Source organism: Symphalangus syndactylus, chromosome 11 (assembly GCF_028878055.3).
Source record: "Symphalangus syndactylus isolate Jambi chromosome 11, NHGRI_mSymSyn1-v2.1_pri, whole genome shotgun sequence".
In the NCBI taxonomy this organism is placed as follows: domain Eukaryota; kingdom Metazoa; phylum Chordata; class Mammalia; order Primates; family Hylobatidae; genus Symphalangus; species Symphalangus syndactylus.
In genome coordinates this window covers 98,888,003-99,009,898 of record NC_072433.2, presented here as the reverse complement: position 1 = coordinate 99,009,898, position 121,896 = coordinate 98,888,003, and the positions used below count along the sequence as shown (strand labels likewise).

Here is a 121,896-nt window from a genome sequence, read left to right as displayed (position 1 = left end):
GAGTTTTTGTATTTCTTAACATCCAAGTAATACATCCTTGCAGATTTTACCAGTTACACTGCTAATAGATACAAGTTAGTCTACTTAGTTTAAATTTTTATTTTATATAGTTAATAATTTTTAATACTAAATCTATAACTGAATTGGGAAAATTAATTTATTGATGGTTAGCTTTCTAAATGTTTTTTAAAAATCATACATTGTGAAATAATTCTGGGGTTTATTTCAGTGTATCGGCTGTATTAATAATAAGCTATTACCAAAATAATGCTCTGTAACCTCCAAAACTTCATGATTTACAAAAATGTAAAGGGTGTACATTTGACCGCATTTTGATCTAGGCTGGCAGAGTTGGGCAACTCTTCTTCAGCTGCTGGTTGGGGTTATATCTGCTTTACATGTCTTTCACTGTTCTTGGACCAGTGCGTCTACTCAGCAGTTCCTGTGTAAAGAGCAAGAACACAAGAGCCAAACTTAACTGTGCAAACACATTTAAGGCCTCTATGCCTGTCATCCTCTAAGGTTCCATTGGCTAAAGTCAGTATGTGCTGGAACCTCAAATCCATGGGACAGGGAAATACACCATGCCCACAGAGGGGTGGTGAAGGGTAGAAGGAGTAAGTATTTACTGAATAGTAATCCGATAATCCAAACTATTTCGTGTGTGTTTTGTTCTTACTTTAAACACTGTATAATATCAAAAGGATCCCTTTCTGTGAATTAAGGTGCAGGTAAACTATCTCTTTGTTTTAGGCATCTAATAATAATATGGTTAAGTGTTAATTTAAGTGTAAATTTGCCAATCCTTATTTTAGAATCCCGAGATGAATTCTTACATATTGAAGCAGCTATTTGACTTGTTTTTGGGTTGTTTTCATTACAGATATATAATCATATATATTATATACATATATATATGATGGATTGATAAAGTTCACGCATTACTTATTCCTCTTATTTTTCCTCTAAGAGCTAACATAGCACTGGTAGGAGAGGATAAATAGAAGAATGGATGCCCTGTTAAACTGTCTGCTCTGCCAAGGCAGAAGCCATATCTGTCTCTGCTGCTGTGTCTCAGGATCTAGCCCAGTACAATTTTCTGAGTAGGCTGTCAATGAATACTCAACCGACTGATTACTGACTTGCAAGAGAGTCAACCGCTGTGGTGTCCTGTTTTATCTTGGCTTCATTTTGCATTAGTACATACAGTACCAGAGAATACAAGTAATATTTTCCTTATTGTGGTAAAATATAAATTATATAAAATTAATCATTTTAACAGTTTTTACTTATTTACTTATTTGCTGTAACACATGCTTCAGCTTTCCTTTTTGTAAAACAATAATATCCAAATGGTACTTTCCCATTTCTTCCCATGCTTTTACTAATTTCACAACTGTTGTACAATCATTGCCACCATGCAGTTTCAGTAGTTCGTCATCACCCCAAATAGAAATCCTGTCCCTATTAAGCAGTTGCTCCTCGTCCCTCTTCCTCCAATCCCTTGGCAAACACTAATCTGCTTCTGTCTCTATGGATTTACCCATTCTGGACATTTCATACAAATGGAATCATATAGTATTTGGCTTTTTGTGTCTAGCTTATTTAGCATCATGTTTGCAAGGTTTATCCATGTTGTAGCATATTAGTACAGTCATTGCTTGGTATCTGTAGGGGATTGGTCGCAGGACACACCCCCACATAGCAAAATTCACGTGTGCTCAAGTCCATTATATACAATGGCACAGTATTTGCATATAACTTATATCTTCCTGTATACTTTAAATCATCCCTAGTTTACTTATGATAGCTAATACAATATAATGCTATGCAAATAGTAGTTATACTGTATTTTAAGAATGTGTGGTATTTTTATTGTTCTTTTATTTTTTCTGTAAATATTTTTGATTTGTTGTTGGTTATATCTATGCATGTGAAACCTGTGGATACAGAGGGTTGACTGTACTTCATTTGCATGGCCAAATAATATTCCATTGTATGGATATATCTATGTGTTGGTTGATGGATAGTTATTAAAAAAATGTTTTATATACATAGTAATTGATTTTAGATATCACACGAGATCTAATACATTAACATTCTCAGAGGTTTTGTTTGATTCCCTCTGGAGAACACATCAGTGGAGCGGGACTGTTCTATTAAACTGAGTTGGAAACAGAAGAAGAGAGAACTGGAAGATTTTCTAGCAAAATAATATTAACACAGTGAATGGTGAACTTCCACTGCCCAATTAAACTGTGATAGTGTGATTTATTTTTTAAGCTTCAGTCAAGATTGTTATGATCAGATATCACAATCACTTGACAGCAATTTGGTAGGGAACCAGGAATTGCAGCTGCTTATTTTAATTGTGACTTTAATCTTGTATCTTTTACTTATTTGCTGTAACACATGCTTCAGCTTTCCTTTTTATAAAACAATAATATCCAAATGGTACTTTCCCATTTCTTCCCATGCTTTCTGTGCCAATTTTATGTGCATTTTCCAACCTCCTTCTGCTCTCCAGAAATGTTTTAAATCTCAGATCATGTGAGATTCTGATTTAAGATTTAAAAATACTTCCCTCCCTGAAGGTTTATTACCCAATTAGTTTCTGAAAGGAGCTGCATAACTATTTCATTATCCATAGAGTCCAAGAGGAGTGCAATGGAATTAATTTAAAAGCTTGGAAAATAAGATATATGAGTAAAATGAAAGGAATTGGTATTATGTAACCTGGAGAAATGAAGGCTGAAATCTTTAATGCATGAAGGACTATAATATGGAGGAGGATGAATGATTTTTCTCTGTCTTCCAAGAGAATAGAATAAGAGAAAATGGATTTAAGCAATAGCAGCCTGGATTTAGATCAGAAATAAAAAAAAGCTTTCTAACTCTAGGGAATGTAAGGTGGTTTATCAGTGTCCTTGTTAAGCCCCAGCAAAGATTTAAGGAAAAGAAAGTGGAGAGGAAGAATTACTTTGACTATTAACATTGTTTATTAAGAGATGTCTCTAAATACCCTTCCTTGCGAATGTCTAGACTATGATAGATTACTACCTGTTTTGGATGACCACAGTCCCTAAGGAAAATAGGAGGCACCAGACTCCCATGTTTCTCCTCCATAGAAGTGCCTACTACATTCTTTGCAGGAGGAAACCGTTTATTTTATTTTATTTTATTTTTTTATTATACTTTAGGTTTTAGGGTACATGTGCGCAATATGCAGGTTTGTTACATATGTATCCATGTGCCATGTTGTTTTGCTGCACCCATTAACTCGTCATTTAGCATTAGGTATATCTCCTAATGCTATCCCTCCCCCCTCCCCCCACCCCACAACAGTCCCCGGAGTGTGATGTTCTCCTTCCTGTGTCCATGAGTTCTCATTGTTCAATTCCCACCTATGAGTAAGAACATGCGGTGTTTGGTTTTTTGTCCTTGCAATAGTTTACTGAGAATGATGATTTCCAGTTTCATCCATGTCCCTACAAAGGACATGAACTCATCATTTTTTTATGGCTGCATAGTATTCCATGGTGTATATGTGCCACATTTTCTTTTTTTTTTTTTTTGAGATAGAGTCTCGCTGTTGCCCAGGCTGGAGTGCAGTGGCATGATCTCGGCTCACTGCAGGCTCCCCCGCCCCAGGGTTCACGCCATTCTCCTGCCTCAGCCTCCTGAGTAGCTGGGACTACAGGCACCCGCCACCCCGCCTGGCTAATTGTTTTTGTATTTTTAGTAGAGACCGGGTTTCACTGTGTTAGCCAGGATGGTCTCAATCTCCTGACCTCGTGATCCACCTGCCTCGGCCTCCCAAAGTGCTGGGATTACAGGCATGAGCCACCGCGCCCGGCCACCACATTTTCTTAATCCAGTCTATCGTTGTTGGACATTTGGGTTGGTTCCAAGTCTTTGCTATCGTGAATAGTGCCGCAATAAACATACGTGTGCATGTGTCTTTATAGCAGCACGATTTATAGTCCTTTGGGTATATACCCAGTAATGGGATGGCTGGGTCAAATGGTATTTCTAGTTCTAGATCCCTGAGGAATCGCCACACTGACTTCCACAATGGTTGCCCTAGTTGACAGTCCCACCAACAGTGTAAAAGTGTTCCTATTTCTCCACATCCTCTCCAGCACCTGTTTCCTGACTTTTTAATGATGGCCATTCTAACTGGTGTGAGATGGTATCTCATTGTGGTTTTGATTTGCATTTCTCTGATGGCCAGTGATGAGGAGCATTTTTTCATGTGTTTTTTGGCTGCATAAATGTCTTCTTTTGAGAAGTGTCTGTTCATGTCCTTCACCCACTTTTTGATGGGGTTGTTTGTTTTTTTCTTGTAAATTTGTTTGAGGTCATTGTAGATTCTGGATATTAGCCCTTTGTCAGATGAGTAGGTTGCAAAAATTTTCTCCCATTCTGTAGGTTGACTGTTCACTCTGATGGTAGTTTCTTTTGCTGTGCAGAAGCTCTTTAGTTTAATTAGATCCCATTTGTCAATTTTGGCTTTTGTTGCCATTGCTTTTGGTGGAGGAAACCATTTAATAAAATTTAGTTAAGTGAATAATCCCCTCTTTTTAAAGATGAGACAAACGAAGTAGTGTAATTGTCTACCCTCAGATCAAGCAGCTAGGATTAAATTCACACAGTTATTTAGGACAAAATGTAGATTTGTGGCAGAAAATAGATTTCTACCTGTTTTGGACCTAGAACGCTGGATAACAACCTGGAACTGAAACTTGAGTGGAAGCACTTCCTGCAATGCCCTAGATGCCTGGAGGGTTTATGGATCAACAATTCAGTAACCTTCAATAAGTGAAGTCAGTTAGTGACCTGGTTCTAGTGAGCAAGATACATCTAATACAGAGCCATTTATTTTAAAAATAATATGTTTGGTAATTATTTATTGAGTCCCCGCAGTATATGAGGCATTGTGTAAGTCCAAGTGGGAAGCAATTCATAAGATAAAAAAGATGCCTGTGGAATAACTTGGAGCTGAACTGTCCCTCCTTTGTAAGGCATCCATGCAGTATGAAGGTTAAATGTCAGGGAGAAACTAAACAGGAAAAAGCCAAAAGCAAGCAGCTTTGTGTTTTCTGTGAAGGTATCAGAGTGCAGGCTCACAGACTTATCTCTCCACCTTTTGGTCCAGCCTAGGTTGACCTGCTCCCCTCAGCACTTCACTGTATTCTACTTCCTGCATGTACTTGTCAGATCCCCAGCTCCTCCTATGCAGACCTATAACCTACATTTTCATTCTCTCGGTGCCTCAGATATCAGGACTGCCATGGTTCTGAAGGGAGGGACAGCAGTTAAAATGGCATTTGAAGGACTACTGTCTTGGTCCAGGATGAGTTAGTCACTGTTGGGGCACTGATAAGAGCCTTGGGCCTAACTCTGAGGTGTCAGTGAAGAATCTTGTTTTAACTTGTATGAGATAAGTAAAGTAATAAGAATTAAAATTTATCATGGAGTGAGGAAGACTGTCAAGCAGCATTAACAGTAGATGCCAAGAAGTAAGGAGGAAAAATATTGTTAAAATACTAGTAACAACAAATATGTAAATTGGAAATTAGGTATAATTGCTATGTACGACAACAATGATCATCATTAAATGTCAGATTCATTTAGCATATAGTTAATTTTATTTCAATATAACCTATTCCTTTGCTCATTTTTCAAAATTATTTGCTTTTGTGCCTGGTTGTCTGTTTGGGGCATATAAAACAATATAGGGGACAACACCCATTTATAGAATAAAATATCCATCTCTATAATTATTCCTCACATTGGGTTGCTGTTTCATAGATAATGCTGGTTAAAAAAAGATTGTTATGTTGAAATAGATAATATTTCAATGATATTTCTAACCTGAAACAATTGGCATATTGTTTCAGTTGCCTTAGCTGCCTTCCCTAAAGAAAACATATTTATTTTCAGGGCTGGCTGCTATTGGCATAATCATAAATTGTTCTTAATATTAAGTTGAGAAGAAACTTAATCAATAAGACTGTTTTACATTTGGCAATTTCAGGATTTCTAGTTTGTACCTCCTGCTTCTTTAGCAAAAACTGAACAGAGAATTGAGTTTTCTGTTCATGAGATACTTTACTCAGGCCTTGCCTAAAAAAATTTTTTTTTAGAAAAGATTTAACCAAAAGATAATCAAAAGTAGTTTTTCTCTTGGCCATGTCTCATCCTTGGTTGGGCATTGCTTTTAACCTTGATGGAAGTAGTATTAAATCTGTATTTTGATTTTAAGATTGAAAAGTTAATGTAGGCACTAAGGAAATCAACTAAAACAAAACTTGGGAATAAACTTTTACAATTATGAGAAAAAAGGCAATTAGTTCCTTGATATCAGATAGGCCCTGGGCTGACCCATTTAATGAAATTTCTTTAACCCTCTATTGTCTATTATATGAGTTGAGCTGTAATTCTTTGTCATCAATTTGAAGTTTGTTTGTTTTTTTCTTTTCCCTTGAAGGAATTATCCCAGCTTCTTGGCAGCCTTCCTAAACTGCAGTGGAACCAAGGACTTTGTGTATTTGAATTTTTAATTGTAAACATTGTGACAAGCATTGGCAAACTGGGAGTTGGCAGAGTTGGTGTGATGTCATAGAAAATAATTTCCTTTGTTTTATTTAAAAAAGGTTTCCAAGTTTCCCCCAAGTAAGTCTGGCTTTTATCTCAAGCTATGAGAGAGCCGTTTACCAGATGTCAGAACCAAGACATTGTCTTTGATTTCTAAGGACTTTACCCAGGATGACCTGGATTATTCCTGTCTGTGAATTGAATGCAAACCTCTTAAATATCACTCCATTTCTCCAGGCCACTACAGTGACTCCTTCTTCGATTTATCTTGCCCTATTTATCTTCAACCTTTGTCTTAGGCAACTCTTTCTGCCTCTCAATTCCCTTAGCACAAAAGTGATTCTAAAACACTGTCGTATCCTTCAAATATTTTCAGAAAGAGAGATTGATCCCCAGCTTGATTTCATCCTTTAGAAACATGCAAGTTACAGATTCATAAGTCTGATGTCAGTTAGTGGCAAAATCCTGTATCAGATTATTAAACAAGTGGTTTGCTAGCACTTAGGATAAAAGTCAGTGATTAATTATGAGGGTCTGCTTAAATTTTCTAGGAACAAATGGCAAACCAATTTCTCCTTTAAATAAGTGCCCTGATTGGGAAGTCTGAGAAACTAGATAGGGTGTTTTGAATCTGGCAAGGTATTTGAAGTAGTTGCTTGAGATGGCTTCATGGACAAGGTGGAGAAAAACAGATCTGTGTGAAACGGCCGTGTCTGGTAGGACAGTTGTAGCTACTCAGTAAAATTATATAACTTAGGAGGTGGTCTTTAGGGGTGTGTCACAAGCAGAATTCTAGTCTTACCCCAGCCCCAGTAACCATTTTGATTTATAATTTGGATGGACCATGGAAAGCCCTTATTCATTCTCTTGTTGACTAAGTCCTCTTTGATCTTCAAAACTCCATTCCAGTGTCCCCTCTTAATGGAAGTCTTCTGTCACCCTCAAGTCTGATTTAGAGGTCTTTGCTCTGTACTCCTAGAGAGTTTTTCATGGCGCTTACCACACTGTACTGTGGTTCCTCATTTACCTGTTTTCTTTGCTAGGCTATAATGTCCTTGAGGTCAAAGACCAGTTTTATTTAACTTTATATGCCACAGCATCTGGCACTTAGTATCCAGTAAAATTTTGTTGCATAGGTGAATGGATGAGTGGATTAACGCATTATTTTTACATGACACAAAAATATATAACGTGACAAATAACAAAATTAAGATTCTGAGAGAATTAAGTGGTTTAAAAAATGGGTCCAATTAAAAAGATTAGTATCTCTACATCATTGATCATACCATCTTTTTTTTTTTTTTTTTTTTTTTTTTTTTTGAGACAGAGTCTCGCTCTGTCGCCCAGGCTGCAGTGCAGTGGCGCAATCTTGGCTCACTGCAAGCTCCGCCTCCCGGGTACACGCCATTCTCCTGCCTCAGCCTCTCCTAGTAGCTGGGACTACAGGCGTCCGCCACCACGCCCGGCTAATTTTTTGTAGTTTTAGTAGAGACGGTGTTTCACCGTGGTCCTGATCTCCTGACCTCGTGATCCGCCCGCCTCGGCCTCCCAAAGTGCTGGGATTACAAGCGTGAGCCACTGCGCAAGGCCAATCCTACCATCTTTTATTGTCTCTTATCCCCTTGCTATTCTCTGTCACTTTTTCACCAAGCTTAATTTCATGCTTTATCATTATAATCACTGTTTTGTGCCTCTCTGGATTTGTCTTTGACACACGCATAACTCTGGATAAATACAACTCTTTACTTACATCATGGATAAACATGGCTGGGGATAAGCCCACCACCATGCTGACTTGCCGCACTTTCAATTCATGACCACCCACATGAAGTGGGCTCGTAGCACAGACAGCAATCATTGTCTACATCCCTAATCCATTTTCTCGCCAACTCACTCAGATGGCCATTTTAGACTTTTCCCTCTCTCTCCAAATGCTATCACCACCTCCTCATTCTTGCTCTCAGCAGACGACCATTCTTCCTTTTCACTGAAGTAATGTAAGCAATCTGATGAGAATTTCCACATCATCAACACTTCCTGTGCACCCACATACTTTGCCTTCCTTCATTTTTTAGAGAGATGAATTGTCTATTGACCCAGCACATAGCCACCATTACACACTGGATCCCACTTCTCTCATTTTCACAAGAATATCATCCCAGCCATTACGGCATTCCTTACAGTCATGTTTTTTCGTCTCTACTGTGTCATATTCGTAAGCATATAAACATGCTAATATTTCCATGGGATTCATGAGACGTTTACAACATCAAAGAGCCTCATTAGAATTATTTTCTAATGATTCTTTATAATCAGCACCACATTGTCCATTTTGTCATCACCTGCCTGTCATTTGCGGCCTTGGAGATCACATCATCTCTTAGCACAGCATATTGTAACAAACTGATCTTCTCTTATTACATGGTGTGACTAAATATGTCTAATCATAAAAAGCCTTCTTTTAAAAAATGAAAAATAAGTGATTCGAATGCTTCATTAGTATTTAAGCTCTCAGATAAATTATCTTCTGTTGTACCATAAACAGTTGTTATGAGGAATTTAAGAAAGTGTAATGTATGTAAAGAACTTAGCACAATACATGGCATAGAACAATTGCTTAATAAATGATTTCCATCATTATTGTATAATAAATTGATAAATATTTAGAAAATTGTGAAGAGATTCAGTATTACATAAATAATTTTGCTTAGCTTAAAGAGAATACTCATAAGCAAGTGACATCTGTGTCCTCAGACCTGAAAAGCTCTTATAAGGAAAGGGACCTATAGTTTATATGGAGCATCATCATGCCCATAAAGGAGAGAATCACCGTTTAAATATATAGACAAAATTCCTAGATGTGTGACCCTGTCAACAGTGCTCTGGCCTGCCTTAAGAGGAGGTGAGGTCTCTGTGCCTGCAAGTATTCAAATGCAGAGGGTACTTATCTGTCACAGATACATCTGAAGAATGCTTTTACAGGTTGGGAGGCTTGGGCGGATGACAGTAATGTTCCTTGCTCCATGAGTACATGTTCACATATACATTATATGTATTATTTATATATTATATATTATATATGTTATTTATATATTATATATTATTTATATATATTTTATATATATATCCGTATTTCCATTAGAACTGTTCCTATATATTGTCCATATTAGCTGATAAGTTCCTAGGTAGCAAGAGCCATGTCAGTTTTAACTGTTTTTTTCCAGTCTCTAACCAAGTGCTAAGAATATGGTAGATACTTGGTATTAGGATTAGAGCAAGCTAATTGAATATTTTTCTTTCCATTGAAGGAGATTGAGAGTTTCCATCCATTCCTGGAAATAATTAAATTAGGATTAATGATTATCTATACAGAGAATCTATACTGAATGGCTTGATGTTAGACAAGGTGAGAGATTTGTTTGCTTATTCAGCCTGTCACTTTCAAATTATTCAATAAACATTGAGCGCTTCTTACTTTGCATTAATTATACTTGATGTTAGGGAATCAAAGATTATAAAGAACTTTTTGGATCTATTAATGTGATTTGTATTTATGCTGAAAGACTATTTAGATGTGAAGAATAGTTAGATGTGAGATATATGTGGGGAAGGTTTAGCCTACTTGATGAGGAAACTAAATTATACTAAGAAGTTTTATTTTGAATATACTTACATAAAAATTCATGGTTGTATTAGATGCAGTTATTGTAGTTTGATAGAAAACCCAATCTAGGGCTGGGCACGGTGGCTCACACCCGTAATCCCAGCACTTTGGGAGTCCGAGGTGGGTGGATCACCTGCGGTCAGGAGTTCAAGACCAGCCTGGCCAACATGGTGACACTCTGTCTCTAGTAAAAATACACACACACACAAAACTGGGCTACTTGGGAGGCTGAGGCAGGAGAATCACTTGAACCCGGAGGCAGAGGTTGCAGTGAACCGAGATCATGCCATTGCACTCCAGCCTGGGTGACAGAGCAAGAGTCTGTCTCAAAAGAAAAAGAAAAGAAAACCTAATCTAAACTAGCTTAAGCAAGAAAGGGAACTCACTGGATCATGTTTCTGAAGTCTAGGGTATTTCTTGTTTTTAGCACTGCCAGATCCAGTTGACAGATACAATGAGAATGAAACCACCCTTCTTATCTTGGTGCTACATCCCTTCAGAATTTGGCTTCCTTCTCAGGTGAGCTTTCTCTTTGGGCTGTCCCCTAGCAGCACAGGCTTGCATCGTCCCACATTCAAGCATAGCAGAAAGGAAAGAAATTCTCACTTAGTGTCTATGGCCAAAGGTCTGCAACCATCTCTGATGTGGTCACGCGCTCTTTGCTTAATGAATCGTTGTGCTTGGGGATAGGGAAATGATGTTCTGATTGACTCTTAAAGATCAAATGTTTACTGCTAGACCTAGGGATGGAGTTGATTCTATCTGAACCACTTGGTTTGAGAGTTGGCAGAAGTATCATCTGGGCCTTGTTATTCAAGGAAGAGGGAATAACCAGTGAGCAGCCTCACAAGTATCCACAGCAAAGATTCCTGTGTGAGGCGTAGAACTGTTAGAAACTGCTGGAGTTGGTAACAGGGAAGAGAACATTGGTGATCAGATATTGTATTTAGAAATATGGTTTACTGTGTTTTCTCTAGTTGTATTATGAGACAGTTCCTTTTTTCAGTATTACAGAGTAAATATATTGTTAATTCATATAATAAGGTATTATCTGGTTTGCAACTTATTTATATTGACCCAGGGACTCTTTTGAGAAGCTTCAGATAGACAGGAGGGGTTATAATGCAAACACCTCTAAAGAAGAATGTACCTTTAAAGATTTTTAGTTTCTTTGTGTTGCTAAATGTGTAACTACCCATGACTGTGCATTACAGATAATAAATGTTCCAGTTTTTGTAGCATCTATTGCTTTAAGCTTCCCTCATGAAACTGCCAAGTCCTTCCTCTTTATTAAAAAACAACTCCAACAAGGGCAGCAGCAACACAGCTAAATGCTCCGATGCTATCCTTAAAGATATATTGTGAAGATGAATATTAACTTATTTTCAGAGGGGAAAACAGATATAATTTTAATTCTATATTATATAAGAATTCCATGGATGCGTTACAGGTACCTTCACTCTGCCAGATGCTGTGAGTTTATAAATTCATGTAATTATTAAAAAGCCCAGCAAGGCAGATCTTATCTCCATTTTTCACATTTCTCAAATGTCTGATTACCCTTGCCTATCTATTTATATTTCAAAGAGAAGCAGCAAAATGCTGATTGGAATCAGTGTGTTTGGATGGGACATACAGACTGATGGATATTATCAAGATGGCTAGCAGTCTTTTCCCTCCAAATATGAGTTGCTATTGATTTTTATTCTGGAACGATCCTCAGAAAAAGGATTTTCCAACTTCCTTTCTTTGGGGTGCAGTGATGGCTTTTAGCATATTGACTCTGCAGGGAGAGGGGCTTAGGGATTTCATTGTTTTTTTTATGCAGATAAAATCGAATCTCCAGTTTTCAGTAAGGCACTATGCCCCAGCCTCCTCTGTGCTTGATGTCTGATTCAGGCACTGGGTTAGTAGTTGGGTGAGATGGGAGAGGTATGGTTGCCCAGCTGTAGAGACAGGGACCTGAAGTTTTCACTGCTCCTTATATGGACTTTCAAACTGGCTTAAATAATGACTACCATCTCCATTTCCTGAGACTTTCCAGGGTTCTGAGGATCAGATTGGCTTGCTTCTCATTCATGTCATGCCAGTAGGTTTAATCTTCCTGATGAGTCATTTACCATTTCCCCATATGCTTTCTGCAATCATATATTTGGCTCAGGGTTATAGAGATCTCCTAGTTGCACGGAAGTTAAAGTTTTTGTTACCCATGTCTTTTGAAAGTGATTTTGAAAAGAAATGGGCAAAAATGTCTTTACTATCTTGAAACCAGATGTCATCTAACTTATAACTCTCTCTGTCAGTTTCTTCATTTGTAAAAAGAGCTAGTGGCTTCTAAAGATGTAAATTCTACCATCATTATTGTTTTTATACTTATATAGTGGGGTGTGTGTGTGTGTATTAAGTTACTAGTTTTATTGATGCAGGACAAATTTTTCCTGTAAATGAGGTTTGAAAAATAAAATCTTATTTGTTAATTAATTTTATATCATGTATATTAGTACAAGTTCAGATGTATGTGCAATGATGTTATAGGGTGCCCCATATAAAAGTGATTAGTTAATTTAAGCATGTATTTGAAATGGGACATCTTCTAAGCAGACTAAACTAGATATATGAGAAAATGTGATTGTTTACTAACTGCCCCACTATAACAGCCTTGTGGCTTTGAAAAAAGTGACTTTTCAAAATGCAGTCAATCTAAACCTTGTTTTTTAGGTGACACAACTACTTGATTTTAAAATAGTTAAAAAATACTAACCTTATGTAGGAACTCTAACACATCTTTTTGGAGTGAGTCATTTATTCTATTATGATTCAGATGCTAATTCATGAATTGGAGAAATAATAATTTTTAAAACAATTTTTAAAACTTCTATGCTCTTCCACTGTGAAATCTTAGGATGTAACAGTTCCCCTGGGGGAATTTACTCTTAGAAAGCCAGTTACAAAATAATGCAATATAAAATAAATTTCAGCCTACATTTAGGATTTGCCTGTAACGTATCGGTCTGATCCATAAGCCAAAAGAAACATTTTTATTTATATGTTTCCATTCTCCTTCCCTCTTTTCTCTTTCCATTTCTCCATTTCCCTTCTGAGTGCCTTTAGTTCTGTTTTGTCACTAAGAAAAAATTTTTACATGTTTGACCAAAGGCCAAAGGTGAATGCCAAGTAAACTCAGTCACTTCTTTGAGGATTAATGATGGGATTTCTACCCGGCATGCCCCAGGTTTGCTGTGTTCAAGTTTTGCCAAGATAAATCTCTGGGCAGTCCAGTACTTGTTTGGAGGAGGACTTGAGAAAAGTTTAATCATTTGTGGCGTTGGTTTTTTGACAGTTCAGCAGAAAACTGCTTTATTGAATCCAGCTTAATGTATTTGAATAAGATTCAGGAAATAAAGAGTATTGGCTTTGGCAGCAGGTTTGGGCAATAGGCAAATGCAGGGCGTTCTCAGGAAAGCCACCAATAAGCATATGTATCTCTCAGGAAACAGAATCCCAGGAACCCATAAAGAAGCCAGTTTTCTAGCTGAGTAGACATCAAGTATCAATTGTTCCTAGACGCAGTTGGATAGAGAAGGAAAAACTGGGCCCTGGCCTAGGTTCATCATATGACCCCGATCTCTAATGGCAACAATAGCAATGTCAGCAAAACCGTGGGTTCCCAGAAAACTCTCCTGGTATCGCTAGTGAAGACCTAGGAATAGAAGGATAACTAGAAATCAAATTATGGTGAAATAGGGGTGAAGAAATAAAGGGAACATCAGGCACAGAATGAATGTACAAAGGAAAGAGGAAGGAAGTGAAAACATCCCAAAAGAGTCCAAAGGGACACGTGTTCCTTTATGTCATGTCCTCTAAGAAAGAGACTGGAGACATGTGGTTGTCTTTTGAAGCCCTAAAGATTTGCATTTCTCAGGAGTGATCAGGCCCTCAGAATCTGACTCATGCTCACCAAAATACTTGCATGACTGAGGTAAACATAAAAATGACGATTTATTAGCAAAGGAAAATATAACTACTATGTGGCCTGGGAGTACATGCAGGAGCATGATCACCACAGTCTTTCCCCTGGAGACAAACCTCCGTGAGAAGCTTCATCATGGCTAGAAACCATGGAAAAAGTACAATGATTTCAGTAATAAAATCTGTATCATTAGTTTGTTCTTTCCTCAAAGTCAATCAACTTAGGAATCAGAAGCTGCCTGGTGATCTTGGATGCAGAACAAAGGGTCTTTAAAACCAAAGGTCTAATTGTACCAGTCTAGGGACATGTGATGCCTCTATTTCTTGAGAGGGATGGTTTTTCTGAATGGGCCAGGGTAGTCACAGTCTGATGGCAGTGGCTCCCAAGATCCACTTCTGCAATACAGCAGCTTTGCAATTAGACCAGAATAAGCATAAGCAATCTCCCTTTTTGATTTACTTGGATTTTCAGGCTTGTTCAAACCTCATTCCTAAATCTACTTTTATTTGATAATGGAGTGCTCCTACGCAAAGGTTTACTTCACAGCTGAGGTTCACCAACTGTACTCTCCAGGATCTGTCTAGCTCTTTCATCAACCGAGTAGAGAATCAAATGACAATGAAATAGAAGTAACCGTGCATATACAATAGTCCCCCTTTATCTGTGGTTTTGCTTTCCGTGGTTTCAGTTACTCACTAAAACAGGTGAACACAGTACAATAAGATATGGGGGGGGTGGTGGTTGGGGAGAAAGTGAGACCACATTCACGTAACTTTTATTATAGTATATTGTTACAATTGTCCTATTTTGTTATTATTGTTGTTAATATCTTACTATTCCTAATTTATAAATTTAACTTAATCAGAGGTAATTATGTATAGGAAAAGAACATAGTATATAGGATACAGTACTATTTGCAGTTTCAGGCATCCACTGGGAGGTCTGGGAATGTGTCCCCGGCATTTCCTGTCTTCATTGTTGCTATGACACTGGTCAGTCCTCAGAGCTGCAGTTTGGCTTTTGGTTAAATATTGTGGTAGGGAGAGATGTTTCAGAGTATATCATTCATTACTTATTTCCATGTTCTTTACTCTTTGAATTAGGAAGTCTATATGGGCGGAGGGCTCTGTGATTGATTAAGGGTATCAGTTCTTCAGCTCTTGAGTGTGTTATTACAGATAACCACGTAATTGATTCCAGCGGGGCCCACTGATGAGGATGCTAACATTCCATTTTAAACCTGAATCCCCTATGCCCTTAATCTGATTCGTAGACTATATAGAGCTATTCCGGGTCTCCCAGAATTAGTGTTAGCTCAGAGCCAGCAAGCAGTAGTAGAAAGGGTGTGTTTCACATTCTCCAGTGTAAAATTATTCCATTTAATGCTGTAGGTGCCTGTGTAGATGGACAATATAAGTAGAGAACATTTATTGAGCACTTACTATGTATCAGGCACTATTCAAATACTTGTTTCTAAATGTTCTAAATGCTGGTATCTCCATCAAATACCTAAGGGCCTTGTTATAAAAAATATTTTTTCTGAGCTCACATAGGAACATGTACAAGGGATGGGCAAGCTACATATGTTAAACCCTGCACATATTCCATCTCTCCAAACAAGAAATGGGTCTCTAGGCTGGATGATAGGTAAAACAAACAGAGAGACCTGGTAAATGTCTCTTACATACCCATGGATCCACCTCATTTTTTGAACTGCTGCGTAGTATTCCATTGATTTGATAACCCATGGCTTATTTATTCTCTTCCATCAACAGACATTACAGTTTCTCTGTTTGTTGCTACTTCAAACAATACTTCAATGAATAGTTTTATATGTCCCTGAACACATGTGAAGGTTTCTCTAGAATTTCTACCAAAAGGAGACTTTTATTAAGTTTGTTTACATTTCGCCTCTGTGTTTAGAGAGGCCAAGTCCCTATATCCCTTCCCACTTAAAGAGAAGACGCAGTAACTATAGTTATGAACTATGAGGAGCAGAGATACAAGGCTGTTAAGGAAAAATCAGCGAATGGTAAATGGAACATTTCCGAATAAACAAATGAACAAACACATAGGCAAAACCCCTAAACCCACAAACACCTTAACCAGTAATCTTGTCTTAATAATGAAAATCAATTTCTGTGTAGATACCAGAAAACTGAAAATAGGGCAAGCAAATTTTGGCCCCAAAATCTGAGTAGGGACAATTAAAACTTTAGAATAGGCTCCAACTTTCAAAAGACAGATTTAAAAACATAGTTTTCTAAGCCAATTATATAGAATGTAGAGTTTTACATATCCAATGCTCTCATCTATTTTTTCCCCTCCAAGCTTACAGGAAAACACTGTTTATTTCTGACATTTGGAAAAGCTGTTTCAGCCTCAGTGTTGACTGATAGTAATAGATATAAGAATTAATAAAAGAGATGTATTCGGTGAGTCACCACCACAAGAGCTAAAACAGGCCACATCCCAAGGTAAGTGAAGCAGAACCTAGCATCATCCCATGGTGTTTTGAAGCTATGACTGAAAGTCAGAAGGGAGGAATATGTGTTTGCCAAGAAACATCAGTGCTTTTGACTTCTTTCAACCTAGACTCATTGGTGGCATTTCCAGGGAGCTGATGACGTCTGGAGGGGAGAGTATAAATCTAAAGTCAAAAGCCCTGCTGAAATGGATTTGCTATAGCTTCTTATTTTAAATGCGTAGATGTTTCATGGTGAAAATTTTGAAATGGAGGATGTTAGCAGGAAGTGATAAGCTAGTCTTCACTGGTATTCAGGCAGGTCTGCCTGGTTTTTCAGTAAGGGTAAAAAAAAGCCCAGGAAATCTCATATTTCTCATACTCCTACTCATATCCTCTTACTAAAAAAGACAAACCTTAAAACAAAAAAAGCCAAATACTTGAATTAACGATCTTATTCTAATAATGAACATCAGCCTATATAAATATCAGAAAACTGAAAAAATGAGAATAAACAATATAATTGATTGATATCCCATATCATTATAATCACAATACTTTATCATGTTTTCCAGTAAAGAAGTTTCATACGTAATTGACTCTAATTTTAACATAAAGAATCCTAAATTTATCTGTTCACTTTGCAATTAAAAGTGTTTCTCTAATTTGTTGATGAATCTCTATCTTTGGACAGTATTGTTGTTACTATGAGGTGGTAAGGGCCAAATGTATGGATCAAGGTGTCTCCTTCAAATTGCCACTGCTTCTTTTCTAGTAAAGAACATGTAGAATTTCTTCCTTCATCTACTTTGGTCTCTTGCTTGACATTTAATTCAGTTATGTGGGTTCTGGTGAACTTACATATTCTGAATTAAGTGGAAAGGCTTTACTCCTCCATTCACTGTAGCTCTTTGAACAAGCTAAAACAAAGACTCAGAAAAACAACTTAGCAAAAATACATAGCATGTATATATGGGCTGAATTATGTTCCCTGAAAAACCCGTATGTTGAACTCCTAACTCCCAGTACCTCAGAATGTGACCATATTTCGAGATAGGGTATTTACAAAGATAACTAAGTTAAAATGAGGTCATCAGGGCTAGCCTAATCCAACATGACTGATGTCCTTATAAGAAGAGGAAATTTGGACACTGACACTTAGAGAGAAGATGATGTGAAGGCACAGGGAGAAGACAGCCACCTAGGAGCCCAGCAGAGGTGCCTGCAACAGACACTCCCCTCACAGCCCGCAGAAGAAACCAATACTGTTGACATCTTGGTCTTGGACTTCTAGCCTTTGGAAATGTGAGAAAATAAATGTCTGTTGTTGAAGCCACCCAGTCAGTGTTTCTTTTTTGTGGAAGTCCTAGCAAATTTATACCGCATGGATGCTTTATTCCTCAGACTTCCCTGCTTGAAATCCTCATACCACTTCAGATGTGAAAAATACATTTCTACACACTAAATAAAAGGTTATTATATAATTGTTTCTCTCCCTGAACTCAACATGACATGATTTTTGTGTCTTCACTGGAAAATATTTTAAATTTTTTAAAAAGTGTATATAATACAAATATTAAATATATATTATATAAATATATAGTATATATCAAATATATATGCTATATTTTTTAGAATTATATATAAATATATAATATGTATTTATATTTTTAATACATATAAAATGTATTGTTTTGCATATGGCCTATGTATTATTTTAACATTATCCAATTCCTGGCTCTCTGTCAGGGGCCCACATTGCATGTATACTGTAGGATCTTCCACCCGCATGTGCCTGGATTTTTTCATGATTTTTCTTTTCTACTTTAATGATGGTTTGTTATTAATTCATAATTTCAAGGGACCTAATATATAACTGATTTTTAAAATGTCTATAAATTAACAAAGAAAAGACTAATCATACTTTTTGGCATTATTAACACCTGTATTCCCATCTCCTGATTTTTGGATATACATTTAACTTGCTTTCATGGCATGTGGCCCACAGGTTAATTATATAGTTTGTTATTTTAGGCATCTGGACAACTTACTCTTCACTATAAAGGTTTATTTTTTTCCCTTCATACTTTTATCTGTGTAGAATACTGTCTCATTACCTCAAGACCAAACTGAATGTATGAGTGCAAGATAGGCAAATTTGTGTCACAGGTCAAGTGTCATGCCCAGTTTGCTCTCAGCAGATAAATTGGAAATAGCGTAAGGATACTCTGAAGCCCTTAGTTTTGAACTTACATTCCAACTGGATGATATGCATATTTAAGATTAATGTTGCAGTGAACACATAGAATTGGTTTGTGACTTAGGAGTGATTCCTTACTCTTCACTCTGGGTATTTGGGAGATAGTGCCTGAATGACATTTACAAATAGCAAATAATATGATTTCAAAATTCAATCTCCAAGGCAAGTATGCATGTAGATTAAGATAAATTTGTAACCCTCTGCTAGTGGTTCTGCTTTGGCATGAAATGGTTTCTTTGTGTAACTAGCAACTGCAGATGGTTTATAACTATCAAAGAGACTGAGGATTAATGTAGATATTTTACAATCTCCTGTAAGCATCATTTGTATTATACATTTGTATGACACAGTAGGTCACAATGATAGATTTGCTTTAGGTTACTCTGAAAATATTTTGAAAATGATAGAAACTTTTATATATAGTCAAATGGTTTGATTGATCAATTCTAGTGATACTCCTCTACAAAAAAAGGCATCTGGTCAGGTAAAACTGCTTTTCCTGAAAAAGAAAATAAAAAAGAATGGTCAAATAAAAAGTAATTCATCTATTTATGTTTTCATGAAGAAACAAATGTCATTAGCCTATGAGCTTTATGGCTTTTTAAAAACTTGTTTCTTATAGGAATGATGTGGTTTAATGTTTGTGTTATTGTATTTTTGTGGTTAAATGTGTCAGTGGTTTACTATGGGAGGAATCTAAGAGAGGGTGTTGTAGGAGGAGATTGAACTGAACACACATCTAGCTCTCCTCCTGTCCTAAATTCCTTATGTGACCTAAAAAAGATTACACACACACACACACACACACACACACACACACACACACACACACATATATAGAGAGAGAGAGAGAGAGAAAGAGAGAGAAATTCAGAATAGTGTTGGCAAGAAAGAATGTCATCAGCCGGTAGAAAATTGTGAGAATTTTTGCAAGTTAGAAAGGACACAATCCTGAGAATCCCCAAGCTCAGAGGGACCTAACGTAGAGAAGGAGATCAAGCGACACTCAGCAGAGTAATTAAATAGGAGCTAAAATCTGAACAGTACAACTGTTCTGTCCTATCATTTATGCCACTATACTAAATGGCAAGCACAAATAGAACTCAATGTCACGCCAAATCTGAAGAGTATTATCAAAATTAGTCTCTTTCGGGTCTGAACAAGAAGAAGATCAGGTTGCGGAGTGACTTGAGATGCCCATGGGCATGAAGGCAAGAAAAAAAAGGAACACTCTGCTGTCAGGAGGTTAAACCTTGAAGTGCTTCTCTGCTGAACTCATCACCTTCCTAGGCTGGCAGTCGGGAGAGGGCCTGAGCTCCTTGCCTCCTTGCCAGTCCATGCCTCAGGAAACTTAACAGATACTGTCCAGTAGACTCACCTTAACTATTTACATAGAACCTAAAAGTAGCCATTTCACTCAAAGTTGAGACCTGGTGGAACATCAGACCTATATCACCACAGAGGGTTGATGACAACCAATAGGAGGACAAAGATGAACTAATAGAGCCACTGATCCAATGTTATAAAATAAATAATCCAAGGAACAGATGAAAACTTAACCAAAGACACGTTTTACAAATCTTTAGAGAGAATCAAGTGGTGATTATCTATTAAAAGGAAAGAAGAAAAAGGAGGGAGAGGAGAGGAGGAGAAAGATAAGACTGTAATGAAGATGAGTAATTAGAGAAGACAAAAGTGGTTATAGAAATTTAAAATGATTGGCAAAGTAGAAAAAAATCTAATGCAAGGGAAAAGAATTAATTAAAAAACACTTAACAGGAGTTCCAGAAAAGAGAACATGAACATAGCAAATGGAAGAGATGAAAAGGAGGTAACAGGCCGGGCGCGGTGGCTCACGCTTGTAATCCCAGCACTTTGGGAGGCCGAGGCAGGCGGATCACGAGGTCAGGAGATCGAGACCACGGTGAAACCCTGTCTCTACTAAAAATATAAAAAAATCAGCCGGGCGTGGTGGCGGGCGCCTGTAGTCCCAGCTACTCGGAGAGGCTGAGGCAGGAGAATGGCGTGAGCCCGGGAGGCGGAGCTTGCAGTGAGCCGAGATTGCGCCACTGCACTCCAGCCTGGGCGGCAGAGCGAGACTCCGCCTCAGAAAAAAAAAAAAAAAAAAAGAAAAGGAGGTAACAGAGGAATTTCCCTTGAGCTGAAGATTTGACTCTTCAGATTAAAAGGGTGCACTTACGTGTCTACATCCTACTGAAATTTCCAACCTCAAGATTAAAAGAAAATTTTTAAAGCTTTTAGAGAGAATAAATCATGTAATCAATCAAACTCACTAACATGTAGGTGAGACATAAATGAATAATCAGACTTCTAGAGGCTTTTTTTTTTTGGTCTGTGAGCAGATGGAAGACCTTATTCCCACTCCTCATGCCCACGTAGATTAATTTTAGTTTGGTCCTCTGTTTCAAATTTGACTGATTATCTTAATCACCTGGGAAGCCTTTGAAAAGTACACATCCATGGGCCCTACTCTCAGAGATGTAGGTATATTAGATCCAGGGTGTGGTCTGGGAATCTGTGTTCTAAAGAGCTCCTTGGTTTGGAAACAAGTGGCTTAGCCCATAGACACTAATGACTCAATTCCATTAGCTGTTCGGTGCACGTGGGGCTCCATTCCATGGATATGAGCTCCTCACGCTAGACCACAAGGCTGACTCAGTGTGTTCTGTCTGAGGCCATATGAGTCTCATATGGCCAGCACCCAGGCCACAGAAATTATATTCATGGCTTCTGCTTTTAGACTAAACATGTCTTAGATGACAAACTATAAAAAGATGTGAAATATTTTTGCAAATCCAACTCAGTTGGTAGCTGTTATCTTTCATTTCTGACCCCCCCAATCATTGTTTGAAGGCTTAAATTTCACAAATAGAACAAAGGGTTCACTAAGAGTTTTGCAGTAAAGTTGCAGCTGTTCCATTCATGTGGATTTAATTAGAAAGATTTCTCCAGTAACATTTTACAGATTTATCTTATTTGTAGAGAAACCCCCAGAGTGCCCTTTAATCCTGTCAAATGTGTCATTAAGGGAATATCTTACACTGATCACATAATCAGAAGTTATATGAAGTAAAGGTACAGCATCTACAATACAGTACATGACATAAGCTCTGACCAGCAGGGTTGATTATGCTTAGGAAGTCAACGATCTGCCATCTTGTCAGATCCGTGCAGTCTTAGCAGACTTTCTTCATACCATGGATGATTGAACCCACTACTCTTTGCATATTTAAAGACAGAGAAGGCAGATTCTCTGCAGAGAGACATGAAGAGAAGCTATGCCATGCTTATAGTTGAATGCTGCAGCGGTAGGTGGTGTGAAACTTTTTTACCTTTTTGAAGTATTAGGAAAGAAAACGTATGTAGGTGAAAGTGGAATGTAATTTCCAAACACTAATCAAATGAGAAGCATTAATTTAGTGTTACTTTTCTTTTGGTCTGCTTTTGAAACAATGGCAGACTTTTGAAGGCTCTCTCCCTTCTTTCCTGTTTGAATTTATTTTCTGATTACACTTTAATACAATAAAATAGATTCATCAGAAACTTTTATGGCATTTCCCTGCCATGGCTCTTTTTTCACCCTGATTCTTCTCTCCAGTGTGTTCCTTTGTTCTTTTGTTTAGCCTCATAACACTCTTTCAGACTGTCTTCAATCTTAAAGGAAAAGGAAAAACTGAAAAAAAAATGAAACATTAAAAAAATCACTTTTGTAAGCAGCAATTCCCCTTTTGTCTACACTGAACCTCATAGCATTAGTTTATATGGGTATTGTCCAGCCAGCAGAGCTTCCCTTTGGAGGTACAGTCATTCAATTTCTTTGATACACACAATAGTTAAATATGTTTCATTTTCATTTTCTAATCAGAAAAGAGGAGTGCTAAAATAAAATTTGGCTTCGAGGAAATCTGTTCAGCTGAGTGTGTGTTGGAATTTCCTAAAGATTATGCTCCTTTCAGGTACAATAAATTAGAAGGAAATTTTGATTACGGTGCCTGGTACTTGTAGAGAATGTGATTAAAAATTGACTAAAGGCCTATCCAAAGATATAGTTGAGATACTAGCTATAATTTTAGAAGATAATAAAAGTCATGACCTGTATATTTCTAAATTTCTTTTAAAATTAAAGGATATTTGCATGACCCGATGAAATAAAATGAAACAATAAAAACCTAGTTTATATAAGAACCCCAAATAAGGTCCTAGTCATCAAATCCTAATAATTGTGCATCCAGGGGAGACAAGGTCCCAGTAATGCTACTTTAGCCTTTACATGTTTGTGGTATTTATTTTAAACACTTTAGGAAGTCAGTGTGACATATATTCCTCTTTTCTTTTCTTTAAATTGAAGACACATTGAGTACCATCACTACACTATAGAAATAGAATACTGATTCTATTAGAGAAAAAGGTGACATTTACTTTATCTTGATTTAGAGGATAACTTATGTAAATTACCAAAAAGCAGGAGATGTCAAGTCTCTCGCAGAAAATTCAAGTGAGATCAACACATTCATTCACACATCACCGAGGGATAAATTTTTTATTGCATCCTATATATTTGTTCTAAGAATTCTGATTATATTTTTATTGTTAAAAGCTACTACAGATAGTTTGGTCACATCTTAGAAGTAATGAACGGTCACCATGACCTCATTCTTGGGAGCGTTGTCATTTGAGACCTTGTGTTTGAAAAGTGTGTGGAACTGGCAGTACTGTTGATGTGCTGCTCACCTTTTACATCTGCATACATTTATCAGAAGTGAATTTTATGTTTGCATAAATATTAGGAATTTTAGAAACTATACTACCATGTTCTTTTTGGTTCCTTTTATTGTTAGAGTCCTTACTGTGTAGAAATAGTTTTTAATATTCCATTATGTTTAATTATTTTGAGAAAATAGCAAGTTTACACTACAGTTTATTTTAAATAAAAATAAGTGCAAAATAAAAGTTTAAAGTAGACTTTGCCATAGTTTTTGCAAACCTGGCTTTTTGCTTTTTGTTTTCATTTTTTTTAATCGTTGGAAAATGTTTCTGGAGAACCTCAAATGAAATAAAATTAGACACAGTCACATTTTAGAGGCATATAGAGAAAATGTGGCTTTTTGTTTGCATTCTTTTTTTTTTATTCTGTATGGTGAAAAATTAGTTTTATTTCTTATCATACACCAATACTTTTTTTTTTTTTTTTAATTTGAGACAGTCTTGCTCTGTTGTCCTGGCTGGAGTTCAGTGGTGCCATCTCGGCTCACTGCAACCTCCACTTCCCAGGTTCAAGTGATTATTGTGCCTCAGTCTCCTCCTGAGTAGCTGGGATTACAAGTGTAAACTGCCACATATGGCTAATTTTTTTTATTATTATTATACTCTAAGTTCTGAGCTACATGTGCAGAAGGTGCAGGTTTGTTACATAGGTATACATGTGCCATGGTGGTTTGCTTCAGTCATTAACCCATCATCTACATTAGGTAGTTCTCCTAATGCTATCCCTCCCCTAGCCCCCCACACTCTGACAGGCCATGGTATGTGATGTTCCCCTCCCTGTGTCCATGTGTTCTCACTGTTCAGCTCCCACTTATGAGTGAGAACATGTGGTATTTGGTTTTCTGTTCTTGTGTTTGTTTGGTGAAAATGATGGTTTCCAACTTCATCTGCGTCCCTGCAAAGGACATGAACTCATCCTTTTTTATGGCTGCATAGTATTCCATGATGTATATGAGCCACATTTTCTTTATCCAGTCTATCATTGATGGGCATTTGGGTTTGTTCCAAGTCTTTGCTATTGTGAACAGTGCCACAATAAACGTGTGTGCATGTGTCTTTATAGTAGATTGATTTATAATCCTTTGGGTATATAGCCAGTAATGGGATTGCTGGGTCAAAGGGTATTTCTTGTTCTAGATCCTTGAGAAATCACCATACTGTCTTTCCCACAATGGTTGAACTAATTTACACTACCACCAACAGTGTAAAGGCATTCCTATTTCTCCATATCCTCTCCAGCATCTGTTATTTCCTGACTTTTTAATGATCACCATTCTAACTGGTGTGAGATGGTATCTCATTGTGGTTTTGATTTGCATTTCTCTAATGACAAGTGATGGTGAGCTTTTATTCATATGTTTGTTGGCCGCATAAATGTCTTTTGAGAAGTGTCTGTTCATATCCTTCACCCACTTTTTGATGGTGTTGTTTTTTTCTTGAAAATTTGTTTAAGTTCTTTGTAGATTACAGATATTAGCCCTTTGTCAGATGGATAGATTGCAAAACTTTTCTCCCATTCTGTAGGTTGCTTGTTCACTCTGATGATAGTTTCTTTTGCTGTGCAGAAACTCTTTAGTTTAATTAGATCCCATTTGTCAATTTTGGCTTTTTAAGAAACAAATTATATTCTGTTTTACATTACTATTTTTTAAACATATTATATCCCCTTCCTAGTTTCTACACTCTTTTGGAGTTTATATACCTCTCCTAAGATATAACCAAATCCTGGGCACATAGGTGCATTGATATTAAATAAATGCACAACTCAAGTTTCTACTTTACATCCGTATCACAAAGCTTGGCATCAAATAGTTTACTGTCTATTTGAGGAGAAAATTTGTAGGCTAACCATAATGCAAAGTAGGATGAAATAAACACTTTAATGGTGATATGAGTAAAACAGTGGTGAAACCTAAAGTAAGAGTGATTAGCATAAATTTGGGAGTGGAGGAAGGAAGGGGATTAGTATAACCCTCACAGAACAAGTGACATTGAGCCTGAGTCTTTAAGAATCAGGAGCACTTCTGTAGGCTAAGGAGGTGGAAGAAACATGGGTTTCTAGCTTAGGAGCTGTAAAAAGCACTACCCATATGGAGAATAGAAATCGGCCCCATAAACCTGGAGCTTATCTTCTCAGAGGGAAGCAGTAGCACCACATCACCTCTGTTAAATGCCCTTTCAGGAGTTCAGACTTTGTTCTGCTCAGAGAAAAGAACCAACAAAGATTTCTGGAGGAGAAATAACATACTATGAGCTCTGACACTAAGGAGAATGACTTTGGTATCAGTAGGTGGGGTTAATTGAAGCAGGGTTCTCCAGGCAAGGTATGGTGAGCCTCTGAGGTAGAATGATGGTGAGAAAAGAAAGGGAGGGAGACAGATACGGGTGACATTGTGAGGTATAGTTAATAGTGCTTGGAAACCGCCCTGTCATTGTCCTTATCATACCTGAGGGTTTCCTTGTACTTGCAGCACACAGCTGGACTCCCTGGCATGACACACCAGTCGTCTTCCACCTGCATTGATTCCTTTCTCTTTTCCCTTTGTCTTCCCACTCTCCTCATGCAAGCGTGGCATGCTGAGCTTCACCTATGTAAACCTCTCCATGCTTTATGCTCTCACATGTCTCCTTGGTTTTGAATATTTTTTTCGTTATGCTGGATGTATTCTTCCCTTCTCTCCAGTTTCTGAACATCTACTTAGTTTTTAAAAGCCCAGCTCAGCTGAGCATGGTAGCTTACACCTGTAGTCCCAGCTACGGGGTTGGGGAGGGTTGCATCGGGAGGATTGTTTGAACCCGAAAGGTCAAGGCTACAGTGAGCCATGATCGTGCCACTGCATTCCAGTGTGGGTGACAGAGTGGGACCCTGTCTAAATAACCAAAAACACCCAAACGAAATGTTATCTTTTTTTGGAAGCTTTCCTAACCAGATCTCTACTGCCCCCAACACTCCCACATCCATTGCTCCCTGGACTTAGTTGCTCTCTCCCTTGCCTCCCAGAGCAGTGTATTTATCCTTTTTAAATAAAACTAAACACATGATACTATACACCCATTAGGCTAAAATTAAAAATTGTGACAACACCAAATGCTGTTTAGAATGCTGCAAAATTTGATCACCCACACATTGCTAGTAGGAATGAAAAATGGTACAGGCATCCTTGAAACACTTTGAAAGTTTCTTTTTTTAAAAAAAAAAAAAATCTAAACATTCAACTATTATATGACCCAGAAATTGTACATCTGGGTATCAATCCCAGAGAAATGAAAATGTGTGCTCATACAAAAATCTGCACACAGACATTCATAGCAGCTTTATTGTGATAATGAAAAACTGGAATTACCCCAGATGTCCTTCAATAAGTGAATAAACTGGTAAATACATACCATGGAATACTACTTAGCAATAAAAAGAAATAAACTATTGATAAATGCCTTTGCATTTATCTTGGATGAACTCCCAGAGCATTATGCTGACAACAAGAAGCCAATTCCCAAAGGTTACAAACTGTATGTTCTGAATAGTTTTCTCATTTTATAACTGCAGTCTGTTTAGTAGCAATAATCTTGATGCAGAGTTTACATTTTCAACTCTTTGCCAAGGAGACTATCAGATGACTTTCCTCAAATCTAAGGCGTTAGGTGTCACTTTTAATTAGCAATTAGAAATGGACATAAGAATATATGACATGAAATCACAATATTGGTCAGTGGTCAAATATAAATCCAGTTATTTACATCATAGTTATATATCGCTTTTAATGTCACTTTGTAGGGAACTGTTGACTGTAAAACTAGGGTGCAGATTCTAGTATCACAAATCTATAAAGATACTTGAGTTATTATCTCGCTCTATGCCCTGATTATAATGATCTTGAGTAGCAATCGATTTTCTTCTTGACAATGTCTAGGCATTTATTCATATTGCATACTCTCCTTCAGCCAATTCTTGAATTTTATCAACTAATTTTTTAAAGAATTATTTTCTATGTCCAAATGAAATGCCTTTCATTAGCAGGGACTGTGTTGTACTCATCTTCGTGCTTCTACAATCTCGTTTTGTTTTAGGTAACAAGGCAGATACCCGTATTACATGTGTTTATTGATTGGATCAATGGGGAAACACATGCTTTAATTTTATCCAATTGTCTCACATCTGAGCCTCTAAGGAAAACAGCATCAAGCCTCTGTCAATCATGAAGACGATAATCAAGTCAGCCCTTAGTCTTCTGTAAGTTAAGGAACTCTAATATAACCTGTTCTTATGTAACTTAATTTTCTTTGTTAATCATTCTTACTATTTTACTTTGAATCCGCTTTAGTTTCCACACATCCTTTAAAAATTTGTCACCAATTGGACACTCTGTTCCAATAAGATCTCATTAATTGTAAATATATCAGATTGATTACTTCCTGTTCTATGCAGATTATTCATGTGTTACCTGTTTTCTTAGGCCTCAACTTTGTGACTGCGCTACATTGTAGGCTGTTGATAAATGTTTGTTGAATGACTAAATTTGTTTACAATTTGGTGATATTAATCTTTCTTTTTGGGAAAAGTGTACCAAGATGTGTTCCTATCTGGCCCAATATCACTTATGTTAGTAAAAACAGCTCTTTCTGTTTTTACTCAAAGAACAGAGCAAACATCCAATTGACAGCCATAGGCTGTCAGAATTGCACTTACTGTCTGACCAGGAAGGCACAGAAGTGCCAGACTTACCTGCCTGATGCTGTCCTCGTGATGCCTTCCTAGAAAGAGCCTCACGTGGTTGGATTTCTGGCAGGCCTATCATAGCAAACCTATAGATATAATCAGGCACACCCTGACACCTTTGTGACATATAGCATATTATGTTTTTGGCAAGGGTTATTTTTTTTAGTTTTTTTATTTACTGAAAAGTAGGAATTGTGTTTTAGTCATCTTGTGTCTTGCACATAGTAGGCACTCAAGTATTTGTCGAACTACAGGCTGAATAAATGGAATTTTCGTCTTATGATAGTTCAATGAAGATGGCCTGTTTAATTTTAATAATAGCAAGCAATAAATATTTTCCCATAGATAAGCTGAGATTTTTATGCTATTAGTAGAGCAAATTTGTCAAATGTTATTGTTTCACCATTCCTGGGTTCTGTTTAACTCAGAGTCTGTCTTTATGCAAAGCAGACGTTCAGTATTTTCCCAGCGTTTTCTAAACCGGGAGTTGACCCATAGGGAGATCATGGGCTGTTCTCAGGAAGCCGCAGAGACTGCAGCCCCTGTGCTCTGGATAGCTGCTTGGGGAAAAGGCAGTGAACTATGGGTGACCCAGCGTTCACCATCTACTCGCTCTCCTTGGGCACTTCCTCCTTTCAGATTTGATGTGATAGTGAGGGGGGGAGACTAGAAATACCTCAGAATTTGTAAGATGAAATGTGAACTTATTTTGTGTGGACAGTAGATATGAGTCATGGAAAACCCAAGGGACTTCACAGGATAAAAAAGTTTAAGAAGTCCTGAGGTAACCTCAGACTGATGCTAATTGAATTCCCTTGACAAGGAATCTTAAATGAAGTAAAGCAGTTACTGTTTTGAAATGAGCGCAAGGAAAACAATTTTCCCAGGGTGTTTCACTGGAGACGAAAAGGTCACTCAGATTTTGCAGTTACCAGTCATGTGCAAATCAGAGCTTGGATTAAGTGAGGATTCAACCCAAGGGATTTGGAATTGGAAGGCTTGGATTTGTCTTGCTAATTTTATTATTCTTATTAGTTGAAAATAGTGTGATTTCCTTTTACCATCAAAGCTTGAAATGTGTCAAGTAAAATATCGAAATATCTATCATCTTTAGAAGGGGTTCAGGATAAATTGACAGTCTTAACAGTTGGCATTAGGTTTGATTTATGTTTGTTGTGTCTCAAGGTGCAGATCTTCACTTTTCTTTGTATTTTAAGCATCTCACGGAGCAACCTCCGGTTCATGATTTCATCATCCCCATAGATAGTAGTTTCTTGGGACATTTCCAGCTTAAGCCAATTCCCTGGGGAAATTCTTAGTAGCCACCTATTCTAAAAAATGTCCTAGAAAGGATGCAGTTTACTTCTTTTCTGAACTCTAGACTGGTAAGTCTTTTAGACACCTCAACCTTGAAAAACAGACACTTTACTTTCAATATGCCCAATATTGAACTAATTGTATCCTTAGCACTCCTTTCTTTCCTGCATTCCTTCCCTCCCTCAACACCTACATCTCCTGTGATCTTTACATGTAGGCTTCTTTTCCAATGAAGTTCATGGCCCTTTACCCTGCTTGAAGGGGTTGCCCATAAACTTTCTAGGTGCTCCCCCTCATTCATGGAAGATTCTGGGTGGATTCTGGCTCCCAGTCTCCTTCCCCCAAGTCCACCATTTATCTGAATTGCTTCAGTATCTATGTAGAGGACTGTGACAAAGTTCATTGATCGCCTACTCAAAAGCCACCCAGTTGTTCCTTTTTCTTCACATACAATAAGCCCTGCTTTTGTTCATGTAGAAACATGTTCAGCCCCAGGAAATGAATCATGATTAGTTCATCTGGTGGTTCTCATTCCTGGTTACCTATTAGAATCTTCTTAAGAGTTAAAGAAAAGAAAAATACCACTTCTAGGAGCCACCTGAAAGAGTCTACCATAATTGGACTGAGATAGGGCACAGATGTTAATGTTTTCTAATTTGTTGGTTACTTTGCTGATAATTCTAATATGCAACCAGGCATGACAACCCTGGCTGCAAACCCACCATGGCAACCTCAGTACCCTTTGTCATTGCTCCAAGGCTATGCATGCACAACAATTTGAGAATTTCCACCAAGGGTTTCTGGGAAAACTTTTTTTTTTCATGATAAAGAATTTCATAAGAAAATATCTCTTTTGCCCTTTCCATTTCTTGTGTCTTGGTTGCTGTCCTAAGAGGATGCTTGTGGCTATTGTAGCTATCTAGAAACTCTGAAGTGTTAAATCAATCTGATAAAGATGGCAGAATGGGAGAGGGTAAAAATCCAGGGTCTCTGAAGTCGTTGTTCAATCTGTGAACCAACTGGGCCTTCCTACCTCTAGACTTTAGGTGAGATAAGCAGTAGTCTTACATTAAGGCCACTGTCTGTCAAATCTTACTTATTTTGCCAAAAGTGCATTCAAGATAGATTGCCCCATCCAACCTCCTACATCAAGGGTAAACAAACTCTGTACGGGGCCAGATGGTAAGTATTTGGGGCTTTGTGGGCCATATAGTTTCTGTTAGAACTACTCAGTGCTGCCATTGTAGTGCAAAAGCAGCCACAGACAATACGTAAACAATCGAATGTGGCTGTTTTTCAATGAAGTGTTATTTACACAACCAGATTTTACCTGTGGGTTATAGTTTGGTGAATCATGTCCTAAATCATCATTAAGAAGTGGCAGGGTATCAGCTTTTGTAGGTTAACTACATTTAAATATTTTCCTTTTTTGAGACAGAGTCTTGCTCTGTTGCCCAGGGTGGAGTGCAGTGGCAAGGTCTTGGCTCATTGAAACCTCCGCCTCCCAGGCTCAAGTAATTCTTGTGCCTCAGCCTCCCAAGTAGCTGGGACTACAGGCGCATGCCACCACACCCAGCTATTTTTTTTATTTTTTGTAGAGACAGGGTTTGGCCATATTGACCAGGCTGTCCTCAAACTCTTGATCTCAAGCAATTTGCCTGCCTTGGCCTCCCAAAGTGCTGGGACTGCAGGCGTGAACCACCGTGCCTGGCCCTACATCTTTTACATTTTGAAAGTAAGAGATTAACTTTCCTTTGTGGGGCAATGCAGGACACTACTGGAGAATTGGGAATTTAGTACAGGAGAGGCAAACAGAAGTGTGTTACCTAGACTAAAATGGTAAGAGAGAATTATGAGGAGGGAAGAAACTTACATAGGGTCCCCTTAGAGGTTTTAGGTGGTCCTTAGTAATTTTAGAGATTTTTATCGTAAGAACAGAGCAGTGGGCATGGCCTCCATCATTGCAAACTTTATGAGATTTTCTGAAGCAACAAAATCTATTTTGACTCAGACCTTCGATGTTTGTTATTTGGAGAGAGAAATGTTTACTGACATGTATAAATGATGGTGGGAGGACAAAAGGGCTAGATGGGATTCTAATTTATCAGGCTGAACGTCTGGGAGTTTCCTACTGAACGGACAGATTTTTCTTCCTGCAGCAGTCTTATTTAACGTGACATAAAATCTTTGACACCAGCTAGCTTTCACCCACCAATTCAGGTATATTTTGGCGACAGCCTAAAAGGTGCTACCTGACTTGCACAAAGAACTTTCACTCGGATCTGATGGAGGCAATCAGTTCTGCGTTGTGGAATTTTCCCTCTGAGGTTTCTAGCAAGACGGTGAGACTCACTAGGCCTCTTAGGGGAAGAAAAGGAGACCACTCTTCAGCTCCACAAGGCCCCTGCAGTTGTCCAAATAAATTGGGTATGATCGCTTTTCTTCCCTATTTCACCTTTACAGCTACCTTTTCCCATTTACATTTGAATTTGTTTGTATAAAAATTATGGAAGCATAGTTGCTACCTTTAGGGAGGGGTAATAGGAGCCTTGGGTAGGAGGTCAGGGAGACGTGTAATTTGTTAGTATTCTTGTATAATATTTGAAATTTTCCATTTGCGTATATTACTTTATAAAAAAAAGTTGAAATTTACCTGTATTTAAAAAATTGCTGGATGAGGGCATAACAGGTAGCCTTAGTAGATGCAAGTGGTAAGAGAAGGGTGTAATGTGAAATTCATTTAGGTCTTTATGTATACAACTATGTATACTTACAAAGTACAACTTTGTATACTTATGTAGTTGTATACATATTGTCCCCAGCAGGGCTCAAAACCTAAAGTTAGCCAATGATTATGAATATTTGTCAAAGAATGCATATATAGCTGCCTTGCCTATTCACACAAGCGTCAGCTTGAACACTGATAAAACTACATAACACAGGTCTGTGAAGTTTATCCATTGAGAATTAATAGCTCGGTAAATGTTACACTGGTTATGTCCATCCCAGTATTCGTTAGGACCATGGCCGCTGGGCCCTAGATAGACATTTGCAGTATGACAAATGTCTGCCTCCACCTGTCCATAGTGGACTGAGCTAGACTAAGGCAAGTAGCAGTAGGAGCTGATGGTGCAGTTGAGGAGAAGATAAAATTATACATGCATAAATGTCATGAGAAAGAATAGGAGCTGTGGGGGGTTATGAACAAATAGAAGTTATAAAGAAAGAAGCAGTAAGTAAGTAGAGGTATTAATGTAGAAAAATGCTACGAGGTAGATGTTGAGGAAACAGCTTATTATTATAGGAGAATTAAGAAGCTATACCAACGGAAACAGGAAATGTAGAGAGTAATTGATAGTATATCCTTTAATAGTATGGCCATTAAAGAGAAGATGTGGAAATTTTGCTGTTGAAGTCCCCAGTGCAACTTTTGTATTTGTGGAGTTTGTTTTTTTCTGTTCTTGGATTCCTAGGAGGTCTCTGTTTTTGTATCTTTTTATAGTTAATCCCCTTACCTTTAATTAGCCTGAGTGAGTCTGTGTTCTTTTTTTCCCAAAAACCTAATTCAGACCACGTGAAAATTCCTGCTCTAGACCTCAGTCATTTTCTCCCAAATAGAAGATCTCTTTAGCTAGGGAGGCTAGGTTGGCGTTATTCTTAATGGCTATGTCATGAATCTTAAGTTTCATGTTAATAGGGAATTTCTAGAACTCCAAAGAATGTTTCAAGATCTACAAGTAAAAAAGTGCAAATGATATGCAGAGACTGAATATAAAAGAGAGAGGAATGTGTATGTGAGAGGGAGGGGTAGCAGAGTAGAGGAGAAGAGAAAAATTGTGAAATAGATTTCCTCTGTTCATTTCTCCTCCTACCCTCTCCAGGCGCACTTCTGGCACCCATTTCTTTCTTTCTTTCCTTTTTTTAAAAATTATACTTTAAGTTCTAGGGTACATGTGCACAACGTGCAGGTTTGTTACATATGTTACATGTGCCATGTTTGTGTGCTGCACCCGTTAACTCGTCATTTAGCATTAGGTATATCTCCTAATGCTATCCCTCCCCTCTCCCCCAACCCCACGACCGGCTCCGGCGTGTGATGTTCCCCTTCATGTGTCCAAGTGTTCTCATTGTTCAGTTCCCACCTATGAGTGGGAACATGAGCAACTATCCTTGCAATAGTTTGCTGAGAATGATGGTTTCCAGCTTCATGCATGTCCCTACAAAGGACATGAACTCATCATTTTTTATGGCTGCATAGTATTCCATGGTGTATATGTACCACATTTTCTTAATGCAGTCCATCATTGATGGGCATTTGGGTTGGTTCCAAGTCTTTGCTATTGTGAATAGTGCCACAATAAACATACATGTGCATGTGTCTTTATAGCAACATGATTTATAATCCCTTGGGAATATACCCAGTAATGGGACTTGCATCCCATTTCTACAAGTCTTGGCTTCCCCAACCAATTTTACTTGAATTGCCATTGTTGTAACCTATTTTTCTTCTTCCACACTTTATATTATTCTAGGGTTGAGATACCTACAGAGACCTGAAAGATAATGCAAATTAATGAAGCAGTAGAGGATAGGCTTTTTTGCTTGTTGAACGTATAAGATATTTCTCACTTCCAAAAAATGTATGTTCTGTTTAGTCAAGGCAGGTTAACTGCAGTAACAAAATACCCTCACATCTGAGTGGCTTAACGTAATACATTCCTCATCCATGTTACACACCAGAGTAGATTTGGGGCTGTGCTCCATGCTGTCATTCAGGGATCCAGCTTACTTCCAGTTTGAAGCTCTATGACTCCCTAATCCTCCATGGAATCTTTTGCATTTGGATAAAGGAGAAGTTATGAAGAAGGTACATCCATTTTTAACCCTTTCAACCTATGTGATCCTGCCACTTGATCACATTCTGTTGGTCTAGATCCCAAAGGGCTGAGAAACTTAGAACCCATGAAGAAGAAAAGGACACAGATGCTGGTGAACACCAGAAATCTCTACCATATGTAGTCCTCTGAATTAGCAGGGAGGTGGCAGACACTTCTCTTTCTTTGCTTACTCAAGAGGAAACAAAAACTTCTAAAGAGCAAGAGCCTTTCCTCTTCTTTGATGTTGCTGGATCCTAGAACCTGCCTGCCACAACTGAGACTATAAAAATGCCAGACGCATTTCTTTCCTGGCATCCCTTTCAGCTAGAGACAGCCCTAAAACACACTTCCAGTGAGACATAGGGAAAATATGGCTGATTTCTTGCCTGATAACATGAAAAAAGTGCAAAAGCAGTGGTATTTTCCTGTTCCTTCCTTCTTTCCTCAGTTTGGGTGCAGTTGACGGAGTGCAGCTGCCTTGCAATCATGGGGCAACAGGCTGGAGGATGAAGCCAATGTGTACAAGAGGGTAGGGTGAAAGAAACAGCCTGGGTCCTCGATAACATTATTGAGCTACTGAACAAATCACAGGCCTGTTCAGCTTTGGGCTTTCCTATTCTGGAAGGAAAAAAAATAAAACAACCCTTTTATGTAGGCTTCTCTCTGGGTATTCTGCTAGTTGCATTCCTAAACATCCTAACTGGTATACTCAGCAGGTCCAGTGGAGTGGTGAGGATGGGAAGTGACAGCTGTCATTGGAGACTGATTAAACTGAATTCAAAGGAAACAATGGCCATAAGAAGGCTGGCTATGATGGGAGGTAGGGAAAAAGGAGATTCAGCTTAGAACTTTTTTCTATAGACAGTGTATGTGGGGATTAAGGGTATAGACTCTGGATTCAGAAAGACAGTGGCTTGGATTCTAATGCTATCAGTTGTTAGTTATGATCAAGTTGCTTAATCTCACTTAGGCTCTTTTTCCTTGTGTGTAAAATGAAGAATAAAGCAGAGCATATCAAAGAATCGTTGCAAAGGCTAAGTAAAGTCACATAGGCTAAACTCTTAGCACAGTGCCTAGCAAGTGTTTAATACATGTTAGCTATGATTTAGGTGATCACTGATCTTTAGTCTTTTATATCTGCTAATGCATATCTCCCCCTGGATTGCCCCATACATACCTCAAACTTCTAGTGTCTGCCCTTTCCCTCCCTCCCACCATATGCTCTTCATTTCTGCAAGTTAGGCCAATGTCTTGGGGTAGCAGAAAGACATGTGGTGTGCTGTATGAAACTAGATGTTGGGGCTTGGGCAGATTTGATTCATGGAGCATGCTATGAGCTGTCTGCTTATCCGAGGAGCCCAATAAAAGCTGATCTCATCCTACTGATTGAGTTTGCTGACACTCTCATCATTTCCTTGTACAGTTTTTATGGTTCAGAATGACTGTTGCCAGCATCTAGAAGGAATTACTTTTCCAGGCAGTGCAATCATGCTATTTATCAAAAGAAACATTGGACAATCAAAATGGGCTGCAGAGCTGTGTCCTGAGCTATCTGGCCAGCTCCTGGCAAGAAGCTTCTTTGTCCTTTAAAGACTGAACTTTATCCTCAAGCAGTAACAGGACTGGAATGAAAGGAGTTTGGAATTATTCAGCTTTGGTATGTGAAGAATAACTTACTGTGTATGCATATGAGGGGACATTTTTAAAGGAAGAAAACAAAGGATGTTTGTCTCTGCCTCACTGACCTCTCCATTTTAACCTTGTTCATTTTGCTTGAAGGATGTTTTGACTCTGTTTATGAATACAAATATTTTATGTAATTCATTCATTTATTCAATATTTGCTGATTGTCTTCTCTGGCCTCAGCACTGCTGAAGGTACTGGGATAAAATGCCACATGAGTCAGAGGAGGTTCCTGCTTCCAAGGAGGCTGAGCCTCAGCTTTTGGGGTACATGATGTAACAGACCTGGGTTGAAGGGATTAGATGTGGCAAAGAGGAATGTTCCAGGAAACAAATGTCAGAATTGTTCTAAGGGGAGTGTTGGCTGTAGAACATATACCTCTTAAAATGTCAGAGATGCCATAGAACAAATATGAGTTTTTCTATCATGCTTCTACCTATAGTTTTTCACTATAGCATTGAAATATGCAGAGCTCCTATTTAAGTCAAAAGCTATTATATAATCTTTTCTGAATGAAGTCAGTAATTACTCCTTATAATATGGTTTATTATAAGAAATTGATAAAATCTTAGATCTCAAAACATAATATGCACAATAAAATCCTGATATAACATAGTTAATCTATACTTCGGGGGTTGGCTCAGTTTCCTTCAATTATCATTGTAAAAAGGTTTCACTATAATGAGAAGGAAGAGCAGATTAATTTGTAAAAGAATTAGATATGCTGGTTTAGTTCAACCAAGAAAAACAAGCAGTAGGAAGAAATGTGGATAAGTGAGACACTGACAAAGAATACAAAACATCAGTGAGTCCTTAAGATAAATCTACTTCAGCACTTTGTTCTAATAATTGCAGGTGAAATTAACTATTTTGGGGGAAGAATAACAGGAATGAATCAATTCTATTTCAGGTTGGCATTTTCATGTGAGGTTTTAAGCATTTGTAATTTCAAGTTGAGTAGGTTAAGAAATGGAAAATATGGCATTTGAAAATTTTAATGAATATCTATGTTTATGGATACTGTTTTTCTATGTAATATGTATGCATTTTTAGTATAACCATTTTCTTTCTCGAACACCTTTTTTTAGAACCACACCCCTTTCTAAAGTACCCTACATCCCTTGAGTTAATCTTTGAGCTTCTCAAAACAGTCTTCATGGAAATAAACTGATCCCATACCGTGGCCAGTCAATGTCCTTCTCATTTTAGAAATGAGAACAATGCCCATTCTCCTCCTCTCTGAATTCCTGGAGCTGTGAGTTGTGGCACTCAGGGGGGTTAGTGCTCACATTTTTTACCATGTGTCTTGTTTGCGGAGCCGAAGAGAAGATGAAACACGAACCCAGAGGAGCAGGATGACAGACAGTGAGAGTCCCTGGTTCCAAATGTTTCCAGGTTCACTGCCAGATTTCTGTTCTGAATTGTGTAAGACAAACTGCTATCCTGATTTGCTCGCTTTTGTTAAGCTAGTTCAAGTTGGGCTTCCATCACATGCAACCAAGTGATTCCTGACTGGTGCAATCATTCCCACCACTGCCCCGTGAAAGCCCTTCCATTAATTCAGGCTTTTCAGCCTATTTCCTGAACCCCATTTGTGTGCCTTCCTCTGCATCTCTGCATTGTAATTGCCATCACTTCATCTCCTGTGGAAGTGCAATCCTTACTTAGCATCCATCCCAAGTCCCTCTACCATTGCACACCTCTCAACAACCACCTTAGCCCTCAGCATTCCCTCCAACCTTGGAACTCACGTGGGCTTTGTTCTCAGTATGTGATCACTGGCTCTTTCCTTTTCTCCAAACTCCTTGAGTACTGAGACAGTATGTCTTACCTTTGTGTCTTTCCAGTGCCTTAAACATTGTAGCTACTCAGTTTTGATAAATATGATGTTGCCAACTATCATTTTATAGGTATGTAAGAATCTTGAAAGTACAATGGGAAATGAACTTAAATATAGTAAATCATTTTAGCTGAGTAATAATTTTAGGATTAGGTTAAATTGAATAACAGTAGTTCTTATAGTGACGAGTTTTATAGGAAGATGCTACTGTATTGTATACGTACACCCCGTTTGTTAAAGAGGATGTATATTGGAACACAGGATTGCTAAATTAATGTCATACAAGGTTGTTATAGCACAGCTGTCAAGACCAAGCATTCCTGGCATTTTATGTTGATGTTGAATACCTTTTCTATTTTCTTCAAGTGACTTGAAATTATGTCATGCTCCTGGCCAAGTCGTCTTCTAGGCAGGTCAATTGTCCCAAGCTACAGATATGTTTATGCTGCCATTCTAATGTCACTGTGCTTCCACCAATCCCTGAAAGAAATTGTCTTTTGAGCTTTACCCTGTTTCCACCTCTATTTCTTTGAGGGTAACACCAGCTGCCTTACAACTTAAATAAATAATACAGCATGATATTTTCCTTGCATTCTTGGACGCAAGCCCACCTCTATGACTTCCAAACATTTTGTTAGCTGTTAAAGTGCTTGACCAGACCAAAAATCATTGGCAGAAAGAAAGACTGAGGAACATGGACACCATACAGAACACATTCACTGTAGAAAGGCAAAACACAGTTACTGTAGGAGGGCAAAACAAGAGGGAACTCAGCAGTGAGCGTTTTTTAGCTTGTGTATAAACTCTTGCAGTTGTGTGCTTATTGTAGCAGTCAGACCACAGAGAAAATGTTTAGTATTGGAGAACTGAAATAGAGTGTATACTATATTGATATATGTGTACATACTTTGGGGAAATATTTCCAAAACAAAATGCTTTACAACAAATTAGGGGTAGATGAAACAGTATTAAACCAGGTAACTTGGACAGAAAAAGAAGTTAACTGTAAATATATATTCAAAGTTTCTAAATATGCCTTTTTTGCTGAACACAAATGGACTCAAACCGTAGTGCTTTGATTTAGGCTTGTGAACAGAAATTGAAGGAGAGAGATCCTTAAATGTAAAAAACTAGATCACAAAAATAACAGACCATAAGTCAGAATACCAAGGTAGTCATAAGCTTGAGCTGGAATGATGATTATTCTAGTTAGCAAAAACAGCAAGCTAGAGAGACAGACTATGATAAGCAGAATACAGGAACACGGAAATTTCAGAAAAGTTTGGGTCACAGGGCTTGGCAGGCTGGTGAGGGTCACCAGACTAAATATTATTTTCTCAAGATGCAGGACTTTTGACTGGAAAGTAAACTCTATTCTGGTGAAAATTCCGACAGCCCTCCATTCTAGTCAAATGACTGGCATCTGTATTATTTAAAAATAGTTTTGTATGGCTCAGGAAATGTGGGAGAAATACTTTTTTCTCAAAAAAACTAATACCTGCAAGTGTTGCATGTGGATAAGAGATAGCTCAGCATCACCGATCCATTGGGTTTCATCTTAATAAGAAAAATAAATTACAACCTTTTATTTTTAAAAAGGAGGTAGCACATTTGCTATGCAGGGAAAATTATAAATTAAGATTTCAGCTTCTGGCCCTGCAAGATCAGAAGAAATGCTGAGGGCTGTATTTCTGAGAAATGAGTACAGTAAAATACAGAGGAAAGAAGTCCCTCTTCCTATTGTGCTCCTAAGATGACAGCATAAATGGTCACATCTACTTAATTCCCAGGAACTGCATCACTTCTCTTTCCAGCAGGGCCGGTTTCATGGGTGCACAACCTGGTGCAGCTACACAGAACCCTTCTCTCAGAAGGGGTCCCATACTTGGTTTAGTGCTCTCCTATTGCTCTCTTGAATTCTTCATAATTTTAGTTTTGTGTTTATGGAATAAGGAACATCTACATGAGCAGAGGAGCCCCTGAAGGTACGGCTCACATGGGTTCAAGCTGGCAGGCACCCTAGCAGCAGGCAGTGGCACACAATGAGCATCTGACCTGGCAAGCACATGCCTTAAGCAGTCTGGGATCCCTTGGCTCCCCTAGTGGGATGGTGTGCAGCTGGGGGTCAAGACTCGGGTCTAGATTGGTGGTGATGACAGCAGTATCCCTGGCCCTGAAAAAGAGGTGGGTATGGCATGGGGGCAGCACTGGGACCTGGACTGTGACCCAGTTTGCAGACCATCTTGGGAGCCCATCCCTTTGACTTGTGCACAAATATTAATTCTCTACCTTGAGCTCTGATACAAGAACTGCTGCCACTAAGGCAGTAAATGTTGTCAGTAAATAATTAAAAAATAAAATCATATGAATGGGCATTGCAATTAAAGCAGATCAGTGAGCCATTATGATTCTTCAAAGAGTTTAGAATCTTTGGGTTTGAAAACCACTGCAGTCCTGAAAAACAAATATCCACAGACGTAGACATATGATAGTTCTATTTTTAATTTTAATTTTTAACTTTTTGAGGATGCTACGTACTGTTTTTCATAATGGCTGTGCCAACCACATTCAACATAAACAGTATGCAATGGTTCCCTTTACACTACATTCTCATCCATACTTGTCATTTTTTTCCTTTTCTATTAAAACCATTCTAACAGGTGTGAGGTCATATCTCATTGTAGTTTTAATTTGCGATTCCCTGATGGTCAGTGATGTTGATCATTTTTTATATGCCTGCTGGCTATTTGTATGTCCACTTTGGAGAAGTATCTATTGAGATCCTTTGCTTATTTTTAAATAGGGTTATTTGTTTTCTTGTTATTTGAGTTTTTTACACATTTTTGATATTTAAGCCCTTATCAGATATATGGTTTGCAAATGTTTTCTCCCATTCCATAGGCTGTCTCTTTATTCTGTTGATTATTTCCTTTTTTATGCAGAAGTTTTTATTTTCATATACTCCTGTTTTGTCTATTTTTGCTTTGGTTGCCCGTGCTTTTGGGGTCACATTAAAAAAATCATTGTCCAGTCCCACGTGAAGGAGCTTTTCGTTTCTTAGTGTGCTTTTCGTATCATTTTCTTCCAGTAGTTTTACAGTTTTAGGTCTTAAATGTAATTCTTTAATCCATTTGAGTTTACTTTTGTCTATGATATGAAATAAGGGTCTAATTTCATTCTTCTACATGTGGATATCCAGTTTTCCCAACACTGTTTACTGAAGAGGCTGTTCTTTCCCCATTATGTATTCTTGAAATGTTTGTCAAAAATCAATTGACCATAAATGCATGGATTTATTTCTGGGCTCTCTATTCTGTTCCATTGGTCTATGTGTCTGTTTTTATGCCAGAACCATACTGAATTTGTTTACTGTAGCTTTGTAGTATATTTGAAGTCAGGTAGTGTGATGCCTCCGGCTTCATGGTGTTTTTTTTATTTGTTTAGTTTTTTGTTTTTTGCTACAGATTGATTGGCTACTCAAGGTCTTCTGTGCTTTCATGCAAGTTTTAGAATTGTTTTCCCTATTTCTGTGAAAAAAATGCAATTGAAACTTTGATAGACATTATATTGAATCTGTAGGTTGCTTTCGGGTATATGGATGGGGAGACATATTTACTCTAATCAGTCATTAGTGTAAAGAAGTAGATCATCTCAATGGAACAGAACAGAGCCCTCAGAAATGATGCCGCATAGCTACAACTATCTGATCTTTGACAAACCTGACAAAAACAAGAAACGGGGAAAGGATTCCCTATTTAATAAATGGTGCTGGGAAAACTGGCTAGCCATATGTAGAAAGCTGCAACTGGATCCCTTCCTTACACCTTATACAAAAATTAATTCAAGATGGATTAAAGACTTATATGTTAGACCTAAAACCATTACAATCCTACAAGAAAACCTAGGCAATACCATTCAGGTCATAGGCGTGGGCAAGGACTTCATGTCTAAAACACCAAAAGCAATGGCAACAAAAGCCAAAATCGACAAATGGGATCTCATTAAACTAAAGAGCTTCTGCACAGCAAAAGAAACTATCATCAGAGTGAACAGGCAACCTACACAATGGGAGAAAATTTTTGCAACCTACTCATCTGACAAAGGGCTAATATCCAGAATCTACAATGAACTCAAACAAATTTACAAGAAAAAAACAAACAACCCCATCAAAAAGTGGGCAGACGACATGAACAGACACTTCTCAAAAGAAGACATTTATGCAGCCAAAAAACACATGAAGAAATGCTCCTCATCACTGGCCATCAGAGAAATGCAAATCAAAACCACAGTGAGATACCATCTCACACCAGTTAGAATGGCCATCATTAAAAAATCAGGAAACAACAGGTGCTGGAGAGGATGTGGAGAAATAGGAACACTTTTACACTGTTGGTGGGACTGTAAACTAGTTCAACCATTGTGGAAGTCAGTGTGGCGATTCCTCAGGGATCTAGAACTAGAAATACCATTTGACCCAGCCATCCCATTACTGGGTATATACCCAAAGGACTATAAATCATGCTGCTATAAAGACACATGCACACGTATGTTTAATGCGGCACTATTCACAATAGCAAAGAGTTGGAACCAACCCAAATGTCCAACAACGATAGACTGGATTAAGAAAATGTAGCACATATACACCATGGAATACTATGCAGCCATAAAAAATGATGAGTTCGTGTCCTTTGTAGGGACATGGATGAAACTGGAAAACATCATTCTCAGTAAACTATCGCAAGGACAAAAAACCAAACACCGCATGTTCTCACTCATAGGTGGGAATTGAACAATGAGAACTCATGGACACAGGAAGGGGAACATCACGCTCCGGGGACTGTTGTGGGGTGGGGGGAGGGGGGAGGGACAGCATTAGGAGATACACCTAATGCTAAATGACGAGTTAATGGGTGCAGGAAATCAACATGGCACATGGATACATATGTAACAAACCTGCACATTGTGCACATGTACCCTAAAACCCTAAAGTATAATAAAAAAAAAAAAAAAAAAAAAAGAAGTAGATCATCAACAAATTTTATTAGGTCTGATGAGAAAAATATTACAGTGTACATCTCTCCTCATACCAATTTTGAATCCTTTAGAGATTGTTTCTCAAAGCATAATCTATTGACTGCCTGTGTAAATAAGTAAATAATAAATATATACCTGGACTACGGGAAGGGGAATTTGTTAAAAATGGTTTCTCCCTGGCAGCATCCCATCAGAACGCCTAAGGATGCTGCCTTGGAATTCATATTTTTAACAAGCTCCCTAGGTAATTCTGATGCACACTTGGAAACTACTGTCTCAAGAGAAAGGAAAGGCAGAAAAATGAAGTTATGAGAGCTCTGGCCAGCAAGACTTCTTTTTTCTTCTTCTTTTTTTTTTTTTTTTTTTTTTTGAGATGGAGTCTTGCTTTGTCAACCAGGCTGTAGTGTAGTGGCATGATTTCAACTCATTGCAACCTCCACCTCCTGGGTTCAAGTGATTCTCCTGCCTCACCCACTGGAGTCGCTAGGATTACAGGCGCATGCCACCATGCCCAGCTACTTTTTGTGTTTTTAGTAGAGACGGGGTTTCGCCATGTTGGCCAGGCTGGTCTCAAACTCCTGACCTCAGGTGATCCACTCGCCTCAGCCTCCCAAAGTGCTGGGATTACAGGCATGAGCCACCATGCCCGACCCAGTAAGACTTCTTGCCATATCTAGTGCTTCAAGGAAATGCATGTTGAGGTGGTGGGGAATGGGAAATAGGCACACTAGAGGCCTGGAAGTCCTTAGGAGCTTGAGACAGTGAATGTGTCCATGAATCACCGATACAAAGCCAGCACAGGTAAATCCTATAGGAACGTTGACCAAATGCCTGTAATATTGTTGAAAAGCAAAAACACTCAGACCAATGCCATCATTTTGACAGAGATGTAAGAAGAGACCTATGTATGTAAGCAGATATGTTTATTTTACTAGTTGTCTTAGACACAAAATAATTTCAAAAAAAAAATTAGAACCACAAATTGTAGTTCTCAGTACCAGATTTATTTTACAATCGATTGTCAGGCTTAATTATAGTTGAAAAATTACTCCTAGAAAATGCCTAGCAAATCTATGTTGTACACAACTTAGAAAAGAGATCTTACAGAGTGTTTAGGAAGAGGAAACATTTTTAAGTTTTTACAAAGCATAAAATGGAAAGAGAATTTCCCCTATAATTCTATTATTAGATTTTGTACCAAATGAGTGTGGAAGTACAGTTCAACATGTCTAATAGAACTTTGTTCAGAGACAGCAAGAGTTTTGCTACGTAATTCTTGAGAATGGAGCAACTTTCCTTCACTGGTCCCCACCTTTCTCAATCCACCAGTACCACAGTTTTACCCAGTGACCCTCAGCTTTTTGGGATACTCAAGTCATAGAATCTCAAGGTTTAAAATACCGAGTTATTTATTCTAATCTCCTCTCTAGGACTTAAGTCCAACCTACAGTATATGTAAAACTGCTCCATTCTGGTAATGGAGACCTTATTCTCTCCATGGCAGTTCTCATTGCTAGAAAGAAAACCCAAATTTATCTCCTCTTTTATTTTACTCATTGTACATTGAACTTTTGAGGGCTGCTTCAACATGACACCTTTTAAAAATATTTAAAGAGAACAATCAGTCTGCCTTCTTTCTTCAGGCTAACCATCACCAATTCCTTTCTCATTTAGGTTATAGAAGATGGGGGAACATTTATCTTCTTTTTTATGGCTACTGTATGTCTATTAATACAACCTAAGATTATATTAGCTTCTTTTCTGGTTGAGAGTCACACTCGGGTTAAGCTTGCAAGTGTATGAAATCTTTATGCCTTTCCCAAAAATGGTTCTGTGATGTCATTGTCTCCCTGCCTTTGTTGGTTTTTTTCTGCTTTTGTTCAGTGTCCTGGTCATACAGCTTTTTGTTTCCTGTTTCTCCCTTTCAATGTATTTGCTTTCTCTCTCAGCATCATGAAATCTGTAAATGTGATGAACACAATTTCAATATTTTTAACTGCGACATTGAGCAGGCAACATTCTGTATTCCACCATTAGAAACATCTTTTTAGGCTGGCAGTCTTCCATTAATCAGTATTTGATCATCATCTAGTTACAGATCCTCCTAAACGTCCTGATATCTGGTTCATATTTTTCTAACTTGACCATGGATTTTCAAATTCCTTTATACTCTCTGGATGCATTGTGTCTGTAACATTTTCCTAAGTCAGTTCTTTAACTCTATCTAAAAAGAAACCAAGTTTGACCTATTTTACATCAAAATCTTTACTTACCCACCTGGATGAGGCAGTGGGTTGAGTGGTGATGAGCAGGTTGTGAAGGGCCTTGAAAACCATGCTGAGGGGTTATGACTTTGTTTTGTAGACAACAGGGGGCCTTCTGCAGTTGAGCAGAGAAGCAATATAATTGCATCCAAGTGTGATATGTAGTACTGCCCAGATGCTGAAAGAAGCTGGGATCCAGAAGTTCTGAGAAACTGCAGCTAGAAGTAGTGGGGCTAGGGCATGCATCACACATAACACATTAAGGAGGGAATTCTGCAGCAAAGGTCATCAGTTTTTGGCCAGTGGAAATTTTCCTAACTGAAATGATGGTGTTGAGACATTCCTGAAGCTCTTTCAAAATCAGATTGGCAACATGACTTCCTCCTTGTACAGAGCCAAAAATCTTACCCTTTGCAACTGCCTCCTGTTTGTCCTGGTTCTCCCCTAGTAAGCAACTTTGAAAGCTTATCTAATCATCTTTCTGTATAACAGGTTCTTAAATATTTTAAAACAGTGCTCGTTTTTCTTTTATTCAAACTAAACATGTCCAATTTCTGTACTAGAAATGTTATTGGCTTAGCATTATCTGAAATAGGGGAGTAATTTTCTTATGCAATATGTTTTACTGGAAAATGTAAATCCAATTTTCATAACTTATCTTTTCTTATACCAGTAGGGTTTAATATGTAAAGAAAGTTTTTTAAACCTGAAGTCTCTTTTTTTTAAGATTTAAAAAACCAGATTTTTAAAAAGGCATGAATATCTCCCTCATTTACTTGGTTTCTAAAGCAACATTTTCATTAAAAAAATCTATACTAATTAGACCTTTTAGAAAATAAGAAAGTATAATTAATTGAAATGTTTTTGCTTGAAAAGCCTTTTTGTTTGTTTTTAACGTTGAAAATAGTTTCCTGACATAGGAAATGAGGAGAAGCCTAGTTAAATTCTTTTAATTTATTTAAATTTGTAGCAAAAGTAATTGCACCAACCTAATAGGAGTTTCTGCTATTGTTCTGCTCATCCATGGTAGAAGCAATTTAAAAACTTTACTTTTCATGAATTATTCTTTACCAAACAGCAAGAAACAACCAACCAGGAGGCAGGTTGAACCAGGTGAAGGGAAAGAGAGGGAAGAAGATCTTCTTTTTTTTTTTTTTTTTTTTTTTTAATTAAAAAGTTCACAACTTGGGGAAGGCAGAAAAGATCACACACAAGGCTGTCACTTCACACTTGGAAGGTTGCACAGCGGCCGGGCAGAGGTGCTCCTCACATCCTAGACGGGGCAATAGCTGGGCAGAGGCGCTCCTCACTTCCAGACAGGGCGGGGGCCGGGCAGAGGCGCTTCTCACAGAGAGGGAAGATCTTCTAATGCCTTGGCTGGAGCAAAGAAGCTATGGTGATTAAAGGTAAAATCATAAAAGTGAAAAATTGATCTTGATGGACTAGCTTGGTGTCAGGATGAGGACTTTAGCTTTGCCATGGTAGACAAAATGGAAGCCACTGCAGTTCTTTTTTTTTTTTTTTTTTGAGACGGAGTCTCACTCTTTGGCCCAGGCTGGAGTGCAGTGGCGCGATCTCGGCTCACTGCAAGCTCCGCCTCCAGGGTTCAAGCCATTCTCCTGCCTCAGCCTCCGGAGTAGCTGGGACTACAGGCGCCCGCCACTGCGCCCAGCTAATTTTTTGTATTTTTTTAGTAGAGACGGGGTTTCACCGTGTTAACCAGGATGGTCTCGATCTCCTGACCTCGTGATCCACCCGCCTCGGCCTCCCAAAGTGCTGGGATTACAGGCGTGAGCCACCGCGCCCGGCCGCCACTGCAATTCTTTAGGTGAGACGGAATGAATTACAATGTCTGAAAAAAATTAATCAGGAAGCTGTGTGCTATGAATTAAAGTGAGCCAGGAGATCAGTTGGAAGCTTGCAATAAACTAGAAATGAGTTTTTGCATTTTGATTATGGCGAAGGCAATGACAAAGAAAAAAATATAAAGAATTTGTTGGACAAAGGAGAGAGAAGTTATTGTATGTATGTCAATGGTGCATGATGGGCTCGTGCCCTGAAGTTGTTGAGCTCTATCCACTAGGTCAGGGTTTCTCAGTCTAGTACTGTTGGCATTTTGGGCTGGGTGAGTCTTTATTGTGGGGCGGCTGTCCAATGCATTGTAGGGTATTTAGTAGCAGTCTTGATCTCTACCCAATAGATGACAAAAGTACCCCAAATGGGCATTTTGTTTGACAGTAGTACAAATAAAAATGTCTTTAGACATGGCCAGATGTCTCTTGAGGGTAAAATTTATCTTTGTTGAGAAGCACTGGCCTCGACCCCTCCTTGGGCACAGCTATCCTTCCATGCCCAACCCCTGGAGAAGCTGTGCTGGTATTCAGCATTTTCTGTTCATTGAACTACCACAACTGACTTATGATCTTGGTTCCCTCACATAGTGGAAAAAAAAACAGATTGGAAAAATGGAGAAAGAGGACAGCTAGCTTTTAAAAATTTTATTAGTTTTATTACTTGTTTAAAATAATATTAAATAAATGCTTAAGTATAAGGAATTTCTTGCCTTCATTTTCTGTTTGATAATACCTTCCTTTAAAGCCCATGTTTTCTGCTTTAATTCTTTTTTCCTCCTTCTCTCATTTCTTCAATCCTGCCTTTTTACTCTGCTTTCATGTTTTTCCTATCTTATCAAATCTATATATTTGATTATTGCAAATCATTTTTAGAAGCAGGAGAGGTAGTAATAAACAACAGCAAGAGGTCTTATTAGCTCTATATCATTTCCCCTTCTGCTAGTAGTTTATCTTCTCAATTCTACATTTTTAAAATCCCAATACCAATAATTTCAAGTATTTATAACCTAATTTTAAAAACAAAGCATAGATTAAAAGCAGATTGATTATAATACAGTGTTGAATTAGAGCCATTATCTTATACCTTTTAATTTCATTTTAATGAGTAGATATTCTCCAGGGAACTATAACTTTCTGGTCTTTCACAGTCTGTATGAATCTCTTGATAATGGCTGATTTCTTAAAGACAAATTCTTGCTGAAGTGAAATTAAGATTAATTCCATGTTCTTCCCTACTCAGTTTTTAATGATCTTCTTTTCTCTTTGATAAGCTTTTCCTGAGAGATCTGAATCTTTAATATTTCTTGCCCTATTCAGGGACACAAAGTTCTGCTAGATTACAATGTAACTTGCCCTGATACAGCATCTCCGGATCTTAGAGGGAGGCCATTCACATCACGGCTGCAGCCTGTTAACCTGGGGGCTTCGACCTGTGCTATCATTTCCTCAATTGTACATCCTCCTCATTTACTGAACTTTGATTTTTTTTAAAGAATAATTGGTCCTACTTAGACATATCAAACACTTGCAATATTTGGGCTTTATTGGAATCCAAATACAAACAAAATATTTAAATACATACACATTTATGAGGTATTGGAGAAATTTGAACATTGACAGTATATTTGTTGATGTTAGAAAACTGTTATTTTTAAAAGATATCATGACTGTATTGTGGTTTGGTTTTAAAAAGAGTCCTTTTAAGATATATAGTGATATGTTAACAGATGAAATGACATTATAGCTGGATATGTTTCAAATGAATCTAGGGGAAGATAGGGGAGATGGGTGGGATATAGACAAAGGGAAATGGCCATGAGTTAATTGTGGAGCTGGGCGATGCTGAGCTTATGGGATGGGGTTTATTATTTTGTTGTGCTCTTCTCTCTAGTGTGCATATGTTAGACATTTCATTTTCCATAATAAAAATACACAGCATCATATTTAATGACAGCAAAAGTTAAGAGAAATGGGTAAAAGATACAACCTCCTGCCAATAATTTAGGTGCTCAGGGAAGGGGCCTCTCTTCAGGCTCTGAGGGTGTGTATTAAATATTTTAATTGGCTTAGATGAATTTTATTTCCATTTTCACTGATTCCTTTCGGTAGGGTATGTGATGCAATTCTTGCCTACGAGGTGGAAGAATGTTTGCTGGGGTCTTCAGGGAAAGGTTTTCTTATACCAAAAAAGAAACATCAGAGGAGATGGCCTCTTCTCTCTCTGGGTGTGGTCATGATTGTATATAATATCTGGATCTGTTGCAGCTATCTCCTGATTATGAGGGGCCTGGCCTGAGAGTAAAGTGAGAGATACCCTAAGGATGGTAGAGTGGAAGATGGAAATTACCAGGATCGCTGATGACACTATTGAACCACTGAGATAAACAATGTTAGATTTTCCTTAAGTCTGGACTTCTTATTACATGGAATAGTAAATGTTCTTATTGTTTAAGTAATTTTAAGTTAGAATTACATGGTTTCTTTTTGTTTTTTTTTTTTTGCTGCTGAAAGCATTCTAAGTAGAGTCTGTGCACCTTCCACAACCTAGAAATTGTAATCTCTACAGGTATATACCCTAAAGAAGCTCTTGTACATGTAAGCTGGAAGGCATGTTTAAGAATGTTCATAATATTTTTTATAATAGAGCCAAACTGGACACAGCCAGTTGTCTATCAATAGTAGAATAGGCTGAGCATGGTAGCTCACTCCTGTAATCCCAGGACTTTGGGAGGCTGAGGCAGGTGGATCACTTGAGGCCAGGAGTTCTAGACCAGCCTGGCCAACATGGGCAAACCCCACCTCTACTAAATATACAAAAATTTTTAGCCAGGCATGGTGGCACACACCTATAATCGTAGCTTCTCAGGTGGCTGAGGCAGGAGGATTGCTTGAACACAGGAGGTGAGGTTGCAGTGAGCCCAGATGGTGCCACTGAACTCCAGCCTGGGTGACAGAGCGAGACTCTGTCTCAAAGAAAACCCCCCCAAAACAGTGGAATAAATGACTAAAATATGGTATGTTTACATATATGAAATATGTGGAATATTATACAGCAATGACATGAACAAATTATAGCTCTACACATCAACTTTGTTAAATCTAAAAATATGTGTTAAATGAAAGATGTCAGATAAAAAGTTTACATATGATGTGATTCTATTTAATAAGCAAAAATTAGAAAATACATTATTGGGGAATAAGTAGTAAAACTATAAAGCAAGGGAACAGCTATTACATACATAAGAGAACGATTTAACCTAGAGGGAAGAAGGAGGTACAAAAAGGAGGGGCATGTGAAGGTTTCCCTGGGACTAACAATATTCTCATTCTTTATTTGGCTGGTGATTTCACAAGTGCTTGCATTATTATTATTAACTTTTAAAATGTGTATCTGTTTAATTGCTTTTCTATGTGCACATTGGTATTACTTCAATAGAATTTTTTAAAAAGTCCTTACCAACACAGGAAGTGTTGAGTGGTAGAAAAAGAACTGGATATGAAGTTAGAAAAAAATTAAAATCAAGATTGCCACTCACATTTTTCTTGTTTTGACCATGGCACTACCAAAGGCTCAGTTTCTGTTCCTGTAAAATGAAGAATTGAACCAACTGAGGCCCTTCTTGCTGTAACTTTCTATTTTTTAATTAGTTATCACTTCATTCTGTCTTTTCTTCCTTTTTCAAGCTCACAAGCTACTGGTCTTGAGTACAAACTGTGTGAAATTTGTGAAATTGATCACAGAAACTTCTGCAGTAAATACAACCATGAAAACAGCATGGCTAGTAGAAAGCCCTGAAATACATCTCTGGGCAGGGTTTCAGGGAGAAGTTTAGTCTCATTTAATTGGCTGTCTCACTTCTCACATTGCTCTATTTCTTCTCATTCTGAACTTAGTTTAAATGGCCAGTTAAAAAACATCTTGTTTGTGCTTTCTTGGTGGAATTATATTTTGGTCTAAGGCCTGTAGCTTATGGTCAAGAGATAAGATGCAGATACAGAAGTTTTTCTTGACCCCATTGTTGCTTGATGCAGAAGTTTTTCTTGACCCCATTGTTGGACTTGCGATGGGGGTGCCCCATTTACTTGGCCCACCACACTCAACCTCTTGTGTGAGGGAGTGTGTGAGCAAGTGAGTGTGGGATCTGACTGGCTGCTTTTGGCGCCGGCAGGAGCAGGCTCCACACAGGCCCCATGGCGTTGCCCAGGTGGGGGTGCCTGTGACCCCTGAAGCCCCAGAGGGTTTTTCTCTCTTAGCTCTGCTGTCTGTGGACAGCCATGTGTTACCTGCTCAGTGGGCCCCTTGCCTCATTGCGCAGGGCAGCTGCCCTCCACCAGCAAGGGCAAATGGCCAGTGTGACAGCCTTTTTTGGGTACCCACACATGTTGGGTCCCAAGCTCTTGTCTGCCGTCCAAGAAGGATGAAGTTGCGTGGATGCTTGAAGGATGGTGAAGGTAGAGAATTTTATTTAGTGATGGAAGTGGCTGTCAGTGGAGAGGGGAGCTAGAGAGGGGATGAGACAGGCAGATAACCTTCCCTTAAGACTGGCCATCTCCAGCCATCTCTCCTCCAAAGTCCAGCAGTCCCTCTGAAGTCAAGTTATCTCTTTCCAGTCAATCCACTTCTTTCTCTTTCTACTGACTGAGTCTTGGGTCTTTATAGGCACAGAATGGGGGGTGGGGCAGGGCGTAGGTAATTTTGGAAAAGGCAACATTCGATTAATAAAAAGACACTATTCAGAAAGAATCAATTGAGAGAGAGTGGGCAAACAGGGATTGGGCTGTGAGTTTCAAGCTTTTAGGCTCAGGGATATGGTTTTGCTGGGGACCTGCCCCTGTCTGCCTAGGATTTCTCTGCCTCCTGCCTCTATAACCATCATTCTGTCTGAGAAATTAATTGGGTATTTAGAAGCACAGGTTAGGGAAACAACTATTTAAGAAAGGAAAAGCTGCTTGAACATTTCTTCTGTGATACTGATTTCTCTCCTCTTGCAGATGAATGGGGGTTTGGGATTGGAGAATGCCAGGGATGCTCTTTGTGCTTCAGTTTTATTATTGCTTTTTGGCTCCGTCATCTACATCAGTGATTTTTTTTTTAATGATGTAAGTTTAGGATCATCTATTCTTAGCTAAAACTAATGAATAAAGGCATTTCCTCAGGCAAAATAAAGCATAGGAAAGGAACTATAGGTGATTAAAAACAAAGTGTAGTCGTCATTGGTCAAAGCTAGGATAAAAGAGCCATGGTACTGGAACTGAGCTATTTACAGCACTGAACTATTTAGGCAACCTGAGCTTGGTTCTTGTGGAGGCTGCTAGAGCACGAATCCTGCCTCCTCCTCTGGGATTTGTCACTCAACACTTGACTGGAGCCTGAATTGAAAGAAAGCAGGACTTTCCTTTCTAAATGATCATCTCAGTTTTTCTTCCCTTCTTCCAAAGCTTTTAGCTAATTGCTCACTGACACTCTCCCCAATACTTCTGTTATAATTCTACATGATTTCAAAATCCAGGTAGAATAAAACATATGGCGTGAACTCTCCTGTGAAGTCCTCACCACTCAAAATGGCCACTTTGTGTGTTTATGTTGTTGCTTAGTCTCTAAAGGCATTTATATTTGGAGCTCTAGTTCATACAACCAGGACAGATTAGGGAATCAGTAATATTCAAGTCTTCCTGAAGTGTAGGATTCACAACAGGAAGACATTATATGGAGGAACTATACGGCCACTTGAAATCCATAAATGTAGAGTAAATAAAAGCAAGTATTTTTCATCTTAGAAAAATGGCAAAATTTATAATCCTAAAATACCATATAAAAACCCTTTGAAGTTAGGTGAACAGAAAACAGTCTTAAATGAAACTAGAATATTTTCAGAGCATGTTTTTACCATTTAAAGGAAGCCAGGGAGTAAAACGGTCTTACATCAAATGTTATTTTATTTTATTGTCAAATTAAGGAAGCTCTGCTAAGTGGACCACAGATCAATGGAACATGGCACTTATTGCTTCTTTATGGACAAGAATACAGCATTTTGTGCTGCGTATTAACACTTATTTTCCTCTTCAGAGTTAAATCGACTGGGCACTGGTGGCTGAGTGGGTAAGGTGTACTCTTCTTGAGTGGGTTCAGTTTCTGTCCTGCTTACAAATAATCCATGAGAAGCAAAGTGCTGCAGCTCATGGATTAGTGGACTGAGAGCCAGGGAACCTTGGTTCTGGCCTAACTACTTATGTGGCCTTGAAAAGTCTCGTCACCTCCTTGGCCTCAGCTTCTTCACTTGCAAAGTGGGAAGGGTTAAGATAAATGTTACAGACATTGGAAGTGGAAAGTAATTTGTCAATGGGTGGAAATCTAAAATATGACCAAGCCAGGACTTTTGCCATACCATGTCAACATTTTAGGACTCAATAAATGTTTTAAAAATATTTCATAATGTTGGAAGTTATTTTGGCTCATAGATTGATTTTTTTTAAATTACTTTATAGTCTTTACATAACTGAAGGATCAGTTTTTCATCTTTTACAGCTTTATAAATACCTAACTGCTTAACATTTTTAATGTAAAACTTGCAAGGCATTTAAACTTTTAGACAATATATAGACGTCTATTTCTAGACTGTAAAGTTTAGATACAATGAGAGTGAGTCAGAGTTAAGTGTAAATCCCATGTTAGAATACCAAGCTTTTTCCATTTCTATTTGTCACAACTGCTCCAGTGAGTTAATTCAAGTGGGCTCTAGACCTTTACTGCCCTTTGATTTTCTAAATTCTTGCCTACTCAGATTGCTTAATACAGTACTCATGAACTGTAATATTCAAATGGAGATGAGGTTTTTGACCTTTCCCCTGGATTGTTTTTCACAGTGATGATGGATTTACAAAAATCCATCTATTTTTATTGCCACGCCTTTGTTAACAATGGCACGTATTTTTGCAAATCTTCTCTGTGGAATTAAATCAAGCTAATTGATCGATGTGTCTCAACCCCTTCATATTAATCCATTAAATATGTTAAAGAATGAGTGAGTGATTAATACCATTTTAAAGGATCAATCTATGACTTTGACCTACTAGGGACAGCTGAGGTATGGAATAAAGTAGTGAGTCAGGCTTTGGGATGTCAAATATAGTGAGATTTCAGAAAAACCATTGAAGATGCACACAGATTCTCTGATTTTTAATTTTGCTAGGTGCGAATGTTAAAAATCTCACAGCCAGTGTTAAGAATCACCATAATTTATAATAGAATGAGCTATTTTTATACTTAAAAAGTTGTTAGGACAATCTCAGAATTTAAAAAAATTAACAAATTTAGTTTTTTGAAAAACTTGACTCTGGTTTCTTCATTGGGGCTAGTAATGAGCATGTCTTAAACTGGCAGCTGTCCATGGACCAGTATTTTGGTATTTTCCCACCTCAACTATTTTATTATTTTCATTTCATGAAAAAATCCTGGTTATAATAAATATAATACATGAAGTTGACTTATGAACTTCTTCATGAGCCACAATTTACAGTTTGAAAATTAATTCTCTATGGTGTATGTACATCAGTGGAATTCCTGGTTTGTAAGGAATACGAATGTTCAGTTTTGATAGAAATGATGCTAAATTGCGTCTTAAAGTGTTCAAATCAGTTAATTTTTTTCAATGTCTTAATATGCAAATACCATTTTTCATAATTCTTTAACTGTTGATATTTGAGGTCTTAAAAGTTCATGTCAATTTTGACCATAGGTCGAAAATGGTATATTGTTTTAATTTGATTTTCTGAAGTTTTACAAAAATATATACTCTGGATACTAAGTTTTCTTTATATCTAATCTAAATGCTCTTCAATGCTGTTTGTCTTTTAATTATGTTTAGACTATCTGTGTTTATCTTAAATTTTAAATTTAGGTAATGTACTTATAGAAAAGTGCACATGTATGTATACAGCTGGATGAATTTTCAGAAAGTGTAATCACCCAGATCAGAAAAAAGAACATCAGCCCCCAGAGGCTGCCTCATATTCCTCTCTAATCACTACTCACTTACCCCTTCCTCAAAGTTAACCACTATTCTGATTTCAATCACCATAGACCAATTTTGCTTGCTTAAAAATTTACATAAGTGAACTCACAGAATAAGTTAGAGTATATTTTGATGTTCAGCCATTGTACATTTTATATAGTCAAATATATTTATCTTTCTTTTTGCTTTTTTTGGCAACTTGCTTAAGAAAACCTTTCCCACCCTAACTCATGCTTTTAATAGGTTTGCAGTTTTGATTTCCACATTTGGTTTCCTAACCAATCTAATTTTTTTCTTGTATGAGGTAGAAATATAATTTTTTTCTTTCTGAAAACCAAATGTACTGCATTGAACAGTGTCCTTCCCCAGGGATTTGTGATATACCGTAAGGCTATCTATTCTGTCTCATTACTTTATTTGTACATTCTTGTGAAGATAACAAGGTTTAAATTATTTTTCATGTCTTGCTATGTGGTAGCACAAACTTCTAATGTTATCCTTAAAAAAATTCTTGATATTCATACAGCTTTATAAAGTAAATTTTAAAATCAGCTTGTTTTTTTGCAAATTCTGATAGGAATTTTTGATTGGAATTGCATAAAATCATAAATTATTTAGAGAAATTTTTTTTAAATGTTGAATCTTATCCATGAACATGTTTTGTTTTTCTAATGATTTAATTCTTTATGTCTTCAATAGCTTTGTGCATATTTTAGCTAAAAATCTTGTGTATTTTAGACTAAACTCTGTACTTCTGAGTTGTTACTATTTTGAATGAAAATTTTTTAATTGGCTATTAAGTGTAAAAATAAATATAAATGTTTGAATGAATATCAATCGTGAGCCCAACAACTTTGCTGAATTTTCCTCTTAGTTTTAAAACACTGCATTTTGCCTTCCTTGGATTTCTCTGTGTGGTAAATTTTATCAACTATGAATTGTGACAATTTTGTTCCTTCTTTTCTCATCTTTATATCTCATTTGTTTTTCTTATTGCATTGGATGGGATTTATATCCAATTTTTTTTTCTGGATAAAGACAGTTAGCTTTATTTATGTAAATTAGAAAAATTATAGTATTATAATTCATCAAATGTTTTAATTCTTAACAATTTAAGAGTATAGGTATAAAACATAAAATAGAATATATCACATTATTCTTTTTTGAGTTAAAGTGTTTTCTTATTGGTACACATAAATTTTATGATAGAATGAAAAATAATGTCTGTTATTCTTGCTTTCATGGGAATGCTTCTAAAGTTTGTTATTTCATAAGGTGTTTGCTGTTAGCTTTCGAAAGCTCCACTTTAGGATGTTCTCCTTTGGTGCTGCTTTGCTAGGCTTTTTTCTTTCGTTTAATCATGAATGGCTATTGTTGCATTTTTATCAAGTTCGTCGTTAATCTATTGAGATGATCATTTAAATTTTGATGTAGTCAAATGTGTATTTCTTGTCCTTAATGCTTTTCTTGCGACTTTTTAAGTGTCTATTTTTCCCTAATGTATTTACATTGATAGGTTTTCTAATGATGAACTATACTTCCAAACTTACTTGGTTATGTTGTATTTTGTACACATACCTTACATATATAAAATTACAGATATATATGTGTATGTATATATATATATATATATACACAAACACATGAAGCTGGACTTGCTTAGCTCATATTTTATTTAAAAATTTTGTATTCATGTTCATAAGTGAAAATGGATTATAATCCTTTTCTTGTACTCTCTTTATCTTGGTTTGGTGTAAATATTATATTAATATCATAGATAAAACATTTTTAGTATTTGGAAGAGTTGTTATAAGATAGGGATTATCTATGCCTTCTAGTTCATATAAGATAGGTATTATTTGTGTCTTTAAGTTTTATAAAACTATATAGTTGTGACTCTTTGGGGACAGGTGGTTTTTAAAACTACTAGCTCAATTTGTTTAATATTTATTGACTCTCCATTGAGATTTTTAAAATATTTTATAGGTAGGTATACGAAATTTAACATTTTCCAGAAAACTTCCCATTTTATCAAATTTTAAAATTTATTACCATTAAATAGCCCAAGATTATTATTTTATCAAACCACAATTATAACTGATGTTAATTACCATTTTAAATTCCTGATATATTTAATTTGTGTATTCTCTCTCTCTTTCTTTTGCTCTCTCTTTCTCTCCTTCCCTCCTCCCTCCCTCCCAATTGTTATTTATTAGTAACAATCTCTTCTTTCCTCTCTGGAAAATTGTAAAATTTCTCTATAACTTTAATATTCTGAAATATCACTATACTGTATGTCATTGTACTTAATTGGCATTTTATTTATTTATTTATTTAGAGATATGGTCTCATTGTGTCATCCAGGCTGGAGTGCAGTGGTGCAATCTGTGCTTACTGCAACCTCCATCTCCCAGGTTCAAGTGGTTCTCATGCCTCAGCCTCCCAAGTAGCTGGGATTACAAGCATACAACACCACGCCTGGCTAATTTTTGTACTTTTAGTAGAGATGGGGTTTCACCACATTGGCCAGACTGATCTCAAACTCCTGGCCTCCAGCAATCCACCTGCCTCCACCTCCCAAAGTGCTGGGATTATAGGCATGAACCACCACACTCAGCCTTAATTGGCATTTTAAATATGAAGACCCACATCTTTACTTCTGGATAACTGTCAACCATTAGCTTTTAAATATTGTTTTTACTCTTTCTGTAATTCCTTTTAGATATTTATGATTTTTATTTAGAATTTTTTAAAGTTTATATTCTTCATGTCGCTTGATTTTTTTTAAAAAAATCTAATTTGTCTTTCATTTTGGAAATTTTTTTGAGGCCTCTTCAAATTTACTAATTTTTTCAATTGCTTTAATCTAGTATTTAATTCTTTGAGCTTTTTAATATCAATATACTATTTCACAACTCTTTTGGTTTCATAAAAAGTATTTCTTCATGTGTTTGAAGACTTTAAATATACACCTTTTAAAATCCCCTTTTTATTGTTTTGTTATTTCCGTTGGTGTGAGTTATGTCTGTTGTTTATTTTCTTGATGCAGACATTCTCATATGTTCTGCAGTTCTTGTCTGTGAGCCCATTTTCCTGAAGAATTGTCCTGTCTCTGAGCTCCCTTCTGTCTGTCCTGGGTTGTGGAGGTTTCCCTTTGAGGAGATATCATGGTGGTATCTACCCAGTCTGTAGAGGCTCTCACTGTTCCTTGGCAACTTCTTAGGTTTGTGTTTCGGCTCTGGATTTTGTGGATTTAGAGAGGGTAACAAGCCCTCCAAATCATATGACAGAATAAATTTTGGAATTACATGGGAAACTATTTCCAATCAGGGGTTAGGTGGATGATTTGCTTTCCAGGTCCTGTTCTTAAACAGGAAACCCAACTTTTTTTTTTTTTTTCCACTACAGGAATGAGATTTGTAGTTCCAACTGTCATCCATTATGTTAGTATTGAAACTCCAAACCTTTTGGCTCTGTCTACTCCCATGCTCTGCCTCTTATACCGTGGGTTGCTAGACTTTAGCTCAAAATCGTGACATTTCTGGCACCTGGATATTTCTCATTATTCTTTTCTTCCAAGCTATGTACATAAAGACAAGTGTAATTTAACAGATTTTACTTAGTATTTCTAGTTATTTGAGTGGAAGCGAGTATTTCAATGGGTACTTAATATGTCATCTTGACTTGAAAATCTCCACGAAGTTCCCCTTACACAGACTCAGAAAGAAATTGCTTACAGGTCTCTGTATAAGGAAAAGTTGTTTTTCTTATCACAAGTCTTATAACTGAATGTGTGGTTTTTTTTTTTTTTCTGTATTGGCCCCCTGTGTAGTTTATGGCCAAATTTGTTGTTCACATCTAACACCTATAGATACGGGGTCCTGGATGGCCTACATTTGTGTGATTCTTTCGCTGACTCACTCAACTATTAATTTTATACTTCTGCATTGTGTGAATTTTTGTAAAATTTCTCATTTTTTTGTAGGATGAGGTGGCACATAAGAATAATATTTCTCTTTGAATACATACATACTGTGATAATCCCAGGTATTGAGACGGTACTCAACAAATGCTGGCTGAGAGAAGGAAACTCAGAGCTGGCACACACCATAACTTTTTACTTACTCTTTTCTGTTTCTGTGTCAGGCAGGCATAGCTTAAGTCTGATCGTAGAAGAGAATATCAATGAATGGAGACACATTCTTCTTTCCAGTGAAAACAAACAACCCAGGCCCACTAGAAAATTCAGTTAGCCTTCTTCCTCATGCATTTTCATTGGAAAATGAGTTTGTTCTTAGTTATTAATTTAACAAACTCCCATCCTGCTCTCTTTAGCATTCTTCCTTGGCAGCCAGCAATGAGTCATGTACAACAAGGGTTTTATGCCTTTCAGGCTGATCTTCATTGAAAGAGCAGCTTGGAAATTTTTGTTTTTAAAAAAAGACTTTTAATAAACTGTTTAATGTTGACTTCTCAATGAAGTTAGATTCTTCATTTCTTGATGCTAATAGTTTTTGCTTTTAAGTCACTGTCTTCACTGTAGCCTGAAGGGAACCTGTCACTCTCTATTTTACATATTTATTACTTCCTGCTTTGTTCCCTACCCTTCTTTATCCCTTTATTTCTTTCTCCCTTTGACCTCAGTTTTTTTTGAGCTTAGGAGAAAATGTTATTTTCCAATCTAACAATGAGCACTTTGAAGTGGAGAGAAGTTATCATTTGTTAATGCAAGTTATTTCAATGATATCAAAATGCATCTATTTGGAATTCTAAAAAAGTACCATTCTTTGACAATTTTTGGAGCTCAGAAAAATCAAACCAATACATATCACTAGTAAAACCAATGATAACATTGACAACCTCTGCCAAACCAAGAACATGTGTGCAGTGAAGCATTTCAGCATTTCCTTTTCCTATTAACATAATTATTAGCCATTGCCTAGAAATTTCTCTTTTTTTCTAACCCAAAGCAGTAATCTATTTCCCTGTAATTTTAATTTATTGATTCCAGCTTTTCCTCTGGATATGGGCATAAAATATAAAATCCCTCTTTCACCTGACAGTTCTTCTAAGATCTGAAGATGATCACATGACATCAAATGTGCCACTGCAGAGCCTATATTTTTCCGTCTTGGCCATAGATAGATGATATAGATATAGATATAGATATAGATATAGATATAGATATAGATATAGATATATCATGAGAGAGTTAATCATGTGCTTGGCTGAAAGCTAAATGTCAGTTCACTTTACTTCAAGTTAGATTTGCAGAGCCCTAGAACATAAAGTTACAATTCCTTAGCAGGCATATACCTTACTCTCTGGCCATAATCCATGTTAAAACATGCTGATACTTCCTCAGGTATACAGGGTGATACTTTGAGGATATGATACTGGGATGTATCATCCCCAAGGGTAATTATTTCAATACACTTCCCTAAATATATTACATATTTCCATATTGTTGTGCCTTTCTTTGTTTACATTGGTCCTTCAACCGAGATGATTCTTCTCCCCTTTCACTGTTATTTGTCAACATGCAACTTAAATATCACTTTCTAAGAAATTTTCCTCCTCTTTCCCAAGCGGAGTTCACTGTTCCCTGTTCTATTCTTCCTAGACACTTGGTTCCTATCTTCGTTCTTTCCATTCCATAATGTAACATAAGTGTCTGAGGGTTTTGAGGGCAGGGACCATGTCTTCTTAAAATCTTTTGTATTCTCACTACTTAAACTTACAGAGTTGGCCTGCAGTAAATATAACATGAACTCATGATGCCTGAAGAATGAAAGAATGTTCAGATAAAGTTGGAAAGAAATTTTTGGTAGATGACTAATCTCATAGAAAAAAGGAAGATAATAGAGGAGGAGGTTGCCAGTGAGGCAGAAGAAAAGTCTTTGGGAAAACAAGTTACAGCCTCAGAGGGTTCTAAACCCACGCATAGAGTGTTCAAAAGGAAATTTGTTGAATCAGCCCCAAGGTATCCCATGCCCACTGCCATGTCTGCTGCAGTGGTCACACAGCACCAGCTTGTGCACTGCCCATCTGGGAAGTTTGTGCTTGACAGGGCTTTGAGCCTATGCCTTCCTAAATCATGCACCCTGCAAGGTGATGCATTGGTTAAGGAAATTGGTTGAAAGAAAAAGGAAAGAAAATTATTCTGAAGGAAGACAATAACAAATGAGAGAAAGTTGAAGAAGAAGGCTACTTAGTAAGATAGCTAATCATAAAAAGCCTAATTTCAGCTGCAGCAAAGTATAGGTTAGACTATCATATCTTGACAGGTGCATGTGATAAGACTTAGAGGACATGAGGCAGGGACTCATGTCTTCATGATGCAAATAATGCATGCATGTGGTAAAAACAGTACAAGCAAGGTATCAAGTAAAAATTGAAGAGTCCTCCCTTTCTAATTCCCATTCCTACTCTGTAATTTTTTATATATCTGTTTTGTAAGCTATGATACAGAGAGATTCCATATATTCTTTACATACTTTCCCCAGTGGTAATACCTTGCATAACTATAGGACAACAACAATCAAGAGATTGACATTGATACAGTCCAACCAATTTCCCCCTCTTCTTTTTCATCCTGTTCCCTACGCCTTAAATTTCTTTAGGTCAACAGCCTTTCCTGTAAAACAGAGGCATATACTGCGATTTCAATGCTCTGGGTATGTTCCAATAACTGCCACAGAGGAGATTCTTTCTTCACTTCTTGTCTTATTGCTATCTCCAGCTACGTCCTTGCCTCATTTACTTGTCCAAGTTATAGAAATATCTACAAGGAAGAGAACTGCTCTTACCATGGCCAAATAAATAAATAATAATAACCTCAACTGGTCAATCAACACTTGCTATTCCAGCACAAGATAAAGAAGAAATAAAAAGCAGATTTCTTTCCATCAAAGAGCATGATGAAAACCAAATAATCCCAGATGTACCTTGACAGGGAACATCACCCAGGGAGCATCCAAAGGCACAGATGAATCCTTATTTCTTTGATTGTATTCTCATTCCTGCCTAACTGGCTGGCCTTAGGTGTAGATGGTAGAGACGGCTCTTAGGTGATGCAACATGGAGACCAGGTGTCCCATGTTGAAAAAGGCAGGCCTTCTTTCCTCTCATTTCTTTGTTTTTATTTTTATTTTATTTTATTATTATACTTTAGGTTTTAGGGTACATGTGCACAATGTGCACGTTTGTTACGTATGTATCCATGTGCCATGTTGGTTTGCTGCACCCATTAACTCGTCCCCGGAGTGCCAGAGTGTGATGTTGCCCTTTCTGTGTCCATGAGTTCTCATTCTTCAATTCCTGCCTATGAGTGAGAACATGCAGTGTTTGGTTTTTTGTCCTTGCGACAGTTTACTGAGAATGATGTTTTCCAGTTTCATCCATGTCCCTACAAAGGACGTGAACTCATCATTTTTTATGGCTGCATAGTATTCCATGGTGTATATGTGCCACATTTTCTTAATCCAGTCTATCATTGTTGGACATTTGGGTTGGTTCCAACTCTTTGCTATTGTGAATAGTGCCGCAATAAACATACGTGTGCATGTGTCTTTATAGCAGCATGGTTTATAGTCCTTTGGGTATATACCCAGTAATGGGATGGCTGGGTCAAATGGTATTTCTAGTTCTAGATCCCTGAGGAATCACCACACTGACTTCCACAATGGTTGAACTAGTTTACAGTCCCACCAACAGTGTAAAAATGTTCCTATTTCTCCACATCCTCTCCAGCACCTGTTATTTCCTGCTTTTTTAATGATGGCCATTCTAACTGGTGTGAGATGGTATCTCACTGTGGTTTTGATTTGCATTTCTCTGATGGCCAGTGATGATGAGCATTTCTTCATGTGTTTTTCGGCTGCATAAATGTCTTCTTTTGAGAAGTGTCTGTTAATGTCCTTTGCCCACTTTTTGATGGGGTTGTTTGTTTTTTTCTTGTAAATTTGTTTGAGTTCATTGTAGATTCTGGATATTAGCCCTTTGTCAGATGAGTAGGTTGCAAAAATTTTCTCCCATTCTGTAGGTTGCCTGTTCACTCTGATGGTAGTTTCTCTTGCTGTGCAGAAGCTCTTTAGTTTAATTAGATCCCATTTGTCAATTTTGGCTTTTGTTGCCATTGCTTTTGGTGTTTTAGACATGAAGTCATTGCCCACGCCTATGTCCTGAATGGTATTGCCTAGGTTTTCTTGTAGGATTTTAATGGTTTTAGGTTTAACATTTACATCTTTAATCCATCTTGAATTAATTTTTGTATAAGGTGTAAGGAAGGGATCCAGTTTCAGCTTTCTACATATGGCTAGCCAGTTTTCCCAGCACCATTTATTAAATAGAGAATCCTTTCCCCATTTCTTGTTTTTGTCAGGTTTGTCAAAGATCAGATAGTTGTAGATATGCGGCATTATTTCTGAGGGCTCTGTTCTGTTCCATTGATCTATGTCTCTGTTGTGGTACCAGTACCATGCTGTTTTGGTTACTGTAGCCTTGTAGTATAGTTTGAAGTCAGGTATCGTGATGCCTCCAGCTTTGTTCTTTTGGCTTAGGATTGACTTGGTGATGCAGGCTCTTTTTTGGTTCCATATGAACTTTAAAGTAGTTTTTTCCAATTCTGTGAAGAAAGTCATTGGTAGCTTGATGGGGATGGCATTGAATCTATAAATTACCTTGGGCAGTATGGCCATTTTCACGATATTGATTCTTCCAACCCATGAGCATGGAATGTTCTTCCATTTGTTTGTATCCTCTTTTATTTCATTAAGCAGTGGTTTGTAGTTCTCCTTGAAGAGGTCCTTCACATCCCTTGTAAGTTGGATTCCTAGGTATTTTCTTCTCTTTGAAGCAATTGTGAATGGGAGTTCACTCATGCTTTCACTCTCTGTTTGTCTGTGATTGGTGTGCAAGAGTGCTTGTGATTTTTGTACATTGATTTTGTATCCTGAGACTTTGCTGAAGTTGCTAATCAGCTTAAGGAGATTTTGGGCTGAGACAATGGGGTTTTCTAGATATACAATCATGTCATCTGCAAACAGGGACAATTTGACTTCCTCTTTTCCTAATTGAATACCCTTTATTTCCTTCTCCTGCCTGATTGCCCTGGCCAGAACTTCCAGCACTATGTTGAATAGGAGTGGTGAGAGAGGGCATCCCTGTCTTGTGCCAGTTTTCAAAGGGACTGCTTCCAGTTTTTGCCCATTCAATATGATATTGGCCATGGGTTTGTCATAGATAGCTCTTATTATTTTGAGATATGTCCCATCAATACCTAATTTATTGAGAGTTTTTAGCATGAAGGGTTGTTGAATTTTGTCCAAGGCCTTTTCTGCATCTATTGAGATAATCATGTGGTTTTTGTCTTTGGTTCTGTTTATATGCTGGATTGCATTTATTGATTTGCGTATGTTGAACCAGCCTTGCATCCCAGGGATGAAGCCCACTTGATCATGGTGGATAAGCTTTTTGATGTGCTGCTGGATTCGGTTTGCCAGTATTTTATTGAGGATTTTTGCATCAATGTTCATCAAGGATATTGGTCTGAAATTCTCTATTTTGGTTATGTCACTGCCAGACTTTGGTATCAGGACGATGCTGGCCTCATAAAATGTGTTAGGGAGGATTCCCTCTTTTTCTATCGATTGGAATAGTTTCAGAAGGAATGGTACCAGTTCCTCCTTGTACCTCTGGTAGAATTCGGCTATGAATCCATCAGGTCCTGGACTCTTTTTGGTTGGTAAGCTATTGATTATTGCAACAATTTCAGAGCCTGTTATTGGTCTATTCAGAGATTCAACTTCTTCCTGGTTTAGTCTTGGGAGGGTGTATTTGTCGAGGAATTTATCCATTTCTTCTAGATTTTCTAGTTTATTTGCGTAGAGGTGTTTGTAGTATTCTCTGATGGTAGATTGTATTTCTGTGGGATCGGTGGTGATATCCCCTTTTTCATTTTTTTATTGCATCTATTTGATTCTTCTCTCTTTTCTTCTTTTAGTCTTGCTAGTGGTCTATCAATTTTATTCATCTTTTCAAAAAACCAGCTGCTGGATTCATTAATTTTTTGAAGGGTTTTTTGTGTCTCTATTTCCTTTAGTTCTGCTCTGATTTTAGTTATTTCTAGACTTCTGCTAGCTTTTGAATGTGTTTGCTCTTGCTTTTCTAGTTCTTTTAATTGAGATATTAAGGTGTCAATTTTGGATCTTTCCTGCTTTCTCTTGTGGGCATTTAGTGCCATAAATTTCCCTCTACACACTGCTTTGAATGTGTCCCAGAGATTCTGGTATGTTGTGTCTTTGTTCTCGTTGGTTTCAAAGAACATCTTTATTTCTGCCTTCATTTCATTATGTACCCAGTAGTCATTCAGGAGCAGGTTGTTCAGTTTCCATGTAATTGAGCAGTTTTGATTGAGTTTCTTAATCCTGAGTTCTAGTTTGATTGCACTGTGGTCTGAGAGACAGTTTGTTATAATTTCTGTTCTTTTACATTTGCTGAGGAGAGCTTTACTTCCAACTATGTTGTCAATTTTGGAACAGGGGTGATGTGGTGCTGAAAAAAATGTATATTCTGTTGATTTGAGGTGGAGAGTTCTGTAGATGTCTATTAGGTCCACTTTATGCAGAGCTGAGTTCAATTCCTGGATATCCTTGTTAACTTTCTGTCTCATTGATGTGTCCAATGTTGACAGTGGGGTGTTAAAATCTCCTATTATTATTGTGTGGGAATCTAAGTCCCTTTGTAGGTCACTTAGGACTTGCTTTATAAATCTGGGTGCTCCTGTGTTGGGTGCATATATATTTATGATAGTTAGCTCTTCCTGTTGAATTGATCCCTTTACCATTATGTAATGGCCTTCTTTGTCTCTTTTGATCTTTGTTGGTTTAAAGTCTATTTTATCAGAGACTAGGATTGCAACCCCTGCCTTTTTTTGTTTTCCATTTGCTTGATAGATCTTCCTCCATCCCTTTATTTTGAGTCTATGTGTGTCTCTGCATGTGAGATGGGTTTGCTGAATACAGCACACTGATGGGTCCTGACTCCTTATCCAGTTTGCCAGTCTGTGTCTTTTAATTGGAGCATTTAGCCCATTTACATTTAAAGTTAATATTGTTATGTGTGAATCTGATCCTGTCATTGTGATGTTAGTTGGTTATTTTGCTCATTAGTTGATGCAGTTTCTTCCTAGCCTCGATGGTCTTTACAATTTGGCATGTTTTTGTAGTGGCTGGTACCGGTTGTTCCTTTCCGTGTTTAGTGCTTCCTTCAGGAGCTCTTTTAGGGCAGGCCTGGTGGTGACAAAATCACTCAGCATTTGCTTGTCTGTAAAGTATTTTATTTCTCCTTCACTTATGAAGCTTAGTTTGGCTGGATATGAAATTCTGGGTTGAAAATTCTTTGCTTTAAGAATGTTGAATATCGGCCCCCACTCTCTTCTGGCTTGTAGAGTTTCTGCCGAGAGATCAGCTGTTAGTCTGATGGGCTTCCCTTTGTGGGTAGTCCGACCTTTCTCTCTGGCTGCCCTTAACATTTTTTCCTTCATTTCAACTTTGGTGAATCTGACAATTATGTGTCTTGGAGTTGCTCTTCTCAAGGAGTATCTTTGTGGTGTTCTCTGTATTTCCTGAATCTGAATGTTGGCCTGCCTTGCTAGATTGGGGAAGTTCTCCTGCATAATATCTTGCAGAGTGTTTTCCAACTTGGTTCCATTGTGCCTGTCATTTTCAGGTACACCAATCAGACGTAGGTTTGGTCTTTTCACATAGTCTCAAATTTCTTGGAGGCTTTGTTCGTTTCCTTTTATTGTTTTTTCTCTAAACTTCCCTTCTTGCTTCATTTCATTCATTTCATCTTCTGTCACTGATACCCTTTCTTCCAGTTGATCGCATTGGCCCCCGAGGCTTCTGCAATCTTCGTGTAGTTCTCGAAACTTGGCTTTCAGCTTCATCAGCTCCTTTAAGCCCTTCTCTTCATTGGTTATTCTAGTTATCCATTCGTCTAATTTTTTTTCAAAGTTTCTAACTTCTTTGCTATTGTTTTGAATTCCTGTAGCTCGGAGTAGTTTGATTGTCTGAAGCCTTCTTCTCTCAACTCATCAAAGTCATTCTCCATCCAGCTTTGTTCCGTTGCTGGTGAGGAACTGTGTTCCTTTGGAGGAGGAGAGGTGCTCTGCTTTTTAGAGTTTCCAGTTTTTCTGCTCTGTTTTTTCCCCATCTTTGTGGTTTCATCTACTTTTGGTCTTTGATGATGGTGATGTACAGATGGGTTTTTGATGTGGATGTCCTTTCTGTTTGTTAGTTTTCCTTCTACCAGACAGGACCCTCAGCTGCAGGTCTGTTGGAGTTTGCTAGAGGTCCACTCCAGACCCTGTTTGGCTGGGTGTCAGCAGCGGTGGCTGCAGAACAGTGGATTTTCGTGAGACCACAAATTCAGCTGTCTGATAGTTCCTCTGGAAGTTTTGTCTCAGAGGAGTACCTGGCCAAGTGAGGTGTCAGTCTGTCCCTACTTGGGAGTGCCTCCCAGTTAGGCTGCTCGGGGGTCAGGGACCCACTTTAGGAGGCAGTCTGTCCGTTCTCAGATCTCCAGCTGCATGCTCGGAGAACCACTGCTCTCTTCAAACCTGTCAGACAGGGACATTTAAGTCTGCAGAGGTTCCTGCTGAATTTTTGCTTGTCTGTGCCCTGCCCCCAGAGGTGGAGCCTACAGAGGCAGGCAGGCCTCCTTGAGCTGTGGTGGGCTTCACCCAATTCAAGCTTCCTGGCTGCTTTGTTTACCTAAGCAAGCCTGGGCAATGGCAGGCGCCCCTCCCCCAGCCTGGCTGCCGCCTTGCAGTTTGATCTCAGACTGCTGTGCTAGCAATCAGCGAGACTCCGTGGGCATAGGACCCTCCGAGCCAGGTGCGGGACACAATCTCCTGTTGTGCTGTTTTCCAAGCCCATTGGAAAAGCGCAGTATTAGGGTGGGACTGACCCGATATACCAGGTGCCGTCTGTTACCCCTTTCTTTGACTAGGAAAGGGAACTCACTGACCCCTTGTGCTTCCCAAGTGAGGCAATGCCTCTCCCTGCTTTGGCTCGCGCACAGTGCGCTGCACCGACTGTCCTGCACCCGCTGTTTGGCACTCCCTAGTGAGATGAACCTGGTACCTCAAATGGAAATGCAGAAATCACCCATCTTCTGTGTCGCTCACGCTGGGAGCTGTAGACCGGAGCTGATCCTATTCTGCCATCTTGGCTCCACCCCTTCCTCTCATTTCTTTTCTCCACTTGACAAAGGCTTCTGGGAAAACACTTAGTTGTGTGATTTGTCTGGAAAGGGAAGGAGTAGAAGGCTCTATATTGCAGGCAGCAAATTAATCACTGTAGAAGAACTTTGTCCAGATAATACAGACAGAGAGATTCTGAGTGATAGTTGCCTCAGACAGGAGTGCCACGAAAGAGAATAGGATATATGGTTTGGAAAAGATGAGCTCTAAGTGAAATCAAATGGGGAGGTACCCACTTTTGCGCCTTAGCCTCATCTTGGTGCAGTTATATAATTGCTCTATTATTTCTGGTATTACCCCAAAACATATGGCATACCTCACAAACATGGATATAAACCATTATAAAAACTCTAGGATATTTAAAATGAAACCACAAATAAATGGACACAATTTTAAAACTTTTGAGATTTTAAGTGCTGGTGAGCATGAGGAACAAGGAGAATGAATATATTTTTATATTATTGAGGGGAATGTAAATTGATACATTACTTTAGAGAATATTTAGAAATATTTGGTAAAATTGAATACTCATAGAGCCTTCAACCCATCTATGTCACTGCTAAGTTTATACCCTAAAGTAGAAGCTGACAAACTTTTTCTGTGAAAGATCAAATAATAAATATTTTCAGTTTTGTGGGCTGTACATTCTCTGTCATAACTGCTTAACTCTGCCACTGTAGTATGAAAGTAGCCATCAGCAATATGACCACCACTATGTTCTAATAAAACTTTATTTACAAAAACTGATGGTGGGCCATATTTAGGCTACAGGCATTGTTCGTTTACCCCTGCTCTAAAAAAAAATCCTAAATCATCTACATAAATAGAAATATATGAGAATGTTCATAACAACATTGCTGGTAATAGAAAAAACTAGAAACAACCTAGGTGTCCACTAGAAGAATGCATAAATGAGTTGTTATGTATATGTGCAATGCAATGCTATAGCAGAATAAATGAGTAAACAGAAGCCCTCTATATCACTATAAATAAATGTGACAAACCCAGTGTTAAGTAAAAAAAGCCAGAAGGATGCATACAGTATGATACAATTTATTTAAAGTTTTAGAATATATGAAACAATTATATATATTGTCTTCAGAGATATTCATATGTGGTAAAAGTATAAAGACATCTGTGGGAAAGACAAACACCAAATTCAGTATAGTGTTAACCTATGGCAGAGAGTAAGCATAGTGCTCTCAGGGAAGTCAGTTGCACTTTGAAGGTTTTATTTCTTAAGCTTATGAAGGATACACAAGTGGTGAGTAAAGCAGTACTCATACTATTTCTTAGACCTTTTTGTATGTCTCAAATGTTTTATGATTTAAAAGTCCCTAGGGTGATGATGAGCTTTTTTTCATATGTTTTTTGGCCACATAAATGGTGTCTGTTCATATCCTTTGCCCACTTTTTGATGAGGTTGTCTGGTTTTTTTTTTTTCTTGTAAATTTGTTTAAGTCCCTGTAGATGCTGGGTATTAGAACTTTGTCAGATGAGTAGCTTACAAAACTTTTTTCCCATTCTGTAGGTTGCCTGTTCGCTCTGATGATAGTTTCTTTTGCTGTGCAGAAGCTCTTTAGTTTGATTAAATCCCATTTGTCAATTTTGGCTTTTGTTGCCATTGCTTTTGGTGTTTTAGTCATGAAGGCTTTGCCCATGCCTGTGTCCTGAATGGTATTGCCTAGGTTTTCTCCCAGGGTTTTTAAGGTTTTGGGTTTCACATTTAAGTCTTTAATCCATTTTGAGTTAATTTTTGTATAAGGTTTAAGGAAGGGGTCGTTTCAGTTTTCTGTATATGGCTAGCTAGTTTTCCCAGCACCATTTATTAAATAGGGAATCCTTTCCCCATTGCTTGTTTTTTTCAGATTTGTTGAAGATCAGATGGTTGTAGGTGTGTGGTGTTATTTCTCAGGTCTCTGTTCTGTTCCATTGGTCTATATCTGTCACTGGTCATTAGAGAAATGCAAATCAAAACCACAATGAGACACCACCTCACGCCAGTTAGAATGGTGATTATTAAAAAGTCAGGAAACAACAGATGCTGGCAAGGCTGTGGACAAATAGGAGCTCTTTTACACTGTTGGTGGGAGTGTAAATTAGTTCAACCATTGTGGAAGACAGTGTGGCAATTCCTCAAGAATCTAGAACCAGAAATAACCATTTGACGCAGCAATCCCATTACTGGGTACACACCCAAACGATTATAAATCATTCTACCATAAAGAGACGTGCACATGTATGTTTATTTCAGCACTATTTACAATAGCAAAGACTGGGAACCAACCCAAATGCCCATCAATGATAGACTGGATTAAGAAAATGTGGCACATATACACCATGGAATACTATGCTGCCATAAAAAAGAATGAGTTCATGTCCTTTGCAGGGACATGAATGAAGCTGGAACCCATCATTCTCAGCAAACTAACACAGAAACAGAAAACGAAACACCACATGTTCTCACTCATAAGTAGAGCTGAACAATGAGAAGACATGGACACAGGGAGGGGAACATCACACACCAGGGCAACCTAGATGACAGGTTGATGGGTGCAGCAAACCGCCATGGCACATGTATACCTATCTAACAAACCTGCATGTTCTACACATGTATCCCAGAACTTAAAGTAATATATTTTAAAAAAGCATAAACATCATTGAAAAACAAACAAATAAAATACATAAAATCATTTGATGAGATTTCATTATGTATAAGGAAAGGAATTTTCCAAATAAAGTTTTGTTGTTTAAAAAAAAGTCCCTAGGGCGTTTAATTTTGAATGTCTTTGCCTGTGCACTGGACTGCAGTTTTTGACCCATTGTTGATGCAAGCTGCAATCACCTCTACTCTTTGTCTCATTCAATGCTGTGGCCCACATGTTCCATGTTTTCAACCCATTTTATAGCATACTTAACATGAGAGCATTTGTGCTGGGCAATAAATATGCTTTAATTGACTTGGTTGGCCAGCAGGATTATTATTTGTGATTGGAATAGATTGCTATGGGAAATTGCTGGTTGAGGAAAGAAAGAAAGAAAGGGTTTCCAGAATTTCATTTTGTTTTTTCCTTTATTTGTCTTTAGTTACTTTACTATGACTTTAGTTTTCTTGCTCAGGTTCCATGGTTTCATTGTTTTTCCTTGTGTTTTCTCTTTGTACATCCTAGGAAGAGATTAATCAGCAATATTGTTCTTTGTTATTTATCTTAGCTGGATGAGTTTTGGTCACCAAGTCTTCAAGTTAGGTGACTTTCTTGTTCTCTAGAAAGGATGAGAAAAAATTGGAAATGCCTTATACATGGGGAATTGATTAAGTTCATATTTTTCCCACACTGGAAAGACTCATAGTCATGATATGAGTCAGACACAGCTGGGAACATTTCGTCTACTTACAGTGAGCTGTTCTATGCTTGAGAAACGTGACAGACTGATAGGGCAGGAGAGAGAAGTGTTGGATTTGTTCTGGTGTTTAGAAATTTTTTCCATAAAGGCATGTCTTGAACAGCCAACTCACTTTTGCATGGCCGTTAGGCACAGTTGTCAGGGAGGGGCTCTTGTTTTTGTCTTTACTGGGTACATAAGACAAATGATTTTTGAACTCAATAGAATTGAAATATTCAGGATAGAGTCTAGCCTGTAGATAGTTGATATAGAACCAAATACTGCCAAAGTGTTTCTCTCATATGTGTGGCATAGGCGAGAGTTGAGTTACAATGAAGATATGAAGCATATAGTTTGCATGGTTGTTTTTCTAAAACAGTGGGAATTCATTTCAGTGAGGCTTGGCTAGCCTTTATCCAGCACACTGCAGTCTATTTTCTCCACAGCTGTTCGCTGCCATACATTTCTGATCCAAAACACAAAGCTGTCCAAAAATGTGGAACACGTTGACCTGATCTTTCCACCAGGGAAATAGCATTACAGGAAAGATGAAATTACTAGAATGAGGCTTTTGTGGGAAATTAAATATGTCTGGATTTATCAGGAAGATTAGTTTCCTACCTCTTTCAACAGCAATTTCTTTTTATTATTCAAAAATTGGGACTAACATGGATTTTCTAACAAATATAATATAGATATTCAAATAATTTAATATGGTTCTTGGAAACTGACCTGGCAGCAATGATTGGATTAGAATTTATGAGAAATGTGAGTGAGGTTTACAGGCATGGAATATAGCGTGTGAACTTGCTAACTGGTAGTAAATGGGGCAGAGAAGTCTAGGAGTCTCAGTAACTGAGAGGAAGACATTTGTAAGATCAAGGAGGAATATGTTTAATTACTTTCTAATGTACAAGATAACTAAAATATGCTATCAAATATTGCTTGCGAAGATGTCCTACTTTATGTATAACAAGAATTTAAAATCACTGCATATGTGTGCCATTCTGAAGAGCACTCACCTCTTAGGAGAAGGAAGAGTATAGTATTAATAGGGTAATGTTTATAGGTATTCGAACCTCTATAGATACAACGTGGATGATTTCTCTCTGTAATTTAGTTTTTGTATCTGTAGAGAACAGATTACATTACCTCATAGGTTTGTTGTGACAATTTAATAAAATTTAAGGCAGTTAGTATTAGCATAATTCCTTGCACTTCCAATAAGCTCTCAAAAAATGGTTTCTATTATAATTGCATAATAAAATTTATATGTAAATGTAAAAACATAAACTCTTTTTCAAAGTCAATAAATATCCTCCCTCCTTATATAATGCAATTGAATATTACCCATTAATTACTATGTCACATTTCTTATTAATAGTACTAAGATAGATAGTTTAGTTCAGTTCTTAATTGAAAGAATATTGAATCTGAATTAATAAAATCTGAATCAAAAAGGTTTCTTCTCTAGCAAGTTTAGTATGTAGGATCTCCTAAGACAATGTTTTACTTAAGAAAGCATTTTTAAGTAGCTACTGTGTACAGACAACTATGAGATATTGTGGAGGAGTGGATACAAAAATAGGGACTTCTATAGTTATACATTATTTCTTTGAATTTATACCTTTTAAAATGTCAAAGTTATTTTTGTTAAGAATGTGAAAAGTATAAACTGTGATTCAGAATCTTACAAATAGCCATTGTCCTAGGAGAGTTAAAACTCATTAACTAAATTATGCTGTAGAAAAACATTGGAATAGTTGTGAGAAGACTAGTATATTCTTGTTTTTGTTATTTATAAGAATTATTACATTTTCTTGCTTGGTTGGTTTTGGTTTCCCAATTGGTTGACTACAAAACTGGAAGAAGCAGAGATAATTTTGGAGGAAGATGTGGCTGCTCTTGTAACAGTAACATTAGAGACCTGATCTTCTCCTAGCAGGGTTCCTGATTGGCCTAATTCTGCCCAAATTAGAAGGCTGAGGTAGCGGTGGGCCTGGGGCCAAAAGGAATTTATTTTTGTTGGGAAAGAAGAGTAAAGAGGAAATTCAATGCCCTCTACGCAGGTGTCAGCCTCTTAAGAAGAGGCCCTGACAGAGGCTCTACTGAGGGACATCCCTAGGCTTTCTTTACATGTGATTTTACTAGAAAGAATAAGAATAGGAGGGGAGGAAATGACCAATCCCATGTGACAAATGAGAAGGAGTTTTCAGGGGATTATCTTTTACTGTGGCCTGAGAAACAAATGCATCATATATAAAATGACAAACTTTGTATTTTCTGGTTTTGTTATTCAGATCAAACAATATTTAACATGAAAGGCTTTAAAGTGAAAATCTTCATACATGTATAGATTAACATTGTGAGGAACTTCAGTGTAGGGCCCACACTTAACTCCAAACATTTGCCATTTGTGATGTTGGCAGTACTTTGTTAAGGTTCATTTGAGGATCTTGTTTTTTGGGAGCAGCTGGTGGCATAAATTCTATGCCCATTTTTTTTTTTTTTTAGAAAGAAACTAAAGCAAAAATAAAATTGAATTAACTTGACAAAATCTCACCAATGGATGATTAGCAGAATTGGCAACTCCACATTATTAGATTATCCTGCTCACTAGCTGGTTCAAATTTATTTTCTTACGTGTGTGTGTGTGTGTGTGTGTGTGTGTGTGTGTGTGTTCAAAACCTCTTTGGAGAGTCTCCTCTTTTCCACTCTTAGTCCATTTGTCTCAGGTAGGGCTCACATGCTCCTTAGCTCCGGGAATGGCAATGTGTCCTGGGTCTGCTTACTGTGTATACAACTTGTCCTTGGTTACAGTGATTGGTTAGGGTTGGGCACAAGATCCAAGGTGAGCCTATCTACAGTGAATGTAAGAAACTTGCTGATGCTGTCTAAATGAGCTTGCTAAATTGGTGATCACCTTTCCTTCTTTTTTTGCAAATGTTCTGATTGAGAATGAAGCAGATACTGAGGAAAACAGGGCTGTGAAGGGCTGTGAAATAGAGACAGACATAGTGTCCTAATGATATCATGTAAGACCCTGGATCCAACTATCCTGAAGCCAGATTCAGTTCTTACATTCCTAGTTGTCTGTGTCAACAGTTTCATTTTTGTGGTTAATTTATTTTGAGATTACAGTATGTCACTTTCAACAAAACAAGCCCTTGTTTCTTTCTGACTTTCCTCTTTTCTTCTGTTTCTTCTTTCCTTTTTTCATTTTTCTTCTTTTTCCTTTTTATCCTTCCTTCTCTTTCTTTCTCCTGTTACTTTAAAAGTTCTACCAGGGCCTGTTGTGGGGTGGGGGGAGGGGGGAGGGCTAGCATTAGGAGAGATACCTAATGTTAAATGACGAGTTAGTGGGTGCAGCACACCAACATGGCACATGTATACATATGTAACAAACCTGCATGTTGTGCACATGTACCCTAAAACTTAAAGTATAATAAAAAAAAGTTCTTAGTAAGAAACTATAGCAAATAGGATCAAATCATATGAAGCCTTGAAAACTAGGATAAAAGCATTAGACTTTATCATTTATACCCTAATTTTTAAAATTTTGGAAATACCATGATAAGAGTTAGGATGATAACAAATGTGTAATAAAATTTAAAGAATAAAGCGAGTGCGTGAAGAGGGGTTAGGGTGTTGTCCAAACCTTCAAGGAAGAATTGTTACCTTAGAATGTGAATCTATTAGAAGTAGAGATGCAGGGACAGGTGCAAATAATAATAGTCTAAGAGAAGAGTAGGTAGAAATTGTTAACTAATCAAATATGAGGGATAAAGGAGAAGTGAAGATGATTCTGAGGTTTTTAAGTACATACGACTAAAACACAGATGGAACAAAAATTTATTATCAATAGAGAAATGAGGACGGGGATGAACTAACTGAAGTCTGCAGGGGACTGTAGGTTAGGTTAAGTTGTGTTCTTGCTGAGTCTTAGTAGGGGCTCAAAGAAGCAGGTTTGGAACTCAGACATCATTGCTGAAAATATCAATCTGGACGTCATCCTAATGAAAGTGATCTTTGATATTGTGGGCCATAATTGAGTCAAGAGAAGCAATCAAGGTAAGAACAGATACTCAAGAATTTAGCTGTGGGAAATAAATACAACTGGAAAGAGAAGAAGGCTGGTTGTCATGGCCCATGCCTGTAATCCCAGCACTTTGGGAGCCCAAGGCTGTGGATTGCTTGAGCTCAGGAGTTCAAGACCACCTTGGGCAACAGGGCAAGACCTCATCTCTACAAAAAATAAAAAATTATTCAGGCATGGTGGTACATGCCTATGGTCCCGGCTACCTGGGAGTCTGAGGTGGAGGAGGGATTGCCTGAGCCCAGGAGGTTGAGGCTGCAGTAAGCCAAGATTGCACCACTGCACTCTAACTTGGGTGACAGAGCAAGACCTTTCCTCAAAAAAGAAAAAAATGGAGGAGGAACAAAGAGGAATGGGAAAATAGGTACAGGAGAGAGGTGTCAAAGTTCAAAAAGTAGGAAGAAACCTGACAATTGTACTGATAAATCAAGGAAGATTTAAATTTCACAACAAAAATTGGTGGTCTCAAATGTTACAGCAATAAAAGAGAATGTCATGTAGGCATCCCTCATCCAATATACTAAGAAGACTTTTGGAAATTTTCATAAATAAAACTTCACTGATATCTCATCAAAACAAATTCTAGGTGGGATAGAATGAAACATAAACAAATTAAACTAGGGGACAAACTTGAATATTCATCGGCTCTCTCAATAGAAGAAACATTTCTAAGCTTCGAAGTGATAGAAAACCTCATAAAAGGAAAGCTCATTAGAACTGATCACATAAAAATCACAATTTTCTTGAATGCAAAAAGCGTAAGTTGCTGAACAGAGTATATGCAGCAAAATATGACCAGGAGTTTGTCAGTTTTATAAAGAGCTAATGGGAAAATCCAAAGAAACAATTCACAAAACAGAAAATTAAGTATGGCTTATTTACTTGTTTCCTCTACTATATCCTCCGGTTAGATTCTAAGCTCCATGAGGGCAGAGCCTATGCTTTTGCTGTTTACTACTGCAAATCCAGCGTTTAACCCATTGAGGTAGGGGTATTTCCTCAGACAGAAATGTAAAAAGAGGCATAGCTTCAGCAGGAAAATGAATTCAGATTTGTCTCCACTGGCTTCGCAGTGCAGTGGGACATCGAAGTTGAGATTTCAGTGCCCATCTATAATACAAAGTTCTGGAGCTCAGGATAGAAGTTCAAGCTAGAGATGTAGGTTTAAGAGTAATCATTTGGTTTGTAATTGATGACATGGGCTCTTCATCACCCAGGTAAATGTGTATAGAATGAGAAAGGGCTGGGGAAGGAATGCCAAGGAAGCCCAGCATTTAAGAGCGAGACAGAGAAGGCAAGGAAAATCAAGGCAGTAAGTTCCCATGAGAGTTCAGGCAAGAAGATGTATAGGGAGTTCAGTATATTTCACAAAAGGCAGCATAACCAGCACCTGATGAATGCTCAAAAATGTTAGCTATTATTAATATGGAAGTGACTAATAGCAGGCAGCTTTATTCATATAATATTGAACTTGCCAGAGGACAGAGTGGAGATGCAGAAGAGGAGCCGGTTGTCAGCTGCCTAGAAAGCTTAAAATGGAAAAAAGGAAAGAGGACTACAGGAGACAGCAGTGATGAGATGGGAGCCACATATGTATAGGAGATCAAAGGGGAGGAAGGGGAGAGGATAGTACTTTTAACCCCGTTTATTGAGTGCTGCCTAGTGCCAGGTACTGTTCTTGGTGCTTTAACTGATTCAGTTTCAAAACAGCCTTACAATATAATTACTAGACTCAGTCACATTTTACAGTCAAGGAAACTGAGAAATGGACAGTTCCAGTAACTTGCCCAGTGTTGACTGCTACTATGAGATGAATACAGGATTTGACCTCAGGCATTCTGACTCTTGAGTCCATGTTCTTAATCTCTTTTATGTACAGCCTCTTAATTATATGGGTAATGATAGTAAAATGTTTTGACCAAATCTTGAGTACAGAAGTCTATTTTCAAGGCTTTTTTAGTACCATTATCTGATGCTGTTTTTTTTAAACTAGTGCTTTAGAAGTCTTTAAACAAGAATATCAACTTCTATATCATTTCAGATTTCTTTGCAATTATTTTGTACCCTGTCCCTGATTTTCAGTCTTGAGTCACACTTGCTACTATTTGATAGCACAAACTGCTTTGCAATGAATAAAAGACACCTGCAATGTTGCAGATGTAGTTGGTATGATGCAGGCAAGACACCAGGAAGAGCAAAAGTGCCTATTTTAGGGACTGTTTTTAAGCTGCACCAGGGAACCAAAGCAATGACTGCATCACATGTGACTATGACTTTCACTTTTCAGATGGAAAGGCGACTCTCATGAGATTTTTTTAAGTGAGAAAATTCAGAATATGAATAATTTTTATTTTAGTGTTATTTGGTGTCATTCTAAATTAAAATATTAAAAGATATAAACATTTTACGGTAAGCATCAGGATTGAAATTTTATTGACAAATAGCAATTAAATCCTGGCAAACAGTGTTTGCTAAGATGGTTACCATAAGAAAATATCTTTTGTGAAGCTAAGTTAATATAACTATTTTTATGGTAATAAAATGATGTCTCATGGAATTGATCTTTGAGACAAGTACTCTTACCACAAAAGCAAAACAAAACAAAAATTAGTTTTGCTATCCTACAAAATGTTATACTGAATTTACCAAAAATCTAATTCAAAGTCCACACACGGTGTTAAAAATGCAGGCTAGGAATTAGTGAGTATATTATTGTGTTGATATAACAGGTAGACATGTGTAGGAGGGAAGACATAGTTGTAAATAAGCTAGAATCTACTTAGAGGATAACAGAATGTAGATTTACATTCCTTTGGCGGGATTCTGTTAGGTCAGCCTCTAAATTGGTTTTAAAACAGATATGGCATGCTCTGGTCCAGAATCATTGAAGCTTTTAGTATCAATCCCATTCCTAGATGTCCTGTCTCAAATGCTAATATTAATAATAGGCTTGCATTCATCAAATGTAAAAGTGTTATGAGCAGAACTATGTCATCCCCAAAATTTATATGTTAAAATCCTAACCCCCTAATACTTTAGAATGTGACTGTATTTGGAGACAGGCTGTTTACAAAGTGTGTGCAGTTTACTGCACACTGTTTACAGTGCGTGGAGGAGTACACAAACAGGTACAGAGGAAAGACCATGTGAAGATGTGGAGAAGACAGCCATCTACAAGCCAATGGGAGAGGCCTCAGAAGAAATCACTCCTGCTGACACCTTGATCTTGGAATTGTAGCCTCCAAAACTATAAGAAATAAATTTCTGTTGTGTAAGCCACTCAGTCTGTGGTACTTTGTAATGGCAGCTTGAGCAAACTAATACAAAAAGGTGTGATGTTGGGCATTCACCCAGGTGTTATACTCTAGATTATAACAAGATAATTAAATAACCAGAAAAATGACTGATTAATAACTTCCCACATGATCTTCATCAATTTCTTCCTTTGCAATTGAATGCCTATTTACAATTCCTTTGTGAAAGAAAAGTTTGATGTCCATTTATTTCTTGGTAACCCAGAGATTTCTGGGATCCCATAGTTATTCTATGGTTTCTCCCAGCAACAACATTCTTAAAGCAAGAATCAGGGTTTGCTCCATACCCCAAAAAGGAAATGTGTTTTATAAAACATAAATGTACTTTGTGGATTTTATTGAAGAGTTATTGAAGAAATTGTATGACATATACATACCCAGAAATCTCGATCTTGCCCTATGTGCCTCACCCTTTGGCTGACTTTTAATCTGTATCCTTTCACTGTACTATAACCGAAAGTATAATGGTTTTGTTGTGTCCTCTGAGTCCTTTTAGTGAATTTTGGGGCATGAGTGTGATCTCAGGGACCCTCAAACTTGCAGTGAGTACCAGAAGTGAGAGTGGCCTTGGGCAACTCCAAACTTGCATTAGGTTTCAGAAGTGAGGGTGGACCTGGGTACTCCTACTGTTCACACGAGGTCACCTGCCTTTCTTCTCTGTCTTCAGAGTCAGGGCCCATCCCTATAAGTGTGACTCCCCTCCCCTAGGACAGAGTAGTTGGGTGATGAGCGGTGTGTGGTAGAGAAAGGCATGCCTGCTCTAGCTCTTCTCTCCAAAGTTTTTGCCAGTTGGAAGGGATGGAAGATACGTGTCTACTGAATTCTCTTTCTGTGGACCTGGAACATGGGAGACAGACAGACACTTTGATCTCCTTGCCAATACGACTTCATGTCTGCTATAGTTTGGGGTAGCAGAGAGAAGGCAACAACTTCCTGGTTGTCTTCTGAACTGCACTTCGATAATCAGTAGGCAGAAAAGAGAGGGAACAGTATTTCAAGAACTGTTTTTGTTTTATTTTATATTTTATCCCTATCCTTAAACTATATTTTGTTTTTGGTATTTCAGAGTCTTCTTTCCGGTAAGGTATATTAGGCATCTTTATTCATCACAAAAGGCTATCACAGTGTTTCCCTTTATATAAGGAGTAAATTTACCTCGAAGGAGTAGTTTTGTTTTGACAACTTACTGTGCTATTCTTGTAGAGTGGCTAGCAATGGTCATTTTTCTTTGAATGCAGTAATTCAGATTTGGATGTACAGTTGATTCTTCTTCTTCACTGTAAATCTGTAAAGTTTCCACGAACACCAAGTTAATTGAACATTGAATGATTACTCCCAGAGGAAATAGAGAGTCAGATTCCTATAAGCCTCTGATAACAGTATTTTTGTCAACTGATCAAAACATAACCTTGTCTTAATTGTGTTTCTTTTTAAGGACACCTTATTTAATATGTATCATTGATTCATAATCTTTGGACTCATGGCCAACAGCATGAATGAAGCTTATCCATTTTCTCCATAAGGCACATTGCAGCCCTCTTGTGCTCAGGAACACTAGATAGAGTTTCTGTATTACACTTGTGGACCATTTTAGACAGCAAAATCACCAATAAAAAGCACAAAAATTCAGATAACGTGGTACTAAATAGATCATGAAAAGGACACTTGTTTACAGTAAGAGAGCTGAAACAAAGAGGTACAATATTGCCTTGTTTGACGTCAGCTGCGAACTTGCACGTGAGGCAACTCGAATTTTTTTTGCCACACTGCGCTAATGACCACTAATGATCACAGACGTGCTGCAAATATTGATTTCAGGGTTACAAATAAATTTTAGTGAGTAGGCAACTTCAAAAATATGGAATCCACAAATAATGAGGATTTCCCAGACTGTAATGTCTGGGAAAAAATGCGGATTGCTCTAAAATATCTTTAAAAGGGAAATTGATGCTTTGATTATGATGTCCTGGCTCTGCCAGAAATGATAGCTCTGTGTATTTTTCTTACTCCATCATTCCAGAGGAGACAGGATCAGAATCTGTGCCCCTTGAGCCTACTTTGTGCATCAGATGTTTGCTATGAGAAGCAATGAGTTTGTAAAGGAATGTGGTTTACTTGCTAGGAGGTGTTCCATGCTGGAAGATGTGAGGATCCATGGACTGTTTGCCAGGAATAAAAGTAGTCTTAGGGAGAGGGTAGAAAAGGAAGGAAGACCAAGAGCAAGGGGGAGGGTAGTTTCTAGGCATAATTAACAACAACAAAAAGTCTATCTGTGAGTCTATCCTAGATAATGAGTAAGATACTAAGTAAGATCAGAGTCTCTCCAGTAATCGACGGACTGATCCAGGTTGCTTTTCCAGCTATAAAAAGCCATAATGGCAGGGTTACATTCTTTTCATCCAGTAAGAAAACTACTTTATGCTTGTTATAAAGATGTCATTATCTATCTTAATTGCTTGTCAAAAGGTTTTGAGAGTATTGTTAGAGTTCATGGGTGATCTCTGAGCTGATGACTGCAGTATACTAAGCTGTTGATCAAGAACAATAATGGTAGCTAGTATTCACCAGCCACCATTACCAACTTTTTATGCCCTAAGTTCTGTTTCCAGCACTTTACACATATGAAGCCATTTAAACTTTACAATAGGCCTTTGAGGTTGGAAATAATATCATCCCCAATATGTGGCATGGGTTCGGTAACTTGTTCTAGAGGTCACACATACAGTAAGTGACCGCTTTGAAATGCAAACTAGCCCATGTCATCTGCCTACAGAGTCCATATTCTGATACCATTAGCCATTACACCATACTGGTTTTTCTCAAGGAGAAAATGAATCTTGAAATTTTAGTTTAAGTTTCACTTGCCTGGATGCAAAGATTGATTTTAAATTGAGGAGCATACTCTTATTATGAAATAAAATAAAAATAGGATGCAATTATTGACAAAAACTTCTCGTACTATAAATCTGGGTGGTTTTGGCTTATAAAATGTTTATCTAAATCGTGTTCAGTAATTTGGTGATCCATCTGATGACTTTATTAAAGTGATAGGATAACTGGGAAAGGAAAGTAAGAATCAGCCTTTGTATAACGGAAACAAACTGAGTGAGGGAATGGAGCTCCCCGGGAGGAGTGCAGCAGGGGGCAGAAGTCCAGTGTCCTGGGTGAGCATGGCCAGGAAGAGTGTGTTACTACGAGAACTCATATACCAAAACCAGAGTCACTGGTAGTCCTAGAAGGACTGGATGGACACAGGGCCAGAGGAAACCCTGAGGGAAAGCTGAGCCAGAATGGAGTCAAGACAGAGAGGCAGACACTGAGGTTAGATTACAAGAGCAAGACAGGGCAGCCAGAAATGGGTGCAAACGTCAGCACAAGGAGAATTTGTAGAGGACTAAGAAGTCAAGAGCAGGCATAAGTTGGAGGTCGGCTTTGGCCAACCTAACTTTGAATCAGGTGACCAGGTAAATTGGAGTCATGGACTGTTGGGTCCAGTACCCTGTGAGATTATGTGGGCGACAGGCTGCTGCCCACTCAAATGATGAGTTACCTGGTGGGACAGGAAGGGGGAAGGATCTGGTACAAGGATGAGAAGTAGAGAAGCCTGGAAAAGTACCCTTTAAAGGAGTTCAAAGGAGTTGAGGACTTGGGGCAGATTCTTCCTTCGAGGAAAATAGATGGGTCCTTTCTACCTGAAGGTTCTATTTTATAATTGATATGGTTGTTTTATACTTTAACCAGGATTGTGTCTCTTCAAACTTTGTTGCACTATCAGAAGGGAGGATGTTAATGCTCCTTTTCTCTGTATGCAGTTAGATAGCTGCAAGTTTCAGGGAAGAGGGGAGGTAAGTGTTGAGAGCTGTATTTAGAAAATTAGTATTTGAAAAATACAACAAGCATAATCTTTACCTCATACTTGGAAAGAGACCATTAAAAAGCATTCAAAAGGCTTGAACAATTCAAGTTTGATTTGCCCGTTTAGTGAATCATGCTTGAACACTATGTGCAGGATTCTGCTAATCTTGGAAGTTATTCCAGTGAGAAAGACGGATATGACCCCTGGACTCTAGGGGGTTACACTTATCTGCTACACTTTCTAAGTAAAGTCCAGTTTTTGCTTTTGGCATCATTTAAAACTGAAAACCTCAGAATGTACTGAAGTTTAACTCTTAAGCTCTTCTCTGATTATGTTGTGAATTACTTATTAGGTAAGATCCCTCTCCTCTGAAAGTGCAAGGTGCTGTTCTCCTGAAGGGAGTGGCCATTCCTATTGTCAATTGTAAAGAAATTAATCCCAGGGCAGGAAATGAAGTCAGGGAGATAGATGCTGGACCATAGTGAAGGAGAAAGACATCTCTGGGGGCCTTAGGAGAGCCCACTGTCCAAGGGCACAGAGTCAAAAACACTTTCATGAGTGAGAATAATTCGGTTCCAGCCCATGAAAATAGCACCTTGTGTTAGAGAAACACCTAGATGGCCTAGAGCTGCCCACTCAGAAAGCAGGCATTATTAGTAGAGTTCTAACTCATTTTCTTTGCTGTGTTACAATTACTTTTCTGCGCACCTTTAGTAAAAAGAAATTGTCAAGTTTCCACTTGGTTTCTGTTCTCTGTAGGGAATCAAGGAGATTGTAGTTGTGCATTTGGGACAACTGTGTGGGTGTGGCGACAGCCTCTGTACAGGGTTGAATACTGTTCCACTAAAACACATGTCCTCAGAATCTCAGAATGTGAATTTATCTGGAAATAGGGTTGTTGCAGTTGTAAATATTTAAGATGAGGTCATACTGGGATAGGATGGGCCCTGTATTAGTCCATTCTTACACTACTATTAAGAAACTACCTGAGACTGGGTAATTTATAAACAAAAGAGGTTTAATTGACTCATAATTCCACATGGCTGGATAGGTCTCAGGAAACTGACGATTATGGTGGAAGGTGAAGGGGAAGCAAGGCACGTCTTACGTAGCAGCAGGAAAGACAGAGTGTGTGAAGGAGGAACTGTCACACACTTATAAAACCATCAGATCTTGTGAGAACTCACTGTCGTGAGAACAGCATGGGGGAAACTGCCCCCATAATCCAGCCACCTCCCACCGGGTCTCTCCCTCAACACAAAATTATGGGAATTACCATTCCAGAAGAGATTTGGGTGGCAACATAGAGCTGAACCATATCATGCCCTTAATGTGATATGATTGATGTCTTTATAAAGAGAGGAAAAAACCACACAGAAACAAAGACACAGGGGAGAACACCATGGGAAGACAAAGGCAGAGATTAGAGTGATTCATCTACAAGCCATGGGGCACCGAGGATCCCAGCAACCATAAGAAGCTAGAAAGAGACAAGGAAGCATTCCCTCCTAGAGCCTTCAGAGAGAGCATGGCCCTGTTAACACCTCAATTTTGGATTTCTGCCCTCTAAAACTATGGGAGAATAAATGTCTATTGTTTAAAGCCACTCGGCTTGTAATCCTTTGTCATGGCAGCCCTAGCAAACTAGTACAGCCTCCTATCCAGGTGTGGTACTAAAGCCTGGGGCGTACCATTAAAATGATAGAAAGGGGATGGTACTCCTTTATTCTAAGATGTGCATTTTACATTTCTGAAAGAGGAGTGGACGTTACAATTTTACTATATATTTTAATGTGATTGTTGCAGGGATAATCTTATGCCAAACCAGTTATGCCCTTATTTTTCTCTATATTCAAACTTAATTTTTATTTTATTCGTATTGGAAAAGTGGAAACTTGATCAAGCTGCCGTTATCTCTGCCTTCTCCCTGGAGTTACAGCTAAATTTCAAAGTAGCTGTGTAGTAAGTGCCACAGTATAGAAGGGAGTAAGACTTCATTTGTTCTGTGTTCTGTAGCATGTCTCCCTGCAGGGGTACATCTTCCCCTCTAGTCCTCAGTCCTTGGTCTCTGTTGTTCAAAGCTTAGAGTTCCTGTTTCTTTGTGCCTGGCCCTTCAGGTCCATTGGTCCTCTCTGCTAAGTCCAAGCCATGCTGGGATAAGTTGATCTCTGGGATATTGTGTAAGGTCCTATCTGCCTACATTCAGTAAACAGCCGCTCTCTGTGCTCATGAATTGGCTGCAATAGTTCATTTATCTGCTTTCCATTGTCACCTCCCTCCCATGTGATCATGAGCACAGCTTGGCTGCTCTGAGTGCAATGTATCAAAGGAGACAGTGGGGAAATATTGGAGGGAAATTATCAGTTTTCAAAAGTACTGTATATCTACATTTCTTATCTAGAAAAATAATTACTGAAATCTTTTAATCCTACAAAAGTACTATTTCTTTCCCTGGTGGCCCTTCCACACCGCTTCTAACCACTTGCCCCACCCACCCTGCTATGTTTCGTGTCTGGATCCAGAATGTGTTCTTCCATGACAGTAACTCCCACAGGCAAAGCAGCATCTGGCTCTGTGGGCTCTCCAAATTTGTGTAGGTAAGTCTGGGTGGAATTATTGCCTCCCTCACCTGGAGGTTGCTGCCTGTTCTCCCAGGAGATTCTCCATCTTTCCAGGACAGGCTTGTTGTCACCAGGCTGCTCAGCCACCTGTGCTAGCAGAGCTTCCCACTGGGATTATCCTGTGTTGGGCGTCAGATAATGGGTATTGAGCAACTCATTGCTTAAGACAGCAAGTAATGTAGGCTGGTTCCCCACATGGAACTGCAGCCATACATTCCTCCTGAGAGTCAAGGAGAATTCTCTGAGCAGCTCATGTTTAACTCCAGGGAGAAAACAGACTAAGGGAGCCTAGTCTATTTTTCTTTTCGGGTCTTATGTGGCTTCACTCAGTGCACCTGTAACTGAGTATCCCTATTTTTCTAAAAGAAAGAAAATGAGTTATTTGAATTACTATTTTTTCATCTTCTTTTCTCTTTCCTCCTCTTCCCCTATTTTCCACTTCCTACTTAGCTCTTTAGAAATGCAATTATAACCTTTACCTTCCCTTCTTCAGCAGACACTCCCTATATGGTAAGCTTATCTAACTATATGCTTACTTAGAAGCGCCAGAGCCAGAACTCTCTCCTAACAGGAGCTTGCCCCAAGAGACAACAGTCAATTTATAACCCAATGTATGCCCGCAATGGAACTCTCTCACCTGGAGAATATCTTGAGACAACATTCACCTTACAACCTAGCTCTGCCCATGATGGTGCCAGCTCAGCCACCTGGTAGATAAGGCACCAAAGCAAGCCACATAGACACTGCACCTGCTCGTTCCCTCCTCTGCATACTATTTGTGCAAAGTCTCCCTTTAAAAGCCTCTGCTTTCTGTCCCCAAAAGGAAAATGGTACCTTTAAAGGAAGGAGGCTGTACTTATTCCCCTAAACTAAGCTTTGGAATAAAGTCACCTTCTTTATACCAAACCTCGTTCTTTTTAGCTGAATTCTGCAAGTGGTGAGCAACTGAACCTGCATTTTGGTTACAGACCCTTTCTGGTTTCCGCGATTATCTAAGTCCTCCCCAGCTTCTGGGTTAGTAGCTGTGGGTTCTCTTTATAAATGCAGTCTACAGTATAAACTTTCCCTCAAGCAGAGCAAAAAGAATTCTTCAGGTATTCTTTTGTTCATAGAAATTCTGGGACTCAGTGATACCCTTCTCAGACTTGCTGATGAATTGGATATGGGAAATTGGGAAAGCTATAGACAAGAGATCCCTCATATCAGAGAAAAACTGGAATTTGAAAGTTTGGGGAGTGATGGGTCTGAGCGAGAAGAAATGTAGTCATTCTGTCCTTGGCTTGGATGGCAATACTTACTCTGTCTCTCAATAAAGGGGTATGGGCAATGAGCTAAGAAGCCAAAAAGGAGTCCAAACAGATTTACCTGCCATTAGGGCCAAGGTGCAATTGTTATAGCATTAGAATCCCATCTTCTAAAAGTTGACCACTGAAAAATTATTCCATAATTCCATTTATTTTCTTTTGGAGATCCCTTTTAAGATAACGAATACCTAAATGACAGCATGTCTCCTTCCTACTAAGGATACTGACTAAGGAAAAGAATTTGTATCCTCATTTGAACCAGAGTTATAAAAGCAGCCTCCTTTCCCGGGTGGCAGACAAAGTGAAAACGGCAGGAATCAAAGATAGAGAACCAAAGGCATGGAGAGAGAAATTGGGGTTCTTTATATATCCAATTGCATACATTTGTTTCCATAGATCACATTTCTGCTGAAGTCTTAAAGGGTAGTTTAACGTGGTTTGATTTTAAGAGTCAAAAAAATTCCTTCAAAGTTATAATGCTAAGGAGGAGTTAGAGGCAATTATTACCTCCTCAAAGCTCCCTCTCTGAAGTATCTTTTTATTCTGGGCATGTCAAACTTGGCCCAGCTCCAGGACAGAACCATTTCCTTTATGGGACCTTGCCTGGTTAGGGTAAGTCCTAATCAACTGCTGTGAGTGATCTTCCTACTCACTGTAGGAGTGTGGGGCTTCACTCACTTGACTTTGGGGCTTAACATGATAGAATCCAGGGATTCTGTTGCCAAGGCACTACCAGTCAAGAGGGCTTTGGCTTCCTCGGCAGTATGAATCACAGGCGAATTACGTGACCTTTTGGTTGACAGAGGCGTGCTAATTCAGGGTCTTATATACCAGATACCAATATTTCAGAAATATCTGTAAGTTATTTATACCAAATGTTTCATATGAAACATTTTCCTGCAGTAATAAAATAAACATTTTAAAAGGAGGGGGCAAAATGTTGTTGTTTAATAGGAAACAAGAAACTAATCTGTATGTCTGGAGTTTTGGAGACAAGTCTTGATCTTTTTGAATAAATGTACAGGAGTCCTACTTGCTACTAACTGCACATTGATAATTCTTGTACTATTTCTGACTCCAGATCTAAGTCTAAACTTAGATGCTGCGGATTACTCAGATAATGAATGTGACTGTATAACTGTGGGATGGCTATGTTATTTTGAGTATAGTATTTTGGATTATTTTGATCATTCATGTTAATACATTCCATTCAGTGTATATTGTGATGAGCTCTTTCTCATCCACACCCATGTTTCCATGTGTTTGGTACAACATTTATGCCCCAAGAAATGCTCATAGGTATTTTTATTGGAGGAAAGGAGCATGGAGGGGACCATCTATAGTTACCCCGCCTTTGAGAAATTCTAAGTTACACAAAAATTAAACAGATTTTTTCTTTTTCTTTTCTTTTTTTTTTTTTTTTTTTGCAAAATGTCTCCATGGCCTTTAATATGCTGTATGTGTATTTTAAAACTCAAAGTCTCCCCCACTCTTTTTGTAGAATATCAGTATCATTCAGGATACTTTCTCTGTAAGAAAGTTTGGGAAACACTATTCTAAGGATACAATGAGATGCAATTGGTTTAATCATAACCAGAGTGATTTCAGCCTCTCACCAGATGGTTGTGAAAGTAATGCCCTGGAACAACTGTTACCTCCTTTTTCGGAAGGCCTAATGAGAAAGACATCTATTTATCTCAAAGAGCATTACGCAGTCTTTCAAAAAAAGAGAGAATGAACCAGAAGACACATGGAGGAACCTGTAATTCTCTGGTTTCAGGATGCAATCTTTTAGAACATTTTATCAATTATTATGCCTTTGTCTGAGATGGTCAGAGAATCCAATCTTAGAAATTGTTTTAGTTATCTACTGCTGCATAACAAATGTCCCCAAAACTTAATGAGTTAAAACAACAAATATATATTATCTCACAGTTCCTACAAGTCAGAAGTTATGGAGTGGCTTAGCTGGGTTGTTCTAAGTCTCTTATGCTGTTGTAGTCAGAATGTAGGCAGAGACTGCAATCATGCGAAGTCTTGACTGAGGCTGGAAGGTCGCCTTCCAGTATGACTGACTAACTATCGATTGGCAGGTGACCAACTAAACTCCTCACCATATAGGCCTCTCCTTAGGTTGTTTGGGTGTCCTCATGACATGACAGCTATCTTCACCCAGTCTGGGTAATCCAGGAGAAAGTGACTAAAGAGGAAGCCACACTGCCTTTAAGGCTTAGCCTCTGCAGTTGCATACCATCACTTCTACTTTATTCTGCTTGTGAGAAGTGAGTCACTAAATCTAGCTAAATCCACTAAATCATACGCAAGGTAGGGGAATTAGGTTTCATCTCTTACAGGAAAGAGAATCAAAGAATTGTGGACATATTTTAAAACCATCACAGAAGGTTTAAATAATAAGGGCACAAGAAGAAGGGGCAAGCTAAGACAGTGCCTGGATTATTTAATTCAGCATCTCAGTGCCATTGTCAAAGATCCAAATTCTTCCTGTCTTCTACGCTGCCATGCTCAGTGTCTTACCTGTATACTCAGGCTAGTTCCCCACATAGACACACAATGATTGCATAAGTATGAGCCATCATGTACCATCACAACATCCAGCAGGACAAGTGGATTGTGTTTTCCTTGTGACATTATTTTTGAGTAAGGAAACCTTTCCTGGAAGACTTAACCTGGCTTCTGTCTTAACTCCTTGACCACATCTGTGTCACATGCTCATGACAAAACCAACAGCAGGCAAGAGGAGTGAGACTGCTGTGAGTGACTTAGACCAGAGATGTATGCCAGAGCTCGGTCAAGTCACCTGTGCTGAAGGACACTAAAACAAATTAGAGTTCCCTTTATAAGGAGAGAGGGAAATAGCTACTGGGTTTGCAATGAACAACTAACTAGCTGTGAATCCTTGACCTCCTTCTAGTCACAAAGTCATGTGCATAGGTCTGGCGACATCATTTCCTTTGTAGAGTATAAAAGCTTACACTTTAGACAGAAGATCAAGTCTAGGGAGCCCTTTAGCAGCTCTTGACATAAAACTCATTCTGGTTAAAAGGTGAAAAAATTTCTGAAAACATAATCATAAAATACATTTTTAACAATATCCAGTGTTGATAGAAGGGAAAGTTTAGAGATTAAACTAAATTCACCACTTTCAAAGAAACCATTATATCTTTGAGGGTGGGGGACTACATTTATTCTCATTTGCTGTTAGTAACAGATGGAGTGGAATTTGTCCTTATGGGAGCCTAACATTTAAAGAGACATGCTGAGCTGTGTAATCAGTTAACTTGGTTGCCTTATATCTCATCTCCTCTCTGTTCCACCTCTCCCCTTCTACCATCCCCTCTGCTCTTGCTAAACTAGAGGATTGCATAAGACAGGCAATTGAGGGCCATAGGCCTAGCTGCTCTTGCCTCACTCTGCTCCTGAGACCCTGAGAGCAGTTCATGGTGAATCCAGCATTGCTGACCCCAAGTCTAGCTCTCCAGCAGCCTGTCATGTCTCAGCTTTACTGTTTTAGTCATTTCAAGGAGTTTTTAGAATTACTGGACAATTGCCTGTAGATGAATTCAGGGGAATAGAAAGGAAAGGAAATGAAGGAGTAATCTGCTCCTCGAGAGGAGGACTAAACTTGCTTAATCCAAAGGAATTTGGCTAGATGCTTTGCATTTAATAGGTTTTCATTCATCCATTCAATCACTTAATCACTTATTTAGCTTTTAGTCTATCTGTGAGTATCAGTTTCTCACCATTCAGAGCGCAAGTAAAGGATTGAGAATGGAAAACATGGTTTGCCACACAGGAATTGCCTTGACAAATTGAATAACACAGAAGTTCCCTAAGGATTTTGCCAGCCATGAAAATGTGTAAAGGTTACTGTGTGGATGTCTCATTTCTTATAGAATTCTGTATCAATCATGTACATGTTTGAGAAAGAAAGGAAGATTTCTATTTAAAACCAACTTGACAATAATTGTGGAACCTAGATTAAAAACTGTGTAAATACATGTGGCCAGCACAAGCTCTTTAGAGCATGTGGTACAGAAAGATCCTGGCCCTGAGGCCAGAGCTCTGCAGAAGTGGTTTGCTGGTATTGACTCCAAAGGCCCTGAGGCTTCCTATCATGGTAGGTGAAGAACCAAGGACTCAGTAGCTCCCCAACTCATTGGCTCTCCTCTTTAAAACACTTTGGCAAAATTCCTTAGTATCCTAAATTTTGCTTTTTCTTGAATTATATATTTGCTTTAAGTAGGATAGCACTTTATAAAATATTCATATCATATCACAATTAAATGAAATATTTTGCCAAGATTAATTTAGAACTAAAGGCATTCTAGGGCCCTGTAAAAAGTTAAGCTTCTAGCAAAAGACAGTAGAATTCAATGTGTAATCTAAACTATTAGCACCATTTGCTAAGTGATCCTTTTCTTTAGCTGTAGAGGGGATAGGGAGAAGAGTGTTTCACATTCCACAATGTTAGTACTGATTGGCTAAAATACTAGCTATAAAGCAAATACATTTATTATATGCGTCCTGATGGAAAAATCTACACACAATAATTTAAAGATTACCAAGTTAAATATTACTCTAGGGTTTTTTTGTTTGTTTTAAACTGGGACATACACATTAAGGGGTGGTATATGAAGATTTTCCAGTGGGCATGTTAGCTAAATTCTTTTTAAGGAATAAACTTCTATACTTCTAAATGTATTCTTTCCTAAATTGGCAACCTACAAATGTGTCTGTGGTCTATGGGCTCTCTCTTCTCATTTCCCCTTTTGCAGCTGACTTCCTCCCACTTCACTTATCCTAAATTTGACTATGGTGCATTGCTCAGGACTTAACCACTAAGCTACTCAGGGGAAAACTTGACACTTCACAGCCCATGAGGGAGTATTGTATGAGAGGAAAACAAAGAGGGCCTCCAGTAGAAAAATATTAGAGGGGGCAACACATTATTTCATCAGGCCTCAAACTCATGGCTGAGTTCCATGCCTTCTCTATCTCTTCTAAAACTGGAATTCAGAAGTCAGATGGTTAGCACAGGGACGCAGATTCACACATACATTTCAATTCAAATACAGTCAGATTTTTTTCTGACATAAATTAAGTCTGCTTTCCTCAATTTGAAACTGAGAACCTTATTTGTCATTTTCCTTATAAGGAAAGACAATTTCTAAAAATTAAAAAAACTAAATCAGAAGCTTCAAGATTTTGAGGAAAATATATTTAAAGCATCTCTATTATATGCCAGAAATCACCACATTTTCAACTATTTAAATTTATGATAAAAATTCTAGATGTTAACTTAAAAGTCTGTGCGATGTAAATAGTTTGCAAAATTCTTTTAGGGGATATATGAGCAAAAATACTTGAAGTGTACTGCTGAAGAATGCCATATGATCTCAGGGTGGTGGGGGGCAGGTGTGGGCCATGGTGCAACTGTCAAGTGGAGAGGTCTTTAGCAATCATCTCCTCCCTTCTCTTCACTCTGCCTTGTACCTGGATTTTTCCTCACACAGATTTCTGGCTGCCAATCTTTTCCAGTCCAGGGCCTATGAAGCCCCAAACCTTTTCACAGTCCATCCTATTGTAAACCAAAAAGAGAGTGAGGTGGATCTCAATTGATTTAGAAGTTTGTATTGCCAAGGTTGAGGATGCACCTGGGTAAAAGAAACATAAGTTACAGTAGGATCTGTGGCCTCTGCCTTTCCCAAAGAGGTTTTTGAGGGCTTAAGTGTTTAAAAGGAAAGAAGCAAATAGGAAGGAAAGGAGGAAAGGGAAAAAAGTGGGCAGGGTAGTTATTCTTGTGAGGCCTTGATTAGAGCTTATGAATCTACATTTTACATGTGAAAGAGGGAGGGAGGGGAAAAGTGAATTGTGCATTCATCTTGTGCTCAGTAAATCTATATTTTTACATAGGATACAATCACAATGTGAAATTGCAGCTATCTGGGAACAAAAGGAAGGTAGTTTTCGCATCACTTAGTTCTCAAGCTTAACTTTCCCTTAGGCATAGTGGGTTTGGGCTCCCAAGATTTTCCTTTCCTTTCACAGCATGTCCCATTTCCACAGAGCGCTTATCTCAGAGGGCAAGAATTTATCATGCAACCCATCCTTTCAACCTCTCTGCTAGCTTAGATAATGGACATTGGTCATTCTTTTTTGGATCGCTCATCATGTGGTTTGGAAATTTTCCCATTTTGAGTCTTGATTGGATGCTGAGCTCATCCCTCATGATAAAATTTGAAAGCTCAAGATATTCCCTGTTTCAATTCTTCATAGTAATAGCTATTATGTTAGAGTAGGTAGCTGGTCAGGCCTCAGTGACGCAGGAGAGGGCTCCCCCACCACACACCAGGAATGTCAGGTGACCATCAGGTGATGGTTTGGCAGTTATCAGACCATAATAGCAGAATATAGGGCCCAACTCAGAATACTACCTTCATTGAGGGGCCTGGCCCAGATGCAACTATTACATAGTCTCTCCCGAGATCCATCTATAGGGGAGACATGCTGGCCACACAAATCTAAGGAATCAAAGGGGAATTAGCGGAGGACTAGGGTCTCACACAGATGAACGTGACTATTCCTGCCTGACCCACTCCTCCGGGTCCATGGATGGAGGACCTAGAGGAGTGGGTCAGGCAGAAATAGTCACACTTGCACCCAGGAGCAGCACCCTTAATGGATGCCAGGGTGCAGGGAACAAAGGAAAGAGAATAGTAGTGGGGATGCCCCCACTGTCTTCCTCTACACCTGGGTCACTCCAAAAGGAGGGAGAAGTCTAAGGGACGTCTTTCCTTCCCTCTCTCTTTCTAGATGTGTAACAAACCATCTTCAGCCTGCACTCCTCTTGAGTGCATTCTGAAGCACTGGAAGTCCTTTGACCCCATAACTGAAGAAAAAGGTGGCTTACGTTATTTTGCACAAGGGGGTGGCCTTCTTACCAGCTTGGGGACAGACAAACCTGACCTTCTAAGGGAAGTCTTGATTTTAATATTATCCAACAATTAGATCTTTTCTGTAGATGGGAGGGCAAATGGTCTGAAGTCCCTATGTACAGACTTTCTTTGCCCTGTGGGACAACACAGACCTCTGCAAGTGATGCACAATCGACCCAGCTCTTTTAGCAGCCATATCTGGAACACCCATGGGGAATGATTCCCCAAAGCTAAGAAAACAAATTTCTGGGGAATCCTCTCAGGCAACTATTAAGTGTCTCAGACCCTCTTGTCCCCATTATCCAGGGCTCCCTCCTCCAACTGTGCTGTTGGCTCCTCTAGTTTTACCACTTCCAAAACTCCTCACTTCCACAGTTTCGCTTTTACCCCTGCATGAAATGCCCAATGGACGTGGTGCCAGTAGGGTTCAGGTTACCTTCTCATTGAAAGACCTTAGACAAATAAAAGGAGACCCGGGTAGGTTCTCTAATGACCCCAACAGGTATATAGAGGCTTTCCAAAATGTAGCCCAGGTGTATGATCTCACACGGAGAGATGTTATGTTAATCTTAAACCAAACCCTAACAGCTGCTGAGAGGCAGGCAGCTCTGCAGGCAGCAGAAAAATTCAGGGACGAACAACATGTATCTTATAGCAGGCCAAAAAAGAAGAGTGGAGATAAGGTAGCGGAGGAAATTACAGAACAACCATTCCCAATACGGGGAGAGGCAATACCCCCTGAAAACCCTGGCTAGGACCGTAGTGAACCCACAGATGAATGGAAGAGGAAACACTTTTTAATGTGCATATTGAGGGCCTACGAAAAACTAGGGCCAAACTTCTTAATTACTCTAAGCTGTCCACAACAGATCAAAGACCAGATGAGAATCCTTTGGCTTTCATGGAAAGGCTAAGAGGCCTTAATAAAACATACTTCCTTGTCTCCTGACTCAGTTGAAGGACAGCTAGTCCTAAAGTACAAGTTTATTACTCAGGCAGCCCCTGATATTAGAAGAAAATTACAGAAACAGGCAATAGGACCAGACAGTATTCTGGAGAACCTCCTCAGGGTAGCCACCTTGGTCTTTTACAATAGGGATCAGTAGGAGGCCCAGGAAAAAGAGAGGAAGCATAGGAGAAGGATGGAGACTCTGATGGCTGCTTTAGAGGCCTGTAAAGTTCAGGATCCAATAATTGCTATCCATGTGGCAAACCAGGGCACTTTAAGAAGGACTGTGCAGGCAGTAAGAAGCCACCTCGACCCTGTCAGCCTGTGGCAGGGACAACTAGAGGTTAGACTGCCTGCAGAGACGCAGAGATGTAGGTCACCAGGTCCAGAACTGGTCTCCCAAATGCTCCAACAGGACTGATGGGTCCCAGGGCTCAGTTCCTCAGCTCTAGTGGCCCAAACTGCCATTACGCCCAGGAGCCCCAGGTGATTCTGGAAATTGAAGGAAGGAGGGTAGGCCTCCTTCTGGACACTGGAGCCAGTATTCTCTGTTCTTCTCCAATCCAGGCTTCCCCTCTTCCCATAGCACAATTGTGAAGGGCGTCTCAGGAAAGGTTCCAACCCTATATTTTTCTCAACCCCTTAGTTGTAGCTGGGGGGACCTACTATTTACACATGGCTTTTTAGTCATGCCTGAAAGTCTCACTCCCTTATTACGTAGACATTTTAGCTCACATGGGAGCCAGCATCCTTATGGCCCTGGGACAGACTCTTTGACTTCCATTGGTGTAAACCAGTATTAACCCAGAGGTGTGGGCAAGCCAGGGGAAAATTGGCCAGGCTATAACCACTACACTGGTCCAAATACATCTTAGGGATCCCACTTCTTTTCCTAACCAAAGAAAATATCCCCTAAAGCCAGAGGCTAAAAAAGGGCCAGAGGTCATTATTAATAATCTGAAGAAGCAAGGCCTCCTCAAACACTGCAGTAGCACCCCAGTATTAGGGATGCAGAAACCCAATGGGGAAAGGGGACTAGTTCAGGACCTCTGCCTCATTGAGGTCATAGTCCCAATTCATTCAGTAATCCCTAATCCCTATACTTTGCTAACCCAAATACCAGAGGAAATGAAATGGCCCACAGTGCTAGACCTAAAGGATGCCTTTTTTTTTCTCCCCACATACCACTACACCCTGACTCACAATACCTATTTGTCTTCAAAGATCCCTCTGGCCAGACTGCCCAGTTAACCTGGATGATGTTGCCACAAAGGTTTCGGGACACCCCTCACTTGTATGGACAAGCACTGTCTAAAGACCTTTCTGAGTACTCTCATTCTCAGACTAAAGTCCTACAGTATGTAGATGACATTCTTCTCTGTGCTGCAACTGAGAAAGCTTCTCTGAAAGGCACCAAGGCCCTTCTCAATTTCTTAGCCAATAGGGGATATAGAGTTTCAAAATCCAAGGCCCAGCTTTGCCAAACCTCAGTGAAGTACCTGGGTTTAGTATTATCTGAAGGGTCCAGAGCACTGGGAGAAGAAAAGATTAAGCCCATTTCTTCCTTCACCCTCCCCCCAAACCGTAAAGCAGCTAAGAGGATTTTTGGGCATTATAGGATTTTGCAGGCTTATGGATACCTGGGAATGGGGAAATGGCCTGTCCCTTATAGCAATTAATAAAGGAAACTCAGGCAGCCAAGACTCATTCCTTGATTTGGGATCCAGAGTCAAAAAGGGTCTTTAACCAGTTAAAACAATCTGCTTGAGGCACCAACCCTTAGCCTTCCAATAGGGAAGGCATTCAGTCTTTATGTGTCAGAAAGAAAGGGAATGGCCCTAGGAGTTTTAACTCAGACCTAGGAGCCAGCTCAACAGCCACTGGGTTACCTGAGTAAGGAAGTGAACCTGGTGGATAAGGATAGCCAGCCTGCCTCCAGGCAGTTGCAGCGGTGGCCCTATTGGTGCCAGAAGCCACCAAATAAACCCTGGAGAATAGCTTAACTGTTTATACCCCACATTATTTGGCAGAATTGCTGTCCTCTAGAGGAGCCCTTTGGCTCACAGATAGCCACCTCCTTAAATACCAGACTCTACTAGTAGAGGGATCTGCAGCCCAACTAAAAACTTGCTGTCACCTGAATCCAGCCACCTTCCTCCCAGAGGAAACTGGGGAACCTGAACGTGACTGTGAGCAAGTTGTAATAGAAACCTATGCAGCCATGGAGGATCTCAGGGAAACTCCCCTAGAAAATCCAGACTGGACCCTGTTTGTAGATGGGAGCCTCTTTGCAGAGCAGGGAGTCTCTAAGGCAGGGGATGCAGTAGTCACCCTGAATCTTTAAAAGTATGTCTCTCTCACTAGGCACAAGCGCCCAATTAGCTGAGCTGATAGATCTCACAAGGGCACTTGAATTAAGCAAAGGAAAAACAGCTAACATTTATACCAACTCCAAATATTTCTTTCTTATCCTCCATGCTCATTCCACCAATTGGAAGGAGAGACACTTTCTCACTCCTAATGGGTCTCCCATGAAATTAACAGGAATTAGTTAATTAGATTAACTATCAGGAAATTAACAGGCTGTTATCTTCAGTTTTCCTTCCAGAAGAAGTAGCAGTAATGCATTGTGAAGGACATCAGAAAGGAACAGATGAAGTAGCTGAGGGAAATAAGTTAGCCAACCAGGCAGCCAAGTCAGCAGTATGAAAGCCTCACAGTGCTAACACCCTTGAAGCCCCTCTAATCTGGGAAGGCTCCATCAGGGAAATAAAGCCTCAGTGTTCTCCTGCAGAAACAGAATGGGCCATTTCTCACGGATTCACTTTCTAGCCATCAGGGTGGTTGCATTCAGAGGATGGCAAGCTCCGCTTGCCAGCCTTCAACCAGTGTAAGGTCCTTAAGACTCTTCACCAAATGTTTCATCTAGGGAAGAATAAAACTTATCAATGTATCCAAAGATTATTCTCAGAGAAGAACCTACTCAAAACAGTCAAGCAGGTTGTTAATGCTTGTGAAATCTGCCTTAAAAACACCTCCCTCAACAGATGGCTTCTTCCCCCTCGAGCTCAGAGAATGGGAAGTTATCCAGGGGAGGACTGGCAAATAGACTTCACCCATATGCCAAAATCAAGGGGCACTCAGTACCTCCTGGTGTCAGTAGATACGTTCACTAACTGGGTGGAAGCATTTCCATGTCAAACATAAAGGACCTCCGAGGTAGTAAGAGTATTAATCAATAAAATAATTCCCCGCTTTGGACTCCCTAAATACCTCCAAAGTGACAATGGCTCTTCATTTAAAGCAGCTGTCACTCAGGGGGTCTCAAAGGCACTAGGCATACAATATCATTTCCATTGTGCCTGGAGACCCCAGTCCTCAAGAAAGGTAGAAAAAAAATGGCATTATCCAAAGACACCTCAGAAAGTTGTCTCAAGAGACTCACCTCCCCTGGACTACTCTCCTTCCCATGGTCCTACTATGGATAAGAAATACCCCTTCAAAATTAAGTTTAAGCCCTTTTGAAATGTTGTATATATGACCTTTTCTTACCAATTGTATTAGTCTGTTTTCACACTGCTGGTAAAGACATACCTGAAACTGGGAAGAAAAAGAGGTTTAATTAGACTTACAGTTCCACATGGCTGGGGAGGCTTCAGAATCATGGCGAGGGGTGAAATGTACTTCTTACCTTGTGGCAGCAAGAGAAAAATGAGGAAGAAGCAAAAGTGGAAACCCCTGATAAACCCATTAGATCTAGTGAGACTTATTCACTATCATGAGAATAGCACAGGAAAGACTGGCCCCCATTATTCAATTACGTACCTCCCTCTGGGTCCCTCCCACAAGATGTGGGAATTCTGGGGGATACAATTCAAGTTGAGATTTGAATGGGGACACAGCCAAACCATATCAGTTGGGAATCAGCAAGTGTAGGAACAGGGGCTGAAGGACTAGCAACCTCTCTGTCCTACTATGAAGGCTTGTCCAAAGACTACAAAAAGTTTAAAGGACATTGCCTGAACCATTGATACTATACAAAATCAAATAGACTCCTTGGCAGCGGTTGCTCTACAAAATATGAGGGGACTAGACCTCTTAACTGCTGAAAAGTGTGACCTACACCTTGTTTGAGAGGAAGAATGCTGTTTCTTTGTCAACTAATCAGGGATAGTAAGGGATGCCACCCAAAAATTAGCTGTTCAGGCCTCTGAGATATGACAACTGTCAGAGTCATGGGGGGGCTCTTGGTCTAAATGGCCAAATTGGAGATCACGGCTCCTGTCTTTGGCAGGCCCGCTATTAATGATTGTACTTGCTTTACTGTTTGGACCATGTTTGTTAAATCTCCTGACCTGTTCACCTCTTCTCACCTAGAAGGTATCAAACTCCTAATGGTGCTACAAATTGAGACACACACACACACACACACACACACACACACGCTCTTGGACACTCCATTCTCCTGAGGACCTCTAGATCGACCTCAGGAGGAACCCTAGCTGCCGTTTCCCCATTCAACGATCCTCTCCAGCAGGAAGTACTAGATGAGTTGTTGCTCAAACCCTCTAACAACTGTTAAGGTCTCCACTCCTGAGGGAGGAATGTGAGACGAGAGAGAGAGGAGACAGGAGAGGGAGATCAACTAGGCAGATAGGGCAAAGGTCCTCGGTAGAATTCCCTTCTAACCAAAAGCATCCTGTGTTCTGACAAAAAGCAGCCCAATAGGTCATTTCTCTTTCAGCAAAGAGCAACCTGAGAGATCAGGCTGCAAACACAGATAAGGAAGGAAAGTTGTAACACATTTAACAGAGGAAGGGGCCTCCTGTGTAATGTACAAACATACAGTGGGCCCCAGTAAGCACAGCCCACTCCTTTCTTGGACATGTTCAGACAAGGTGGCTCACACAGGGGGAACTGCTTGCAGGAGTACCAGTTAGAAGAGCTACCCTGAACCAGGCACATCGACCTTGTAGTGTTCTACCCCGCCTTTTTTATAAATGTGCAGTAGGAAGAGATAAGCAACATGGAGTAACTCAGGCTAAGAAGCCCATATAAGCACTAGAAAGGGTGGGGTAGGGATTCAGAAATTCATGCCTTATGTAAATGAAGCACCCCTCCACACCAGCTTGTCTATAAAAACCCTTGCATTTCACTGTAAAATGGCAACCCATCTTTCTGGGACCTCTCTCTGCTTCAGAGATCTTTCTTCCTTTTGCTCATTAAATTTCTGCTCTAACCTCATCTTTGGAATGTCTGTGTCCTTGATTTCCTTGGCTGCGAGACTAAGAACTTCAGCTGACACCTCAGACAATGAGGCAGGTTTCATTAGGACAAATAGCTAATGCATGCAGGGCTTAAAACCTAGATGATGGACTGATAGGTGCAGCAAACCACCATGACACACGTATACATATGTAACAAATTTGCAGGTTCTACACATGTATCCTAAAACTTTAAAATTAAAACATAATAAATAAAGGAATAAAAAATAAAAATGATAATTAACAGCCAGCACCAGGGAGACACAATTTCCTGATGGTCGAGTTGTCACACTAAAGTGATAATTGATTTCAGTCACCAGGGAGAGACAATTTTCCAAAAAGATAAAACAGTTGAAATTGGTAATCAGCTTCCAATAAAATCTCAGGAATTAGGTGAATATGCTCAGGCATGCACATTAAGAGAAAAAATGATGGAGTATGACCTTCTAAGGGTATTCCACTGGAAAAGGGAAGAAAACTTCATGTGAGCATGCATATGACTTCTTTTTGTGTGTGTGGGGTATTCTTTTTATTAATTAATTCAGTTCTTTTAATACATAATGGACAGCTCAGATGTTCTTTCTCTTCTTTCTTTCTTTCTTTCTTTCTCTTTCTTTCTCTTCAAGTTCTGGGATACATGTGCAGAATGTGCAGGTTTGTTACATGGGTATACACATGCCATGGTGGTTTGCTGCACCCATCAACCTGTCATCTACATTAGGTATTTCTCCTAATGTTATCCCTCTCCTAGCCCCCTACCCCCTGACAGGCCCCGGTGTGTGATGTTCCCCTCCCTGTGTCCATGTGTTCTCATTGTTCAACTCCCTCTTGTGAGTGAGAACATGTGGTGTTTGGTTTTCTGTTCTTGTGTTAGTTTGCTGAGAATTATGGTTTCCAGCTTCATCCATGTCCCTGTAAAAACATGAACTCATCCTTCTTTGTGGCTGCATAGTATTCCATGGTGGATATGTGCCACATTTTCTTTATCTAGTCTATCATTAATGGGCATTTGGGTTGATTCCCAGTCTTTGCTATTGTGAATAGTGCTGCAATAAACATACATGTGCAGGTGTTTTTATATAGAATGATTTATAATCATGTGGGTATATACCCAGTAATAGGATTACTGGGTCAAATGGTATTTCTGGTTCTAGATCCTTGAGGAATCGCCATGCTGTCTTCCACGATGGATGGTTGAACTAATTTACACTCCCAGCAATACTGTGAAAGAGTTATTACTCCACATCCTCTCTAGCATCTGTTGTTTCCTGACTTTCTAATAATCACCATTCTAACTGGTGTGAGGTGGTATCTCATTGTGGTTTTGGTTTGCATTTCTCTAACCACCAGTGATCTTTTTCTCATATGTTTTTTGGCAGCATAAATGTCTTCTTTTGAGAAGTGTCTGCTCATATCCTTCGCCCACTTTTTGATGAGGTTGTCTGTTTTTTTCTTGTAAATTTGTTTTAAGTCCCTGTAGATTCTGGATATTAGTTCTTTGTCAGATGAGGGGCCTGTAAAACTTTTCTTCCATTCTGTAGGTTGCCTCTTCACTCTGATGATAGTTTTGTTTTTTTTGTTTTTGTTTTTGTTTTTCTGTGCAGAAGCTCTTTAGTTTAATTAGATTGCATTGGTCAATTATGGCTTTCGTTGCCATTGTTTTTGGTGTTTTAGTCATGAAGTCTTTGCCCATGCCTATGTCCTGAAAGGAATTGCGTAGGTTTTCTTCTAGGGTTTTTGTGGTTTTAGGTTTTACATTTAAGTCTTTAATCCATCTTGAGTTAATGTTTGTATAAGGTGTAAGGAAGGAGTCTAGTTTCAGCTTTCTGCATATGGCTAGCCAGTTTTCCCAACATCATTTATTAAATAGGGAATCCTTTCCCCATTGCTTGTTTTTGTCAGGTTTGTCAAAGATCAGATGGTTGTAGATGTGTGGTGTTATTTCTGAGGCCTCTGTTCTGTTCCATTGGTCTATGTCTCTGTCTTGCTACCAGTACCATGCTGTTTTGGTTACTGTAGCCATGTGGTATAGTTAGTTTGAAGTCAGGTAGCATGATGCCTCCAGCATTGTTCTTTTTGTTTAGGATTGCCTTGGCTATACGGGTGCTTTTCTGGTTTCATATAAAATTTAAAGTAGTTTTTTCTAATTCTGTGAAGAAAGTAAATGGTAGCTTGATGGGGGTAGCCTTGAATCTATAAATTTTTGGGGGCAGTATGGCCATTTTCACAATATTGATTCTTCCTATTCATGAGCATGGAATGTTTTTCTGTTTGTGTCCTCTCTTATTTCCTTGAGCAGTGGTTTGTAGTTGTGCTTGAAGAGGTCCTTCACATGCCTTGTAAGTTGTATTCCTAGGTATTTTATTATTTTGTAGCAATTGTGAATGGGAGTTCACTCATGATTTGGCTCTCTATTGGTCTATTATTTGTGTCTAGGAATGCTTGTGATTTTTGCACATTGATTTTCTATCTTGAGACTTTGCCTAAGTTGTTGATCAGCTAAGGAGTTTTGGGGCTGAGTTGATGGGGTTTTCTAAATATACAATCATGTCATCTGCAAACAGAGACAATTTGACTTCCTGTTTTCCTAATTGAATGCCCTTTATTTCTTTCTGTTGCCTGATTGTCCTGGCCAGAACTTCCAATACAATGTTGAATAGGAGTGGTGAGAGAGGGCATCCTTGTCTTGTGCCAGTTTTCAAAGGGAATGCTTCCAGCTTTTGCCCATTCAGTATGATATTGGCTGTGGGTTTGTCATAAATAGTTCTTATTATTTTGAGATACATTCCATCAGTACCTAGTTTACTGAAAGTTTTTAGCAGGAAGGGCTGTTGAATTTTGTCGAAGGCCTTTTCTGCATCTATTGAGATAATCAGGTGGTTTTGTCATTGGTTCTGTTTATGTGATGGATTACGTTTATTGATTTCTGTATGTTGAACAAGCCTTGCATCCCAGGGATAAAGCTGACTTGGTTGTGGTGGATAAGCTTTTTGATGTGCTGCTGGATTTGGTTTTTCAGTATTTTATTGAGGATTTTTGCGTTGGTGTTCAGCAGGGATATTGGCCTGAAATTTTCTTTTTTTGCTGTGTGTCTGCCAGGTTTTGGTATCAGGATGATACTGGCCTCATAAAATGAGTTAGGGAGGAGTCCCTCTTGTTCTATTGTTTGGAATAGTTTCAGAAAGAATGGCACCAGCTATTCTTTGTACCTCTGGTAGAATTTGGCTGTGAATCCATCTGGTCCTGGGCTTTTTTTGGTTGGTAGGCTATTAATTACTGCCTCAATTTCAGAACTTGTTATTGGTCTAGCATACGACTTCTTAAACACACTGTGCATGCTCACCTCCAAAGTGCAAGGACACCACATATGCGGGAAGCCCACCCTAAGGAAAGAATCATGGGAAAAGGGATGCAAGGCCCCGAAAGTATGCCAACATATAAAACCCCAAGTCAAAAGGTCAGATGCCACATTGGATCTCCACAGTGCCCATTTGGGTCTCTTCCAAGTGTACTTTCATTTCTTTCCTGCTCTAAAGCATTTTAATTAACTTCCACCCCTGCTCTGAAATTTGCCTCTGTCTGTTTATCTGCCTCATGCCCCTCAGTCGAGTTCTTTCTTCTGAGGAGGAAAGAATTGAGGTTGCCGCATACCCATATGGATTTTCTGCCAGTAATTCAGATATTTGTCACAACCCCTAACAGTTGATTCTAAGCACTTTACAAGTAGTAACTCATTTAATCCTTAAACAACCCTGTGAAGTAGGTACTACTACTATCTAATTGATACAGTTGAGGAAACTGAAGTACAGAGAGAGAAAGTAACATTTTTATGATCACACAGCAACTAACTGGAAAGCCAAGATTTGAAGCCGAGGAATCTCACCTGAGTCTAAACTCTTAGTCACCATGCAAAGGCCCATGGCTCAGGTTTAAACAGTTGGATACAATCACTTCAGATTTATATTCAAGAGCCGGTGCTTCAGAGATGTGGTGATAGGATACTCCATCTATGACTGGGGAGGTCTACTGTGGCTGCCACATAGACTTTTCCAACGCAGCAATGGCAGTGATGTCAGTGATAGTGACTGGGGTCCAGGGTGGGCTAGGGGTGCTGGCCATATATGCTGTAGCTTGGAGGGCTCAGCAGAGGCAGCAAAGTTCCACTTCTGGGGTATGATGATGACTGTGATTATGGCTGTGCAACTCTCTACCTTGTTCTCTCCCTCTCCTGGTATTCCTGGGAAAATGACTCTCTCTCTATCTGTCATCAACATCTACTATATCTCTCTAATTATAAAACTATAAATAGTCATATTGATCACTATGTACTATATATAATATATATCTCTTGTTATATGAATCAGCTGAAATGGGTTCCTGTTGCTTGCGACTATGGCTCCTAATAGTGAGCTTTTAAAGGTGAGGTTTTGATGTCTTCTTATGTTTGTGTCCTTTTGGCTCCCAGCAAAAATGTTCTGCATAGAACAGATGCTCTAAACACATTTGTTGCATGAATAATGAGCTGTTGCACAACAAGGTGTTAGTGGATGATAATGACTTATTGGCACAATTCTTCTAGTAATATTAGCATTTAGATGCAAACCCTTAATATCCCAAGGTACTGGTTATAACCCATTAACAGGCCTTGAAATCAATTGAGTTGGTTCCTGCTAGCATTTTTAAAAAATGGAATAGACTCAATTATAACAGAAAACAGTGAAAATGGAGTTTATCACACGTAGGGAAAGCAAGTATTATTTCACAAATATTTGTTTTATGTTTATATGTTTTGTGTGTATGTGTGCGTGTGAGGGAACGTTGGGTTGTGGTATTACTATGGGCCAAAAATATTTGAAAACCATGCCAAAATGGTAGCTGTGTCTGCTGGTTAGTGTGTCATATTTCCTAGCAGAAGAGCAGAGGGGAAGGATTGTGAATGGTTGGAAGAGAGGCACTAGGACCTAAGTGCTTTTGAGTTCCAGTTTCCAAGAGCATGCTGTGCTGTTTCTCTGTCATTGCCTCTTGTAGTAGCCTCACAAAAATGACTCCAGCCTTTTTTTAATATGAGCTGGTATCTTAGGTCAGGTTCCCTAGAGGTTAACTCTGCAATGAGGATTCATGTGCAAGTAATTTATTAAAAAAATAGATGAAGCATTACAGAGAGGAGTAAGGTGTGATTTCAGGCAAAGTCCCTGGACAATTTCTTCAACATCAGAGCTCTCCTGACCTGAGGCCAGAAAGCTGGACTTTCATTGTCCCTCACCATCAGTCTTTGTTTTAAAACCACCCTGGGGGAATGCAAACTCTCAGGCACTTCCAGTTCCCTGTGTGCATAGCTCAGTAGCCTGAGGGAAGTCTTAGAAATAAAAGTCCCTGATGAGGCCACAGGAAGAAATAGTACAAGGAAACAAGCACAAAGACACACAGAAATAGTGAAAAGGATTCAGAAGGCATCTGCCTGTAGCAGGTTTGAGTGGCTACCTTTACCTATAATGGAAAGGACTTGTATTAATGCATAGACATAGTTCAAGAGACTAATCAATAAAAAAGAAGAGCAAGATTTTTATAAAAATGGAAAAATCTCTTCTTGAAAGCACTCTTGGGCACATTCCTAAGTTCATATCAGATAAAATTGCATGTTTAAGCTTTTCTAACAACCTAAGACAAATGTTCAACCTTAAAAGTGTATTGTTTAAGTGGAGAGAGAGAGGCCAAAAACTCCATTTTGTGGTACTTCAGCTTGTTGGGAACAGGTGCTCAGTGTAGCAAAAATTAACAGCGGGACAAAGGATCTCTCAGCAAGGCTAATTTACTTTCTGCAGAAAGGGTACACTCACCAGCAGTTTTGCCACAAAAGTACAACGAACAAAGGAGACAGGGTCATTTATAACCTGACATGTCCATCCTACTGCTGTGTCCGGTTTCCACTGGCTGGAATGGGACCTCACATTCTGTATTTGTCCCGATTGGCTAGCAACTTAGAACTTTCCAAAAGAGGCAAAGGCAGAGGAGAACAAAGGAAGGAGGAAGTAACTTGTGGAATGCTGAGAAAGGTAAAAACACCTTCAAATAAGGAAGAGGAACAGGCTATGACCTAATGCTTGCTTGGACCAGTATAAGCATGCCAGGGCAAATATTTAGGATAAAATGTGGGAGCTAAGAACACAGAGTACATTGATTTCTTTATTATGACTAGCAGATATCTAAGAATGTTAGCCCAGGTCTTTGAATAAATTTTGCTTCTAAGAGAAGTTACTGTTTATTCCTAATTAGACAGGGAGGAAAGTCTCTTTGAAGAGGAAGCTCTACTTCACTTTTTACAAGCTAAAGACTTGCACTTCTACTGGACATGCTTAGATGGATCTTTATGGTGATCTATGGACCTGAAGTAAGAATTTATCCATAGCTTGGTGCCAACTTTTGCCTCTGGCTACCATTACTGTTACAAATTTTTATCTTCTAAATTGACTCATATCTAAAAGTACCAGCAGCCGCCAAATAATTTTGCATTTTGATGCATAAGGTTGGTTGCTTCCACTTTATTTCCTAATTCAAGCTTGGCATGCTTTTAGTTTTTAAAGTACATCTGTAGTTTGACTTGAATGCCCTCATCCATCATTAGGTAACTTTTAAAAGGCAATGTTATTTCAGAGTGGAATTCTCTTCTACTTCTCTTATCCTCTTGTACCCTTAGTTTTTTGTAGTAATTGCCTCATCCCTATAATCAAATCCAGAGATTGGGAGAAGGTAGAGCTGGGAATTCACTTTTCTCCCTACAAATCTTAATTATTCCTCAAAATATTTGTGAAGTAGGAAAGCATGTTTTCAGCACCCATTCCTCACTATCATCCTCTTACCCAATTGTCTGATTAGTTCCTCCTTTTATCTTTTGCTACTGTCTCATCTGGGCATTTAGCCTCCTCATTTTACTCCTCAGTCACAGGGCCCTGAACTATGAACTCATCTCCCTGTTAATCTGCAAAGATGTCTATCCTTTGAATCTTTTCAACTTCCTTTTCTCACATCAAAATATACTGACCCTGGGTTCCATTTATTCAAGGTCATTCTTTTTTTCTGCTAGGAAACAGCTAGATGATCTTGGAAGCTAGTCTGCTGTAATGGATTAATGAAAGACAATGTGCTAGTTCCTTATCTCCTGAAAAAAACCTGAAAAATTTTAGAAGGATATTTTATAAGACTGCTTTTAAAATGAAGTAGTGCAAAATAGCAGAAAGAGTAAAAGAATTCAGAATTTGAAATTAGAGTGACATTGGATCCATGACTCCTATTCATTTCCTAAGAGATCTTCTACAAATTACTTAACCTCTCTGAACCTTCTATCCTTCCTTTACTGTAAAAAATGGATACTAACACTTACCTTCAACTTTTGTTGTGCTATAAAATGAAAAATTGTAAAAGTACTCAAGATATTGGCTGCTATACAGTAGGTGTCTTACACATTGTAGCTAACAAGTTAACAATATTGTAAGCCAAATAAGTGACTCAAAATCAATTACTGGTCAGTGCTAATAATCTTAACGAACAAATATTTCTTAAACACTTTGTGTAGGAAGAAAAAAATACAAGTGGTACTTATGAAATAATATTCTACTTTACCTATGCACGATGCCAGTTCTTCTCCAGCTATTCATCAAACAACCAACTATTCCTTCATTTATTGATTAACTTATTCATATACCTATTAAATGCAGAAGGCTGGACTGGGTAATATGAAGAATACAAAGATATATAACACATAATCCTGTATTGACTTACTGTTGAATGTGACAGAATCTTTAGGTATTTTGGATAGGTTAGAAAGACATCTTGATCCTGTCTTCAATTATTAGCCTAATAAGAATGGAAACTGCTTGGAAAAGTAAGATGCGAGTAGCAGCAGGCTCATCTGGGGAATTATTAGTCTGAAGTTTGGGCACAAATTATCAGAGCCAAAGAAGAGAGAAACCTATATCCTTTAGGAAAGTTGAAGTAAAGATCATTTTCAGAGATACAGATAGAATAGATTATGACTCAAGCTTCAGTGGCAAAGTGTGTATACAGTCACAATAGATAGAAAACAGACGAGTAGTCAAGGGCACCAGGGGACAGGGCAGGCAAGGTGCTGGGTGAATGAAGTGAGGAGGGTCAAGAAGTAAATCCCGATCTGTCTGAATTATAGCAGGGCAGACCCTAGCTCATTTTGCCACGGTGGGTTTTAGTCACTTACAGAAGCCATACCATTCTGGATGAGGGAATTGGAGAGAAGAGCATGATGAAAAAAGGGTGCAAGGAAAATACTGGAGAATGTTACCATACTAATGTGTGCATAAGATGAAAGAAAAATTAAACTGGCCAACAAAAGTTCAAGGAATGCTCTAATTTAAATATTAGATATTCTAGCATAAAATTTGCAATTCAAGAGAAGCTGGCTCTCCTAAATTTACATCTTTATAAGGTAGATAGACAGGAATTTATATTTTGTCTTTGGTAGTTACCAGTCGTGTACCATTAGACAAATTATTCAGCCTCCTCACAACTTAGTTATCCCATCTGTAAAATGGGGTGAAGACTAGTACTTGCTTATAGAATGGAGGTAGGCACTACCTGAAATGCTGTGTGCATATGGCTCAGCACAGTGCTAGGTACATAGTAGGTAGGCAATGAGTATAAATTATTTTGGGTTTGGATTCTATGTCTATGCAGAGGTCTCCTCAAGCTTTTGCAACTTGTCATATAATTGTTGTCTATTTTTATGTCTTTTAGATGGTCAAAAAAATAGACCCTCTCACCAAAGTCAAAAAGAGGTCAGATTGAGCCTGAAGAATAGTAGCACACTTATGAGTCATTTAATTTCTTTTACATCTCCTTTTCTCATCTAGTTGTGAATTATTTATGAGATCTGTGCTCTTGGAAAAGAAGTCCAAGCATATAACATATCTCCAGCTCACTCCTGGAGGGTCTTTCCAAGGTCCAGGGTTTCTGCCACTTAGTATGTGCTTACCCAATATTGTCTTGATTAATGGCATTGGAGATAGAGATAATAGCAGTGCAGAATTAATGGGCTAGATACTTTGTTGTTGAACACAATTGTGTAGGGTTGAACTAACAAATAGTTAATGCTTCTGCAACGTGTGTAAGTAAAAATTATAAAATAAGAAAATAGATTATGTATTCATCAATCTATTTAGAAAAACTTACTGAGTAGCTACTATGTGTCAGACACTGTTCTATGCACTGGTAATATCCAGAACTCTGGATGCAGATATGATATCAAGAACATTGGGTATAGGGGTGATATCCAGATCTCTGGATGCAGATATGATATCAAGAACATTCGGTATAGGGGTGATATCCAGATCTCTGGATGCAGATATGATATCAAGAACATTGGGTATAGGGGTGATATCCAGATTGCTGGGTGCTGGTGTGATATCTAGATTGCTGGGTGCAGAGGTGATATCCAAAACACTGGGTGCAGGGGTGTTATTGAGATCACTGGGTACAGGGTGATAGCCAGGATACTTGACAACCAGTGTTCCTAGAGTGTTAGTCAGAACTGACAGTGGTGGTGCTCAAACAGTACCCTGGAGGTGCTCTTCTATGCCAGGTATGACCCTTCTGCCAGGTGATGCCTCTCTGAAGCATCTAGTACCAAGAAGGGGCTGGAGCAGTAGGAGATCATTTGGAGGGGTCACAATAGCAGCTATCCATGAACTAGTCAGAAATAACTTAATATTTTGAAACTTTTGCTTTAATAAGCTGAGCAAACTCTTGCTTCTGGCAGTGACCAAGATAGATAAGGTCCCTCCTCACAGGGCTTCCTTTTGGAGGTAAACTTGGTGGCATCAGAGGGTTTCTCTCCCGGAGGAGCTTTGAGTTTGTTCCAGTCTCAGAAGCTAAGTTCCTCAGCTCCACAGCCTGGTGCTTTGATAGTGCCCAAAACTTCATGCCTAAACCCATACTCGGCAAGCATTTTTTATCTTTAGCACCTTTCAGACTTTTTTTGAATCTTATATTTACATACAATATATAATTTTCTATAAGTTTCTTCTCAGGAAGAAAACCATTATAAATATGTGGGTCTTTGTAAGTTATTCCATTCTTCAGGCCTTTTTGGTTGTGAGAACACCCTGCCACTAGTCCCCCCAAAAAAAGATAGCAGCCAATTCATCTCCACACATTAACCCTCTGTGCTGTTCCTTTGAGAACTCTTATTATGGAAAAAAAAATGATTTAACTTGCCTTTATAGGGAGGTAAGCAATAAGTTCTTTGTTCAATCTGTATTTAGAAAAATTGTAAATTCTTCCAAGTCAAAGACTAAACTGAATATTATCCTTCTTTGGTATCCAGAGTGAAAATTCAGGGAGGTATATGGGCAATCAGAAGTGCAAATGTTTAAACCAGGATATAATCAGGGTAAATGTGGCTTGCTGAGGATAATTAAATTTAAGGAAATGGAAAATATAACATTCTAGTCTACAACAAATTCAGTAATATATGTTCTCTTGTAAATGTGCATTATATGATAACAGTAAATTATATCATGGCTGCTAAAACTTACTAATCAAGTCAGTCTTTTACCTGAAAAGAAAGAAATCACAAGTATAGCTGTGGCCCAGGCATTTAATCATAACTGCCTCCTTAATCCATGAAAGAAGCATTTTATAGTTAGAATTGCAAGGATGATAATGCAGTGACAGCAGAGCAATGTATCTAATTTTGCCTAACATGTTCATCACAAAACTGTCAGATGAATTGTTATCTGGTGTTGATAGAAAAGGCTGAGAGAACACAGCTTGGCATTGAGGCTCTGGGAGGAATTCGTGTTAGAAAATGAAAACTTTGACATGTAGGTGGAATAAATTTCATGTCCAAGCCATTATGAAAGGATAAATGGAAATTCACATAAAAATCTTTCCTGCTGCAACCTAAGTTCAAGTATCTGTTCTCTCTTTGGTGGTTTTAGATCCTAAAGACTTAGAAGACACTTAGACTGCTTCATGTGGAGAAAGCAAGTTTGTCATCCAGCCTATTTCCCAATGATATCTTGAGCTGCTAAGTACACGAACAGATATGGAAGCTGATTGCATTTTATTTTAATATATACTATTAATAAATCCTTTGATTAATCATTAATATAAAAATAGATTAAAAGGCTTAAAATATTTATAATCAAACCAACTCCAAATACGCAACCTAACTCATTATGTTTTGTTCTGCATGTCTTAAACCGTTGGTTAAGGGAAGATGCTAAGCTCCAAGTTCATCTTCTTGCACCATCTTAGACTTCTTTTTATATCTGTGGCATTGTTCCCGTTGCTAAATTGGCACTTATTACTTTGCAATTTAATTATTTCTGATGGCAGCAAAAGAAACTATCAACAGAGTAAACAGACAACCTACAGAATGAGAGAAAATATTTGCAAACTATGCATCAGACAAAGGTCTAATATCCAGACCCTATAAGGAACTTATTTCAACAAGCAAAAACCTAAAAGCCCCATTAAAAAGTGACCAAAAGACATGTACAGACACTTCTCAAAAGAAGACCTGCAAGTGACCAGCAGACATAAGAAAAATGTTCAACATCACGAATCATCAGAGAAATGCAAATCAAAACCATGATGAGATACCAACTCACACCAATCAGAATGGCTATTATTTAAAAGTTAGAAAAACAACAGATGCTATTGAGGCTGTAGAGAAAAGGGAATGCAGTATGGAGATTTCTCAAAGAGCTAAAATAGAACTACCATTTGACCTATCAATTCCATTAGTGGGTATATATCTAAAGGAAAATGAATCATTCTACCTAAAAGATAGATTCACATGTATGTTTATTGTAGTGTTATTCACAATAGCAAAAACACGGAATCAATCAAGGTGCCCATCAACAGAGGATCGGATTAAAAAAAAGTGGTATGTATACAACGTGAAATACTATGCAGCCATGAAAAAGACTGAAATTATGTGCTTTGCAGCAACATGGATGTAGCTAGGGGCCATCTCAGCAAATTAATGCAGGAACAGAAAACCAAATACCACTTTTTCTCACTTATAAGTGGAAACTAAATATTGGGTACACATGGACGTAAAGATGATACTAAGAGACACTGGTGACTCCTAGAGTGGGGAGGAAGAGATGTGGGCAAGGGTTGAAAAACTTTCGAGCATTATGCTCACTACCTGGGTGATGGGATCAATCATAACCCAAATCTCAGCATCACATAATATCTATGTGGCAAACCTACACATATACCACCTGAATCAAAAATAAAAGTTAAAATTATTTCTTAAAAAATTATTTGTGATGGGCTTAGAACAGATATTTTACTCATTTTTTTATTCTATTAGCATTTAGTGCAGAATCCAGTATTATAAATAAACTATTAAATAAATAGATGAATAACACTAATAATCAATGAAGAAAATATTGGTTCAAACAGAAGAATGAAGTTTTCCATGGAAGCTTAGTAGTCATTTACTAATTTTTACCAGCTTTTTTTTTTTTTGAGACGAAGTCTCGCTGTCGCCCAGGCTGGAGTGCAGTGGCGCGATCTTGGCTCACTGCAGGCTCCGCCCCCTGCAGCTTTTTAATCAACTAGTCATCATTCATTTTCCAAAATCAATTTCCTACCTTACTGTTGTCTTTAGCCTAGTTTTCAGCTGTGTTATATTTATATACAAACAAATACCCATTAGTATTTTCTCAACCAGTGTTTCAATGCCCATGTGCCAGCACTGATCTTGGTAACAGGGATATAAAAAAAATAGTAATAATTCCTACAGGGATAGTAAGCAAAGAATTCTATGGAAGCCCTTGAGAGGAACACTTCATCCACCATGAGACAGACTTAAAAGACTTCTTGGAGGAAGTATCTTATTAAGTAGGAGTTTTCTAGGTGAAAAAAAGGTAGATAAAGTGAGCAAATACAGTCTTGAGAGTTAGGAACAGCAGAATTTTACAATAGAATTGGTATGTGCTAAGAAATAGAAGTAAAAATTTAGGGTAATAGTGATTATTTGTGCTATTATTAAGGGCATTTAACAATTATTATTGAAGACATACAATAAAGTTATAATAATCAAGATGGTATGGTATTGGCAAAGGAATAGGCAAGTAGGCTAATGGAGCAGAAAAGAGCCCAAAAATGGATCCAAACAAATACAGCCAATTGATCTTTGGCAAAGAAGCTAAGGCAATTCAATGTAGAAAGGACAGTTTTTCACAAAATGTTGCTGGAACAACTGGACATCCAATGCATAGGTATAAATCTAGACATTGTCCTTACACAGTTCACAGATACTAACTCCAAATGGATCATAGACCAAAGTAAAATATTAAACTATAAAAGTACCAGGGTATAACAGGAGAAAATCAAGGAGACGTTGGGTTTGAAGATGCGTTTTTAAATACAATATCAAAGACATAATCTATGTAAGAAAAAATTGATGCCAGACTTCATAAAATTAAAAAGCTGCTTGGCAAATAAACACTGTTAAGGCAATGAAAAGACAAGCCACAGGCTAGGAGAAAATATGTGTAAGACTTCTATCTAAGAAGGAACTTGAATCCAAAGTATACAGAGAGGCTGGGTGTGATGGCTCATGCCTATAATCTTAGCACTTTGGGAGGCCTCGGAAGGAGGATTGCTTGAAGACAGGAGTTGGAGACCCTGTCTGGACAACAACGTGAAATCCTGTCTCTATAAGAAATTAAAAAATATATTTTTGTAAAAGGAAAGAAAACAATAAAAAACAAACTATAGAAAGAATTATTAAAATCACATAGTAAAAAGTTTCATTTAAAAAATGGACAAAAGATATGGACACCTCACCAAAGAAGATACTTAGATGGCACATAAGCATATGAAAGATGCTAAAAACCATATATCCTTAGAGAACTGCAAATTAAAACAGCAGCGAGTTCACTACACACCTATTAGAAAAGCTAAAATCCAAAATGCTGTAATAAGTATTGTATATATGCTAAAGGCACCAGGAAAAAGCTTAAGGAGCCCAGTAGAGTGAGCAGTTAACTCTGCCAAAGGGGATTGTATCATTTGTGATATCACTAAAATGCTTTATTATCTAAGGTAAAAATTAGTTTATTTTCAAGCAATGTTGTACACTAGCATTAAAGCATAGCAATTTTGCGTTAAAATAGAGTAATTTGGATACATCATTATAAAGCACTCCATCATTGTCTATATCCTTAAAATTGTATTTTGTGTTCCATTTGCTTAATTGCAGCTGAATATAGTCCATAATTCTTAAAAAGCTACTTGCTATCAATTTCATAATAAAATTCAGACAAAATCCAAAAAATATTTATCTTTTTTTTCTGTGTCCATCTATAAAAATATTGATCTTTTACCACATGTGTTAGAATACAGTAAGAAATACAGTGCAAAATTCCTGCCTCTATAGAGATACCAATTAAAAAACTGTAGATGTGCAACAGATATTAAAAGCCAAATAAAACAATGGTTATATTATGAGGCACTAGCACAGTGGTATCACAAGGCTTATGATGGGGTACCAAAGGAACTCTGTAGTTCATAAATGCTTTATACTTAAAGGAATAAAAAAATTAAGAAATGGTCAGCAAAAATTTTTAAATGGGCTCTAATCCTTGTTTTCTTGATTATATTCTTTACTGTTATTACTAATTCTTATCATGAATTAGTAATCTTTACCATTTCCAAAACCAATATAAATATTACTATGTAAGATCTGTCTTAAACTTTTCCAGATTACTTTTCAGAGATTTATGTTTTATTTGTGTACATTTGCACAGGAATGGGTCAGATGTATTTAATTTTATTAAACCAATCAGTTTGTATTAAAGCCTTAAAAAGTCATATGAGTACAGAAATACTCTGCATGTATTAATAATAGTGTGTATTTGATTTAAGGCTAACTATGATGCGTATAGTACTCTTAGCTTTGGTGTTTTGTTTCACTTGTTTTTTTACCAACCGCACTAAAACATTGAATCATAAAGTTCTCTTTCCATTTGAACTTTGCTGTCTTGTGAAATTAAAATGCTGCTGTATACATGCAGTAGCAAACATTTTCAAGATGTAATCAATGATCTGTATATTTGAAATTACAAATAATTTAAGCCATGGTCTATTCTTCAGTCTGCCACGGACTGCTATTTATACAAGAATATTACCTTATGTTATTGGTTTAACTGTTTTATTAAGTCTACTTCAATATTTTAGCACAATTAAAAGTCAATACTTATTTTAAAAAATCCAAAATGCTGATGACACCAAATATCCGCAAGGATGTGGAGTGAGAGGAGCCCTCATTCATTTGCTGGTTGGAATGCAAAATGGTGCTTTGGAAGACAGTTTGGTAGTTTCCCCACAATGTTAAACACAGTCTTACAACATGATCTACCAACTGCCCTCCTAGGTATTTACCCAAATGAATGGAAAACAAACTATGGTACACCCGTGTGTAGGGGTCAACGGAAAATTCTGCCCTCTGCAATTTTGCTGAAAAATCATCTGACAAAAGGCATATTAATAGGAGAAATAGCATACAAATTTATTGGTGTGCATAAGGGAATTTACAGAGTGATTACCCGATATCCCAGTGGGGTCCAGATACTTACGTAACCTTATTTCAGAATGGAGAGAGAAAGAGATGGGGAATACAGGTAATTCTTTTGGGAGCAATAAGTGATTACTAGGCAGGATGAATGGATCCCGAAACAGAGGTTAACTTGGAAATGGTTCTCTTTGGAAGTTGAATGAGCGTGAGAGACAGATATTATCTTGTGAAGGGTCTGTTCAGGTGTGGTTATATTCTTGGCCTTCTTTTCTGCAATAGGTAATGAGATAACAGAGAAGGGAAGGAAAAACAACTGTTCTCCTTGGTGGGTTCCTGCTGTCTTTATTTAGATAGCAGGGAAAGGCTCTTCTAGCGTCTGTCCATCTTTAAGGGCCTTTAATTCAAAATACTCATTATACCATGGAGCCATATTTTATGATGAAGTTCCTTGGGCTCCTTCACATACAGTGAAATATGATTCAGCAATAAAAAGAAAATTGAATTATCAAGCCACAAAATGACATGGAGGAACCTTAAATGAATATTGTTTAGTGAGAGAAAACAGCCTGAAAAGCCTGCATACTATACAATTCCAATGATATGACATTCTGAAAAAGGCAAAACTGTAGAGATAGTAAAATGATCAGTGGTTGTCAGGGGTTTGGGAAGAAGACAGGAAAGATGAATGGGTGAAGTACTTGACAGTTTCTGGCCAATGAAATGAAATACTAAGTATTTACAGAAAATATTTACACACAATTATTTATCATACAGCTATGATACTATCATGATAGGTATGGGACATTATACATTTGTCAAAACCCATCAAACAGTGTTAAACCAAAAGTGAACCCTAAACTATGGGCTTTAGTTAAAAACAATGTATCATTATTGGTTCATCAATAGTAACAAATACCACATGAATGCAAGATATTAATAATAGGAGAAACTGAGTTGGAGGAGAGAGGGAGTATACAGGAATTATCTCTGATAGCTGCTCAATTTTCTGTAAGCCTAAAATTACTCCAAAAATAGTGTATGAATTATAAAAATATTCTTAAGATATTTCTCAAGTATTAATGTTCTATGTAAAAATAATTTGTATAGACAAATTACTTTAATTAATTGGTAGACTAAATTGAGGTTACCGAAAACTTGACTCTAAAGAAGTGAAACCACTAGGAATTGTTAGCTTTCAGCCAGTGATAAGATCATAGGTCAAAGATCAGATAGTTGTAGCTATGCGGCATCATTTCTGAGGGCTCTGTTCTGTTCCATTGATCTATGTCTCTGTTGTGGTACCAGTACCATGCTGTTATGGTTACTGTAGCCTTGTAGTACAGTTTAAAGTCAGGTAGTGTGATGCCTCCAGCTTTGTTCTTTTGGCTTAGGATTGACTTGGCGATGCGGGCTCTTTTTTGGTTCCATATGAACTTTAAAGTAGTTTTTTCCAATTCTGTGAAGAAAGTCATTGGTAGCTTGATGGGGATGGCATTGAATCTATAAATTACCTTGGGCAGTATGGCCATTTTCACGATATTGATTCTTCCAACCCATGAGCATGGAATGTTCTTCCATTTGTTTGTATCCTCTTTTATTTCATTGAGCAGTGGTTTGTAGTTCTCCTTGAAGAGGTCCTTCACATCCCTTGTAAGTTGGATTCCTAGGTATTTTCTTCTCTTTGAAGCAATTGTGAATGGGAGTTCACTCATGCTTTCACTCTCTGTTTGTCTGTGATTGGTGTGCAAGAGTGCTTGTGATTTTTGTACATTGATTTTGTATCCTGAGACTTTGCTGAAGTTGCTAATCAGCTTAAGGAGATTTTGGGCTGAGACAATGGGGTTTTCTAGATATACAATCATGTCATCTGCAAACAGGGACAATTTGACTTCCTCTTTTCCTAATTGAATACCCTTTATTTCCTTCTCCTGCCTGATTGCTCTGGCCAGACAAACCTGACAAAAACAAGAAATGGGGAAAGGATTCCCTATTTAATAAATGGTGCTGGGAAAACTGGCTAGCCATATGTAGAAAGCTGAAACTGGATCCCTTCCTTACACCTTATACAAAAATTAATTCAAGATGGATTAAAGACTTATATGTTAGACCTAAAACCATTAAAATCCTACAAGAAAACCTAGGCAATACCATTCAGGACATAGGCGTGGGCAAGGACTTCATGTCTAAAACACCAAAAGCAATGGCAACAAAAGACAAAATTGACAAATGGGATCTCATTAAACTAAAGAGCTTCTGCACAGCAAAAGAAACTATCATCAGAGTGAACAGGCAACCTACACAATGGGAGGAAATTTTTGCAACCTACTCATCTGACAAAGGGCTAATATCCAGAATCTACAATGAACTCAAACAAATTTACAAGAAAAAAACAAACAACCCCATCAAAAAGTGGGCAGAGGACATGAACAGACACTTCTCAAAAGAAGACATTTATGCAGCCAAAAAACACATGAAGAAATGCTCCTCATCACTGGCCATCAGAGAAATGCAAATCAAAACCACAGTGAGATACCATCTCACACCAGTTAGAATGGCCATCATTAAAAAATCAGGAAACAACAGGTGCTGGAGAGGATGTGGAGAAATAGGAACACTTTTACACTGTTGGTGGGACTGTAAACTAGTTCAACCATTGTGGAAGTCAGTGTGGCGATTCCTCAGGGATCTCGAACTAGAAATACCATTTGACCCAGCCATCCCATTACTGGGTATATACCCAAAGGACTATAAATCATGCTGCTATAAAGACACATGCACACGTATGTTTATTGCGGCACTATTCACAATAGCAAAGAGTTGGAACCAACCCAAATGTCCAACAACGATAGACTGGATTAAGAAAATGTGGCACATATACACCATGGAATACTATGCAGCCATAAAAAATGATGAGTTCGTGTCCTTTGTAGGGACATGGATGAAACTGGAAAACATCATTCTCAGTAAACTATCGCAATGACAAAAAACCAAACACCGCATGTTCTCACTCATAGGTGGGAATTGAACAATGAGAACTCATGGACACAGGAAGGGGAACATCACGCTCGGGGGACTGTTGTGGGGTGGGGGGAGGGGGGAGGGACAGCATTAGGAGATACACCTAATGCTAAATGACGAGTTAATGGGTGCAGGAAATCAACATGGCACATGGATACATATGTAACAAACCTGCACATTGTGCACATGTACCCTAAAACCCTAAAGTATAATAATAAAAAAAAAAAAAAAAAAAAGATCATAGGTCTAGAGATTAGAGTAACTTAGACCTTGTAGATACAATAAACTTTGCTTGGTGAACAATATTTTGGCTGGAAAATCTAGAGAAGAAATGTCTCCATTCATCGGGAGTGTTTTTCTCTATGTTACTGCTTATTTAATAAGAGATAAGCATGTTATTTAAAATGTTGCCCCTTGTTTTTTCCCATAAGAAACATCAAAAAAAGACTCAGGGTCTCTGGAGCAATTACCATTACCCTAAAATGTAACCACTTCTGAGATAAATGATGAAAATTGCTGGCTTAACATTCACAAAACAGGTTATCATACCCAGCTGAAACTATGAAAATCAGTTAGGTAGAAAAAATGTAATTACCAAAGTCAGATATTAGGAACCACAGTTCTAATTTGAGTATGACTTCTCTATTCAAATTAAACTTTATAATTACCAATGGCTTAATTCTTTCTTCTAATCTCATCATATATGATGAAACTTCAAAAATTTCATGGAGATCTGGGTGCCGTGGCTCACACCCGTAATCCCAGCACTTTGGGAGGCCAAGGCAGGCAGATCACTTGAGGCCAGGAGTTCAAGACCAGCCTGACCAATATGGTGAAACCCCGTCTCTACCAAAAATACAAAAATTAGTCAGGTGTGGTAGCACACAACTATAGTCCCAGCTACTTGGGAGGCTGAGGCACAAGAATCATTTGAACCTGGGAGGTGGAGGTTGCAGTGAGCCAAGATTGTGCCACTAAACACCAGCCTGGGTTATGGAGTGAGACTCTGTCTCAAAAAAAAAAAAAAAAAAAGGGAAAGACAAGACAATTCACGGAAAATAGAATTAAAAGATAAAAATATAAAATATAAACTTCCCAACATAAAAGTCAGGACACTTTTATAAGCAATAATACCACCCATGTAGTCTATCCCTGAAGAACTAAAGGTCCTAGGAATTTAACCATATCAAAGAAGTTGTTTTTACATTATTAACTGAAGAAAAATGGGTGCCTTTACAGAATTTTTTTTTTTTTTTTTTTTTTTTTTGAGATGGAGTCTCGCTGTCGCCCAGGCTGGAGTGCAGTGGCGGGATTTCGGCTCACTGCAGGCTCTGCCCCCCGGGGTTCATGCCATTCTCCTGCCTCAGCCTCCCGAGTAGCTGGGACTACAGGCGCCCGCCACCTCGCCCGGCTAATTTTTTTTTGTATTTTTAGTAGAGACGGGGTTTCACTGTGTTAGCCAGGATGGTCTCCATCTCCTGACCTCGTGATCCGCCCACCTTGGCCTCCCAAAGTGCTGGGATTACAGGCGTGAGTCACCGTGCCCAGCCCCGGAATTTTTTTAAGATTAGGAAACAAAAAGAAGTCAGAAGCCAAAGCAGGACTCTTTAGTAATTTCCCATTGAAACTGTCACGAGATTGCCCTGTTTGATGAGAAGGAGGAGGAACATTGTCATGGTGGAAAAGGACTCTCTGGTGAAGCTTTCCCTGGGTATTTTTTCTGCTAAAGCTTTGCCTAACTTTCTCAAAACGTTCTTGTAATAAGATGTTATCACCGTTCATTGCTCCTCCAGAAAGTCAACAAGGAAAATGCCTCCAGCATCCCCCAAATCTGTTGTCATGACCTTTGCTCTTGATCAGTCTGCTTTAACTTTGGACCACTTCTACCTCTTGGTAGCTGTTACTTTGATTGTAGTTTGTCTTCAGGATCATACCTGTAAAACCACATTTCATCTCCTGTTACAATTATTTGAAAAAATACTTCAAGATCTTGATTCTCCTTGCATAAAATTTCCATTGACAGTTCTGATCTTGTTTGCAGCTGATGTGGGCTCAACTATTATGGCACATGTTGAGTGGAATTTTTTCCACTCAACTTTAACTTTTACTTTTAAATCTTTAATCCTTCTTGAGTTGATTTTTGTGGATGGCGAGAGATAGGGGTCTAGCTTCATTTTCTGTTTATGGACTCTAGTTGTCCCAGCACCAATTATTTAAGAGAGGGTCCTTTCTCCAATGTATGTTCTTGGTGTCTTTATTGAAAAATCAGTTGGCTGAAAATATATAGATTAATTTCTGGGTTCTTTATTCTGTTCCATTGGTCTGTGTCTGTTTTTATACCAATGCTATGCTGTTTTGGTTACAATAGCTTTGTAGTATCTTTTGAAGTCTGACAGTGTGGTGCCTCCACATTTGTTCTTTCTGCTCAGTAGTACTGTGACTATTTGGGGTCTTTTGTGGTGCCATATGAATTTTAGAGTTCTTTTACTGTTTCTGTAAGGAATGTCTTTGGTATTTTGATAGGAATTGCATTGAATCTGTAGATTGCTTTGAGTAGTATGGTCGTTTTAACAACATTAATTCTTCTGATCCAGGATCATGGGATATCATGGGATATCTTTTCATTTGTTTTTGTCTTCAGTTTCTTTCATCAGTATTTTATAATTTCAATTTTGAGGTTTTTCACTTCCTTGGTTAAATATTCCTGGGCATTTTATTTTTATTTTTTGTAGCGCTAGTAAATGGGATTTCTTTTTCAGCTAGTTGTTTATTGGTGTCTAGAAACACTACTGATTTTTGTGTGTTGATTTTGCATCCTAAAACTTTACTGAATTTGTTGATTAGTTCTAAGTGTTTTGGGGTAGAATCTTCAGGTTTTTCGATACATAAGATCATGTCATCTGCCAAGAGAAAGAATTTAACTTCCTCTTTTTCAATTATTTTTTCCTCTTGCCTGGCT

The 121,896-nt window shown here is 38.4% G+C and overlaps 1 long non-coding RNA gene across 1 annotated transcript; it reads right to left on the bottom strand.

The window, feature by feature from the left end:
- Positions 1-309: 309 nt before the first annotated feature.
- On the bottom strand, positions 310-108,335 carry LOC134731845 (uncharacterized). The gene is made up of 4 exons (XR_010114478.1): positions 108,128-108,335; positions 80,589-80,686; positions 38,525-38,657; positions 310-442 (listed from the first exon to the last, which is right to left on the bottom strand). It is a non-coding gene; the product is annotated as an uncharacterized lncRNA (long non-coding RNA).
- Between the last annotated feature and the right edge of the window lie 13,561 nt (positions 108,336-121,896).